Below are 144179 nucleotides of genomic sequence, written 5' to 3'. Positions count from 1 at the left end.
TTGTTGCTGCTGTCTTATCAGTACACACTACACAGATGCAATAGGAGTGGTGACTCTAATGTGCCGTGAATCGGATCACTGTATCGATTCAGTAACATGAACGGAATCAAATGAATCGATTCAGTAAAATTAATCTAATATCGCATCGCTAATAGGGTTGGTGTCAGGGAAAAGCATCAGACTTTTAAACAGGACTAAGTACACAATGGCGATTAGGCATGTATTTCCTGCCATTCTAGGAAACAGCGTTGTAACTAGAGAAAAACACTCCATGGATTTCACCTCGTAGAATGTCGTGTCGATAAAGAACTGTTGTTGTGATTATATAACTCCTAATTTTACACCAGTGCATATTCACTCATGGTCGTGCAATTTTACTTCCATAATGCGTTGCTCATCGGCGAATACTCTTGTTCTGACTGAACCCAGCTAGCAAGCCGGCTGATGATGATGGCATGTGGCCTCCGAAGGGACCTGGTGCAGATCTTTCGACCTGCGCGTCTGTGAATATGGAGCTGAAGACTGCACACCCAGCTGCCAAGCCTGAGGAATCAACTAACCAAAGTTAAAATCCTCAACGAACCCGGAACCCGTTGGACCAAAGGTCAGCATGCTAACCATTTAAACATGGGGCCGGACAACAATCCACCTGTACGAGTGTGACTCATCCCTCCTAACCTTGGCCGCTGGCCACTGCTCTGTGAGGCGCGGCGTTTCCGCACTTATTTCCATTACATCTTCTTCTTCTTCATCATCATTTCTTTACCCTCCAGGGTCGGTTTTTCCCTCGGACTCAGCGAGGGATCCCAGCTCTACCACCTCAAGGGCAGTGTCCCGGAGCTTCAGAATCTGGGTTGGTCGATACAACTGAGGAGGATGACCAGTACGTCTCCGAGACGGCCTCGCCTGCTATGCTGAACAGGAGCATTGCGGGGGGACGGAAGATTGGAAGGGATAGACAAGGAAGAGGGCAGGAAGCGGTCGTGGCCCTAAGTTAGGTACCATCCCGGCATTTGCCTGGAGGAGAAATGGGAAACCACGAAAAACCACTTCCAGGATGGCGGAGGTGGGAATCGAACTAACCTCTACTCAGTTGACCTCCCGAGGCTGAGTGGACCCCGTTCCAGCCCTCGTACCACTTTTCAAATGTTGTGGCAGAGCCGGGAATCGAACCCGGGCCTCCGGGGATGGCAGCTAATCACACTAACCACTACACCACAGAGGCGGACTTCATTACATTCATCGTTTAATAAACATAATTCAATATTAATCTGGACACGTACAGTTTTCACTTTGGGAATGTACACCAGCTCAGCTACCAGCATGCAAAATCAGAATGGAATCGGAGTGTAACACCTCGTTGTGAGTATAATAATAACAGACAGAATAAATTCGAAGAGACACACTTCTTCTACAAAATCTATTCAATAAATGTAGGCCTTCATCGAAGTGTTTTCTTTGATACTTTCTATACAGAGAATGAAAATTGATTACACCTACAAAATATTCATACTGTATCTAGCATTTACACAGTTATGTAAAGAATTTATTTCATTTTGAGATTAGTTTGAACGTTTTAGCCTTTAGAATACATACTGTTGCAACACGCCTATTTTCTCTCATTAGAATAAATACGAGAAGAATTATGCAAAACTTATTCGACTGCTAATGTACGTATAAGCAACAGAGTTTAGAATGTCCTGCCAAGGTGCCTTCAGCAGTACAATGATCCAACTTTCCCACTTTCGAGTTCCATACTCCAAAACCATGTATCTTCTCACGCTCGTCGATCCTGGTTTCAGAGTAACATCCAGTAAGCGCGAAACGACACTTTAGAGTCATTGTGTGTGAGTTTCTGCTGTACTGTATTCTCACAGCCTCAAGGCAGTTTATGGAGAAACGCAACCAAGAAAGACGTAGATTCACCTCCAACGGTGAAACCTTTCGTCTCTAATTTAAATTTCCTCCCTCTGTCTCGCATTTGTGGACTTGTTTACCATGACAGCTGTAATTGTCTGCAGGCAAGACGCAGCTTAACTCGAGCCGCAGGTGTCTGTGGTTTTTGTCACTCCAAACTGGGACATAAAATTTCTGACATTCTTACAGTTTTTCTCCTACAAACTTGTCTTCTGGTCTTTATTATATGACAACTTTCTAATCCAAAAAAGGCGTGATGATAGCAGAGTATAATAATAACTAGCCGAAACCCGTCGAGACATGACGTTCAATGGGGTAAATATTTATTGAAGGATTTCCTTTAACCCTGACAGTAACACGTCTATAAATATCGCTTTAGTTACACCACACGTTTCGAAGACGTGTCACTCAAAGCCTATTATTTAAAGCTACATTAAAGTTACCAGATGGAATGAACAAGGAATAGAGGTGGTGGAGGGGATAACTCTCCCCTCTTTATGAGGAATAGATGGCATTCATTCGCACAACACGTCAGAAAAACGTATGGTGTTACTGTCAGGATTTAAAAAAAATGACAATTGTTTTATGTCGCACCGACACAGATACTGTAGGACTTACGGCAGTGATGGGATAGGAAATGCCTGGAAGTGGAAAGGAAACAACCGTGATCTTAATTAAGGTACAACCCCAGCATTTGCCTGGTGTGAAAATGGGAAACCATGGAAAACCATCTTCAGGGCTGCCGACAGTGGGAGGGGGTCGAACCCACTATCTCCCGAATGCAAGCTGATAGCTGCGTGAGTCAAACCCCGCAGTCACTTGCTCGGTGCATACCTTGTACAATCACCTCTTGGCACTATTGCAACTTTAGCATTGCAACATTTAACTGGCCATGGCTGAAAACTGGCTGAGGTAAATAGTGACCTCCATGTCCCTTGAGGTTTATTGATCGTGACACAAAATGCGAAGCGAACTGGAAATTGATGCCTCCTGAAAGAAAATAGGAGTGTTTTATCGGATGATGTTAAGTCGATTCGAGGGATTAGAGCTCCCTGTCCAGCTTTATCTCCACTTATTATTTCCATATCTAAACCATTTTCGTACATACTTCTTAGAATTAGGCCCTAGTCTGGTTCCGTTTAGGAGCCGTTGGAAAACGTTCACATTTCTAAGAAGCATAACTATGGCTCCCATTTTTAAAATACGAATATGTGGGGGCGTGATTAGCTCAGTGTGATTAGCTGCCACCCCCGCAGACCCGGGTTCGATTCCCGGCTCTGCCACGAAATTTGAAAAGTGGTATGTGGGCTGGAACGGGGTCCACTCAGCCTCGGGAGGGCAACTGAGTAGAGAGGGGTTCGATTCCCTCCTCAGCCATCCTCAAACTGGTTTTCCGTGGTTTCCCACTTCTTCTCCAGGCAAATGCCGGGATGGTACGTAACGTAAGGCCACGGCTGCTTCCTTCCCTCTTCCTTGTCCATCCCTTCCCATCGTCCCCCCCCCCCCCCACAAGGCCCCTGTTCTGCATAGCAAGTGAAGCCACCTGGTTCTCCTCCCCGACCACCGGGCGAGTTGGCCGTGCGATTAGGGGCTCACAGCTCTGAGGTTGCGTCTGGGAGATAGTGGGTTCGAGCCCCACTGTCGGACGCCCTGAAGGTGGTTGTCCCATTTACACACAAGACAAATACTGGGGCTGTACCTTAATTAACGCCATGGCCGCTTCCTTTCCACTCCTAGGCCTTTCCTATCCCATCGTCGCCATAAGATCTATATGAGTCGGTGCGACGTAAAACAAATTGTAAGAAAAAGGTATCCCCGACCCAAAGTCTCACGCTCCAGGACACTGCCCTTGAGGTGGTAGAGATGGAATCCCTCGCTGAGACGGAGGGTACAACCAACCCTAGAGGGTAAACGTAAAGGTTATTATTATTATTATTATTATTATTATTATTATTATTATTATTATTATTATTGTTCCGAGGTATCTGTGGAACAGCAGAGGTGAAAGAAGGTGCTGGGATGAACAGGTCTCAAGCTACGAAATTAAAGTTAATTTAAAATTTAACATGGTTATATTTTCTTTGCAACTTCAAGAAATAACAAGAATGGCAGGTACAGAGTAGCAAAGCAACTATTCGAGAATGTACAATTACAGGATTTGGGCTCCGAGAGCCAGACACACAATTCTTGAGCAATGAGCCCAACTTTCCTTCTATACAAGGTTCAACAAAGGGGCAGAAAACCCCAATCATGCCTAGGAGCACTTGCTCCCCTTTACACAGTAAAGCCTCCTCGAGGCACGCAAAAACAATTTTTTTATTTTGGAAAGAGCAACCCGCTCTCAAAGTTCTAGCCTATCAAATGCCACACCAAATTCCACCTTCAAGCTGTCCTCCAAGGACATAGACACAGGGGTACAAATACCCAACCTACTGAGGCCTATTAAGTGAAGAAACAGAAATATTACATGGCCTCGACAACACCAACTTGAGGGGAGGCACAACTGCACTCCTAATATATTTTACTAAAACCTACTTGGCACTAGGCCGCTAATGCAAGGGCTAATCCCATACTAAGGAGGTGACTTATCTGAGAAGACAGTTTACATTACGCTAGACAGGAAGAAACGGTTGAGAAAATAAGTTCACCTCGAAGCAAAATGAGTGGGAGCTCGAGAGGGTTAAGCACGCTCTATCCCAATTTGTAGTTAAAACAGAAAGAATAGATACCGAGTGTCTTTACATTTTAAAGGAAGTTACATGGAAAAGGCTTCGGACCTGCCCCGAGAGTTAAACTGCTGAGCTAGCAAGAAAAGAAGTTATTAAAAGGCCATTACCTTGTGGTTGAACTGCTGCCCGAAGAAAGAGGCGCTTCCCGCCCCCTGCTACGTACTTTACACACAGAAAGATGTTACTGAAGTGGCGCGGAGACCCGAAAATCAGCAGTTTATATACTCTCGCGGAAAGTTCGAGGCGTTTCAGGAATGAGAACACCCTCCCACAAGAATTTTATTGGTTAATAACGAAAACCCCTACACTAGATGAAGAAGAAACACATTATTGGTGGAAAATTAATTACAGAAATTCCTGATTGGACAAATTCAAAACAAGGGGAAAGAAAGGGTTAATACTGCCAACTTAAATAAGGACTGAAAGAAATTTAACAAAGAACAAACTTTTGAACCCAAAATTTCTCAAAAACACAGTTATTTCACTTCGCACTAGGGTGCACCATTGTAGTTCTTCAGTAGTGTCCTCTAGAAGAGAGTGTTCACACTTCTTACTACAGGCAAAACAAAAATACATCGAAAATGACACTGTTCAGAACACTTCAAAATTTACAAGTAGTGACATCTTCTGCAAAACTTGAGAATTAGCACTGTAGTTAAAGTTCAGGCTTCCTCCAGTAGGAGAGTTTCAACTGGCGCAAATTTTAAATTAGCGGCGCGGAGGTGTACCGCCCGGTACAATTATTATTATTGTACGTCCCACTAACCACTTCGGTGGCTTTCTACGACGTCGAGGTGCCGGCATTTTGTGCCCCAAGGTGTTCTTTAATGTGCCGGTAAATCTGCTGACATGAGCCTGTCGTATTTGAGCACGTTCAAGAACCACCGAGCAAAGTCGGAATTGAAACGGTAAATTTGAGCTCAGAAGGCCAGCACTCTGCCGTCTGAAATACTCAGCCCGCTACAGCATATAAAAAATTCCAATCAGTTCTTCGTATCGTCGTATCGTAATCTGTTTACCCTCCAGGGTCGCTTTTTCCCTCAGACTCAGAGAGGGATCCCACCTCTACCGCCTCAAGGGCAGTGTCCTAGAGCTTCAGACTCTGGGTCGGGGATACAACTGAGGAGGATGACCAGTACCTCGCCCAGGCGGCCTCACCTGCTATGCTGAACAGGGGCCTTGTGCGGGGATGGGAAGATTGGAAGGGATAGACAAGGAAGTGGAAAGGAAGCGGCCGTGACCTTAAGTTAGGTACCATCCCGGCATTTTCCTGGAAGAGAAGTGGAAAACCACGGAAAACCACTTCCAGGATGGCTGAGGTGGGAATCGAACCCACCTCTACTCAGTTGACCTCCCGAGGCTGAGTGGACCCCGTTCCAGCCCTCATACCACTTTTCAAATTTCGTGGCAGAGCCGGGAATCGAACCCGGACCTCCGGGGGTGGCAGCTAATCACACTAACCACTACACCACAGAGGCGGACCAATCAGTTCTTACTCTTCGGTAGTAAATGAGCTACGAGTATAATTCCTGTAAGAGCGTCGTACATAATACATGTTTACATGCAATGGAATATAATTATTACTTAAACATTTTTACTATTATATGTCTTTTCACGAGAGTTTAATCTTGATGTAAACAAATAGGCGGAGCACGTTGCCTTTGCACGTGGACATGGACGTTGTTGATTGGAGCAGCACTCGCTCGACTGTATGCGAGCTCGAAGAAAAGTAGTACGTGGCATTAATTTTATTTTAGTTTATTACATTTAGTGAGTTTGGAAGAGTACGTAATCAAATGGTTGCCATATATACCGGTATATACATGTTTTTTAATATAAAATAGTGATTAAATAACGTGAAATGAAAGCACAATGCGAGGTGTGATACAGGAAGTCTTCTCGTAGTGAGGGAAAGTCCCATGCTGTACAGCTTGCAGATAAGGTGGTGCATCTTGCAGCAGCAGTCAGTGTCAGTATTCATTTAGTGAGATAAATGGACCTTCGCATGTAGTGAAGCACAAAAGAGGAAAACCGCTCAGAAGTGGCCATAGGCAGTGCATTGTGAATGTATTCAATGAACTGAAAAAATGGCGTTTGGCTTTTAGTGCCGGGAGTGCCCAAGGACAAGTTCGGCTCGCCAGATGCAGGTCTTGTGACTTGACACCCGTAGGCGACTCGCGCGTCGTGATGAGGATGAAATGATGATGAAGACGACACATACACCCAGCCCCAGTGCCAGCGGAATTAACCAATTATGGTTAAAATTCCCGACCCTGCCGGGAATCGAATTCGGGACCCCTGTGGCCAAAGGCCAGCACGCCAACCATTTAGCCATGGAGCCGGACTATTCAATGAACTAAGCGAACAGAATCCAAGTTTAGTCGTTTATTCAAAAGTTCACATCTTCGCACTGTTATCGTATGGGATGCGCAGCTCTGTACGTCCGAACACGAGACGTTGACGAGGTGGAGGTCGGTACTACACGCTCAGCGAATCACAACTCTTTCTTTGGCGTAGGCGTGGACATACCATGTTTACATCAGGATTAAACTCTCGTGAAAAGACATATAATAATATTGTAAATGCAATTGCAAGGGTATAATATATGGCAATAGTCAGTCTACATTATTCTATCCACCTGCACCTATTGCAAATGGAATTTCAGCAGATCAAAATATGTTAATCCTAGCGTTACAAGAAATGTGGCAATCTTGAAACGACTGCAGCATTTGAATGTCAAACGTAGGAAAACACATGTATCTGTGGAATTAGTACTCAAACCTAAATTGTAATTCCCTCCAAGATCGCTGTTACAACATTGTCTACATTAAAGCATTTGAATTTTCCGCCAGTGAATTCAATCGGAGGACTACCGGAGGTCTCCGGAATAAGAACGAAAACAACTGCTCCGCTCCGCTCCTACCGTTCCCAGCTCTACGCGGGAGGTAAACTACCTGGGGGTGTAAATCCGCTGGTACTTTGGCTTGCGTGAAATCACCTCCGTGCAAGCGCTATGTAGCTACCCGGAGCTAGACACCGATATACGGGGTTGGCTAGACTGATTTTCAGCGACTTCTCGCTTTCGAGTGAGGTGCTATATATCGTTAGATGTATGAAGCTCATTTCGATTGTCTTATTTTCCTGTGCTTGTATGTGCTGATTATCACAAAAAACGATTTATGTCAAGCTTTCGCTATTTTAATCTATGAACTTCAAAGTCAATATTTAATTCGGATTAAAATCTCGAGATTACATTTTCTTACGCCAGTTATAACCTGTCATGTAAGGCAGCCTTTTGGAAAGTGTTCTCGTAGTAAATTGGTCAAGTCGCTCGCTCCGTAATAGAAAGGTACGCAGGTTCTCTTCGTCTTACTAATTCTTCTTCTTCTTCTTTATCTGGTTACCCTCCAGGGTCGGTTTTTCCCTCGGACTCAGCGAGGGATCCCGCCTCAACTGCCTCAAGGGCAGTGTCCTGGAGCTTCAGGCTCTGGGTCGCTGGATACAACTGGTGAGGATGACTAGTACCTAGCCCAGGCGGCCTCACCTGCTATGCTGAACAGGGGCCTTGCGGGGGTATGGGAAGATTGGAAGGGTTAGACAATGAAGAGGGAAGGAAGCGGCCGTGGCCTTAAGTTAGGTACCAGCCCGGCATTTGCCTGGAGGAGAAGTGGGAAACCACGGACAACCACTTCCAGGATGGCTGAGGTGGGAATCGAGCCCACCTCTACTCATTTGTCCTCCCGAGCCTGAGTGGACCCCGTTCCAGTGCTCGTACCACTTTTCAAATTTCGTGGCAGAGCCTGGAATCGAACCCGGGCCTCTGCGGTGGGCAGCTAATCACACTAACCACTACACCACAGAGGCGGACTTGCAGGCTTCTGCGAACTGATTAAGTATCTCCACGATCCTCTATTTACAACTAGCTCTGTGACCTCTTTTAGTTCCACATGCTTCCATTTATTGATAATGCATTTCATTCTAATATTTAACTTTATGAAAATAAGTTGGAAGATACTGTAAACGTTAAGAACTAATCGGGGTAAATATGCATTCGCAGGAAGAGGAATTCGGGAATGGAACAGTTCCCAATTTCTTTGAAATAATTTACAAGTCTAGGTAAACAACTGATAGGGAATCTACTACCTGGGTAACAGTCATATATGCTATGTTTGACTACTATAATGATGATTGGAATTAATCGTAACATCACTTTCTATAAGTGGCATGCATATAAAGTATTTTCCTAGTAAACATAATAATGTGTCCGCCTCTGTGGTGTAGTGGTTAGCGAGATTAGCTGCCACCCCCGGAGGCCCGGGTTCGATTCCCGGCTCTGCCACGAAATTTGAAAAGTGGTATGAGGGCTGGAACGGGGTCCACTCAGCCTCGGGAGGTCAACTGGGTAGAGGTGGGTTCGATTCCCACCTCAGCCATCCTGGAAGTGGTTTTCCGTGGTTTCCCACTTCTCCTCCAGGCGAATGCCGGGATGGTACCTAACATAAGGCCACGGCCGCTTCCTTCCCTCTTCCTTGCCTATCCCTTCCAATCTTCCCATCCCTCCACAAGGCCCCTATTCAGCATAGCAGGTGAGGCCGCCTGGGCGAGGTACTGGTCATTCTCCCCAGTTGTATCCCCGACCAAGAGTCTGAAGCTCCAGGACACTGCCCTTGAGGCGTTAGAGGTGGGATCCCTCGCTGTGTCCGAGGAAAAAGCCGACCCTGGAGGGTAAACAGATGATGATGATGATGAACATAATAATGTGATTAAACATTTCAATGAAATATATTATTAACAAAAGAACGTTTGAAAAAAGGCATACAACAATAATAATGAAAACAAAACATTTTTAGGCATAATGAAGATTCGAACCAGCATACCTCACATTACAGAGCGAGCGGGTTAGCCATGAGGCTATGAGAACGCATGGGATGAGTAAGATACATATACTAACTTGTACCTAGTGTCTGAAAACTGAAAAATTAAAATGAGAAAATTAAAGCTCATTTGAGATGATGGTACATCTTTTTCTAACCCTCACCAGAGCATGCACCGCTGTTTAATGCCCTAGGAATGTAAGTAAGATCTTGGCGACTGGTACCAACTGATGTGACGTAATTAGTTCCTTGTATCACCTTCACTTAGTTCCTAGTACCAACTTTGGTCGGGTTGTTTAATTTATTCGCGGTTAGTTGCTACGGTCATAAATAAATTCTTCGTTGCTGTGGTAATCATCAAGGTATTGTTAAACATGGATGTTGTTCCGTATGGAGGTTGCTATGTCAGAAGTACTGATTTTCTAGGGAACGAATTATTCTTTAGATGCTATCCAATAAGGTATGCTAAATTTTGATATAAGTCTTCCTTCCTTCCTTCCTTCCTTCCTTCCTTCCTTCCTTCCTTCCTTCCTTCCTTCCTTCCTCCTCCTATGTACGTTAAACTCTGTTTATGTGTGTGTATGAAGTAATTTTTCAGCACTCGTCTTCCCTGGACCATTAGTGTTACTTTTCAGAGGCCCGGCTAGTCAGAAAGTCAGTGTTACTGTTCAGGGGCCCGGCTAGTAAGAGAATCATTTGATCGATTATGTTAAGTCCGACTAGTGACCAAACCATTGGTCTGGATATGTTAGGTCCGAATAGTGACAAAGGGATTGGTCTGGATAAGTTAAGTCCGGCTAAGTGACCAGGCCATTGGTTTCGATACGTTAAGTCCGGCTAGTGACCAAATCATTGGTCTGAATTAGTTAGGTCCGGCTAGTGAAAAAAACCATTGATCTGTGATCAAGCAAAGGGGGTCTGGGAGCGTAAGCCCCCAGGTTAGAAGCCGCGAAGCGGCTTTAGGCCTCTATTTCTTATTCATATAAAATTATAAGTGGCGCAATCTATGCTTTACAGTGTTGAGATTCGTAATTACTGCATGGCTACCTCTCAACTATTTAAACATGTGGTTATTTGTCTTTGGTATTCATATTTAATCATGGCTGGTGGTGGCACGAATGGACTCTGACATTGGATGAAGATTTGCCCTATGAAACGTCACTCCCATAATTCAAGACAGAAAGATGTTTTTATTAATTTTATATGCTTATTCTTTCCATTCTTCCTCCGGACTACAAGGATCATTACTTTGTCGGTAACATTGCCTCATCGTTTTAGGTCTTTTTATACCGCCTAAGTTGTCATTAATTCTCGCTATCTTGAATTATGAGAGCGACGTTTCATTGTCATAATCTCCAACAAATGGCAGAGGCCATTTGCGCCACCATCAGCCATGTTTATTATGTTACTTATCCTGGCGAGGGTCATAAAAAGTTTAACCGAGATGATTTCCAAATAGGTTTTGATTTTATATCCTTGTAGAGCTTCTTTGCGAAAGCTTTACGTATAAAATGGGTCCCCGACGCTGTCGATGCGAGAGGCTGGTGTGACCGTTGCTACTCAAGGTATGCATTAATGCTCAAAATCCTGCAATACAATATCGATCGCTGTTACAGTATCACGTTTTTATCAATATACTAAGCTAATTCAAGCTGTATGTCATCAGAAATACAGCTAATAATGTTCAGATCTCAAAACTTGCCCGGCAGGTAGTCTTATCAGGCCCTCGAATTGGCCGATAATTACGCGCCGAGTAACTACAATTTATGCTGCCGATAGCGCTACCTGGGAATGGTCGAATGGAAATATATTTTTATGCGGAGGGCAAGTTACGCGCTACTTTACCTGTAGGTGGTAGAACCGGCCCTCGGTTACATAGTTTTGTTTTTCTGACCACTGGAGAGGTGCTGTGGCTTAAGACTCATGAAACACGTGGTTGATGATAACATCCTTTATCATCTTTTCTATCGAAAAGAGTAAAATGGCTCTTTAGTTTATCCCATAAACCCACCTTGAAGTGAAATGTACCAAGAGCTCCACGGGTCTTGGACAGAAAAATCCTATTAGGTTTAGAAATTGATTTTCAGTAAGGCGGGTAGATTTGCATTTTGGTTTTGTATATTTTGTGGATGTGCAAAATCACGGTTTCATTTTCTATAAATCCCCAGTCAATTCAGGGAATGAGAAAAATACTGGCAGCCTACCCAAGTAAGGTGAATTCTAAATACCAAGTTTGGTAGAAATATATGCAGTAGTTTTCAAGTTATAATAACTCAGACAAACAGACAAACCGATAAACGGGCAAACAGGCACAAACGGCTTAAAAAAATGCAAATTGTCATTATTACACCTGAAACAGATAATTATACGAAAATTTTGCCAAAATAGTCAATGTACACACACACACACGGTCGTATATTTATGTAAATAATAAAAACATTCTTCTAATGTTGTTGTGAAGTTGTTTCACAGGATATCCTTTACGTGACAAAAACAACTGACCCAGGGCTATTATGTAGTGGGTGATCTGTGAACGCTCCTCAAACGCCATTAACTTCGTCTTGAATCGAACGGCGATCCTGTGCTGAGAAGTCGTCTCTGGCCATTTTCCACCTCTTAGCCTGATATAATCTAACATTATGAAATTCCGTGTTATAAGAAGTGTTTGTTTCCAGCTCACCTAAATCTACCAGCTAAGGACGGATCAATGACGTTCAGACTGAAGTGAATGAAATGAAAACACGCTATATTTCTTTCCGAACTTAGAGGAAGGAAGCTTCTTCTGTGCTCACCCTATATTTGTTCTTTAACATTTACTGAGGCATTACATTTCCCCAGCTATTACTGGGCAGTAGGAACAGCGATCCGCAAACACTATGTGTCGTGTCGTTAAATAAACAGTTAAAGACAAACAGGGCGAGAGATGATGTGCGTGATGTTTGAGTTGGATTGAGCTCAACTCCACTCACAGTTATTGCAGCCCTACAAACAAAGCTCAGGCGGAAATATTACTGGCTCGAGAAATCAGTGTAAATGTAAGCCACGACACAGTTTAGCTTCAGTAAACTAGTTTACACAAAGTAGTTCACTTACGCACTACTGCTGATCGTGTGTAATGGAGCCTTGTTTCTCAAAACGACCTAGGTAGTACACACTCCGGTTGGTCCTTATCCAAGGTTAATTCCCTGAGTGTTTGTACTGTCCCCAACACCCCTGAAACTCACACACAACACTGTCTTCAACACAATAACACACAGTTTCCTGCACATGGCAGATGCCTCCCATCCTGGTCGGAGGGTCTGCCTTACAAGGGCTGCATCACGCTAGAAATAGCGTAGTCACACGAAATTATTATGATCGCCCTGAAGTAAATCCGGAGAAAGGAAAATGAACCATTGAACGATATTACATTCGGTGTAAAAAGAAGAGATGTTCAGGGACAGTCTGTCTTATAGCAATGTGTTATAATTGGTGTCAATAAGGAGAAGTGGGCTAGCTTAATGTGATCAGCTTGTAGAGGGAGGAGTGCACAACCTTTGGTCAGTCATATTGCTATAGTTCATTCCGTGTTAAGAAAACAGTATTGCTCTTATGACAACAGGGTTGCCATGTCGGACGGCTCTACTCAGCACCGTCATGGGTAAACGGCGGTACATAAATGTGTGAAATTCAGTATTTAAGTTGAAGATAAAAGCGGAAAATCTAAGCTGCAAATTATGTTTATGAACGAAAGGGGACGCGATTTTTACAGGGGCTATTTTTGGTTTGTACGGAATTAGTAAACTACGGCACATAAAAACCTCAGCATTGAAGTGTAAGTCAAATTGGGGGAGAAAATAGAAAAATAATATTTTTCATGGGCTCGAGGGGTGAGGGATGCATTTAATGTATTTAATAAATTTCCCCAAGCAATGCGGCGTACTACTCTGCTGTCGTATCGCTCACAAAAATTAGTCGTACAAATTAAATGCGGTCGTGAAAAAAGTGGTAAAATTAAAATGCGCTTAAGAAAGAACAGATAAATAACGAAACCAAACACTAATAAAACACACAATGTTTTTATCAGTACGGTACAAGGTATGCCATGACATATCGCTGCACACCACAACACCAAAATCTTCAGTAACAACTTCTGTACAGTACGAAAATAATAGAACACACACAAATACTACGCAATATACAACCAACTCTCACTCAACACAAGTAAGCACTGATTTAAAGCCTAAAAACACACACGGAACAAATAAACACTGTAGATGACTTCACTACAGAAGTGAGCTTCCGGCGGTTCACAGAGTGAGAGACTACACGAGGCTTGTACCAGAGCAACACAGAAGAAGGGAAATTAAGGAAGGCAACGAAGCGATGGTTGTTCCTTCTATTGTGCTTCCTCCCTACGGATATATTTATGGAAAAGAAAACGTTATGTGCTTATTTAAATAACTCACGGGCAAAAATTCCTCATCCTTTATATCTGTCTTTCATAATATATTACAAAGTACACTATAATATCCCTTAATCGCGAGGAATTATGGGTGTTGCAGAGGGGGTGTGTTCACTTTTTTGGGTCCATAAGAGCAATACTGTTTTCTTAACGTGGAATGAGCTACAGGAAGAGGAAGGCGGAGCCGTGAGACACCCTTACTGCATGGGCCAGATTCTGCACGCAAGTATACACATACATGTTGTGGAGCTCATTTACGGCTGCCATCCGCCCGACATTTACGGTACTTGTCTTGCATTTCATCACCTGTGTGCAGGAACTGCAGCGTTATTAACAAATACGCTACTCGTGCCATATACTTTGAACACTCAACTGTCTACTCGACACTTATTAAATTGTGTGAACTATCCGCACAAGTGACATTTTGTGGATTAAGCATCTTACTGTTGGACCCTCCTTTATTGCTAATGTGCCGATGTCGTCATTGATAATTTTGCCATTGTCTATTTGGAACTGATATTCTACACCATTGGTTGTATTGGATGACTAAAACCTTGTATCTGGTAAACTTGGGTTAATTTATGCATGACCGCTCTGAACTGTTTGAATATTGGTCAACAACTCTGTCTAAACGTGGCAATTGTGACTTTTCGTCACATATTTTACTGTTTGGGGTGTTCTCCTGCGAGGTATCATTACTTGGTGGACAGATACATGGACTTTTACGCCATCTGTTCGTGTGCCTAGCAACTTATCTGGGTGGTTTGGCGGTCTCCGCCAGAGCGTGTTGCTGTGTCGAGACTGTGTCGCGCCATGTGGCGGAGTGTGGAATGCATCTTTTTCCGGTGGAACTTGCTCGTGTCTGGAAGCAACTCGCCATGGCTTACGGCTACGTTACAATTCAAATTATGATTATTATGAGTGAACCGATTGGTATCGGTTAAGTACGGCGGGTATACCTCGCCTAGCGAGGAAGACCAAATGTGTGGTATTAGTACTGTATTTTAAGTACCTTTGTGTGTAGTATAATGTAAGTTTTTTTTTTAAATATTCTCAGTTGTAAGTGCATTAGTAATTAGGTATAACACGGGTAGGTTACCTGAGCATGATTGATAAACGTGTCGGTACGCCGTTGGTTTCATTATTGTGTATATTACTTCTTGGTGTGATTTTCTGTATTCAATAAGTGTTTTATTGTATGTGAAATTAGGCCACGGTTGAGTGATTTTACTTGAAGTGTACGTTGTGTAATAGCGTAGTGTTGGATTTGCTCAAGGTAACTGGCAAAATGCGTTCTTGCTTTTTCCAAATTTTGTGTTTTTCTTTGGTTTACTCTTATTTCTGATGCACCTGCGTGTGTTTTCCCTGAGTTTTATTCGTGTGCTGTTTCACTTGTAAAATTCATATCCATATTACGGTGCTTATTGTAATGCACATTATTGTTTTTTCTCTGATGTTGTGATTCTCGTATTATTGTTTCGTGCTTTGTTTCGTGTGTCTCGGCCTCCTGTTACTCGTGTTCCGACCTAATTACTACGCTTGCACTGAACCCCTCCCCTTATTTTAAAAACTATCTTATTATTATTATTAGTTACATTTTTGTAGATTTTTTATTTCGTTGATAGGTAGGGTTAGGAAATAGTATTGTACATTTCTGCATTACTGCAGGTGGTTTTATTTATTATTACCTCATGATATACGGATACCTACATTTATTTCAAGATGTAATTCATCAACAATGTAATGTTTTGGGGTTTTAATTGAGGGCTTTGGGCACCCCTACTGTGGAGCGATCGTAGCTTTGGCCTTATCTACTCTTCATATTGTTGTTGCTTATCTTATCTTATCGTCGTGTGGCAGTTACGCAACTGAACTTTGGCATTATTGACTCGTTGGGTTTTGTGTACGCTGGTGTGTGCTTCTGTGAATATTATGTGGGATTGTTTTGCAGTATTGAGGCGGTATCGTGTGTTGGGTTCCTTGTGATGTGTGTCCTGCCTCATTACATTATGTATTTCGGGTCGTGTTTTGTTAATTACCACATCTACTATGTGGTGTGATTTGGTTCATAAATTAATAATTTGATTTTATTTTAATTTCCTCGCAATATGTGTTTTCATTTTGGTCTGCGGTTGCGTTGAGTCCTTTTATCTTCATGCACTGTTTTATTTACGTTATGTGGGGTTTACGGAGAATGATCCTTCCACTAGGATGTGTCAGAAGCCCTCTGTTAAGTAATTCGTTGTTAATTTTATTAAAATTTTAAGTTTGTTTACGAACCCCTTTTTAGTAACTTGTTGATTTTAGCTGTCTGGTGCACCAGGATTTTATTTTAAAAATGAATAAACTATTTTATTTTAAAAGCTATTAATTTTATTTATATCTAGATTATTTATTTTACCGATTTTCAGGGATCCCATTTAAATTTTTATTTCCTCAAGTTCATTTTTGAATTGGTGGTCTAAGATTTCTTTTATTTGATAATATGTAAACATGAATTTCTTTTCAAGTATATATTTATTTTAAAATTTTATGTTGGTGTCATTTGAGCTATGTCCGTCGCAATTCCTTGTGATCCCCTCCTCTAATCTCATTTAATGGGTAAGGCTCTGCACTCTTCCTTGTTTTCTTGCTTCCTTATTTACATTTTGATGTGTTGTTTATTGTTTTGCTCCTTTGTTTTTATTTTGACTTGTGCGCACTTCCCTATGACGTTCTCTTCAGAACGTTATTCAGCCATCATTATTTTGGGGGTGTTGCAGAATTTAACATTTTAACTGCCCACATTAAGTGGCAATATTTAAGTTTGTTGGCGTTTTGAAGTTAATAAGTTGAAAACATTAAAACTATTACCTTTTTCACCCTCTGTGGGTAGGGATGATAGAACACATCCACGCTATCCCCTGCCTGCCATACGAGGCGACAGAAAGGGGGTCGTAGGGGCTCTCAACTTGGGAGCGTGGGTTGACGACCACGATACCCCTAAATGAGTCAGGCATTATTTCAAATTACCGGTGTAAGGCTTCTCTGCCTCATATTCCTTATCCGACCTCCATTGGTCAACTTTTGTTATTTTCCGACCTCGACAGTATTAGATTTGTGAGGCCTAGGGAATCTGCCATTTTTTGCGCTCCGTGGCCCTTCCTTCGCTAATACATTAATTCCTGACCTCTTCCTTTTCCCTTCTGGGAGGATGGTTGCCCAGTTATACTTCCTTCTTAAACAGTAATCACCACCACCAACAAAATCTCCTTGTTCTACTACTCCCACCATTTTCCCCACCGTGTATCGCATATGTAAACATGGCTCAGTTTTACGACCGGATGACTTTCCTGATACCGACCCTATGTAAAGGAATGTATTCACTATTCTGTGTTTCTATGGTGGTTGATAGTTTGGTGTGTTTTGTAAATGAAGGGGACTGTGCGACGGCAAAGAAAACCCCTCAGTCTCCCAGCTAGAGGAAATCATAAAATCTTCGACCCCGCTGAGAATGAAACTTGAGTTCCTCTGAACCGAAGGCTGCGACTCTGACTAGGCAGCGAGGTGCAGCACGAAAATACCAAAGATAACAAAATGTAGTAAACAACCCATGACATATGACGCCTCGTCCAGCTTGACAACGACTGAGAATATGAATAATCAGTGTTCTGTGCATACAATAGATTGTTGACAAAATCATTTAAAAGTTTCCTGTGGTAAAATAAATTTTAAACGCATGACCCGTAAAGAATTTTACAAATACCTGTTGCAAGGACATAATGCATCTCTTCTCTCAAAGGCAAGTGCTGTGCACAAGTAACATCCGGTAACCAGCACAGTTTCAACATCGTCCCCACCAGCGCAGGGCCATCGCGATGATGGGGCGAGAGGATGGGCGCAACAAATTACGAGGCGCCACGACGTACCCATTTTATGCATTATTATACTGTTATTGTTGATCTTATCAGGGTACAATTAATTGAAAAATAAACACAGTTGTTTTGTGTTGATTTATTTTTATGCATATTGTGCAATTAGTTCAAATAGTTTCTGTACCGGAGGTACACCCGCCCCGTACATTTAAATAAAGCGCCTTGGAAAATGCCATCTGATATATGAAGTTTGCAACAACTAATACAAAAAGTTTGGTCATTTCTCAACAGATGTCGCTACTATAAACTTATGTTATCCCTCTGGTGTGAAGATGAAGCAATACAATTTTAGAGTAATTTTGTATGTTGAGGTTTCCTAAACTGAATCGTTTACTCTTTGTTTTCGGCGTGTTAAAGTTTACAACACTTCTATCTCTTCCCGCCACCTTAAGATATTACCTAATAGAAAAATTTGTATATTTTTCATCCAGTCAAAATTTTCTGGTATTTATTTAATTATCCTATCAGATTTGGGGGCGTGTCGGGCCTTAGCACACAGTTTACTGGAACATTCCCCTCGGCTATAAAAGCTGGCACTTTTGGTATCAAGTTACCTTATTGATCGCTCCAGTATACAGTGTGTGTTTATAAAGGAGGTGGGGAGCCTCGTCCATCTTCGAGAGGTCCAGCAGCTCAAGGTAATGGCAGTTCTGGCTTAACAATGTGATAATCTTTGAAAGCTAGCTCGAGGGGAAGGTTTCAAATGTTTAGTAATGTAACTTTATTTTCTAAAATGTAAATTTCAAAGTTAAGTGTAAATTTCAACAAGCCGAAAGAACTTAACCGGAATCAGAGAATAGAGAGTGAGGCACCCTCTCGTGTTCCCTCTCAAATTGATCTTGAGTGATTTCTGTAACTTAACCTTTTTACCTAGTTACCTCAGCAGCATAGGCTTAGCCTCTGTAACGTTGGGTCATAAGCCCAAATAGGGTTTCTTGCATGAAATGTAAATTTGTAGGAGTGCAAGGGTTCGCCCCCTTTCCATTTTGGTTTTTGGGCCTGTAGGTTAACCTTTTGTTTTCACCGAAGGCCTTGTAGAATGGGTACTCACTATCCCTGTTAAACTATGTCATTCTTTTTATGGTAAAGATATCAGACTGTTGAGCGTTTTAGACAGTGAAAATCTAGTGGAACTAGAAACGGAACAGGTCCGTCCCAAGGTTGTTTTAAGTGCGGGTCGTTTCCCCATCTAGCAAAAAATTGTAGTTCACTTAACAGCACACCTCCCTGTTCGACTTCTAATGCTGCCTCCACTAACTCAGGCGATAGGAAGTGACGAGGATCATCGGCTGAGTCACAATGTTCAGCTTCCCGAGGTTCAGCCCCCGTTAAATAAAACAACGAATCAAACAAGGAAGAAATCTCCTCTAATGTAATATTTGAAGGCCCTAGCGAATGCCTTAGAATTGCTTCTGAGACCCCAGAGTACGTGCCATTTCTTAAAAGTGAAGTGAATAACAAACCCGTCACAGCGCTATTAGATTCAGGAAGCGTTAGCTCCAATATTTCTGAGGAGTGGTACTTTAAATCGATAGCCTGTTGTAAATTTCTGGTCTATTAGTTGTATGCTATTAAATGCGTTTCGTCAAATTCTTCACAATTAGAAATTTTAGGCTTTATTTTTGTTAAAGTTCGTATTTCAAATTTTAGACGGAAAATTATGTTGTTTGTGGTTAAGCAGTTGGTTTGTCCTATAATACTTGGGGCCCATTTCATGTCTCATTCTGGTCTTGTGCTCGACATTCAGAGCAAGTCGTGAACATTCAAATTTGATAGTAACGTTAATATTCCTCTTTTGAAATGTAATTCTGTGTCATTTTCATCTATTTCGCCTACCCAGAGTGAGATGTCGTTCGATCTTAGGCATCCACCTGAGGACCAGGCTGAAAGTATTAGAAGGTTGTGTCGATTTTTTTCTGATGTATTTTCAGAAATCCGTGGTGTCACTGACCTGATTGAGTATAAGATTGAGGTAAAAGATTCAATTCCTGTAAGATTTCCTACATATAGGCTATCTCCACCTAAAATGAAAGCTCTTAAAAACATCATAGATCAAATATTAAAGGCCGGTATTATTCGACCTTCAAAGTCGGCATATTCATCGCCCATTTTCCTTGTATCGAAACCCCCAGGTGAATTCAGGCCTGTCATTGATTACAGGGCTTTAAACCGTAAAATGGTATTACAATCAGTGCCCCTTCCTGATCTTCATTCATGTTTTTCATGGTTCCGCAATGCTAAGTTCTTTATAATCTTAGATCTGAACCAAGCATATAATCAGATACCTGTGGCAGAATCCAAACAGCTAACGGCTTTAGCCACTTATTGGAATTTGTATGAGTACAACCGCGTGCCTCTCTGGCTCCCCACGGGCGCGGCCGTCCTTACTAGACTGGTGGATAGGGTCTTCTCAGACACCAAATTGAATATCGTTATCATTATCTCGACGATGTCGTTGTGTTTTCGGAGACCTTTGAAGAACACTTATATCATCTGAAGGAAGTTCTAAATCGCCTTCGTATGACCGGGTTGACCGTTAAATTATCTAAGGTAGCTTTTGCTAAGCCTTCTCTTCTTAGGGCATATGTTTTCACCTGATGGTGTTTTTATCGACCATTCCAGAACGCAGGCCATTCGTGACTTCAAGCCGACTAAGGACGTCAAAGGAATCGCTAGATTCATAGGCCTGGTGAATTTATTCAGGAAATTTATTCCTAACTTCTCCAATAGGGCGGCGCCCCTAAACCTACTTCCTAGGAAAGGTGTCAAGTTCGAATGGGGGCCATCGCAGCAAGCTGCTTTTGAAGATCTTAAGTTAGCTCATTGTAACGCCCCAGTATAAGCCATGCGCGATTTCTCTAAGAAATTCATACTCCAAACCGATGCCTCTTCGTCTGCTGTTGCGCCTGTCCTTCTTCAAGAAACGGAACTCGGAAGACGGCCTATTGCCTGTGCGTCTAGGACTTTATCGGCTCAAGAATCCAAGTACTCCATCTATGAATTAGAAGGTTTGGCAGTCCTGTTTGCCTTCGAGAAGTTCCGCCTTTATCTGGAGCATCTCAAATTTGATTTAGAAACAGACAATCAAGCTTTAAGTTGGGTATTAGCTAGCCCTCGTCACACAGGACATATCGCCCTTTGGGATATCAGAATTTCAGATTTTTGAGTTCGGCGTGCGACACATTAGAGGATCAAGAAATGTGATCGCAGATGGACTAAGACGCATGTTTTCGAGTGATGTTGAGACCAGTGAACAGGAGGAAAGTTCTCCTTCCATGCCCAGCCCATAACTTCTTGTGTTAGCACTATTTTGACCGATGTACCTATGTTGTTTCGTGATATCGAGAAATATCAGCGGGAATATCCAGTGCTGGCTCCTATAATGGAAACCCTTTCTTCTGGAGAACATGTTAACCCTTATGTGCTGAGGAATGGGGTTCTGTGCTGCCCTTCGAAGCCCGATCAGAAGATGAAAGTCGTGGTTCCGGCTGTCCTTGTGCCCATGATCTTCAAATACTATCATGAGACCCCATTACGGGGACATTTAGGAATCTTCCAAACCAGAGAGAAAATCAGATAGATGTTCATCTCGAACAGTATGGACGGCGAAATAAGAGAAATGGTTCAAACTTGTAAATCTTGCGTGCTTAGTAAGTCCACCTTGTCTACTAAGCTAGGGCTATTGTCATCACATCAAGCATCTCGCCCCATGGAGCGTTTGTATATAAACTACGTCGGACCCTTCCCTCAATGTAAGGGGAACGGGAATAAATATATCCTTGTATGTGTTGATGACTTCACTAAATTTTCATGGTTATTTCCGACTAAGCTGGCTACCGCTCAGTCTACCATTTCTTGCCTTAATACTATCTTGGCTTCTTATGGTCCTTGTCAATATGTATTTTCCGATAATGCAAAGTATTTCACATCTAAATCCGAAAATTCTGTTTTGATTTGTCCATATCCCATGTAACTACTTTGCATACTATCCGCAACCATCTCTGGCTGAGCCGGTCAAATTTTCGATCTACTTTGATAGCCTTTCATCATGAAGATCATTCTAGATGGGAACTTCCTTGCATTGGTTAGCTTTTGCACTCAATTCAGCTGTTCAAGAGTCACTTAAGTTTACGCCTGCCTCTCTCACGTTTAAGTTTGTACCTAGCACGCCGTTGTCAAATATTTGGTCCTTCAATGAGATATTGCCAGAGACGGTAGATCCAGATAATATCGTACCGATTTCTCACAGACACACGTCCTGAATTCTGATCCTGAATAGAGCCCTCAGCCTGCAATCTTCTTCCCCTTAGAATATTAGACCACTTGTCTTCTACAATTGCCCACTTTCCTTCCCATCCCTCTTTTATACCTACTGTATCCTGTGCAATGTATAATGTATAAGGGCATATACCGCTACCGGCAAATATGTTTAGGCTGTTATGTCTTTGGAACTTTAATCCAGACTTCAAATCTTCCCTCACCACATGCAAGCCACATTACAGTCTTTCATTCATGTTACATCCTGTGAATTACTAAATAAACTGAATAAGCAGTAACCGCATCAATGAAATAAGCTACGTATGGGTTGTGCAACGCGTGAGAACAGGAATCTATGCTTTCCTAGTCATGATCGCTTTCTTTGTGAAATGCAGCCTTATAAAAATTACTTCCCGTGACATTTCTTTGGAAATGAAGTGACATACTCCTTAGGATGGTCTGAAAATTCCTTGTACTTGAAAGTTTTCCCATAACAACCTAGCGGGATTCCATGGTTAGACATGTGGGGAAAGTGTGTAGAGGGAAAGGAACCAGGGTAGATTGTTATCCAGGAATTAGGTTGATGCAGATGTTGAGGAAAGTAGAAGAGTAGGAAGAGAGAAAGGAGAAGGTGGTAGTGTTTCACGTTGGTACCAACAACGTAAGATAAGCATGTATAAGTACCAACATAGATGGGGATGTGCGGGATCTGTTAAATGCGGCACGGGTGACGTTTAAGGAAGCGGAGATTGCTATCAGTGGAATACTGTGTAGGAGGGATTCTGGCTGGAGGGTGAATGGGGATTTAAATGAGACTATGGTGTGAGTATGTGGGGAAACATTGAGTGAAATTTCTAGATCCTAATGGGTGGGTAGGAGATAGGGATCTGCGCTCAGATGGCCTTCACTTAAACCGCAGTGGTACATATAAGTTAGGAAATTTGTTTGGAAGGGTAATAGGGAGGTACATTCAGGGAAACGGGGTGGTCTATGGAGCGGTGATAAGGGTACAGAGAACTGGAAGTCAAGCAGGGATGACATGAAAATATTAGTGTTGAACTGTAGAAGTATTGTAAGGAAAGGAACAGAATTGACTAATTTAATAGGTATATATTTACCAGATATTAATAGGAGTTGAATCATGGCTGAGAAATGATATAATGGATGCAGAAATTTTCTCACGGGACTGGAGTGTGTATCGTAGAGATAGGATAGGAATGGTGGGAGGGGGAGTATTAATTCTGGTGAAAGAAGAATTTGTAAGATAAGAAAAAGTTAAAGATGAAAAACATGAAATTCTAGGTGAAAGGTTCATTTCTAAAGATAATAGGCAACTTGATGTCTTTGGAGTGTACAGACCGGGAAAGAGTAGCGTTGACACGGATTCAAAATTATTTGATAAGATAATCAGCTATGTGGGAAACGACATGGAAAGGAATGTGATTATAGAGGGAGGTCTGAATTTACCGAATGTCAATTGGGAAGGAAATGCAAACGCCAGGAAGCATGACCAACAAATGGCAAATAAGCTAATATGGGAAGGACAGCTGATTCAGAAAGTGATGGAAACAACTAGAGGGGAAAATATCCTGGACGTGGTGCTGATAAAATTAAATTAGCTCTATAGAGAAACTGAAGTAATAGATGGTATTAGTGATCACGAAGCTGTTTTTGTCGTAGTTAAAAATAAATGTGATAGAAAGGAAGGTCTTAAAAGTAAAATTATTAGGCAGTACCACATGGCTGATAAAGCAGGCATGAGCGAATGTTTTGAAAGTAACTATGGCCGGTGGAAAACCGTAAATAAAAATGTAAACAGACTCTAGGATGGGTTTAAAGCAATTGTTGAGGAATGTGAAAACAGGTTTGTACCTTTAAAGGTAGTAAGAAATGGTAAAGACCCACCTTATTATAATAGAGCTGAGGCTAAGAAGGAGGTGCAGATTGGAAAGAAATAGTTAGAAATGGCTGTGGAAGTATGGAGGTTCGAACCCACTATCTCCCGAATGCAAGCTTACAGCGTGACCCTAATCACATGACCAACTCTCTGAATAATTTGGAAACTGATTATGCCACACTCATACCTGTAGGATTTAACCCCGACTTAAGCCGTACATAAAACGTTACATAATTTGGCTTATCTTTTTATATAATTATATACCTGCTGCACTGTCCGACTCGTTGGCTGAATGGTCAGCGTACTGACCTTCGGTTCAGAGGGTCCCGGGTTCGATTCCCGGCCGGGTCGGGGATTTTAATCGCTTCTGATTAATTCTTCTGGCTCGGGGACTGGGTGTTTGTGTCCGTCCCAACACTCTCCTCTTCATATTCACACAACACACTACACTACCAACCACCACAGAAACACGCAATAGTGATTACATCCCTCCATAAAGGGTTGGCGTCAGGAAGGGCATCCGGCCGTAAAACAGGGCCAAATCCACATGTGCGACACAGATCGCACCCGCGACCCCACAGGTGTGGGAAAAGCGGTAGGAAAATAAGAAGAAGAAGAATATACCTGCTGCACTATCGGACAAAATTATCTTTACATTGGTTTGTTTCCAGACCGACTTTGCTGTATGGGAGTGATATATGTGTGGACTCACGATGTCTTCAAGTAAGAAGTAACAGACATGAAAGTAGCGAGATTGATTGTTGGTACAAAAAGAAGAATGGCAGGAAGATTCTCGAAGTGAGTAGATAAGGGCAAAGTTAGGAATAAACTGTATAGATGTTTCAACTGGCTGTGGAGGTGGTGTCATGTGAGGTGAATTGAGGGGTATACGTTATCCAGGAGAATAATGGACTGTACCGTGGAAGGCAAGAGAAGTACAGGGAGGCTATGATGACGATGGTTAGACTAATTTTTTGATGATTTAACTATACGAGGTATTTAACTAAACGACAGGTACATTGACTTGAAAAGATATTGGCGATTTTCAACAAATCACGTGATAGCTTAGAATGAGATAGTGTATTTTTCTTTCTCGCTCAGATAAAAAACCAAACCCCATGGCACTACAACCCATGAAGGGCCTTGGCCTACCAAGCTACCCTTGCTCAGCCCGAAGGCCTGGTCAACACGACGAATCCTCTCGGCTTTCTAGACCGGGGCCGATATCTCACCGTCAGATGGCTCCTCAATTCTAATCACGTAGGCTGAGTGGACCTCGAACCAGCCCTCAGGTCCAGGTAACAATCCCTGACCTGGCCGGGAATCGAACCCGGGGCCTCCGGGTAAGGGGCAGGCACGGTACCCCTACACCACGGGGCCGACACCGCTCAGATATCTTTAAATAAAAACACATTCAGATTTTTGTGGAATTAACCAAACTGTTGGCCATTAATACTGTTCTAGCCTGTTTTATTCGCTATGAAACAAAATAATGGGTAAATGATTAGTCCTGTCACCAAACAAAGCCCAGCATTTGCACTTGTAATTCAGTTTCCTACAGGAAAAAGCCTTTTCTTTTTTTTTTTTTGCATTTTCTTTTTAACTGTATTGGTTTCCAGAAAATTCTGGTTCCAGAGCACTTGCCGGCGGAGCACTGTTCGGCTGGACACTTCGCCAGTTTTTAGTAGATCTTACTAACTGAGACTTGACACCAGAGCGTGGGAAGGTTGCTTCTTAAGTGCACACATCAATGAAAGGTACAAATAGAAGTCATTGACATCACCAACTATCGGCCCATCATGGACGGATATGTTCTGTTAGTATTTTGATAATATCATTACTTTTACCCACTGAATAAGCAGTCGCTTTCACTACTATCACCCGAGAGATAATATAGCCCATTTATTTGAAACTACGGTCTGTAACACTGTTTCACAGATAACCCCTCACACGTTTCACAGTCATTGCGGACGTGGCTAGCCATCCTTGGAGAAGCGCCTGAAGCATCAGCCGAACAACACGTTAAAATTACACAAAATTGGAGGCATCGTAACACAGCTATTCATGTGCGGTTTCTTACAACTATGTGGGGCAATATTTAAAAGAAACTTCGGTGGAATCTAGTCAGCAGTTTGGTCTTGATGACAGGCGGCTCAAAGCTTGCAGTCTAATATCTTGGATGTTGAAAAGAAATGTATAAAGTATGCTAGCCATGGCTAAAGTGATGCCAATTGGGAAGAAATCTGAAAGGACAGAATACCAAATATGGAATACGAAATTGGAACAGGTGGATCAGTTCACAAGTGAAGCTTCCTGTCCCGACGTTCATCACGAAACCTTCTGAGATGGACAAGCAAAAGAGTAACGTGACTGGTATGAACTGTGGCATTTCGCAATCACCCGCTACCCGTAAAACAAGGCTTATGAAAAGTAGAGCACGCGTCTGCAATATGTGCAGTGAAAAACTGAAATGGCGTATGACTTTTAGTGCCGGGAGTGTCCGAGGACATGTTCGGCTCGCCAGGTGCAGGTATTTTGATTTGACTCCCGTAAGCGACCTGCGCGTAGTGATGAGGATGGAAGACAACATATACACCCAGCCCCCGTACCAGAGAAATCAATCAATGATGGTTAAAATTCCCGACCATGCCGGGAATCGAACCCGGGACCCCTGTGACCAAAGGCCAGCACGCTAACCATTTAGCCATGGAGCTGGACAATATTTGCAGTAATAACGTGCCAAACGCAATTCTTCTTCTTCTTCTACCACTTTTCCCACATTTGTGGGGTCGCGGGTGTGAGATGTGTCACACATATGTGGGTATCCTTCAAAAATAAAGGAAAGCGTATTTTCTGATTGCGAAAGTTCACTTAATGGAGGAAAGGGTGGGAAGAAGTGAAGAAGTATAATAATTTTATGAGGACAATTATAACCCCAAAACTGAACATACTACAGACGTAGAAACTGGTATTTGAAATCTCGTTTAAAAATAAACACTTTTTTTTTTTTGGTTTCCGGATAATCCACTTAAGGAGCTGAAAAGAAATGAAAAATCGTGTGAATATTTAAAATGAGTACTGGTATATCTACAGTATATATTGTACCGTTTCACCATATTACGGTCCAAATACACTGACTGACAGAGCAAATGCAACACCAAGAAGGAGTGGTCAGAACTTTATGCCAATTGCAGGGTAGACTGACGTCACTGAGGTATGTTCATGATGTGAAATGCGCCGCTGTGCTGCGCACGTAGCGAACGATAAATGGGACACGGCGTTGGCGAATGGCCCACTTCGTACCGTGATTTCTCAGCCGACAGTCATTGTAGAACGTGTTGTCGTGTGCCACAGGACACGTGTATAGCTAAGAATGCCAGGCCGCCGTCAACGGAGGCATTTCCAGCAGACAGACGACTTTACGAGGGGTATGGTGATCGGGCTGAGAAGGGCAGGTTGGTCGCTTCGTCAAATCGCAGCCGATACCCATAGGGATGTGTCCACGGTGCAGCGCCTGTGGCGAAGAAGGTTGGCGCAGGGACATGTGGCACGTGCGTGGGGTCCAGGCGCAGCCCGAGTGACGTCAGCACGCGAGGATCGGCGCATCCGCCGCCAAGCGGTGGCAGCCCCGCACGCCACGTCAACCGCCATTCTTCAGCATGTGCAAGACACCCTGGCTGTTCCAATATCGACCAGAACAATTTCCCGTCGATTGGTTGAAGGAGGCCTGCACTCCCGGCGTCCGCTCAGAAGACTACCATTGACTCCACAGCATAGAAGTGCACGCCTGGCATGGTGCCGGGCTAGAGCGACTTGGATGAGGGAATGGCGGAACGTCGTGTTCTCCGATGAGTCACGCTTCTGTTCTGTCAGTGACAGTCACCGCAGACGAGTGTGGCGTCGGCGTGGAGAAAGGTCAAATCCGGCAGTAACTGTGGAGCGCCCTACCGCTAGACAACGCGGCATCATGGTTTGGGGCGCTATTGCGTATGATTCCACGTCACCTCTAGTGCGTATTCAAGGCACGTTAAATGCCCACCGCTACGTGCAGCATGTACTGCGGCCGGTGGCACTCCCGTACCTTCAGGGGCTGCCCAATGCTCTGTTTCAGCAGGATAATGCCCACCCACACACTGCTCGCATCTCCCAACAGGCTCTACGAGGTGTACAGATGCTTCCGTGGCCAACGTACTCTCCGGATCTCTCACCAACCGAACACGTGTGGGATCTCATTGGACGCCGTTTGCAAACTCTGCCCCAGCCTCGTACGGACGACCAACTGTGGCAAATGGTTGACAGAGAATGGAGAACCATCCCTCAGGACACCATCCGCACTCTTATTGACTCTGTACCTCGACGTGTTTCTGCGTGCATCACCGCTTGCGGTGGTCCTACATCCTACTGAGTCGATGCCGTGCGCATTGTGTAACCTGCATATCGGTTTGAAATAAACATCCATTATTCGTCCGTGCCGTCTCTGTTTTTTCCCCAACTTTCATCCCTTTCGAACCACTCCTCCTTGGTGTTGCATTTGCTCTGTCAGTCAGTGTACCTTCATTTCACGTTAAATAAAATATTCAAAAATAGTACCATGCAGAACGCAAACTCCGTGTTTTAGGGGGAGACGACACCGTAGCGCAAGCTGCAGTCCTTGCGGTTACTCGTGGAAACCCCAACGGGTACCCAGATTTATTTTGATCTTAGTCGAGAAGACCCCGTAGATAGCGTTCCCAAGCGAGTCAGTGTAAGAGGAAGAAGGGCGCGGGACAGATACACAGATGTTTGAATTTGTCACGTGAACGCAGGAGTGCAACAAAACGTAACCAAATCTGAGTATTCCAGGCCTAGTAACGTGCTAATCTGAGATGTTATTTCGACACGAGTGCAAGTTTCAGTGAATGCAAAACACTGGAAAATATTGATTGGAATTATGGAGCACTCTTTGCACCGTAGTGGTGACAAGTAGATATGTTAAAGGTTTCCTTACTTAAATTCTAACAGCCGTTGGAAAGGAGCGGCCGGTACACAAAAATAATCTCTTGTGAGAGCGGGGAAGTACATCCCAACGGAAACTGGAGGGCACTATAAAGGATAGACAGCCGTGTGAGCGGGGGACCAATTGCTGAAAGTCCGGTGTATAGTGCGTGTCGCTCTATCAAACCTCGTGACAAAGTGCCTCTAACAAAGTGATTAGAAAGTTAATATTAGGGAGTAGACTAGCTCACACTAGCAATTACTATGAGTAAATAAATATCGCAACTAGATAAAGTTTTTCAATTTAGTGCGGTACGCGTAAGTTGACTGCTATACGGACTAGATGTGACCAGGAATCATGCCCATAATAGGCACTACTCATGGTCGGACTGTATCATAAGTAGCTGATTAAGTTACTAAAGTCTGGCCTACGTCGCGGCATTGTACGCGAATACATACAAGGCAGTGAAGAGGAGTGTCATATTTCAGCATCCAGTTTCCAGGATTTGCCGACGTTCGACAAAGAAGAAAATGGCATCTGTAATGGAGTTCCCAGGATTCGACTGCCAGGCTTCAGGATCCAGCGCACATAGCACTAGAATGTGCTAATTCCACAACGCAGCCGTGGACAGTCCACTGAGTCAGTGACGGAGGATTTCAGATGAGTTAAAATGCACTTAAGCATTACTTGTAGTTGTAAATTCGACTCAGGTTCTTTTCAGTATGTAAATATTTAAAATATAACTTTCAAATGCCTTAGACGAGTTTATTTCAAGTGCCGGTTAAGTAACAGCTTGGGGCTGACAGCAGACACCAGCCATGCGTTTTATTAGCTTTGCTTTAGATAGTATGATGGTAATGATAGTTTAGGGTACGTGATGTTTGTATATAGATTTATTATGCGCCATGAATGGACGTGAGGATTGTATGGGTGTCACAGTCGTCAAAATGAGTTGGAAGTCAACTTACCTCTAAGAGATTCGAACGGGGAAGAGACGACATGTTAGCTGTGGGATGTACATGATTACGCAAGGGGTATGCTTTTCAGCTTACAGCGAGACCAGAGATATATTTACACCGTTGTGATTCAGAGAGAGCTTTTTATACGACATAGCAACGGACTAATCCGTACTTGTGTGTGGGACGAAAACGTAGAGAGGGTAGATGCGTGGCCGGAGAGAGCCGAGGAATATATGTGTGACACCGCAGTGAGATATGTGTGGAAGTAGCCCGAGGTAACTTAGGGATAGGCCAAGAGAGAGCCTAGATTCGAACCTGTGCATTCTAGATGCGAAGCGTGGGAAGCCGTAGAGAGAACAGGCTGTCTCACTGAGAAATGCGATTTATGTATTTGAGTACAGGCTGAGGTGAAGCCTAATTGCGGCATAATATTGGGGCACAGTTTGATGTTCCATAATGAGATATAAATTTAGCTCAGAGATCCGCCTCTCTGACAACGTGATGAAAGACGAGAATGCTTTCGAGAGCCCAGAGGAGAAAGGTTTGTTGTCCCCAGTGCAGGTAAAGACTGTCGATGGTGGCCGACCGAGCCGTAATGAATGAATTAATGGGGTGTAGACACAAATCCGTTATCCAGACCGAGACAGGTTCTTTTCTGTGAAAAAGTATTTCGCCTTTCACTTTCTCTCTTCACAGCTGACCAGGTTTAGCTAAGTTAGCTGGCAAGTACCCGCCGTGCGTGATACATCGCAGTTGATATCCAGAGCCGTAGAGGTTTTGCGTTCGAGGCATAGGACTCCAGACGATGATGCCCAAGGTATATTTTTGTTTTATTTTTCAGGATGTGTTTATTTTGATCTTGTGAGTGTTTGTTCGATGCATTTTTGTCCATTGTTATTGTGTGAATCATTGATTAAGGGAATTATATCACGTGCTGATTTGAGGTTGTGAAATTCTGCGCCCTCTCCATTTTGTTCCGGGCGCATACCTTGAGTGTAAATTTAGTGTTCTTTTGGGGGTATATACAGTCCCAAGCAAAAGTTTATTATATTTGTTTACCGACTAGTTCGGAATTGTTTCACCAGGCCGAGATGTGCGAATCTATAATTATATTTCCTGTCAAGAGACGATTCACATCGAGCTTACGTGCCATAGCAGTTTAATTTATCTAAATCCTACATCAGAATCACAATAATACTACCGCATACCACTATGATAATTGTGATTTGGGTTCGAGGTCCGAATTTTCTATTTTAAACAGTGGAGACGAATTTATTGCAAGATTTTTGTAATTTAATCTTTTTATCTGTGAAGATTATCATCTTTCTCATGCTTAATGTTAATAAACCTTTCCACCATTTTATTTCTCCGAGTTCTGTCTTAATATTTTATATTAAGTTTTAGATAGATTTTTCTACCCATACCTTCATGTCCGGACATTCCACGCAGCTTCTCCGCTTAGCTACGCAAAATGGTCGACAGGCTAAGGTACATTAAAATGGCGGCCCAGACGCGTGACATTGTTGTTGTATGGTCGATATCCATGCTGGTTAATGTATATAACCGCTGCCAATAGAACCGAGTGAAATAGGGAAATTCAGGAATGCTAAATTCACAGATACCTAGCCAGTAGTACAGAGCGACTAAGTAAAATGTAAAATGTAAGAAAAAGTCGTGGTAAATGGGAGCTATATAAATGGACCAATTTCGTATTATAAATCCATTGAGTCACTTATGAAGCCATGCCAAACAATATGGGACTCTAGTCGTAGTTTAAGAGCAACAAATTGGTTCCTTATGAGGTACAGTGAATGATAATATTCTTCAGATAAATATATCAATCAATCAATCACTACTCAATCACTACTGATCTGCATTTAGGGCAGTTGCCCAGGTGGCAGATTCCCTATCTGTTGTTTTCCTAGCCTTTTCTTAAATGATCGCAAAGAAATTGGAAATTTATTGAACATTTGCCTTGGTAAGTTATTTCAATCCCTAACTCCCCTTCCTATAAACAAATATTTGCCCCAATTTCTCCTCTTGAATTCCAACTTTATCTTCATATCATGATCTACTTTTAAAGACACCACCCAAACTTATTCGTCTACTGACGCCATCTCTCCGCTGACAGCTCGGAACATACCACTTAGTCGAGCAGCTCGTCTCCTTTCTCCCAAGTCTTCCCAGCCCAAACTTTGCAACATTTTTGTAACGCTACTCTTTTGTCGGAAATCGCCTAGAACAAATCGAGCTTCTTTTCTTTGGATTCTTTCCAGTTCCTGAATCAAGTAATCCTGGCGAGGGTCACATTCATTGGAACCATACTCTATTTGGGGTCTCACCAGAAACAAATATGCTCTCTCCTTTACATCCTTACTACAACCCCTAAATACCCTCATGACCATGTGCAGAGATCTGTACCCTTTATTTACAATCATATTTCTGTGACTACCCCAACGAAGATCTTTCCTTATATTAATACCTAGGTATTTACAATGATCCCCAAAGGGAACCTTCACCCCATCAACGCAGTAATTAAAACTGAGAGGACTTTTCCTATTTGTGAAACTCACAACCTGACTTTTATCCCCGTTTATCATCATACCATTGTCTACTGTCCATCTCACAACATTATCGCGGTCATTTGCAGTTGCTCACAATCTTGTAACTTATTTATCACTCTATAGAGAATAACATCATCCGCAAAAAGCCTTACCTCCGATTCCACTCCTTTACTCATATCATTTATATATATAAGAAAACATAAAGGTCCGTCAATGACATAGCCAGAAAACGGGATTTCTCAAATATTGATATTAGTTATCAGTATAGAGATGTTCTCAATCTAATTTTGAAACAGGTGACGATACCTCGCTGATATTGACGATTTGAGACGTGTGAGCCACTGTAAGGAACATACCAGCCTCGAGTCGAAGATAGAGATATGCATATGGTCACGACCTAATGTCTAGTACTTTAAATTCGAGCCCAGATGTAGGAGGCCTAGACACTTTCGTAAATTCAATCTTGGGGCTAATTAATATTCACAAGATTCTAAACTTACCGTATTTTATCACCATACGTACTTGTATTCATGAAAGCATTGGGGGATGTTAACATTTTGATAGCTTCTGAACGGTTATTTGATAGGCCAAATTTGAATTTTATTTCATTAACGTAAATGATCATAAGGCTTTGTTTTAAGAGTAAAGTAGTATGTGAAGTGGCATACGAAGTTACTGTAATAATTTACGCCGAAGCTCCTACCGAAAGAGGCGTTTCCTCAAAATAATGATTTGTCATGGCAGTGGCATTGGAGACTTTATTAGCTAAGATGGAGGAGAACAATAAAGAATATTTACCTATGACGGAGTTAGCGGCACAGCAAACCAAAGGACAATTGGCTAAGATTGAAGAAAACGCTAAAGAACAGTTAGCTAAGATGGAGGAGGCAACCAACCAGCGACTAAATCAGATAGTTATGGATAACATACTCACTAAGGAGACATTATTTCGTTTAGACGGAAAGATAGAAGGGGCGCGAAAGTGTTGTATGGAGGGTACTGAGAAATTAGAGAGGCGATTGACAGAAGTACGAGACATGGCACAAGCACAAATTAAGGCATTGGAAGCGTCAGTTGAAACATTCGAAGTGGACGTAATGGAGAAGGCGATCACCACGGAGAAGAAATTACGAACCCTTGCTGCAGGTATTGATATATCAGTCGTAGGAGTGGGAGAAAACCGTAGTTCGATTGACGAACTTAGGAAGGGCACCGAGGCGAAGTTCGCAGAAATGTCAAACGAAGTCGGTGAGAGAATTACGGAGACGCAAGGAAAAGGCAGAAGAGAAACTGAGAGAAGAAATGGAGACGGTGCAGGGCCAGACTGAAGAGAGAGTGAAAGAAATGAAAGACCAGTTAGAAAAGGTAGTAGGCTTGGCGATTGTGGAGAAAGGGCGAGAGATTATAAACATGATTGAAACCGACCGAGAGATCAACAAGACACTCAATCAGGAGCAGGACTCAGCTATTCAACCGTGGGCTGAGTTTACACAAAAGAGGAGTACCAAAGTCCTAGGGTTATATAAAGTAATCGAGCAATTAAGAGACAAGGTAAAACTTTTGGAATTGCGCCAAAGTGAAGACTATGGTGGAATGAAACATACACTACAAGGTAGTATGGGAGAGGCACCGAAACAGGTGGCATCGAACACAGCCAGGCTGAGTGAAGTGGCGAGTTTAACAAGGCCGGAGATTAAGATTTCGACGCCTGACATTCAGGGGACCGTTCCGCTGTATACGTAACCTGGTGGCGTATACTGAGGGCTACCTAGGCTATTGGTGAAGCCCAAACCTCAAATGAGAATGACGGAAGCCTAAATCACATTCTAATGTAAGCTTCTGAACATTGTTTCATTTACAAAACTTCAAAGCAGTGAGAAAAAATCGTCGCACGTATTTCTGATAGCTAGGCATCGGAGACTGATATCGCAGCCCAGACCCTCCTCCCTCTCCCCTCTACTCACCCCACGCGGCTTTCTGCTGTATATCTGCTTACTAACAGCCATACGTTCCTCATCGTATATACCTCCTCATCTCATAAACAACAGAGTGCTGGTATTTCACATACGTTTACTTCTACGTCGTTGTAGGAAGACACTGCAAGGCTGCTGTTATAAGAGTAATATAGTTTTCTTTTTATAGGTAGATCTGCTAGAATGGAATGCAATCTTTCAGGTTCTATTTTTTTGGTTGGAATCGAACCCATGATCATGGGTCGGACGCCACCACTGATCTCCTGAGGAAGCTAATAAACCAGTAAACGATGGGTACGATCCGTGTGAAATTCAGCATTTGTATTTAATAATAATAGTAATAATAATAATAATAATAATAATAATAATAATAATAAATAATGGTGCATGGCATTTGTATAGGCTTGGTGGTGTGCTACTGAGAATAAAATGATTCGCGAAGACGTCATAAACATCCAGTCCCCAAGTCAGGGGAATTAACAGTATGAGGCGGTTGATTCTGAAAATCGATCCAGGGCCATCGGACCAAACGCAAGCATTCTATCCATTTAACCACAAAATCGGACTTCAATTTGCTAAACCTTAGGCTACCATCTCCACTGATCAGGGGTTGAGCATTGGCAGTAGCAGAAGCCAGGGTAGTAACTTGTGAAGCAGCCTTCACAACACAACAGGCTTCTCTGCTGGCTATTGGCTGCAGCTCAAAGCGCTGAAGGCTTGACGTTCACTTAACCAACCATCGAAAAGGATTAACTTTAGTCTCCTGGTAGCCCACGTCTTGATCCCAGCATACACCACTAGTATAACTTCGTGCGAACAGCCGACAATAAGCCAAAGAAATTCACGGGAGATAACGAAATAACTCCCAAGATATTTCTTAGGGATGTAGAAGAGTACATGAACGACTACCGTACACTTCCACAGAGGCGGCTGCGAACAGTTGAAAAATTTCTAGCTGATTTAGTTATAAATTGGATAGAGGCATTTCGGTAACACTTTCACGACCTACGAGGAGTTCAAACAGGCAGTTTTGCAGAAATATTGGAATATTACCGCTCAGCAGAATCTGAGGATGGAAATGTATGCCAGGAAGAATACAGCAACAATGCCCACACGATTCGCTGATTTCTTTACCCAACAACTCATTAAGACAATTAGACTGCCCACCTACCGAACAAGAGTTTATTGCGGCAATATCGAGACAGCTGCCGGTAGAGGTGCAACGCACGTTAATCGCAGCGAATGTAAAACAGCCGTGGAAGCTGAGCTCACACTAAGACGGCTGGACCAAACTTCTGCGCAAAACCAACCGCAAATGCGGCAAAACGAACAGACCCGCACTGTTGATTTGACGAGGGATGAAAGCTTGTTACCACGGAGAAGGGTATAGAAGCGTCAGAACTCGTGTACCCAAACAAATCTGAGAGGAGTACACGAGGACAATAAGGGAAATTGTGGTAATGTTAACCAGAGGCCGTATCGACGGAACGATGATAGGAGAGGTAACGATGCCGGATGCGAGAGGGGAGTGAGAAGAGGATATCAATACCAGAATGGATCAGCAGGCAGATGATATCGTTACAAGTATGGAAATGTTGGAGGACAGAGACAACCATATTCACGTGGCAATGACAGAGACAATAGGAACGAAAGGCCGAGGAACAGGACTTTTAACTCAAGACTGGACTAACGAAGTCGCGAGTCGCAGCGGTATGTATAGGAGATGGATAGAAATAGCCAGGACGAGGAGAGATGGAGAGAGGCTATCCAGAGCCAGCGGGATATCAATAACGAAGGAGCTGCCTGTAGGGGTTATCAGGCACAGATGAATGACGAGAGGGGACGAGAATTGAACCCAGGACTACGCCCGAACTCAAGGACGAAGTGTGTACACAGTGCAGTGGCAACCAAAGAAAAGTTATGGCATTGTTAGACATCTACTATCAAGGAAGGAAGGAGCAAGAAGAACTCCTCTAAATAAATAACAGGCTTATTCAAGAGAAAGAGTGTTCGAAGGAGGAAAGTGACTGTCACATCGAATGATAACATTTTGCATTCGCTGAAACTTGCACGCGTGTGTAAATAACATCTGAGATTTGCACACTACTAGGCTTGGAGTGCTCAGATTTGGATACGTTTTGTTGCACTATTGGGTTCACGTGACAAATTCAAACATCTCTGTCTCTGTCCTGCGGCCTTCTTTCTCTTACACTGACTCGCTTGGTAACGCTATCTTCGGGGTCTTCACAAGTAAGTTCAAAATAAGTCTGTTTCCCGTTGGGGTTTCCATGAGTACCCGCAAGGACTGCAGCTTGCGCAACAGGGTTGTCTCCCCGCTAAAGCACGGAGTTCGGGCTCTGCATAGTGCTATATTCGAATATTTTATTAACGTGAAATGAAGATATATGGACCGTAATATGTTGATACGGTACGTTCCTCCCATACTCCGACGAAAGAAGAAATGTGAAATTTTGAAAGGTTTCTTATGCGCAATGTATGGACGCGATGATTATATGGGTGTTACAGTCGTCAAACTGAGTTGGAGGTCAACATACCTCTAGTGATTCGAACGTGAAAGAGACGACATAGTTAATAGCTTTAGGATGTACATAATCACGCAGCGACACTAGAGAGATATTTACGCAGTTGTGATTCAGAGAGGGTCTTTTATCCCATACCGCAACAGGGTACATGAGTGGCCAGAGAGAGCCGAGGCATATATGTGTGACACCGCAGTGAGATATGTGTGGAAGTAGCCCTAAGAGGCTTAGACACTAGGATAGGCCAGGAGAGAGCCTAGATGCGAGGCGTGAGTAGCCGTATAGAGAACAGGCTGTCTCAGTGAGAGATGCGATTTATCTGTTTGAGTACAGGCTGATGTGAGAGTTCAGCAAAATATTGGGACACAGTTTGATGTGCCATAATGAGATATAAATTTAGGTCAGAGACCTGTCTCTCCGACAACGTGATGAAAGACGAGAATGCTTTCGAGAGCCCAGAGGAGAAAGGTCTGTTGTCCCCAATGCAGGTAAAGACTGTCGATGGTGGCCGACCCTGCCGTAATGAATGAATGAATGAATGAAAGGGGTGTACACACAAATCCGTTATCCAGACCGGGGCAGGTTCCTTTCTGTGTAAAAATATTTCGCCTTTTATTTTCTCTCTCCACAGCTGTCACTATATACGGCCACTTTCCTCCTTCGAACACTCTTTCTCTTGAATAAGCCTCTTATTTATTTGGAGGATTTCTTCTTGCTCCTTCCTGCCTTGATACTAGATGTCTAACAATGCCATAAATGTTCTTTTGTTCCCACTGCACTCTGTACACACTTCTTCCTTGAGTTCGGGCGTAGTCTCGGGTTCAATTCTCGTCCCTTCTCGTCGTTCCTCTGTGCCTGATATCCCCTGCCGGCTGCTCCTTAGTGCTGATTTGAGGTTGTGAGGTTCTGCTCCCTCTCCAATTTAATCCGAACGCATCCCCTGAGTGTAAATTCAGTGTTCTTTTAGGGGTATGTACAGTCCCAAGCAATTGTTTATTATATTTGTTTACCGACTAGTTTGGAATTGTTTAATCAGGCCGAGATGTGCGAATCTATAATTATATTTCATGTCAAGAGACGATTCAGATCGAGGCTACGTGCCATAACAATTTAATTTGTCTAAATCCTACGTCAAAACACAATAATACCACCGTACTCCACTATGATATTTTTGATTTGGGTTCGAGACCCGTGTTTTCTATTTAAACTCTTGAGACTAATTTCATTGTAAGATTTTGTAATTTATTTTCTTTAACTTGGAAGATTTTAGTTTTTCTCATGGTTATTGTTAATAAACCTTTCCACCATTTTATTCTTCGATTTCTCATTTAAGAATAATGTATTCTTGACCCTGTCCTAAGATTTTAAGTTAATTTTTCGATAGACTTTTTGACCCATACCTTTATGTCCGAACGTTCCACGCAGCGTCTCCGCTTAGTTAGGAAAAATGGCGGACAGGGGAAGGTACAATATTAAAATCATAAAATGTTACGGACAAGAAAATTAGTATTTGGAAATTTCTTTAAAAATATAGGAAGTACTTTTTTTCGGAAAATGTACTTATCGGGGTGAAAAGAAGTGAAGGAAGAGTTGAATTATTTTTATGAGGATACATGTAACTCAAAAACTGAAGGTGTTACAAACGTGAAAATTGGTATTTGGAATCTCCTTTAAAAATAATTTGGCATCTGCTAATATTTTCTTTCTTCGAAGATTTTTTTTTTTGTTAGTTGCTTTACGTCGCACCGACACAGATGGGTCTTATGGCGACGATGGGGCAGGGAAGGGCTGGAAGTTGGAAGGAAGCGGCCGTGGCCTTAATTAAGGTACAGCCCCAGCATTTTTTTGCCTGGTGTGAAAATGGGAAACCACGGAAAACCATTTTCAAGGCTGCCGACAGTGGGGTTCGAACTTACTATCTCCCGAATACTGGATACTGGCCGCACTTAAGCGACTGCCTTCGAAGATTTAGCCTACAAAAGTTGCATGTTCAATTTGATGATAGTGTAGGAATGAAGATTTGTAAATATCAGTGTTATGTATGAGGGGATTTAAGATAAAAGTACTTCATTAGTACGAACTGTGCGCATTTGAAACGTGAGAAAGTAGGGAGCTTAACGACGAACCAGGTGAGTGTCGAATACTTGCTTGCCGACCACCGTCAGCCGCTGATCTGCTGATAGGCCTAGTATTTCGTAGGCGATGATTAAGACACTGAACTCATATGCGGCTCGCGGAGCTTGACCGCCTCGGCTTTCTAACGATATACTTAGTACTTACTGCAGGTACGCCTAGTCTTGGACATCTTAGACTTAAACGATTCCTTTGACCATTCTTCTTGTTTTCACTTGTGCTAGGCTACCTTCTTTTACGTTAAGATATTGAGACATTTCACTGAATTCTCAACTCTTTCATCATTTTTCGCGCATCTAGTCAGGTTTTATCATAAATACTATCACAGATATCGATCTATCTCACGTAGACGAAACGATCGACTACTGGCGGTACATGCTATTACGTCACGGTCCTGAGTTGTACTAATTTTACCGCACGCTCCGAGCTCCGATTTCACCATAAGTGGCGGACGTACGTGCCCATCTCTATGAAGTCATATGACTGAAATCTATTTTAGTACACTGTCACGTCCTTTTTCTTTTCAAGTAACTTATTACATTTTTTCCTACCTTTCAAAGTATTGAAGAAAGTCTGGCATACACTTATTTGGAATACACGGAGTATTACCGAGGAGTCCAAAACTGGAAGGAAACCATAGACTAGGCATGTCAATGTTACGAGCTGACTGACTGTTAGCAAAAATGAAATGAAATGGCGTATGGCTTTTAGTACCGGGAGTGTCCGAGGACATGTAGGTCTTTTGATTTGACTCCCGTTGGCGACCTGCGCGTCGTGCTGAGGATGGAAATGATTATGAAGACGACACATACATCCAGCCCCCATTTCAGAGAAATTAACCATTTAAGGTTAAAATTCCTGACCCTGCCGAGAATCGAACCCGGGACCCCTGAGACCAAAGGCCAGCACGCTTATCATTTAGCCATGGAGCCGGACTGACTGTTAGCGATGTGCGCGAATGACGCCTGCAATCGCGAGAATCGGTTCCTACGACTCCGAAGTCGCACTCGATGTCGCATGCGAGGATCCGGTTCCCTAGGGCTCTTTAAAGACTAGGTATGCTCGCCCGCCATTATGGTTCATTGCTGCACTGCGTTGGTAAGGCAATTGACTGCCCCAGCCTTGTATATCCCTCTTTTTTACTATTCTCTACACTATAAAGTAATGATAAACTATCATACTGTAAACATACTGATTCTCAGTATCACTCAAACGGTTACTCAACATAAATATTAGTATATTTCGTGCATTATTGTGTCATTTTTACTCGAGATGGTGATTGTATGAGCAAGTTCGTTGATAATTTGCCTTTTAATAAACAAACAAACTAGGCAGGTGCTCTCACTGGAGAAATATTAAAAAATAGCTTACTAATAAATCGGTTTCTTCTTCTTATTATTATATTACTGATAAGTAGAACAGGTTGTTCGTCAGCTATGCGCCACGGTACCGTCAAATGAAATGAGGGACACCGTGGTATTGATATAGGCTACTGTCATTCTTAAATCGTGGAATTTGACGTGGTGAGTCGGAGGCGATGACTGATGGGACGGAGGCGGGAAACGAGACGAAAAGTGAGAAACTGTGTTTTAGAAGGATTAACTGAGAGGTGCCAAGAGTCGACCCAAGTTTCGAGGAGGTTAAGATAGGATTGAAGTTTAGAGGAAAAGGAAGTAAATGAGCGGCCAAGGGCAAGAATGGCAAGGACATCAGCATATTGGTACAACCGTAGAGGCGGGTCGGGGTGAGGAATATCATGAGTAAAGAGGATATATAGAAGGGGAGAAAGAGGGGAGCCTTGGGCAACGCCAGAGCGGATGGGAAAGGGATACGAACAAGTACCGTTAATGGTGATAGTAGCAGAACGATGGGCGAGATAATTAAGAGAGGAAACGTATGATCGTGGTAGGAAGAGGGAGATGACTGAGTTTGTAGACAAGGCCCTCATGCCAGACGGAATCGAAGGCCTTGTTTACATCAAGGTAAACAAGGGCGGCAGGGCGACGAGACCGTAGAAATAAGGTGAGGGAGGACGTGATATGAAAGAGGTTATCGTGCGTGGAAAAATGAGCACGAAAACCAGCCTGAGAAGAAGGGAGAAGGTTAAGTGATTGGAGATAACGGGAAATCCGTTGACAGAGAATGCCTTCGAAAATTTTAGAAAGTACCGGAAGGAGAGAGATGGGGCGATATGATGTAATGTCAGAAGGTGGTTTGGATGCTTTAAGAAAGAGAAGAATAAGAGCATGGCCCCAATGAGCTGGGAACAGACCAGTATAAAGTAGAGTATTATAAATAGTACAAAGGGCATCAATGAGGGTTAGAGGGGCTTCTCGAATATGACGATACGTGATGCGGTCAGTACCAGGAGCGGTATTAAGCTTATAACGAAGAAATGTAAGAATCTCATGGGGAGTAATGGGGGCATTTAACGGATGGGAAAAATCAACATCACGAAAATGAGAGAAAGATGGTTGTAGATAGGGGAGGGTGGGATTACAAAGTTGGTGAATAAGAGGTTCATCAGGATGTTGATAACGTGTGGAAGAAGCAGGGGAGAACAAAGTAGAATAGTAATCAGCAAACATACCAGCTTTCTGTTTATCAGTGGTAGGGGGAGTGGGGTGAGCAAGAAGAGGATAGGTGGGATGTGATTGGCCAGTTTTAGTCAGTTTGCGATAAGTAGTCCAGAATTTACGAGAATTTTCCATTTCGGAGAGATTGTTACAGACAGTCGTCCAGAGTTTTCGTTTAATGGCTTTGATACATGAGCGAGCATGTCGGAGTGTGCGTCTGTGAGCAAGTAGAGTAGCCGGGTCACGTGTACGAATGTATGAATGATAATAGCCATGAGCAAGCTGTAAGAGAGAAAGAGCCTAAGGGGGAATAGGTGGTTTAGAAGGATGGTAGGAGTGGCGAGGAATGTGGAGCTGATCAGCGGTTTGAAGTGCATGTTCAACTTGGGAAATTAATTGAAGGACATTGGGCAGGGAAGTAGAAGGGGGAGAGTCACGTAAGAGGTCAGTAATCGTAGTACGGTATTTAGTCCAGTTAGTCTGATTAAAACGGCGAGTAGGGGAAGGGGGGGGGCAGGAGTGGTCAGGACGAGAAATAAAGGAAACATGAGGGATAGTGAGGAGAGCAGGGAGATGATCTGAGTCAATATGAAGAAGTTTATCAATGGTGATGTTGCTTGAGAGGGATGGTGACAAAATCAGGACGTCATGGGTGGAATGGGAAATAGGGCGGGTATGAAAAGGGAAAGTAATCTGCACGGCCCGGATGCGAGATAGTAAATTAAGGAAAGCAATGGAGGCGGAAACCTTAAAAGAAGTGATATTAATATTGGCAATAAAAATTAAATTAGGAAACGTAGAATCAATATAACTAAGAAAATCGACCGGGGGCGGCGTACGAGGAGGGAGTTACATAGTCACAAATGTAAGCGGAAGGTGATTAGGGGGAAAAGTTTCAACAATGAGGTATTCTGTAAAATTATTGGAGAAATTATAATAATGGAGTTTACAAGTAATATGGCGTTTTACACCAACAGCCACGCCACCACGAGCTTCATAAGGACGATCGGCGCGATAAAGATTATAAGAATGAAAATGCGGCCGTTGGTAAGAAGTAAGAAAAGTTTCGTTTAAGATGAATACATCCGGGTCGTACAGATTGAGGGATAGGTCCAATAGGGCACGACTGGTGTTAAGAAATTGAAGGTTAGTATAGTAAATCTTTAACGTTTTAGTCCATTAAAGGAACGGCCTTGAGGGGAAAAAAGCAAAATGCATCTTATTCCCCGCATAGACAACGTCCATATGAGTATTGAGCACCAATCGAGCCGCTAATTGAACCTGACTGAGGATGGGGGGGGGGGGGGCGATGGAGCGGGAGAATGTTCTGGAGTACCATCGTCAGAAAACGATGAATATTCTCAGAACAGAGGGGAGGGAGGAAGTGTTAGGGGAATTGGGCAGGTCCTGAGAGATTACAGGAAGAACTGACTCAGGTTGGTACGGTTCAGGAACTGGACGGGACTTGCACTTATATGAAAAAGAAGGGTGAGCTTGAAAATAATTAGCACACTTAGGAGTAGCCTTAGGAGCCTCCGTGGCTCAGAAGGCAGCGCGTCGGTCTCTCACCGCTGGATACCGTGGTTCAAATCCCGGTCCTTCCATGTGAGATTTGTGCTGGACAAAGCGGAGGTGGGACAGGTTTTTCTTCGGGTACTCCGGTTTTCCCTGTCATCTTTCATTCCAGCAACACTCTCCATTCTCATTTCATAGCATCTATCAGTCATTAATAATCACCTTGGGAGTGGCGATCCCATTGTAATAACAGCCTATATATGGTTCATTCATCACATCCCTGACCCGGTCAAAGACTGGACAACCAGGTTGTAGGTTTCCATTTTCCAGGAGTAGCCTTACTGGGACAATCTTGAGTTGGATGCTCGAGACTACAAATAGCACATACCTCAGGATGAGTACACGGCGCTCCTGGTAGATGATCGTAGCGTTGGCACCGCACACACCGGATCTTCTGGGGCGGCGACATACGGGATGGCTGCACACGATGACGACGGCCGTAGAGGACGACGCCGTCACGCAAGAGGGTGTCCAAAGTAGTGAAGTTCCTCGCCAGAATGCGGATGAGGGAAGTAGGTCCTTGCTGGTTCTGGATACGAATCACCTTGTTGACCAGGTGGCCCCCATTCTGCAACTCGACCGCCATCTCGTCCTCAGTCCAATCACGGTCCACTCCGTAGGCCACCACGGAATGCATAGGAGATGGTCGAGTAGGAGCTTCACGCCGGGCAGGAGCTGGCTGGGTAATATTGAGGGCCTTAGCATGTGGGCCGAAATAGAGCGTACCAACGGTTTGCATAAAGGAAGAGTAGTAAGGTTTACAGGTCTTCAGGTTAAATGACCCATCACGGGTGTGCTGAATCTCCAGTCGATAGTCCTCAAAATTGTGGGTAAACTGCTTTAGAATTCGGTGAATAGCCCTGGTATTCGCCTTCTCAGGATCAATATGCGCCAACTTGATGACATAAAACGGAGCATGTGCGGCGGCATTTGAAGCGTCACACTTCGATTGCGGATGTTGGGTGCCAGGGCCGGGTTCCTGGCTGCCTGGGCGTAGCTCTCGACGTTCGTAGGCGTGAAGTCGGCGTTCGGACAAGGCGAACTTGGCGGCATATGAAAAGGCGCAGCGACGTTAATCCCATCTTCAAGGTCCGACAGGATGAGTGGTCGTATGCCCGAAACTGCTTGACTCAGGAGAGACGAAGTACCAGTACGGTATAAGTAGAGCTAGTAGCTGTAGAGGCGCTGGATCCACATAATTTCTTCCGGTCTCCGTCTAGAGGTGATAGGTTTCTTGGTTGCTTGATGGTTTCACTTTCCATATTAGGCGATTCCGGAGGAGAATTAGACTGCTGCTGCTGACTCATCGCGGCGTCCACTTCTCGATGATGCTGGAAGGTTCTAGAAATCGTAGAAAATTGCTGACTGTTCATCCACTAATACCGAATCGACACAATATCTATAGGCGCCCGCAGTAGAGACATTACTGCAATTAGGTGCAGAACAACCCACCATTATGTAATTAATATCGTGACAAATAAAGCACTCTTCTGTCCTTGCACGCGGTGATTAAAGCAATACGTTCAATGTGACGAAGCGAGCGCTCGTAGGAGAAACTAGAGTTTGATCACGTGGCTCATTGCGCATGTATGAACCAAAATGGCGGCTAATCATACCCATCTTATAGAGCCTAAAGGCCTGTTTTCACATGTAGGACTGTGCTGCGACTGTGTTGTGGTCATGTGGTCCTTGTTCATTGCATCTGTGCTCACAGGTTGGAGACATGGATCCGAACGAAGAAGACGTAGTTATCGCCTGTGCAGCGTACATTGTTTTACAACAAAAGAAGAAGAAAAATAAGAAACGATACTGGGTTCATAAATTGTTTACAACGAGAGAAGAAGAAGGAGAGTTTCACACAATTTTCGGTCGGCTACGAAATGACCAGGAAAAATTCGTAAAATATTTTCGAATGTGTTACTCCAAGTTTGACAATTTGCTTCAACAACTGAAACCACATCTCACGAAAAAGAATTCAAAATTGTGGAAATCCATTAGTGCAGAAGAGAGACTAGCATTAACATCACGGTAAATAATATTCATATGTACTGAAGTATTTTGACCGTACATCAGTGTACGTTTGGTGTAAATTTGGCACTTGCATGTCCACTAGCATTATACGCATATTTATGCAGTTAATTAACATTGAAATGTACACTGAGTAGATATTAAGATTAATTTTTACAAATTTTCCAGGTATCTCGCATCTGGAAATTCTCAGATCTCCATGAGTTTCAGTTACATAATTTCCCCGACAGCTGTTCACTCTATAATAGTCTCCACATGTGAGGCTATTTGGGACATTTTGTCTCCACAAGAAATGCCCCAACCTACTGAGGAAATGTGGAAGAAAATATCTGAAGAATTCTATGATCTGTGGCGTTTTCCGAACTGTATAGGAGCTTTAGACGGAAACACGTTGTTATTCAAGCGCCCCCAAGCAGCTGGTCTCTCTTTTATAACTATAAACATACTTTCTCTATAGTTCTTTTGGCATTAGTGGATGCCAAATACAGATTCATTGCTGTTGATGTAGGAGGTTATGGCAAGTCCAGTGACGGAGGACTATTCTCAAGATCAGTTTTAGGTAGATCTTTGGAAAACAAAACGTTAAATATACCAGGTCCTAAACCGTTGCCAAATTGTAATGAACCTGTTGTGCCTTATGTAATACTTGGTGATGAAGCTTTTCCACTGAAAACGTATCTGATGCGTCCGTACCCCGGATCCACAGCTCGCAGTGATGAAAGGCAGGCGAATTATAATTTCCGGCAGTCGAGAACACGACGAGTAGTGGAGAATGCCTTTGGCATTGCTGTCCAGAGACATAGGGTACTCTATGGAAGACTCCATATGCACCCAGAAAATGCTGAAAAAGTAGTGTTGGCAGTCTGTGTATTACACAACTATTTACTCAGTGACCTGCCAGTAGTAAACGATTACGAAGACAACAGAATACGTTCTGAGCAATCATTGTTTACTGCGCTACCACATGTTGGGGTTCATGGAAGTTTTGAGGCTACAAGAGTCAGGGAAACGTTTCGAGAATATTTCATGAATGACAAATTAGGTCCCTTGACAAGGGATATTGTGATGGAAGGAAGGTGTGATTAATCTGATAACACAAAGACGTACGTGTACAGTTTGCTTCATTGTATTTTATTCACCGTATTTTCAGCACAATACATGATACATATGCTCTGTTATTAAATGACACTAGTAAAAAAATAAAATGTTAATGTTATATTCTGTCCTTCATGCTAGGCTACTGGTAATGAGTTTCTTGACTCGGTACTATGGCTGGAGTACTTGTGCCAGGATCATACAAGCTGAGATGAGGGAGATTGCCATATGCGGAAACGTGATGGGTCCTGTTTCCAGTATTCATATTAGCTAAATTATATCCCACTATATTGCTGTTTCTCTGCATTGCTTCCTTTCGAAGAATTTATAATTCCTTGTTGTTAACAATGTTGAAAATTTCCCGCTTAATTTCTGCCTGTTCGAGTTCATTAAATGTCAGCATTGTTTCGGATATGTCGTCGAAGAACATCAGTTTCCTTTTGGCTGGGTCCAACATTTGCTGAGTTGTGGTTCTGGATGAAATAAACTGATTTAACGTTGTCGCTAAATCAGATGTACGTGTAGATGACTCCTGTGATGCTGCTCTTTTACGCTTTATTGACACCGTTGATACCGCTGGGGACGGAGTAGATCGTGGTGTTGAATTATCAGCATTTTTATCAGCAGACTCGTATGTGCCCTCACTTTCCTCCCGTTCTTCGTCCAAATTTGTGTGAGTTCTGAAAAATAATAATAATAATAATAATAATAATAATAATAATAATAATAATAATAATAATAATTGTTTGTAATTTTTACGGATAACCTAAGAAACATTTGAACTTACTCTCGCTCCTGTAGAAAAGGTTTGAGAAATTCCATTTGCATTTCAAACCTCCATCTTTTAATTTTCTTGGCAGCCTGGCCACTCACAGTTCTTCTCCTGTTCAAGGCTCTTCTATAGTAAGATCTCAGCAAAGTCCATTTATTTTTGCATTCTTCAGCTGAAAATAGCGGGGAAGTACAAATTAATCACTTCAGTTTGGCCTAAACGATATCTTCCTGCACAATAACAGGCTTCTAGAAGAAACTTACCAGTGATGTTGAGTTGCACTGCAATATCCTTCCATATTTTGTCTTTTAAATGGTTGTTGTCATAGTCTCTATGCTGCAAATTATAAAGGCATTCATGTTGTTGAACTAAAATTATCACTTGTTCTTCCATCTTTAAGGAAGACAACTGCGCCACACCTATTACTGCAAACTATCACACAATGTATCTCAACCAACGAGCACAGTACTCAGACAGCGTACTACGCACTCTATGTTATTCTGTCCTCGTTTATCTCTGGATCACGTTCGACCGAGTGCTTCCGATTACCACCGAAATAAGACGGAAGTCCGGCTTGACGACACTAGGGCGACCGTTTCTAATTTTCACATGTGGTACTGTGCTGAGACCAGGCGACGACTGTGTGGGCCGTAATCGCTCTGCTTGGCGATCCATGACAGCACGGTACCAACACGGTAGGGACACAGTCCTACATGTGAAAATACTCAACTGCTGTTCAATGCAAATGGAATGCTTTATACTGTTTGGCGATTGCGAACGACACAGCACGGTCGAAGCACAGTCGCAGCACAGTCCTACATGTGAAAACAGGCCTTTACGGTTCCCGATGACGTCACCAAGGTGTGCTGGGCGCACTCACTAGAGTGAGTCTTCCGTATACAGTATAAGTGGGGCAAATTCGAACGTGCATTATTTACTATTTCTTTTGTATACAGTGAAATGTCTTATTGGTTTTCATAAATGAATTATGCCACATAACAATGAAATAACAATTTATCCTGGTAGCCTGGAAATCACGTTACACATTTCGACACTGGGTGTAGCAATCGACATTGTTATCTATGATTATACCGTATTTTTCTCATGTGGTTTTCAAACATCGTTAGTATAAACGTATAAAGTCTGTGGAATTAAGTCACATCTATATATATAAAATAAGAGTTTTGTCTGTACATTGCTCAGAATTTGAAAATAATGGTATTTCTGTATCGGTCATGTCCATAGTTACAAGAAAATGCACTTTTTGCTTTTCCGTAATTTCTGTCTGTCTGTCTGTCTGTCTGTCTGTCTGTCTGTCTGTCTGTCTGTCTGTCTGTCTGTCTGTCTGTCTGTCTGTCTGTCTGTCTGTCTGTCTGTCTGTACACGCATCACGAGAAAACGGTTGAAGAGAATTTAATGAAAATCGGTATGTGAAGTCGGGGGATGAGCCTCTACAATCTAAGCTATAAATCATTTTACTCACGCTGAGTGAAATGGTAGTTTCGGGGAAGGCCTAAAATTGAATTCTCAACTATTTATGTTATTAGTGGTCTAATGAAAATCGGTATGTGAAGTCGGGGAATGAGCCTTTACAATCTAGGCTATAAATCATTTTACTCACGCTGAGTGAAATGGTAGTTTAGGGGAAGGCCTAAAATTGAATTCTCAACAATTATGTTATTAGTGGTCGTATTTTAAAGAAAATGGGTATTCAAAGTTAGGGAATAAGCTGCTACAATCTAGGCTATCAATAATTGTATTCACGCTGAGAAAAATTGTAGTTTAGGGGAAGGCCTAAAATTTAATTCTCAAATATCGTTATTAGTAGTCCTATCCTGATGAAAATCGGTATGTAAAGTCAAGAAATAAGTCGCTATAGTCTAGGCTGTAAATTATTTTATTCACGCTGAGTAAAATGGTAGTTTAAGGGAAGGCCTAAAATGTAATTCTCAAATATTTCTTATTAGAGGTGTAATCGATGAATGCTACATAACTAAGGTTATATAATATTAAATTTCCTATTATTCATGTATTATACATTGTTACCGTACTGGCTATGAACACAAAGATATTCATGAATATGGATTTTTGTTACTAAGTCCATATCAGCACCGAGTAACGAGAAAATGGGTAAACAGTATTTAATGAAAATCGGTATGTAAAGTCGGAGAATGAGAAACTACAGTTTAGGGTGTAAAATATTTTACAAATCACAGAGTTGAAAGAAAACTAAATGTGAAGGCCTACAATATAGAAAGCTCATAACATTGATCAACAATACCATTACATTGACAATTGTTTGCCGTGATGTGCTTTGTGTCTTCTGTTTCCCCTCATCTCCGGTAGATAGGATTACTGCTGCGTACACAGTATTTTTATTTGATTTACGTCGCGCCGACATAGATAGGTTTTATGGCGACGATGGAATAGGAAAGGGCTAGGAGTGTCTTAGGCCTTAATTAAGGTACAGGCCCAGCATTTGACTGGTGTGAAAGTGGGAAACCACAGAATACCATCTTCAGCACTGCCGACAATGGGGTTCGAATCCACTATCTCTCGGATGCAAGCTCACAGCTGCGCACCGCTAACCACACGGTCAACTCGCCCAGTCGTACAGAGTGTAACAGCCTGCCTGAATATTGATGGGAAGTAGCTGGGGAGTTAGATAACTTTCTTCTTTAGCATGCCATTCCCCTGGTTTATAAATTTTCTGATACTACTGGTACGTAACACACTGGATCATCATAGCAATCGGGCTATTCAATCCCTACTCTGAGGCACTGATTGGAATGAACAGTGTGCATATTTAACGGAATAATGGCAGATGAGTGTTCATGGCAATCTGAGGTCTGGTCATCCCAGCTCTGGCACTTTGGACTATTAGATTGGCACCGCAATCTAACCGCAGCACTGTTCGTTAAAAGTGATAAAACGTGCGGCTTTCCATTTGATCGAGTATGTTATATGATAGCATTGCTTTTAATCGCTACATTCATACTTACGTTTTTGTAATGACCTATGTTGATTTCAGTTAGGAAAACCACAAAGTCAGTCTTTCTGAGAATCCCGTAGCGAAGTACGGGTACATCAGCTAGTTTTTAATAAGTACACAACTTGTTTCGTAGCATACCTGTCTTTCGTTACATTTAATTTGCAATGAGCATTTCGTGCTACTGTCCAACTCATTGGCTGAATGGTCAGCAATGAGGCCTCGGTTCAGAGGGCCTCGGGTTCGATCTCTGGCCGTCTGGGGGATTTTAATCACCACTCATTTGTTCCTCTGGCCCGGAGTGTGGGTGTTTTTGTCCCAACACTTTCATCTTCATATTCAGACAACACACTACACTACCAGCTACCACAGAAACACGCAATAGTGATTACATCTCTCCATATAGGGTTGGTATCAGGAAGGACATCCAGTTGTAAAACAGAGCCAAATCAGCATGTGAGATAAAGTTCGCACCCGCGACCCCACAGGTGTGAGAAAATCGGTAGAAAAGAAGAATAAGAAGAACGTTTCATACTACTGCTAAATATTATTACGAGAAACTGTCAGAATTACTATTTTTTTTTTCATCACGGCTTAACATTAATTAAGGTTGTCTCTTCAGTACAATTGTATTTTGATGAAATAGTAGTGTTATATTATGTCATAATCCCCGTACATGTTTTGATTTGTTTACAATCCATACACTTTGATTAGTTTCAAACAGAGAATCATATTTTCTGATCAAATTACAGTCACATTAGAGTATATAAATCCAGGACATTACAATGAGAGCAGGCATGGTTTGTAAAGTGACCTGGTTATAAACTAAAACGAACTCACATTACAGAACACATTGGTGCTGCACGTTGTTACGTATCTGCACCATAGATGGTGGTACTAGTTCCTCGGAATCGATTCCGGAATCGGGTACCCTATTTCCCAGGCATATGGAATCGACTCTTCACGATTCCAGTCGCAACCCATCACTACTGACTGTTCTGTGTGCATGAGAAACAGGTGTTACGAGCGTTACGAGGGCCCGAAATTTTTAAAAATGTATATGCGCATATGCAATTGCATATTTTGAACGTAAGTGCATATACAGATATATTGTTATTTTATACTGTGATCGATTATCGAAGATTTCTGAACGAAATGAAAAATCTATATGTTGTACATCCACTGGCAACACGAAAAGCCTTTCCCAATCAAGGAAAGTGCTTTCAGTGTGGCAGTACAAGCAGGTAGACGGATAATCACCCTTTTCACAACAGCTATTTCCACCGGAACCTGTTCTCATAAGATGGGGAACTTGGTTATCCGCAGTATCATTCTACCAGGAGAACTTTAATCAAGTAAAAGATGTACTTAAAAGTATTGATGATACTCATACTGCGCGTGTTTGTGAAGCAAAGTGCGCATATGAATCTGAAACTGTATATAAAGATATGAGTTTCATCTATGTGCATTATTCATCACTTTAGATGGCGATTAAGGACCTAGAAACTCGCGGTGCACCCCTACACGAGTACCTTCATTTAATTCAAAACACCATTAGTTCTTTAACCAGGATAAAAAGTTAAAAGGAAACTCAGCGCGGCGTTGGACACAAACCCAGGACTGAAGAAGTTAAGCAACTACATAAGCGGAATCAGACAGTCTTTGCCAGAATAATTTTCCGAGGAGTCAGTCCCAGTGTACAAGTGTTGCCCATTTACGTCCATCGACGTAGAACGATCATTTTCAACGTATAAATTCATTCTGTCCGACAACAGAAAGTCACTGATCCCTGAAAACACTGGGAAACAGCTGATAACCTACTGGCATACATCATTTTTCAAGTATTTAAACTGTTTATCAATTTAGCACTAAGTTAAAATTAAATAATGCGTTTGTAAGTGTATTTTGTTTTATTTAGTGCATATTTTCGTGCATATTATCAACATTTTAGTGCATATGTGCATGCATATGTTTGGAGTTTTTAGTGCATATGAATCCGGGCCTTTTTATCAGATAGCGCAAGCCTGGAGAGGTGTACATTCTTTCTTAATCTGCTTACCCTCCAGGGTTGGTTTTTCCCTCGGACTAAGCGAGGGATCGCACCTCCACCGCCTCCTATTTTTTTTCGTATGAACATACATAATTAAGTGTGTTCAACACAGTGTTTGCATAAAATGCACGAAACACCATGTTTTGTAATCACCGGGTATTATGAAAATAAATAATTACTTCCAAGTTTGCCATAAAGTATAAAGTACAAAATGAAAGGTTTTTTTTAGGGGCTTTACATGCTCAACTTTCCTATGAGCAATTATGAAGCAGAATAGCGTCGAATACTATGCCACTACTATATCGCTTCTCTAACAAAACACCAATTATTTTAATAAAAATGTATAGAAAGGAAAGTAGGTTTCGAATAAAGTAGCATTTCCTCATGCAACCGTATTGAGAGAGAAGTACATAAATAAAAATACACACTAACAAATTACTGTGTCAATCCTTGTGCCACAACCTATGTAGTTGTGTGTTTCAGCCATTACTTATAGACCAACTGGCGAGTTGGCCGTGCGCAGCTGTGAGCTCGCATCCGAGAGATAGTGGGTTCGAACCCCACTGTCAGCAGTCCTGAAGATGGTTTTCCGTCGTTTCCCATTTTCACACTAGGCAAATGCTGACGCTGTATCTTAATTAAGTCCACAGCCGCTTCCTTCCCATTCGTAGGCCTTTCCTGACCCATCATCGCCATAAGACCTATCTGTGTCGTTGCGACGTAAAGCAGATAGCAAATCACTTGTAGACCAAACCAGGTAACCGGAGCCTGTCCTTGGTAGGCGTGCACAGTCCTGAATCAGCAACGTGGGGAAGTACAAGCCGACTGAGGGCAAAAGACTTGAGTCCAGGTATTTCTAGCATAGGCACTGCGCTTACGGCGGGCAAAGTTTGACGCCCGTACCATAGACTTATTCTATGCCAAGAAATTGAAGTTATGGAAAATAAACAACAGGCATATTACGAGGTGGGACCTAATAAGTGACATAAATGGACCTATACAAAATATTTTGAAGTAGTGGAGAGAATTTAAAATATTTTACAGTATTAAAGAGGAAAGTATATTCTATGAGGAAAAACGTCAATTGAAAAGAAAAGTCTTATTTTGACCCATACAAGTCCACATACACCTTTAAACTGGTCCTTAGTATAAGCTGTCTATTTTTTCCATTTTTTCTAGTGGTTTAACGTCGCACTAACACATCGAAGATTTTCGACGATGGAAGGTGGGAAAGGTCTAAGATTGAGAAGGTAGCGTGGCCTTAATTAAGGTACAGCCTCAGCATTTGTATGGTGTGAAAATAGAAACCACGGGAAAACCATCTTCAGCGTTGCCGATGCTGGGATTCGAACCCACCATCTCCCGAATGCAAGCTCACAGACACGCGACTCTAAACGCACGGCCAACTCGCTCGGTCTAAAAGAATAAGCCTCAGCATTCAGCAACATCGTCTCAAATCCTTGTCATTATGGTCCTAGCGACATGCGTGTGTGGTATCAAATAAATAGACCGACTAAACGCGCCATTCATCACCTTCCAGCACACTTTCACCCCAATCGAACGCTCTTACCTAATAAAGAATGGCTTCATTTTACTTGATTTATGGATTCATTATAGAATTTAAGCGGGAGTACACTAGCACATGATTTACTTGAGCCTGTAATTGAACCTATATTTCGCTCCGTTCCTTGTCGAGAGCTATGTAGGTATCTATACAGAAGCTTTACGAGCCATCATACTCCACTCGCACATATGTTACGCTCCACCGTCGCTGAGATAGACGCCCTGGAGAAATAAAATCTGCTCAAATTAAGGCTTCGCCAGGAGAAGCTATATATTTCCACTTTTATATTTCGCTTAGCTTGCGTCCGAGACACAATTGTTAACGATTTTATCAGTGAATGGGGAGACCAGTTTTGTTTGGACTCCAGCAATGGATACCTATTTTCACCTCCAAAATTTTGACTGATATTTAGTCAAGCGACATCTTGGTATAGGATTAACTTCGCTTCTTCCCTTCGTTGTCAGAGGTAGAAACAAATTATTTCCAAAGAAAGGAACTTTATACTGAACTTGCAGTTACCCGCGGCTTCACTCGTGTGGATTTCGTAATTTGTTAAAGATAATCGTTCCTCGGTACTGTACTAAGTCATTATCTGAAAATCCCTAAAGTATAAACACTCCCCGAAAAATTTAGTTTCATTTACCCCAGAAACGCTTCGTAAACCACGTATTGCATTTTGGAGTTAAGTTGACCATGCGACAGAGAACTGTACATGTGAGAAACTGTCTTCACTCAAGTCGTGTTTCTTTATTTTTAAAGGTGATTTCAATTACCTATTTCCACGCCTGTAATATATTCAGTTTTTGAGATATAAGTACACCCATAAAAAGGAATTCAGGTTTTTCACTTTCACCCTCCCCCTAAGCGAATTTCCCGAAAAAGAATGCTTATTTATAAAGGAGATTCCAAATACCAATTTTCACGTATGTAACATCTTTAGTTTTTTTAGATATGAGTATCCTCATACAAACATTTCAACTAATTTTTCAAATATTTGAACCCCCCCCCCCCCTTAAGTGGATTTTCCGAAAACGAAAGAGTACACGTTCCTTTATTTTTAAAGGAGATTCCAATGTATTTTTTTTACGTCTGCAACATCCTTAGTTTTGTGAATATAAGTATCCTCATACAAAGAATTCAACCCATCTTTGAATACTTTCACTCCCCCCCCCCTTATGTGCTTTTTCAGAAAAGAATAAAATGCTTATTTCTTTATTCTTAAAGAAGATTCCAAATACCAATTATCACGACTGTAACGTCTTCAGTTTTTTAGATATATTGTATGCATACTCATAAAACAATTCAACTTCTTTTTCAACTCCCGCCAAATTGATTACCCCACCACCACCGCCAAAATGCGCGTTTCTTTATTTTTAAAGGAGATTCCAAACATCTGTAACATCTTTAGTTTTCTAGATCAGAACATTTTAAACAAGCCTCGGACCTATGGAAGTAACGGAGTCTCACTTTCATTTGACAGGCGGGGGACTCCTTGGAAACAACATGGCGAACGAAATGGAATTCGATGGGGAGCTATCAATATTAATGGGGCTTATGGGAGAAAGAAAGTTGAACTGGCTGAGTCTACAAAAAGGATGCAAAATATGTGCTAGGAGCAAGTGATAGGAAGAGATAGAAGATTACAAAGTGTACTTGACGGGTGTTAAAAAGGGAAAAGCGGAGTAGGGCTGTTCATCACGCAACATAGTTTCTGTTAGGCACGTATCTGAATGAATGACGTGGGTAGATTAGGCAGCTGGAGGAATTAGGACGAGAATTGTATCAGTGTATTCACCATGTGAGGATGCAGATGAGGATGAAGTTGGCAAGTTTTATGAAGCATTGAGTGACATCGTAGTCAGGGTGAACAGCAAGGATAGAATAGTGCTAATGGGTGATTTCAATGTGAGAGTTGGAAACAGAACTGAAGTATACGAAAGGGTGATTGATAAATGTGGGGAAGATATGGAAGCTAACACGAATGGGAAGCGTTTGCTGGAACTCTATGCTAGTATGGGTTTAGCAGTTACGAATACATTCTTCAAGCATAAGGCTATTCACCGCTACACATGGGAGGCTAAGGGTACCAGATCCATAAGAGACTATGTCTTAACAGATTTCGAATTCAGGAAATCTGTTAGGAATGTACGGGTTTTTCGGGGATTTTTCGATTATATATCTGACCTGTAGTGAACTAAGTATCTTTAGGCCTAGGATAAAGAAAGTGAAATCTGTCTGCAAACGAATAAGGGCAGGAAAATCTCCAGGACAAGGAAATTAGACAGAAGTACATGAATATGATTAGTGAAATGTTCCGAACAGGAGACAGTAAGCAGATTCAGGGCATAGAAAGAGAATGGGTGGAATACAGGGATGCTGTAGTGGGAACAGCAAGGGAATGCCTACGAACAACTCTGTGTAAGGATGGGAAAACGTGAACATCTTGGTGGAAGGATGAAGTGAGAGCAGCTTGTAAACGTAAAAAGGCTTATCAGAAATGGCTCCAAACAAGGCTGATGTGGACAAAGAATTGTACGTAGATGAAAGAAACAGAGCGAAACAAATAGTTGTTGAATTCAAACCGAAGTCGTGGGAAGATTTTGGTAATAGACCAACCTTGAAAGGCTAGATCAAGCAGCAGGGAAACCTTTCTGGACAGTAATAAAGAATCTTAGGAAGGGAGAAAAAAGGGAAATGAACAGTATTTTGAGTAATTCAGGTGAATTCATAATAGATCCCAGGGAATCACTGGATATGTGGAGGGAATATTTTGAAAATCTTCTCAACGTAAAAGGAAATTTTTGTGATGATGTCGCGAACAACCAAGCTCATGGGGAGGTGGAAAATTATGTTGGTGAAATTACGCTTGAAGAAGTGGAAAGATGGTAAATAAACCCCATTGGCATAAAGCAGCAGGAATAGATGAAATTAGACCTGAAATGGTGAAGTATAGTAGGAAGGCAGGGATCAAATGCCTTCATAGAGTAATGAGATTAGCATGGAGTGTTGTTAAGGTACCTTCAAATTGGACAAAAGCTGTAATTGTACCTATCAATAAGCAAGGGAACAGGAAGGATTGCAGCAACTATGGAGGTATCTCATTTATTAATATACCAGGCAAAGTATTCACTGGCACCTTGGAAGAGAGGGTACGATCAGTGGTTGAGAGGAAGTTGGATGAAAACCAGTGTGATTTCAGACCACATGTGCCAGGTAAGTGAAAAATGCTACGAGAGGAAGAGACAGTTGTGTTTTTGTTTCTTAGATCTAGAGAAAGCATATGACAGGGTACCGAGGGAAAATATATTCACCATATGGGGGATTACGGGATTAAGGGTAGATTATTAAAATCAATCAAAGGCGTGAAAATCAAAGGTATAATAATGTTGACAATTGGGCTGCAGTGAGAATCAGTGGCGTGCACTGAACCCCACCTACCCAATCGCTGCTGCGGCAAATAATTTTGTATTTATATTCTTTTATTACTACTTATTACTATTTTGATCAACTTTAAAAACTGCAAACAGCTATGTCTAACCAAGTATAGCTGTCTGGACAATCCGCTGGCTCTACAGCAGCACAGCACTCTCCGGTGAGCTGGATTTCTTTCCCGGCTCGAAAGAGAGTTACCCCAGCGAAATTCAAGTCGCTGCGTTGACGCATGCGCTTGAAGCCTCCTTAACCTATGGTAGCGGGGTGTGGGCTGTGAGCCTCCCTCCAAATTCACAGCGTCTTACGGTGACAGGCCAGCTAACTTGGGTAAGGTATGTTAGTTGTAATAGTTAACACTCCAAGTCTTAAGCGCCACGCATCGGACGCTACAAAAAAAAAATACCAATATGATAACAGTATAGCCATTTGCGGATCGTTTTGGTGATAAACATAGAGCTATTCTATTAAATCGATTGTAATAAAATTCAATATACTTGGGAAAAATTTAGGTTGTCCAGCATGAACACAAAGCCAAGCACGACGTACAAGAATTCTGTATTTTGTTTCTGTGCACCCGTGGGGTTGCGCGTAATGGTGGTAGGGACTGCACAATTTTGTAGTATTGTTCTTATATTATAGGTAAAGTTTTCGCAAGCTTCGTGAATATCGTCGTAAGGGACACCGTCCCACGTCAGTCGTCGCTCAAATAGTTTAGATTAGGATTTTAAGTTGAAAAAAGAAAGGAAGTCCCAGTACATTTATGTGAAAACCGTAACCATACCATTACGATGCGTCACCGGGTGAAACTGTAAGTACATAGTTTAAATTCTGCTGTAGCTTATGTTATGACGCCAATGTTATTATACCAGTCTGGAAATGGAAATGTGGAGGGGCTGTGATGATGTTTTTTTTTCTTTTTTTAATGCAGCTGGGGTAAAGAACGTGTTCACCGAACCCCAGTGGTGAGAACTGATGGTAGAACTTCTCTGTTCAGGGTACTTACAGGTGTTAGACAAGGCTAAAATCTTTCTCCTTTGCTGTTCGTAGTTTACATGGATCATCTGCTGAAAGGTATAACGTGGCAGGGAGGCATTCAGTTAGGTGGAAATGTAGTAAGCAGTCTGGCTTAAGCTGACGACTTGGTCTTAATGGCAGATAGTGCTGAAAGCCTGCAGTCTAATACCTTGGAACTTGAAAATAGGTGCAATGAATAGGGTATGAAAATCAATCTTTCGAAGACTAAATTGATGTCAGTAGGTAAGAAATTCGACAGAATTGGATGTCAGATTGGTGATACAAAACTGGAACAGGTAGATACTTTCAAGTATTTAGGATTTGTGTTCTCCAAGGATGGTAATATAGTAAGTGAGATTGAATCAATGTGCAATAAAGCTAATGCAGTGAACTCGCAGTTGCGATCAACAGTATTCTGTAAGAAGGAAGTCGCCTCCCGGACAAAACTATCTTTACATCGGTCTGTTTTCAGACCAACTTTGCTTTGCGGGAGCGAAAGCTGTATGGACTTAGGATATCTTAGTCATAAGTCAGAAGTAACATGCATGAAAGTAGCAAAAATGATTGCTGGTACAAACCGGTGGGAATAATGGTAGGAGGGTACTCGGAATGTGGAGATAAAGTTATGAATGAACTCAATGGATGAAGATGTACGCATAAATCGGCTGCGGTGGTGGGGTCGTGTGATGCGAATGGAGGAGGATAGGTTACCTATGAGAATAATGGACTCTATTATGGAGGGTAAGATAAGTAGAGGGAGACCAAGACGACAATGGTTAGACTCAGTTTCTAACGATTTAAAGATAAGAAGTATAGAACTAAATGAGGCATCAGCACTAGTTGCAAATAGATGATTGCGGCGACGCTTAGTAACTCCACAGAGGCTTGCAGACTTAACGCTGAAAGGCATAATGGTCTATAATGATGATTTACGTACGTACGTATGTATGTATTGAACCCATGACCTTTGTGCCCTAAGAATTTTAAGTATAAAAAGTTACTACATTTCTGAAAATGTCTCGATATCACAGGAGTGACACGTGGCAAGGGGGTAGCTACTTTCCGTCCCACGCTCTGGGATACGTGACGTCATCCGCACGTGTCGTACATGGAAGGATACCGAAGAAAGTTTGAGACTGCTAAGCCATTTTGGTGTGTTATTTCAGAAGAGCGCGTGTGTATGGCGTCCCCACGCGAAGTCGACAGAAAGTAGTGCCCATCAAATGAGGTCATTTAACAAGCTAAACTAATAAATAAAAATTTTAAATGTTCAGGATCACTACTGCTAGTGAGTTAACAAATACATGGTTGCATCCAAAACTCTTTTTAAATACGGTTCATTTAAGTCAGAATGATTACGCAAATTTCTTGGCGCCAAAGGAAAAATGTCTGGAGTGAGGGGTAATAACTATAAATATAGGAGGGGCGCCATGATGAAACCCCTGCATTGTGTTATTGAGAGTTAGACTGTTCTGTAAATCCAGCGATAAAGTAGACTAAGTCCGACGAACAGATTTTGGCCGATGTGGCTGGAGTCTTGAATCCAAAATGGACTTGTTTGAGCAAAGGTAGTCTTGTAAAAAGGAGGTCAAGATATTGCAGAAGAAGTATAAAGCAGTAAAATATTTTTGTGTTGTAAAAGTAATTCGTGTGCGGGCAGTAGCTACCATCAGTCGAGTGTGATCAACGGAGACACGTGTGAAGGGTATTTCTTTTTTTTTTTTGTGTTTCATTTCCAGGAAAATAAAAAATATCATGATGTACAGCCAGAAATGTAAAATGGCTAGATAAAGTGACGGAAGGTCACAGGTGAGCCTAAGGATGGAAGCCTGTGTCGATTTAAGGTAGGTGCCTTACCATCTTACCATCTATCTTGTTTTGTGATGTCAAGTTCATGTGCATTTGAAATGGGTTTTTATGACGCAGTTGGTCACCCCTGTGTTTTTGGCGAATGTCAATTTTGACGAAAGGTCATTTGTTTTATTTTCTGCTTGGATAAATTTAAAATATTGTGAGCACCGTGTGGCGTGTAAAAGTTATTAATGAGGGCTTCGAAGTGATATCACGTCCAGAGTAGATCGTCAATTTCCGTGAATATATTGCCTATACTTTTGTGATATTAATTGAGATAATTTTATCTGGTGTAAAATTTTTCTGTTTGAATTTTGACGTAAATAATGTAAGAAATCCATGGTTACCTATTTTCAATCGAGTGGAAGCGCGCTGTCGAGTTGAGAATATAGAGTGGTGAATTTAATCACGGAGTGAAACGTTATTCTATGTCCATTTAAACTGTGTCTAACTGACAATAAAAAATTTAGTGGAATCTTTACAGTCATTTTGTGAAATCCAGTTTTGAGAAAATACGACATCATTATGCGAATTGTTCATTATTAATGTATTTGTACGTATTAGCCGTCGTGGATTCCAAGTATTTTTATTCCAGTCTTGTTTCATTCTGAGAGGCCAGTCAGGTCGGGCGAATAGATGTCTCATATCACTGCAAAGCGAGGGTTAGGACTAAATGCCGTCAGCTGATAGGAGTTCGCCTCTCGAATAACGGAACGTGCAGAGTGTGTTACGCATTGCATTGAGATCACATTTCCTGGCAGTGGATATCAATAATTACGAAATATAGTTGAAATTTTCATCCGGGAATAACGTGTATGTTATTAGATATTGTAAATTTGTTTAATTGAGATTGTAATGTACATTTGAGACCACAAACGTAGAATATAATGAGTAAGGTTAGCCAATTTCAGGGTTGTCCAAAATATAGTGCGATGGTAATGATGACTGTTTTGTTTGTGAGGGGCGCACAAAGCTTCACGGAAATTTTACGGCATGATATGACATCGTAAGCGGTTTACATAGTACGGCGAGTTACTTATGGTTTTGCACTTAATTATCAGTGTTATCCAAGTAGTAATAATGGTTAGTATTAAATTAAATTAAAGTGTGATACCACGAAACAAGATAAATACTGGAAATAAGTGATGTAAATTTTTCCAGTTACCAACGATAGACATCCGACATGATTAAATTGAATTACCTCAAGACTTATATAGGGACATGTGAAAGAAACCATTCGTCCTTGGAGATAGAATTTGTTGTTCATTAAGATTTCATTAAATCATTTAAATTTATTTAATTATTAAATTAAGTGGAAACGTATTTAGAAATAACTTTAAATCAAGCGAATGACTTGAAGATGCATTCTGGAAATCTTAGTTTGTTTTCTGGGGAATATGTACATGTTAACGTAACGATTAAGGGGACATATCCGAAGGTAATGGATTTTACTGCCACAAGGTATTGTGAACATTGTTGTTGTTGCATTATTTAATTTTGATTGATTGAGCAGTAAATGTGCTGGGGTTAGTAAAGTGGAAACTTTGGCCATCAACCGATGTAACTTAATTATGCTTAGCTTTCAGCTTAGAAACTTGGATGGTCATGGGGTCATCAACCTCAGTGGCTTAGAGTAGGGCCATATGCCACCGTAGCATCATTTTCTTTGCGGTCATCATCCACAATGACTTTAAAGTAACTTAGAAGTTTAGATGTCGGTCCATGACATAGTCGCAGGTCACATCGATTCAATTAAGGGTCCACGCCGTATAACCACTGTGTGGCACACACCGATTGGACTGCCTTAATTATACCCAGAGTCCAGAGTTCGTGTTACGAGAACTAGACCATAAAGAATCACTATAATGATACATGTAGTCTCACTTGGGAGCCGAATCTAAGGATTTCCAGACTTTCTTTTCTTTAATTAATAATTGAGACAATGGTTTCTAGTAAGGATGCCCATCAGGCAGTTATGTCAAAGGCTCACACCAGTGTTCTGACCTTCTGTGTAAATGATTGTGGTGTCCAGTGGTCACGATTGGATTCTAATCATACCAATGATAAAAATGATTAACACTTCAGAGATTACTTGAATAAATAAGAATATTTTTAAACAGACCTTTCATTTGAGTAGATAGATTAGAATTACTAACCCTTACCTTTACCTCAGCAAGTGACGAAGAACCCGATACCATCCAAGAGACAGATCTCATGAAATTTTGCTGATAGGTAAGGAAGGTAGGTATCCTTCAGTATGGACCAAAGGGTTCAGTATGTATGTATGTATGTATGTATGTATGTATGTATGTATGTATGTATGTATGTATGTATGTATGTATGTATGTATGTATGTATGTATGTATGTATGTATGTATGTATGTATGTATATATGTATGTATGCATGTATGTATGTATGTATGTATGTATGTATGTATGTATGTATGTATGTATGTATGCATGTATGTATGCATGTATGTATGTATGTATGTATGTATGTATGTATGTATGTATCTACGTATATGTATCCTCATCCAAACATTCAACTAATATTTCAATTCTTTCAACCATCCCCCCTCAAATGGATTTTCCGGAAACGAAAAACACGTGTTTCTTTATGTTTAAAGGAGATTCCAAATACCAATTTTCACGTCTACAACATCTTTAGTTATTTATATATAAGTATCCTCATACAAATACTTCAACTAATTTTTCAATTCCTTAAATCTCTCCCCTTAATTGGATTTTCCGAAAATGAAAGAATGCATGTTTGTTTATTTTTAAAGGGCAATCCAAATATAAATTTTTACGTCTGAAACATCTTTAGCTTTTGAGATAAGTATCCTCATACAAGAAATTCAACTAATTTTCCAATTCTTTCACTCCCCTTAAGTGGTTTTTCCGAAAACAAAAAAATGTTTATCTCTTTTTTTAAGGAGATACAAAATTCCAATTATCACGACTGTAACCTCTTCGGTGTTTTTGAGATATATGCATCCTCATGAAAAAGAAATCAACTCCTTCACCCCCTCCCCTCAATGTTGATTTTCCCCAAAATGCGTGTTCATTGTTTTTAAAGTGAATTACAAATAACAATTTTCACGTCTGTATCATCTTCAGTTTTGGGGTTATCGTTATTCAAATAAAATAATTTCAACCCCCTTTTCAGTCCTTTCTACACCCCCTTTTCTAAAAAAAATACTTGTTTCTTTATTTTTAGAAGAGATTGAAAATACCAACTTTTCGCGTCTGTAACACGTTAAGTTTTGAGAAATACTATAGATATGCTGATTTTAAAAATTCACCCCTTTTTTCGGTTCCCCTTAAGTGGATTTTCCGAAAACAAATTAACTATGTTTCTTTACTTTTACAGAAGATTTCAAATACCAGTTTTCACGTCTGTAACATGTTAGGTTTCTGAGATATACTGTAGTTATAATCTTTTTAAAATTCATTCCTATTAATTGGATTTTCCAAAACAAAAAAATGACGCGTTTCTTTATTTTAAAATAGATTCCAAATACCAATTTTCATATCTGTTACATCTTTAGTTTTGAGATATAAGTATTTTCATAAAATGGTTTCAACCCATTTTTCGCCTTTTTTTCGCCCCTTTAATGGGATTTTCCGAAAACAAGAAATACGCGTTTCTGTGTTTTAAAGAAGATTCCAAATACCAATTTTTACATTTGTAAACGTTTAAGGTTTTGGGATATAGATATACTCATTTAAACTATTCACCCACTTTTTCACACCCTTAGTGACGGAATATCCAAAACTCCTCCCTTAGTGAGTATGCGTACTCTAATATAAATGCATCGCCAAAATTTCATTACTTTATGTCCAGTAGTTTTGGCTCGGCGATGATGTATCAGTCAGTCAGCCAGGACATGTTATTATATATATATATATATATATAGGCCTATACTGAGAGATTTAGCTGCGCGGTTTTGACCATATAGCACCTAGTTGTTAGCTTGCGTTCGGGAAATTGTGGGTTCAAATCCCACTATCAGCAGTCCTGAAGATGGTTTTCCATGTTTTCCCATTTTCACACCAGTCAAGTGCTGAGCTTAATTAAGGCCACAGTCGCTTTCTTCCTAGTTATATCACTTTCCTTCCCCTTAATCGCCGAAAACCTATCTGGGTTATTACGACATTAAACCACCGACAGGTAGGGCTAGTTCTATAGAAAATGGTTTCCATCTCGTGAAATTGTACAGACGCTGGAAAAAAAGCAGTGAGTGCTTGGCGTTGTTTAAGTTTCTCGTAGGTACACTTTCTTCAGAAACAATTGAATATATAGATCTAATACTGCTCTACTACTACTACTACTACTACTACTACCACCACCACCATCATTGCCCTGAAGGTGTACAACAGACCTTTTGGAACGTTACACTTTATCTCAGGCCAGGGAGATTTGGAGTGGAAAAGGTGATATATGGAGAAAGTGAGGGGGTTGACAGCTGTGGCCTAGGTGTTGTGCTAGATACTGTTCTGGCATTCGCCTTAGTGCAGGAGATTTGAAAACCACGGAAAACGATTCTCATAACAGCCGACGCGACCGTGGGTACCAACCCCTCTCCGTCTCCCATCTCCCGAGCGACAAAAATAAGCCTCTGGTAATGAGCAGGGATCTCGTCTAAGGCTAGTAGCTTCGAACTCCACTGTTGACTATTCCTTCCATTTATTATGCCGATGTAGTCTCAAATTATCTGAGTCCCAATATATCTTAACAGGAAATTTACAGAAATCAGTCTCAAATAACCGTGCACACTGTTTAGCTGCTACGGTGAGGGTGAATTTTTACTTTCATTAATTTTATATTCGGAAGATTTATTCGACTACCAGGTGCATGCATAAGTTTTTGCTGGTTTTTGTAGTAAATAAAACAATTTTCAAGGGAAATTAATTTCTTCTTCTTTCTTGTTCTTTTGCCACCGCTTTGTCCCACACCTGTGAGGTCGCGGGTGCGAACTGCGTCGCACATGTTGATTTGGCCCTGTTTTAAGGCCGGATGTCCTTCCTGACGCCAACCCTATATGGAGGGATGTAATAACTGTTGCATGTTTCTGTGGTGGTTGGTAGTGTGGTATGTTGTCTGAATATGATGGAGAGAGTGTTGGGACAGACAAATACACCCAGAATTAATCAGAAGCGATTAAAATCCCCGACCCGGCCGGGAATCGAACCCGGGACCCTCTGAACCGAAGGCCAGAACGCTGACCATTCAGCCAATGAGCTAAAATACGTTAGCCTCGTGTCAGTAGATTTGCTGGCACGTTAAAGAACTCCTGCCGGACAAAATTCCGGCACCTCGGCATCCCAGAAAACCTGCTTGTCATTTGCGGCAAACCATTCGTGGAACAATTTCCCGACTTCCTCGAAATTTCTGAAGTGCTGCTCTGTAAGCGCGTGCCCCATTGATGCGAAGAGAACTATGAATTTGCCACGGAAAACGACCCGCAACAAACAATGCCGCTGAAGGATGGAATTCAGTGTTCAGTAGTCTGAGACATGCCGTTTCAAGGAGTTGATATCTACGTAGTTTGGAAGAAAATCCTGGTAGCCACGATGGATATGAATCTCTAAGCTTCGAAAAGAAGAAAGAACTGTCGTATTTTAGCTGAAAGAATCAAGAGGTCTACGGCCAAATATGACGAAACTGAAGACATCGATGATTTTAGATAAATCTCTTGTCATCAAAATGGACTGAAAACTGTAAGCCAGGGTGGGTAGTTCAGTGGGTAGAGCGCTGGCCTTCTGAACTGAAGTCGGCGGATTCGATCCCGTCTCAGTCCGGTGGTATTTGAAGGTGCTAAAATACGTTAGCCTCGTGTCAGTAAATTTGCTGGCACATTAAAGAACTCCTGCCGGACAAAATTCTGGCACCTCGGCATCCCCGAAAACCGTAAAAGTAGTTAGTGGGACAAAACCCATTATTGTTATTATTGTTATTATTATTATTATTATTATCATCTTTCTTTCTTTCGTTCTTTCTTTCTTAATCTGTTTACCTTCTAGGGTCAGTTTTTCCCTCGGACTCAGCGAGGGATCCCACCTCTACCTCATCAAGGGCAGTGTGCTGGAGCGCGAGACTTTGGGTCGAGGAATACAACTGGGAAGAAGGACCAGTACCTCGCCCAGGCGACCTCACCTGCTATGCTGAACAGGGGTCTTGTGAAAGGATGGGAAGATTGGAAGGGACAGGCAAGGAAGAGGGAAGGAAGCGACCGTGGCCTTAAGTTAGGTACCATCCCGGCATTTGCCTGGAGGAGGAGTGGGAAACCACAGAAAACCACTTCGAGGATGGCTGAGGTGGGAATCGAACCCACCTTCACTCAGTTGACCTCCTGAGGCTGAGTCGACCCCGTTCCAGCCCTCGTACCCTTTTTAAATTTCGTGGCAGAGCTGGGAATCGAACCCCAGCCTCCCGGGGTGGCAGCTAATCACATTAACCACTACACTACAGAGGCGGACGTTATTATTATTATTAGTATTAGTATTAGTATTAGTATTAGTATTAGTATTGTTCCGGGGTATCTGTGAAACGCAGAGAGATGAAAGAAGGTGCGGGCCTGAATGGGTCTAACTACAATTATCAAAAATTGAATTAAAATTTTAACAAAGGTTATATTTCTTTCAATATAAAAAACAAACTTAACAAATTTCCACTAGGTGAAATCACAATGAAAATCAGGTACAATGCCAATCTTGAAATGAGATTTGGAAAAATCCAAGATTCAGAACTTTAATAATTTTGGGCTTCAAGCCCCTAGTTTTACCATTTCTGAGCTACCAGCTCAAGTTTACAATTCAAAATGAGGAATGCTTTAGTCAAGGACAGAAATCCCCTAATTCAAGAGCATTTGCTCCCTAAATTACAATATCTATCTAGCCTTCCAGAGGCACCCTTCACTATTACACAACTTTGAAAAGAGCTAACAGGCTCTCAGTTTCTCCCAGCCTACTCAAGGCAACATCAAAATCTTACAATCACTGGCCTGTCAAGGCACGACTTACAAACTGAAATAGTTTTATACGGAAGTATCTAGTACCCAACCTACAGGTCCTTTGCGGAAAAAGAACAGGTTAAGTAAATGGCCCGAACACAATCAGAATGGAGGCATACACTGCGCTCCCAGACAATGAAAAATTAAAAACCTACAGGACTCTCGGCCGATGAAACTGGGGCTAGTCCCAAACTATTGAGGTGGCTCGCCTGGAAATAACTTTAATATATTACAGGAACGAAAGGTTGCGAAAACGTAGTCACCTCAAACAAAGATGAAGGGGAGGTTGAGAGGGTAACTCACCCGCTATCCCCGATTTACAGTTAAAGATTTTATGAAATTTTACATGAAAAGGAAGAAGTTTACTTTAAAACGGTTACATGGTTAAAAAATCGGACCTTCCTCTCGGGTAAGTATGCGGAAACAGCAAGAAAAATAGAATTTATGTGGCCATTACCTGGTAGAGGTTCTGCCGGCCGAAGAAAGAAGCGCCCCGCCTCCTGCCTTAACACACACACTCAGAAAGATGACGATCAATAGGCAAGGAAGCTCGAAGGGCCGCAACTTATATACCTTCAGGGATGGTTCGAGAAAATTCAGGACCAATCCGGACACACCCTCTCAATTTTTATTGGTTAATTCAAAATGAACAAGAAATGCGGGATTGGTTGAAAATTAATTACAAAAATTCATGATTGGCCAGATTCAAAACTGGTTGAATGACAAAGAAGTATTGCCAACCCAAAAATAAATGAACATAGATTCAGTTATGAAAATCTAGAAGTACGAAATTTAAGTTATAAGTTCTTTCACCTTGCACCAGAGTGCATGGTCAGAGTTTTGGTAGTGTCTTCTGTGGAAAAATGGCCAAACCTCTTGATGTATAGCGAAACAAAACAAGGAGAAATTCAATCAGTTTAGGAAACTTCACAATAACACAGTTACTTAATATTTCAGTAGTGACATCTTCCGATTAAAGTTCCAACTTCATGTAGTATCACTTTCACCTTTTGTTCGATAGAGGAGTTCATTAAGGCGCTTATTTTGAACAAGCGGAGTTGAAATGTACCTCCAGGTAAAATTATTATTATTATTATTATTATTATTATTATTATTATTATTATTATTATTATTATTATTATTATTATTATTATTATTATTATTATTATTATTATTATTATTATTATTATTATTATTATTGAAACCTGTAGCAACATTCTGAAGAATGAATTATACGTATGTTCATAGTAAGATTTTGTAAATAATGAAGGTTGTACGTACAGTACATGACAAAGCAATGGCTGCGTTTTTAAAAATGTGGTTAGGCCTAACTTTGCGCGGCTTCGTGGCGTCCGTGGGTCTACTGACACCATGTTGTGCATGTTTGTGCAAGGCTATAGAGAAGGCCCACCTCAAGATAAATTTTTTTTAGAAGTGGATGTGCAGTCCGGCTTATTTTAAGAGTGAGCCTTTTCGTATCACTTTGTGTTCATTAAAATAATATAATACGGTAGAATTCCATTAGTCCGGCATCCAACAGTCCGGAACGCCCGATGGTCCGGCACCATTCCAGGATTTTTTAAATGTTATTATCTCTTAATAATGATCTCTCGTGAACAATTTGATGCATTATTTGTCGAAACCAATCGAAGTGTACTTTTTATTATTTCAAAATTAATAGTGCAAATGTATCTGATACAATCCATTTGTTATGCATTGACTTACTTAAATATCTCTACAGTATCTCTGGAAATATTCAGCCTAGAAGGCTGTGTGCTATGCTGAGTACTGGAAAGCCAACCATATGATAAAAAACTGATTTCAAAAAATATGGGCCACGTTCAAAAACGGATGGGAGCAAGCCTTCAAAAATTGAAGCGGACAGAGGGAAAAGAGAAGTTGTAGATGGAAAGACTCTTATTATGGAATGGCAGTAAGAAACAACACATTTGAAAAGAGGGGTATGTTACTAAACTAATGATTCTGCTGATCAACATTTTACTGCAAAACGCCGTGTTACAGCTGTTTTCGCTGTACGCCTTAACCTATATCGTAGTAAGAGGTACCGCCCGATAGTCCGGCATTTTCGCTAATCCGGCACCGGGCCGGTCCCGAATGTGCCGGACTATCGGACTTCTACTATAGAGTGTTTTAAAACAGTACCAACCATTGGAAATTCGGATAGTTTGAGACTCTTCGTCCAGGTAGCAAACTGGCTCGTTAAACCGGTCTCTGGAATTCGGATATTTTGAAACGACACGATTACGCCAGGATGGTGCATTTCTCAGGAAACTGACGTCCACGTCCAAGTTATAGCAAATATCGTTATAACAGACAGCAAATGTTATCACTCAGTAAGTAGCATACATGGAACAGACTGGTTTACTAAACCAGGAAAATAATTGATCTTACTAAAAGAATCTCTCTAAGACTGAAACTACGTTAAAATGTGGAATTTCGCCTATATTAGCTGGAAAATTCCGTGTCCTTAATGCAATTCCGCTCAAGTTTGTGGCGCAGAGTATGCGGGAGAGTGAACAGCGGAGTAATTCTCAAGTTAGACACTTCGGTGCCAGCGCATTTGATGGATGAGTGAGTGAGAGGGAATCCCCAGGCGGGGTTGAAAGATGTCATTTACTTCATCCTCTGGCTCTCATATTTATATTTCCTTCGCAAACCAGATTGTTTTAAAATTACCATTTACATTACACTTCATTGATTGAAACCACACTTGACAAAAATAATAATTATTATTATTTTGTTATTCAAATATTATAATAACTATCGGTACCAGTACACTTTCTTGAAAGCTCAAATTGCGATGAACTTTTAGAATGAAGTTTAACGATAAATATACATTACCAATGGAAAGGACCGTGTTATTTATTATCATTATTATTATTATTATTATTATTATTATTATTATTATTATTATTATTATTATTACTTTTAAGGTTTCGGAGACGCCGAGGTGTCAAAATTTTTTCTCTACCGCCGGACTGGGCCATGATCGAACCTGTCTAGTTGGGCTCAGAAGGCAAGCTACTCAGCCCGGAATATAAAATTATTAAGTCTTGTCCATTGAAATGAAAATCCACAGCCTGTTTCCAGTCATTCGATCGGGTCAGGAATGGAATGAATGAAGCCCCCATCTAGCGGCGAGGATAGGAATTGTGCCGGCTGTCTCAGACGGTTAAGCGCTGGCCTTCTGACCTCAACTTGGCAGGTTCGATTCTGGCTCAGTCCGGTGGTATTTGAAGGTGCTCAAATACGTCAGCCTCATGTCGGTAGATTTACTGGCACGTAAAATAACTCATGCGTGACTAAATTCAGGCACCTCGGCGTCTCCGAAAACCGTAAAAGAGTAGTTAGTGGGATGTAAAACAATTATTATTATTATTATTATTATTATTATTGTTATTATTATTATTATTATTATTATTATTATTATTATTATTATTATTATTATTATTAAGTAAGTAAAATAAAAGATTCTGATGAACTGGCCGATATGGGCTTGAAGGTCACGAGGAAACGGTAAACTACTGAAAGGTGAAAGTAGCTAAGTCCCCGCGAATGGCGAATACGAGATAAAAATTAACACGTGCATCAATCAGGTCAGTTGCGCCCGACGGAAGGTTAACATCAGCAGTGGTTACACCGTGCAGAGGCTTCTGCGCCACTAGTGGACACTGGATATGCAAATTAATACAGTACATTCATTAGGAAATCATTTTAACTTCGCAATACTTTCATTCTCTTTCAAATGGTAAGGAATGTCCTCTCCTAAATATTTAACTGACACTTCGCAGGTAATCAGCCGGTCAAGTGGTACGAAATGTCCTAGAACCACTAATTACAAATCTATTTACAAGTCTCTCTCTCTCTCTCTCTCTCTCTTCCTTACTGCACAGCAGGCGGTCTAGCCCGTTGCTCTACCTCGGGACGCTTAATCCTTACTTTCATTTCCCCAAGTCCAGTCATCTCATACAGTAGCTGTGTGTAGACAGCTGGATCTGAACACAGGGCTACGGGCCACTCGACACACGACGACTGTTGGTTCGACTCCACGGACAGTCCAGTAATTCACGCAGTCGCATATAGTGGACAACAAAAAAGCTCAACAGTATTCAACAGCAGGACGATACTCACAACAGCGAACATTAACACAGGAACATTTATCCTCACACTCACGATAGCGTCTTCTCTCGCTGACTCAGCCGAGCCTCAGTCCACAGAAATACACGAACACACAGTACAGTCTTCCGTTCCGTCGGTTCCAGCCTACCCACTCACTGGTCTCTCTGACACCACCACAACAACAACTCCTCATTCAGACCTCGATGGTACACTAGTGACAGCCAACACTTCTGTCGCTCTCTGCCCAGCCTCCGAAACCCAACACATTGAGTCTCACACTGACTCCACCACGGAGCCCAACTCTGACTCCGAGTGCAGCACCAACACTGACTAAAACTCCACCACGGAGCCCAACTCTGACCCCGCGTCCAGCACCTCTGCGGCTAGCCTCCCTATTTTATAGTTCGGGTGATTTGAGCCAGAATTTTCGCGAGGTGGCTATAGGCAGAACATTCCCATTGAATCTCCAAGACATTCACAGGTAAGCCGGCCGACGAGAACAATACATGGAAAGGCCGGTTCCACCCCACAAGCCGGCTGGGAGATCCCAGGTCGTCTGAGTCACTAGCCCCTTCCTGGAAGTACCGAAAGGGTCTACAACGGGGCTGACATGTAACAGCATTAAGAGAAGTGTATTGGGACAAACACAAACACACTGTCAGAGGAATTAACCAGATACGGTCAAAATCTCCGACCCTGCCGAGAATTGAACCCGAGAACCTCTGAACTGAAGGTGCCGACGCTGACCATTCAGCCAAGAAGCCGGACAGATATATATACATTATTTTTTTCAATAGATTTAATTAAAATACGTATTACTGTATGTGAAAGAAACACATGTTATTTTCATCTGCCTGGAATTGCAGTGAACACAGTGATAGAGAACACCAAACCATGCGCTACATTAAAAAAAAAAGCAAAGCAAAGTCATCTCCGTAAAGGCCATGAAGGCTCTTCAAGTGGTGGAAGGTAAAGGCTTCCACTATTCGTAACCTCGGCACTTTATGGGGTAGAGTGGTTAACTCTACGCCCGGCCGCCTTTACTCCCAGGAATTAACCTGGTACTCATTTTCGGTGTAGGCTGAGTGAAATGTGCTACATAGCGTTGATAAAAAAATGGTTACTATTTCAAATTTTCAAATAATATCATTTTCAAGTTCAAATAACTATTTCTGATCCCAAACATATTTACTAAACTAAGGGAAAGGTAGAAGTAGAGTTGGTGATAAAGAATACTTAAGGAGTATCACATCTTAGATTATGCTGCTTAGGACGTTAACAGGCAGACGTAATTCAGTCGGTATCTTATAAAAGAACTTAATTATGCCACCTCTGGCCTCAAAGAGTAACCCGTGAATTTTCCATTCCTTTAATGGGATGTCATAGCATTAGCTAAGCTATGGCAGACAGGGCTCATCTCTCCTTCTCTCCTGGTCAACCGTCTTTGCCTGGTCTAATCTCGTCTCAAAGAGGACCATCGGGATCAACATATAGGCTGTTTTGTTCCTAAAAATAATGTACCTTATACCTTTGGAGTGTAGCCTTAAGTTTTCATATTGGCGTAGGAAATATGCTAGTGGCTTTACGTCGCACCGACACAGATAGTCTTATGGCGACGATGGGATAGGAAAGGGCTAGGAGTTGGAAGAAAGCGGCCGTGGCCTTAATTTTTTTTTGCTAGCTGTTTTACGTCGCACCGACACAGATAGGTCTTAAGGCGACGATGGGATAGGGAAGGGCTAGGAGTGGGAAGGAAGCGGCCGTGGCCTTAATTAAGGTACAGCCCCAGCATTTGCCTGGTGTGAAAATGGGAAATTACGGAAAACCATTTTCAGGGCTGCCGACAGTGGGATTCGAACCTACAATCTCCCGAATACTGGATACTGGACGCACTTAAGCGACTGCAGCTATCGAGCTCGGTATGGCCTTAATTAAGGTATAGCCCCAGCACATGACTGGTGTGATAATTGGAAACCACGGGAAAACCATCTTCAGGGCTGCCGACAGTGGGATTCGAACCCACTATCTCCCGGATGCAAGCTCACGGCTGCGCGCTCCTAACCGCACGGCCATCTCGCGCGGATAGGAAAGATGTTCTGAGTAGCCCCTTCGGGGAGTTTTAGAAATTTTCTATTTTTCTACGGCTCTTTATGGCATCAAGTTATGTAATACCAAGTTTCTAGATTGCTTGGAAGTGCCTAATTAATTCATGTCTATTTTTTATATTTCTACCGTTATGGATAGCTATATTTCGATTTCCATTTTAATATAGATGATGACAATAATGTATAATTTGGTCATACACTTCCTGATTAGACACCTCATACATGAGCTACCACGGAGCATTATGTACGCGCGCTGAAGAGGATGTGTAGAGATGGCGGCTGGCACTTGAGAGCCACAGGCTGAGAGTGAGTAGGGCGAAGACCGAGTATATGCAAATGAAGTTTTCCAATCCACAACACATTGGCCCACAACGTACAGTTTTCTTGGTTGAGGAGCGCTTAATGTTGCTAGATTTCTCTGTCGGTGCGATGTAAAACAAATAGCAAAAATTTAAAGAGTGCAACAATTACAAGATGAACTATGCACTGTAAAGTACATTCCTCATTGACTTATTTTTATATATATATATATATATATATATATATATATATATATATATATATATTGTGCCCTTTTAAAGGCAACAACTGCGGTGATCTCTTCTTTCTTCTGTGCGCCGGCTGCTCCTGTAATAAATGACATGTAAATATACTCACCGCTGCATGTAGACCCTTCTTCCTCAGTCGTGCCCGTCCGTTATCCCCGGAGAGGCCACCCGCTGATTAAGGAGTGAGGGAATGAAAAGAAGGGGTAAACTAACTAAAATGACGGTACCCAAGACTGAATTAAAATGTAAATAAAAGACTAATTTATTAAACTAAAATGCAAAGTGCGAAAAATTGAACGTAAACTGAACTAGTGAAAAATGTAAACAAATGAAATAACAGTGACTAATAAAATATTAAAGAGTAAGGATCTGCCTTACAAAGCAAATCATAAACTGCCTAAATAAACTGACTGAAGGTCAAAACACCTCAATTAAAATATACCAGACTATCTTGACACTGTCTTCAAGTTAATAAAATGACTCAGTTTAAAAACTCTGGTCAGAAAGACCACTTTCTTGAAATACACAAATTATATTACGGAGAAACAATATCTCTCAAATAAATTTAAAATAGTTGACTCACAATAAAGTAAATTAAATACTGTTATGCCACCAAACCACTGACTTATAGGAGTTATTAAATGTTTAACACCTGTTGCTCATTTGGTAAAATACCCAAAATTTAAATAATCATGGACTGCACTAAGCGAGTGTATCACTTAAGGAATAATTCGAAGAAACAGAACAGCCGTGAACATCACACTTCATTCTTACATAACTGTTGTCTTATTCAACACCTCATGAATAAAGCAAATTAATTATCTAAACATCACTCTGAGTGTATCCAACCACTCATCTAAATTTTAAACTTCATTCGCATGACTGTGATAGACTGGACTTCTTAAAATAAACCGAAATTTAGGCCAAATGCCTGATGTTAACATTATCAAATGATAGCGATCCTTGTACATTAAAATTTCTATTGACTTTGCCGCTAACTGCATTTTATTATTAATTCATATTTGTGGTATCACCACTAGATGGAGGCAGATACCCTCTTATTTACCACTCATTGCGGCAGTTTTATACAATTGGTTTATTTAAAGATCGCTTCATTTCAAAATAAAAATGTAGTGGATTTTAAAAGAAAGTTTGGTAATTACTTAGATGCCTGGTATGAGCATACCACTATCATTTCGACTGTGACATAATCGATGATCCAATAAACCTAACATCTGAAATGGTATTTACATCATTACATTAATTAACGGAGAAACACTGCTCCGACAAAAAAAAATATACAGAGATCAAAAAAAAAACTAGCCTAGCTACACTTATCTATTTACATCACATCAAATATAAATAATTCACATACGCTTGCGTCCTACAAATAAACGGTAAAAGTACAAACAGAAAAGAAACAAATAAGCAAACTGGATCCCACCATCGCGGCCTACTGGAAATAAAAAGGATAGAAATGCGCAAAACAAACTCGGAGTCTCCTAAAAAAAATATATATACCCCGCTGCGAGTAGCAAAAATGAAATATTGCGAATTTGACGGCAATCTCAAATTTCAGACGATAAATGTCTGGACATGATATTATTTAACCTTGATGGACAAATTACTGTTACTTCACGTCATCCGTGACTCTACATAAATATTCAAAACACATTGATTCGTCGCTCTGTTCACATGTACACTGGCTAGCATCATTTGTCAAGCATCTACTTTCCCTGGAATTATTTAAACAAATACAGGCTCCTGCCTGTAGTATCGTAACCCATGTCGTAACACATTTAACACACGTGGTTAAATTCTTCATTTCGCAATTCTATTTAGTCATTAATTCTCGACGTCATTATTATACACTATTCTCACAACACAGCCTCGCTCGTATCCGGCGGGCAAATATCCGTCGTGCACATAACGGCTTCTTACAAAAATTCAAGACATGGTCCCAATATCATATTTCCATCATCAACGTAGATCATCAGGGATATTAATCATCTAGCTCGATCTCTCGATCATTCACTGTTAACACATCACAAAAATCACAGAGCTGACTCATCAATGGCGCTCACCGTTTCTATCAAAACAAAGAATGACGAGATTGCCTCTCAAAACACAAATGTAGAAACCTGCGCAACCGCAACTACACAGAAAATAAATATCCGCGTCTACCAAAAATCGTCGCAAAATACGCGGGATAAGTACAATCAAAACCGGACATCAGAAGGATGATTCCGCAACATAAAACAAGCTGAAATGCGCAAAAATAGCAAAATAAACATTGAAAACATCGCGACGGCGTCCATAAGATCAAAAACTCCAACAAAATCGACTCAAAACCAACGATCTAAAATCATGATGAAAAATAATAATAAACTGACATTACACTCGTAGATCAAATATCAAAGCTAACTGTCAAAGTGACATACTACAAAATCAGCCATAAATACACGCAAACAAACATCTCCTAAAACAAAGTGCACAAAATAAGCCTATCTGAAAGTGCAACATAAACATTATTATTATTATTATGACTATTATTATTATTATTATATTATTATTACTATTATTATTATTATTAATATTATTATTATTATTATTATTATTATTATTATTATTATTATTATTATTATTATTATTATTATTATTAGTATTATTATTATTATTATTATTATTATTATAGGCAGTATTATAAAACTGTGAATTATTTACAACCCTACCTAGTACTCTAAACTACATTGATCATCGATTTTTGCCACGGTCCTACATATTTATTTACATTATTAAATGACGCTCATACCTTGATGGTGGAGGCAGGTCGGTTCACCCACCGGCCCCGGTCATCGTGGAAATTAGAATTCCATCTTCAAGCTGATGTGGTATTCCAGATTATTACACACGCAAATTTGACACATTCTTGCCACGCCGTGACACACGTTTATATTAGCATAAAACACTCGTATTTCTCTCACTCCAGTGAAAGTTAGAAAATGCCACTGCAGACTCCTGCCTGGTGTAGAAGGATGGTCGCCTCGCTCTCTACCTGCAAAATCACCTGGTGGCCTGCTCGCCGATCCCTCAGCTCTGTTTACACTACAGCTTACAGTACATTCACCCTACTGGGACATAACTGTCTCCTCAAGGTTGACTATTGCGGCCTCCATTGAAGAAAGTCAATCACCTTCCTGTCTGTCTTTACTGGTCTCTCCCCGTAAACATCTCGCTTGCCAAACAGTTTGTAGAATGGTAGAAACAAGCTAAAATACAGTTTATGTTGTGGAGAAAATTTTATACTGATCTCACATGTAACACTCCCCGCTGGTTAGAAATGTTTTTATGTAAATATGCTGAAAAACATGGACTTGTTTCCCTCGACTAGTAATGTGAGTTCATTTGAGTTGAAAGTGTAATTCTTGCCTACTCTCCCTGAATTTACAGTAAAAGTCTGTGAAAATGTTCATTTTCTGAAATGCTATTCTCCCAAGTAAATAATACAAGGCTTTCTAAAAATGCCTACAAGTGTCTAATCGCTTTCTTACCAGCCAAAATAAAGCTGACTAAATGCATTTGCTGATACACTCTGTCACTCTATCAAACGTAAATTCACTGAGAATACTGAAGTAACACTTAAAAGTACTCAAGACAATAACTGAGAACTGAGAACTCTGAAGACACTGCGAATGACTCAAAATACTGAGAATTCAGAACGAATGCAAAACACTGAGAGCTCGAAAACACTGAGAGCTCGACCCTGTGGTCGCTGGGTTTTGTAGAAATTCCTCCCACCACCTGGAAAGTAGTTCCGTGGAAGGGATGTGGCGTAATAATCTAGTCCTCGGGAGCGCTTTCTCGTACATCCGTAGGTTATGGTTTTCAAAATTTATATGCAAACTTCCTAAATTTTGTCCGACTCACATGTGATATTGCGCCGCGGGAAATGATCATAGGATAATCCACACGACTGCGCGCGTCACTGGTGTTATTTTCTTCCGGTGGATGGCCTCATCCTGCCATGACAGCTCCTTCCTCTAGATCCTATTACTCCTCCGTGTGAAGTTGAATTTTAATAATTAGGCACTAATTAACCACAGATTGGTACTGATAATTCACCAAATATTATAAAGAAGTCAGGACACTGTTTTTCACTACCACATCGGGCTTCAGATCGCGAGATACTGATTGTAGATTTCCCGGTCTGATGGCTCATTCAAATTTAGAATATTCTGATTGGCTGAGACTTTCGCGCCCTTCCAAACGTGGGTGCATCCGCTTCCTCCCAAGGATTGGCAGTTATAGTCGTTGGCCCCTTATTGTCCTAGCAAAGTAGGTCAGGCTTCAATGCGTGCTTTTCTGGTGAGAACGGACAGCAAGTCGCCACTCCCAGGCGGTGTCATAAAATTTATTGGAAGGGATCCTAAGGATGGTTTACAATTGGGTCGTGCCAAGAGAAGAGTTTCATGGATTCTCTCGCCGTCTGACTGGCGCCAGAAAGTTCCTTTGTGACTGCTAGTTTCACAGCCTCACTGTGGTATCTCATATGTGAAATATTCAATTTAATTGTGAATTAAATTAGGCCAAATTCGCTTATGGGTGCAATGCCCCCTTACGCCGTTAGAAATCTTACGCGATAGTGGAAGATTTCTCAATTCAACCAATGATATTCTAGACATACTTGCAGCCATAAGCGAATGTATACTCCTGACTATGAAGTATACCTCTGCTTATGTCAGAGTTTTTCTCTGATTTCTCTCTCTAAAAGTTTGTTCTCTTTCTCGAGGTCATCTGCAATCTGCTTCATGACTGCTAGTATCTCGGCTGAGTTCTGTTCGCATTCCGGACAATTCTCTTCTGCCTGTTGACCTGTCTCAATCTCGAAATGACTGTCGTCTCCTGGGTTCGTTGATAGGGTTTCCTGGTCATCTTCTTCTTCTGCTTCGGTACACGGGTCATCATCATCATCTTCTTCTTCCGTACACGGGTTATCATCATCATCTTCTTCTTCCGTGCCGGAACTTGCGTCTTCTCCTGCGTTTGAGCTCCTTGGTTTTTCCACAAGATTCACTTGAGCTGCGCCTGGTGCTATTCGGTATGTTTTAAGATTGGCTGCATTCATAATCATTTCATTTTCTCCATCTAAACTCCTAATTTTATATGCATTGTTTTGCATATCCTGGACAATGCTGTAAGGACCGATGTACAATGGTGCGAATTTTGCGTAATACTTCCTTTCAGGATCGGAGATGGCTGGTCTACGGATCAATACCATGTCACCTACCCTTAATGGCTTGTGATATTTTTTTCTTCGTACTCTTCTCAGCCTGCGGTCAGCTTGCTCTCTTAAGTGCTCCCGTACCTGTTGTGTACATAGTTCCGGAGATAATAGGGGTTCAGGCGGACAATTAACGACTGGTCCCCACGGCCTGGCCGGTTGTAAGCCATTATGCACTGTGGCCGGGATTTTCGCTGTTGCTTCATGGACAGTATTATTTATGCAGTCAGTGATCACTGGGAGAATATCGACCCATCGCCAATGTTGTTCTGGGATATAAATTCTGCAGAATTTTGCGATGACTTTCATTACTCTTTCTGCCGGGTTCGACTCTGGGTGACGTGTTGAACTCAGAACATGCTGTATTCCTAATTGCCTTAAACCTGTTTTGAACTCTGCGGAGGTGAACTGGGTTCCGTGATCTGTTAATAATTTCTCCGGTTTTCCCATGGCCGGGATTATTTCCCTATTAATGCATCTTAAAACTGACCTAGTATTGGCCTTTTGCATTGGAGAAAGGTTTGTAAATTTGGAAAATACATCCATGGTGACTAATATGAACTGATTGCCTCTCCGTGATTTCGGGATTTTTCCAATGTGGCTGAGCTATTCGATGGAGTCCTTAATTCCAATTCGGAATGTATTCTTTCTTCCTAGCACCTGTTTCCTTGTGTGCGGGTGCTTCTGGGTTCAGTGGTCTGCGGTCCTCGCTTCCTCTCCTTCTTGTTTGCTGGAACTCGAGGCTTTCGGCTCCTGTGATATCCGGGTTCATGTCTTGGGATTCGATTGCCCGTTTCCACGGATCGCGCTGCTGTTTGTTACTCAGTTCATTGATGTATCGGCGCCCCTCTTGATACCTCGGGTCCGAGTTCCTATCTCGCTGGTAATTCCTTCTCTCGTTCCATCTCCTTTCAGGGTCGCGATAGTAAGGCCTGTCACTTCCTCGATCTTCCCATCGCGTTCTGTCACGTGAGAGGTACCTCCTTTGGTATGGCTGCCTGTCCTGGTATCGCGGTCGCCTGTCTGGATAATTAGGTTTTCTAAACCACGGACGTTGGATTTCTTCCTCCTGGCGTCTCGTGTTCGTATCTCGCCGCGATACAGCGCCTGAATTCGGGCCGTTTACCTGCGCATTGCCTCGTGCATTTTCACTGGTGGCATTAGCTAGGTAAGCCCTATGTTCCTGCGTTTGCCTGGTCACTCTCTGCGGTACATTATTAGTGGATGTAGCGTCTAGCTCCCTTAAAATAGCCTCAACTTGAGCTGGATGATCTACCCTCGCTGTAATGAGCATTCTCTGCAAGTCCGACGGAAATTGTTTGATTATTGTCTGCACGATCTCTTCGTCTGACACCGGAGAATCTAACTGTCTAAGTTTGACGAGCTGTGTCAAGAAGAAGTCTAAGTATCGTGTGGGCTGTGTCGACATGTACTTGCGAGTGTACAAGTCCATCCTGAGTGCTTGTTGTGTGGATAAGGACCAGTACCTTTCGAGGAAAGCCTTCTCGAAATCTGCGAACGTCTTAAAAGTATCTACGAAACCGTAGTACCAGGTCTTCGCCTGTCCTTCCAGATATTTTTCTACTATGCGTAGTTTCTTGTCTTCTGGGGCTTTAATATCTTGGAAATATTGTTTCAATTCCCTAAGATATACTTTTGGGGTTATTTGTGACGTTCCACTAAATTTCTTCGGCTGATCGTCACTCGTACGCACGATGTTTATGATCTGCGTGGATGCTTCAGTTCTTTGCGTACTTTCGAGCATTGTCTTTTCCATGTTAAATATTTGTGTTATGGGCTCGGTCTGCGTCGGCTCATGCTGCGGCTGTATCCTAACTTCTCTGGCTACCTGGGACTCAGCTTGTTTGTCTACTAGCATCTTGACCAAGGTCGAGAGGTTTTCACCCTGGGTCTTAATTGCCTGGATTTTTCCCTCTATGACCTCGTTAACTTCCTGTCTTACTGACTGCTCACTGAGTGTAATCGCACCCTCAGTTTCCGCTATCTTTTCGGACAGTTCGGTTAACCTCTTTGTAATATCCTGGGTCTCCGACTTTAAGGTCATGATTTCGTGGCTCGTTTTCTCCTGGGTCTCTCCAATCTGTTCGCATACTTTATTCATTTCTTTCCTATTCTCGTCCTCAATTTTATCTATACGCTCTTCCAAGAGTATGATACCTCGAGCTAAATCCGTGCCTTGATCTTGCACCATTACCCTGGTTTCCCTCATACTTTCCTCAACATTCGCGCTATGGCTGTCTAACCGCTCTTGTATTTGTGCTTGTGCATCGGCTAACTTCTTTATTTCTTCCATCGTCTCCTGCCTATTTGCATTGCACGCCTGCATGAGTTTATCCTGGTTTTCCCGTAACTCTTTCTTCAGCTCGACCTGGCTCTTTATAAATTTCTCCTCGAGCTTTACTTCGCACTGCCTGAATTCTTCCAAGACCTGTCCGTGTACTGCCTCTACTTTATTCGCAAGTTCGGCTTGGCTACTTTCAATCTTATTTGCAAGTTCAGCTTGACTAGATTTCAATTCACTTTGTGTGGCTTTCAACTCATTGGCTAACTCTACCTGGCTGGATTTTAATTCGCCTTGTGTGTTTTTTAACTCGTTAGCTAATTCGGCCTGGCTACTTTCTACCTTGTTTACAATTTCAATAGCTAATTCTGCCTGGCTGCTTTCTATTTTATTCGATAGTTCGGCCTGACTCGATTTCAACTCACTAGTTGTTACACTTAAATCGTTAATGGTTTTAATCAACATGTCCCACTGCTCCTGGCTAATCGACATTTTATATGCTGAGAGAATACGACTGAGACCATCAGGTTCCCCAACCTACTTCCAACACATGCACGACACAGTAATTACCAATACAAAACAATTTTATCCTAAATTTGGATAAAATTATACAAAACATATCATTTATAATTAATACCACTACTTGTCAAACAGTACTATCACAGCATTCATATTTATCAATATTCAGTAAATCTATGTTCATGGCTGTTAGTCTGGGTACAAAATAAATTAAATGTAAAATGCACAGTCCCGGGGATAAGCAAATCTGGCCCCTAAAGTTGGGCGACACGCTTTTCACTCCTCACTCCGGCCCCTGTGCCCTTTTAAAGGCAACAACTGCGGTGATCTCTTCTTTCTTCTGTGCGCCGGCTGCTCCTGTAATAAATGACATGTAAATATACTCACCGCTGCATGTAGACCCTTCTTCCTCAGTCGTGCCCGTCCGTTATCCCCGGAGAGGCCACCCGCTGATTAAGGAGTGAGGGAATGAAAAGAAGGGGTAAACTAACTAAAATGACGGTACCCAAGACTGAATTAAAATGTAAATAAAAGACTAATTTATTAAACTAAAATGCAAAGTGCGAAAAATTGAACGTAAACTGAACTAGTGAAAAATGTAAACAAATGAAATAACAGTGACTAATAAAATATTAAAGAGTAAGGATCTGCCTTACAAAGCAAATCATAAACTGCCTAAATAAACTGACTGAAGGTCAAAACACCTCAATTAAAATATACCAGACTATCTTGACACTGTCTTCAAGTTAATAAAATGACTCAGTTTAAAAACTCTGGTCAGAAAGACCACTTTCTTGAAATACACAAATTATATTACGGAGAAACAATATCTCTCAAATAAATTTAAAATAGTTGACTCACAATAAAGTAAATTAAATACTGTTATGCCACCAAACCACTGACTTATAGGAGTTATTAAATGTTTAACACCTGTTGCTCATTTGGTAAAATACCCAAAATTTAAATAATCATGGACTGCACTAAGCGAGTGTATCACTTAAGGAATAATTCGAAGAAACAGAACAGCCGTGAACATCACACTTCATTCTTACATAACTGTTGTCTTATTCAACACCTCATGAATAAAGCAAATTAATTATCTAAACATCACTCTGAGTGTATCCAACCACTCATCTAAATTTTAAACTTCATTCGCATGACTGTGATAGACTGGACTTCTTAAAATAAACCGAAATTTAGGCCAAATGCCTGATGTTAACATTATCAAATGATAGCGATCCTTGTACATTAAAATTTCTATTGACTTTGCCGCTAACTGCATTTTATTATTAATTCATATTTGTGGTATCACCACTAGATGGAGGCAGATACCCTCTTATTTACCACTCATTGCGGCAGTTTTATACAATTGGTTTATTTAAAGATCGCTTCATTTCAAAATAAAAATGTAGTGGATTTTAAAAGAAAGTTTGGTAATTACTTAGATGCCTGGTATGAGCATACCACTATCATTTCGACTGTGACATAATCGATGATCCAATAAACCTAACATCTGAAATGGTATTTACATCATTACATTAATTAACGGAGAAACACTGCTCCGACAAAAAAAAATATACAGAGATCAAAAAAAAACTAGCCTAGCTACACTTATCTATTTACATCACATCAAATATAAATAATTCACATACGCTTGCGTCCTACAAATAAACGGTAAAAGTACAAACAGAAAAGAAACAAATAAGCAAACTGGATCCCACCATCGCGGCCTACTGGAAATAAAAAGGATAGAAATGCGCAAAACAAACTCGGAGTCTCCTAAAAAAAATATATATACCCCGCTGCGAGTAGCAAAAATGAAATATTGCGAATTTGACGGCAATCTCAAATTTCAGACGATAAATGTCTGGACATGATATTATTTAACCTTGATGGACAAATTACTGTTACTTCACGTCATCCGTGACTCTACATAAATATTCAAAACACATTGATTCGTCGCTCTGTTCACATGTACACTGGCTAGCATCATTTGTCAAGCATCTACTTTCCCTGGAATTATTTAAACAAATACAGGCTCCTGCCTGTAGTATCGTAACCCATGTCGTAACACATTTAACACACGTGGTTAAATTCTTCATTTCGCAATTCTATTTAGTCATTAATTCTCGACGTCATTATTATACACTATTCTCACAACACAGCCTCGCTCGTATCCGGCGGGCAAATATCCGTCGTGCACATAACGGCTTCTTACAAAAATTCAAGACATGGTCCCAATATCATATTTCCATCATCAACGTAGATCATCAGGGATATTAATCATCTAGCTCGATCTCTCGATCATTCACTGTTAACACATCACAAAAATCACAGAGCTGACTCATCAATGGCGCTCACCGTTTCTATCAAAACAAAGAATGACGAGATTGCCTCTCAAAACACAAATGTAGAAACCTGCGCAACCGCAACTACACAGAAAATAAATATCCGCGTCTACCAAAAATCGTCGCAAAATACGCGGGATAAGTACAATCAAAACCGGACATCAGAAGGATGATTCCGCAACATAAAACAAGCTGAAATGCGCAAAAATAGCAAAATAAACATTGAAAACATCGCGACGGCGTCCATAAGATCAAAAACTCCAACAAAATCGACTCAAAACCAACGATCTAAAATCATGATGAAAAATAATAATAAACTGACATTACACTCGTAGATCAAATATCAAAGCTAACTGTCAAAGTGACATACTACAAAATCAGCCATAAATACACGCAAACAAACATCTCCTAAAACAAAGTGCACAAAATAAGCCTATCTGAAAGTGCAACATAAACATTATTATTATTATTATGACTATTATTATTATTATTATATTATTATTACTATTATTATTATTATTAATATTATTATTATTATTATTATTATTATTATTATTATTATTATTATTATTATTATTATTATTATTATTATTAGTATTATTATTATTATTATTATTATTATTATAGGCAGTATTATAAAACTGTGAATTATTTACAACCCTACCTAGTACTCTAAACTACATTGATCATCGATTTTTGCCACGGTCCTACATATTTATTTACATTATTAAATGACGCTCATACCTTGATGGTGGAGGCAGGTCGGTTCACCCACCGGCCCCGGTCATCGTGGAAATTAGAATTCCATCTTCAAGCTGATGTGGTATTCCAGATTATTACACACGCAAATTTGACACATTCTTGCCACGCCGTGACACACGTTTATATTAGCATAAAACACTCGTATTTCTCTCACTCCAGTGAAAGTTAGAAAATGCCACTGCAGACTCCTGCCTGGTGTAGAAGGATGGTCGCCTCGCTCTCTACCTGCAAAATCACCTGGTGGCCTGCTCGCCGATCCCTCAGCTCTGTTTACACTACAGCTTACAGTACATTCACCCTACTGGGACATAACTGTCTCCTCAAGGTTGACTATTGCGGCCTCCATTGAAGAAAGTCAATCACCTTCCTGTCTGTCTTTACTGGTCTCTCCCCGTAAACATCTCGCTTGCCAAACAGTTTGTAGAATGGTAGAAACAAGCTAAAATACAGTTTATGTTGTGGAGAAAATTTTATACTGATCTCACATGTAACACTCCCCGCTGGTTAGAAATGTTTTTATGTAAATATGCTGAAAAACATGGACTTGTTTCCCTCGACTAGTAATGTGAGTTCATTTGAGTTGAAAGTGTAATTCTTGCCTACTCTCCCTGAATTTACAGTAAAAGTCTGTGAAAATGTTCATTTTCTGAAATGCTATTCTCCCAAGTAAATAATACAAGGCTTTCTAAAAATGCCTACAAGTGTCTAATCGCTTTCTTACCAGCCAAAATAAAGCTGACTAAATGCATTTGCTGATACACTCTGTCACTCTATCAAACGTAAATTCACTGAGAATACTGAAGTAACACTTAAAAGTACTCAAGACAATAACTGAGAACTGAGAACTCTGAAGACACTGCGAATGACTCAAAATACTGAGAATTCAGAACGAATGCAAAACACTGAGAGCTCGAAAACACTGAGAGCTCGACCCTGTGGTCGCTGGGTTTTGTAGAAATTCCTCCCACCACCTGGAAAGTAGTTCCGTGGAAGGGATGTGGCGTAATAATCTAGTCCTCGGGAGCGCTTTCTCGTACATCCGTAGGTTATGGTTTTCAAAATTTATATGCAAACTTCCTAAATTTTGTCCGACTCACATGTGATATTGCGCCGCGGGAAATGATCATAGGATAATCCACACGACTGCGCGCGTCACTGGTGTTATTTTCTTCCGGTGGATGGCCTCATCCTGCCATGACAGCTCCTTCCTCTAGATCCTATTACTCCTCCGTGTGAAGTTGAATTTTAATAATTAGGCACTAATTAACCACAGATTGGTACTGATAATTCACCAAATATTATAAAGAAGTCAGGACACTGTTTTTCACTACCACATCGGGCTTCAGATCGCGAGATACTGATTGTAGATTTCCCGGTCTGATGGCTCATTCAAATTTAGAATATTCTGATTGGCTGAGACTTTCGCGCCCTTCCAAACGTGGGTGCATCCGCTTCCTCCCAAGGATTGGCAGTTATAGTCGTTGGCCCCTTATTGTCCTAGCAAAGTAGGTCAGGCTTCAATGCGTGCTTTTCTGGTGAGAACGGACAGCAAGTCGCCACTCCCAGGCGGTGTCATAAAATTTATTGGAAGGGATCCTAAGGATGGTTTACAATTGGGTCGTGCCAAGAGAAGAGTTTCATGGATTCTCTCGCCGTCTGACTGGCGCCAGAAAGTTCCTTTGTGACTGCTAGTTTCACAGCCTCACTGTGGTATCTCATATGTGAAATATTCAATTTAATTGTGAATTAAATTAGGCCAAATTCGCTTATGGGTGCAATATATATATATATATATTATTTTTATTTTATTTTTTTGCTAGTTGCTTTACGTCGCACCGACACAGATAGGTCTTATGGCGACGATCCTCATTGACTTTGATCTCAGCTTTAACTCAAGTAAAGTCTCTGGTAAGACCCTAACTAGAGTACGATTCCAGTGTATGGGACCCTCACCAGGATTACTTGATTCAAGAACTGGAAAAAATCCAAAGAAAAGCAACTCGATTTGTTCTGGGTGATTTTCGACAAAAACGTAGCGTTACAAAATTGTTGCAAAGTTTGGACTGGGAAGAACTGGGAGAAAGGATACGAGCTGCTCGACTGAGTGGTATGTTCCGAGCTGTCAGCGGAGAAATGGCGTGGAATGACATTAGTAGACGAATAAGCTTTAAAAGTAGGAAATATCACAATATGAAGATAAAGTTGGAATACAAGAGGACAAATTGGGGCAAATATTCATTTATAGGGAGGGGAGTTAGGGATTGGAATAACTTACCAAGGGAGATGTTCAATAAATTTCCAATGTTATAGAAATAATTTAAGAAAAGGCTAGGAAAACAACAGTTAGGGAATCTGCACCTGGGGGGCTGCCCTAAATGCAGATCTGTATTGATTGATTTAATGGTCCACCGGTCAGGCCGAACTTCCCGAAAACAACTCTTGTGCAACGTTGTGTACACCAGTTTGATCCTTCAAGGATACGATTTCCTCCATCGGTCTCCAAACCAATATAGCTTGCATATTATAAAATAATGTTTTTATTCCATTTATTCTCGGACTAAAGAAGTATCGCCCTCGTACTGCTCTTACGGACAGAGCAGTACAATGCACGAGGATAAGTCAAGATGTCAAATTTCCTAATGCATGGTAAGTGATTTTTTTTTTTTTTTTGTTAGTTGCTTTACGTCGCACCGACACGGATAGGTCTTATGGCGACGATGGGACAGGGAAGGGCTAGGATTGGGAAGGAAGCGGCCGTGGCCTTCATTAAGGTACAGCCCCAGCATTTGCATGGTGTGAAAATGGGAAACCACGGAAAACCATTTTCAGGGCTGCCGACAGTGGGGTTCGAACCTACTATCTCCCGAATACTGGATACTGGCCGCACTTAAGCGACTTGGTAAGTGAACAGGTAAAGATAGGTCAAAATAAGAAACACTGCTTTATTCTGGCATCTCTCCTTTAGGACGAGCTTATCCTACACGGAATACAAAGCCTGCTCACTCGCAGTGTTCTCTTCAGAAACAGTGTCCGCCTGGCAGTGCGCGTCTTGACCGTTGCAGCGCTAGTATACCACCTCACATCAGCACTCAGTAGTATTGCTACGGGAGTTAAAACCAGCACAAATTGATCTCTATACTATACTTCCTGTATATCATATATTTTACTGAGCAGAATGAAGTAGAAAATAATTAATGTTCACCTTTTACCCCTAGGAGTTCAATTCAGCTGTGGATTTTCATTTCAGATAACACAAATAACTGTCATAATTTATCTGGCATTTAAAAGGATATAAGGTCTGCACTAGATATTTTTACTACCGCACCGTAGATTTTCAGTGAAAAGGAACGACTTTAACTATTTTCCTTGATATTTTCTTCTCATAAATTGTTTTTCTTATGGAGAAGTATTTTCAGCGATACTCATCTGTCATGCCATTAGCGTAGTTAGTGACAGAGAGGTGCAGAAACTTCTGCAGTATTATTCTGCTTTGTTTCTCAGGATGATCTCTTTTCCCACACTGTAGATTAGGATTTTTAGCAACACGTGGCAACAGTATTTCGGTTAATGTTTGTGCTGTTTTTGGACTGCCCAGCGTTACCGATAACAGTTCGTCCCTTACTTGCCCCAGTTTCATCAGCAGTGAAACAAAACTTGGCTTTGGATACCTGAGACCACCTCTGTCTTTGATTTTTATTAATGGCGTTAGTGGAGATGGACTCTGGATACTACTAATTTTATCAACACACTCTTGACATGGCATGTGGTCTTCGACAACTCTTACCAAACATAACATTCTTGGTACCACCTACACAACAGAATAAGGAAATTATTATCATCAGAATAGGAGCAATAATAATAAGTAACCTAATTTTTGCCGTCTCATGGTCTGCGTATTTACTGTACCATGCCTGGTCTGTTTATTGCTTTAATCCATAATTCCCTATTTGGCTCTTGGCAAGGGAATTCATGGAAACTAGTTCCAGGAACTTTATTTCTAGAGCCTTGTTTACAAAACGGAACGCAGCAATACACCAGCGTAATATGATTGACGTATTTTAACCATATCCTTTTCCCATTTGGCCAGTGTGTGAATTAAGCAGAAGGTGTCAGTTTCCAATTCATCCTCAATTTACAAGAGTTTACCCGTTTCACATCGGATGGTAAAATTATATTCTGCGACGTTTGCAGCAAGAGGTGAGTGAAACTTGTTTTATATTTCCCCATAACGAATTATTATCAATTTAACAAAATCAACACGGTGTTTTGAATAATGCATATTAAGATACATAAAACTGCAGCTGATTAAAAATATTGTAGAGCCTATTTGAGAGTCTGTTTTAGGCAGTTAAAATAACATTTTAGCACCTAAAAATCCGAGGTCTGGTAATCACTATATCAATAAACACAAACACCAGTACCCGAGCCAGAAGAATTAATTAGACGTGATTATAATCACCCATCCGGCCGGCAATCGAATCTGGGACCTTCTGAACCGAAGGCCTCAACGCTGACCATTCAGCCAAGGATTCGGACAAAACAAAATCATTATTGAGTTCCATTATTTCTATCGGTATTAACATTCAACTTTCGTCATCAGTAAGCATACCGTGTGTAGAAATACCGCCAACCGACGTGTTCATGTGAGGCTGAATTGCAGCGCCTCTAGCGGCAAATATAGCATCCACAGGGCGAATAGCTATGAGTGGCTATTGGGCAGACTTTGTATTCCTTGTAGGCTAAGGGCCGAGTCACACATCTCCGGGATGTGACGATACTTTCCACTTCCGTATATGTCCCTTCCGACATGATTTTTTTCACCTCTGTTCTCACACTTCAATTCCGTGCAGTTAACTCGATTGTCACGTGTTCAATGATGATAACTATAATCATAGATTGAAGAAGAAAGGAAGAAACAGAGGATTCATTCTATTTTTGGAAACGTAGGAAACGTACGGGATTATAAGAAGGACTTAATGGATGACGAAAGTAAATGAGGTGAATATATTCAGTGTGGTGTTTTGTCTTTTATTTTTCAGCGTATGGCTCTCAGTGGCGGGAGTGTCCGAGGACATGTTCGGCTCGCCAGTGCTGTAGCTGCTTTTCCTGGTACACCCCATGGATGTGAGTTAAACATGTACCACTGTGTCAGGGTGTTGTCTGTAGGTGTGGGTGTAATTGTGCGGGCTATGAATGGGAAGGAAGCGGCCGTGGCCTTGAGAAGGTACCATCCTGGCATTTGCCTGGAGCTAAAATGGGAAAAACGGAAAACCATTTCGAGGTAGTCCGACGGAGGATTCAAACACACTTGTCTCTCGAATAGAGTTAGCAACCGTAACTGGCCGCATCGCAATGTACTGACTGTGCTGTTGAAGAAGCTGAAACGTTTAGTTCCGAAAAATATGGCGCGTAAGGACACTTTATGGAGACCTGCAATTAAATTAAGAACTAGTGTTAGGTTCAAATCTTCTTCTTAATCTGTTTACCCTCCAGGGTCAGGTTTTCCCTCGGACTCAGCGAGAGATCCTACCTCTACCGCCTCAAACGCAGTGTCCTGGTGCTTCAGACTCTGGGTATACAACAGGGGAGGATGACCAGTACCTCGCCCAGGCGACCTCACCTGCTATGCTGAACAGGGGCCTTGCGGGGGTATGGGAAGATCGGAAGCGATAGACAAGGAAGAGGGAAGGAAGCGGCCGTGGCCTTAAGTTAGGTACCATCCCGGCATTTACCTGGAGGAGAAGTGGAAAACCACGGAATACCACTTCCAGGATGGCTGAGGTGGGAATCGAACCCACCTCTACTCAGTTGACGTCCCGTGGCCGAGTGGACCCCGTTCCAGCCATCGTACCACTTTTCAAATTTCGTGGCATAGCCGGGAATCGAACCCAAGCCTCCGGGGGTGGCGGCTAATCACACTAACTACTACACCACAGAGGCGGACGTTAGGTTTAAATACCGAAGGAAATACTGGCACTATGACTACGGTAGAGAGATTTAAATTATATGAAAATAAAGTAGGTAGGCCCTACTTCAAGTTCATGATCAGTGTTTATTGCAACGTGGATGAACAAAAGTGCAACATTTTAAAAGAAGAAAGGCAAGGCAAGGGTTATTCTGCCCGTAGGCAGGTCCGAACCTCCGCAGAGGTGTTCCTGAGCCGGAGTTTACGCGCTGCAGGGTGGCCAGTTTCTTTCCGCTCTTCCATTCCCTTACCCCCCACCAACAGCGCGTGGCAACCCATCCAACTCGTGACCATGCCCAATGTTGCTTAACTTCGGAGATCTCACGGGATCCGGTGTTTCAACACGGCTACGACACGTTTCTTCGAATTATCCGCCATGTTTGTAAACATCAACTCGCTAAACACGTCATACATGACGTCATATAGAAGCACCAACAGCAGCCGCGGAGCGCGTGCTCGCCCGTGCCGGCGGATCCTGGACTTATACCCTTGGAATTTGAAGTAGCTGACCTGAGTTCCCACCGAAATTATGTGACTGATAGAACACAATAAATGAGAGTCTGATTCTCCAAATTGCACAGGGTAGTTCATGCACAATATTTTGCCCGCCTGGTGGCCATGGTCGTTAAGGCGTTGAAATCTAAACACCGTTGTTAGCCGGTTCGAGTCCCGTTGGTCGAAAAGATTTCACCATCGGAATCTTGGGGGGCGGCAGGGTAGGGGAGGTGGTGGTATACAATTTCTAATCACTAGATTGCGTGCCAAAAGCGTGGATTAAATTCCAAACCTCTCCGCAGTGCTCGTATGGAGTGAGCGCACATGCCGCTGTTGATGATGATTCGTTCGTCGGATGGAGACGTTCAGCCTTGGCGCTATTTGACAGGAGTAGGCTATGTGCCGGCACCGGGTTTCGCCTTCTCCTTTCCTACTCGCATCTCAGTGAACGGTTGATGCGAGTCCAGTTGCGTGAGTTTGAGAGAAACGAGTCAACTCGGACCGTGCCCAACTTTCTACAAGCGGGTAACAGATTCAAGATGGGGGGAATCTTGAAGACGGTGCATGGAAAGAAGTGGAGCTATACGCAGAGAATAAAATTTATACAATTATACGAATCTGGAGAAGTGTTGTGGAATACTAGGCTTACCACTTATAAAAATTATATACACTGACTGACAGAGCAAATGCAACACCAAGAAGGAGTGGTCAGAACTTTATGCCAATTGCAGGGTAGACTGACGTCACTGAGGTATGCTCATGATGTGAAATGCGCCGCTGTGCTGCACACGTAGCGAACGATAAATGGGACACGGCGTTGGCGAATGGCCCACTTCGTACCGTGATTTCTCAGCCGACAGTCATTGTAGAACGTGTTGTCGTGTGCCACAGGACACGTGTATAGCTAAGAATGCCAGGCCGCCGTCAACGGAGGCATTTCCAGCAGACAGGCGACTTTACGAGGGGTATGGTGATCGGGCTGAGAAGGGCAGGTTGGTCGCTTCGTCAAATCGCAGCCGATACCCATAGGGATGTGTCCACGGTGCAGCGCCTGTGGCGAAGATGGTTGGCGCAGGGACATGTGGCACGTGCGAGGGGTCCAGGCGCAGCCCGAGTGACGTCAGCACGCGAGGATCGGCGCATCCGCCGCCAAGCGGTGGCAGCCCCGCACGCCACGTCAACCGCCATTCTTCAGCATGTGCAAGACACCCTGGCTGTTCCAATATCGACCAGAACAATTTCCCGTCGATTGGTTGAAGGAGGCCTGCACTCCCGGCGTCCGCTCAGAAGACTACCATTGACTCCACAGCATAGACGTGCACGCCTGGCACGGTGCCGGGCTAGAGCGACTTGGATGAGGGAATGGCGGAACGTCGTGTTCTCCGATGAGTCACGCTTCTGTTCTGTCAGTGATAGTCACCGCAGACGAGTGTGGCGTCGGCGTGGAGAAAGGTCAAATCCGGCAGTAACTGTGGAGCACCCTACCGTTAGACAACGCGGCATCATGGTTTGGGGCGCTATTGCGTATGATTCCACGTCACCTCTAGTGCGTATTCAAGGCACGTTAAATGCCCACCGCTACGTGCAGCATGTGCTGCGGCCGGTGGCACTCCCGTACCTTCAGGGGCTGCCCAATGCTCTGTTTCAGCAGGATAATGCCCGCCCACACACTGCTCGCATCTCCCAACAGGCTCTACGAGGTGTACAGATGCTTCCGTGGCCAGCGTACACTCCGGATCTCTCACCAATCGAACACGTGTGGGATCTCATTGGACGCCGTTTGCAAACTCTGCCCCAGCCTCGTACGGACGACCAACTGTGGCAAATGGTTGACAGAGAATGGAGAACCATCCCTCAGGACACCAACCGCACTCTTATTGACTCTGTACCTCGACGTGTTTCTGCGTGCATCGCCGCTCGCGGTGGTCCTACATCCTACTGAGTCGATGCCGTGCGCATTGTGTAACCTGCATATCGGTTTGAAATAAACATCAATTATTCGTCCGTGCCGTCTCTGTTTTTTCCCCAACTTTCATCCCTTTCGAACCACTCCTTCTTGGTGTTGCATTTGCTCTGTCAGTCAGTGTACTTTTTTTTTTTTGCTAGTGGTTTTACGTCGCGCCGACACAGATAGGTCTTATGGCGACGATAGGATAGGAAAGGCCTTGGAGTTGGAAGGAAGCGGCCGTGACCTTAGTTAAGGTACAGCCCCAGCATTTGCCTGGTGTGAAAATGGGAAACCACGGAAAACCATCTTCAGGGCTGCCGACAGTAGGATTCGAACCCACTATCTCCCGGATGCAAGCTCACAGCCGCGCGCCTCTAACCGCTCGGCTAACTCGCCCGGTATAAAAATATATTAAAAAATAAAAAATGCCAGGGATTCAGCGTTGATACGGATTACTGTAAAAAAATGAATATCCCTGGGGTAGGCGTCGAAGAAATCAACAAAAACATTAAAAACATTCGTAGCACGTACGAACAAAATGTATTAAAAATTAAGAAAACCAAGAAGTTAGGTACACCACCCGAAGAAATTAATTCACCGATGGTTTAACATCGCTGATAGATTCCTGAATAGAGTAATGAATACGAGAAGCAATTTCACCAACTTGGTAAGAGTGTGGTATTTATTTATTTACTAGCAAGATACCCGTGCTTCGCTACGGTATTATACTGAAATATGTAATTGAATGCTTAACGTTTTATATATAATCCGCCAAAATTCGCGATCTGAGTCGTTTTCTGAGAGATTACGGCAAAGTTCCTCAAATTTTTCAATCCTTCTTTCCAGAAATCGATTTCGTACTTCCCGGGCTATGTCCAGGTATTCCACGCGGTCAGTTGGGTCCCTAAATCTTTGCCATCCTTTCCTATAAGCATTTTTAGTGTGGATCAAATCCTGAAGGAGATACGGCGTGGTGTCGTCTTGGGTGCCTTGGCGGTACTGAAGCCGCGGCCGGACTGTATTCGTAGTCAATACCAGGCCAGGACCTGTTTCCAGCGCGGTCCGCACAATTTGACGACGGTCAAGAACATTATTATTATTATTATTATTATTATTATTATTATTATTATTATTATTAGATGTTCTGAACCCCACAGCAAGATGCATGAATGACATGCTTCCGTGCATTATTGACCTTATTATAGAGGTGAACAATTTGACGGTCAATCTCATTCCTATCGTTTATTTCAAACGTGTTTAAATTTTTATTTATATGCCAGGAGAGTCTACTGTAATCTAAGAACGTTCTCCGAAGGAAAAATGGCTGTTGAAATCGAACACAGGAAAGATTAAAAATGATCGGTTTATGATCAGAATAAGTACATCGAAAATCTACAGCCTGTTTCCAGTCATTCGATAGGGTCAGGAATGGAATGAATAAAGCCCCATCTAGCGGCGACAATGGGAATTGTGCCGGCTGCCGGAGCACTCCTCTGGGGGCAATGATCGATGAATAACAAATGAAATGAAATATTGGACAGTATTGTTGGAATTAATGATGACAGGGAAAACCGGAGTATCCGGAGAGAAGCCTGTCCCGCCTCCGTTTTGTCCAGCACGAATGTCACATGGAGTGAAAGGGATTTGAACCACGGAACCCAGCTGTGAGAGGCCGGCGCCCTGCCACCTGAGCAACGGAGGCTCCTTATAAGTACATTATGAACAGTAAAAACAATTGGTCTCACCTCCTTTTACACCCCACCGCCGTTAAGTTTATTTACCCCACCCCCCCTCCAAAAAAGCAAGATGGTTCCCCCCCCCAAAAAATGCGTTTTTCTTTGTTTTTAAAGGAAGTCCAAATACCAATTTTCTTGTCTGTAACAACTTTATTTTTATTAGATGTATGTATTCTTATACAATTAAATCAATTAATTTATCAATTCTTTCAGCACCCCCCAAACTCCGCTTCATTGAATTTTCCGAAAATACGTGTTTCCTTACTTTTAAAGCAGATTTCAAATATCAAATTTCACGTCTGTAACATCTTCATTTTTGAGATATCAGTAGCCTAATTAAAAGAAATCAACACCATTTTCAGTCACTTTTATCCCTCCCACTCCACCCAAGTATTATTTCCGAAAACTAAAAATACACGTTTCTTTATTTTTAATAGAGATAAAAAATACAATTTTTCACTTCTATAACATGTTAAGTTTTTTGATATGTACTGTAGACATTCTCATTTTAAAATTTCACCCCTTTTTATTTCCCCTTAAGGGGAGTTTCCTAAAAGAAATCACCTATGTTTCTTTACTTTTAGAGGAAATTCCAAATACCCACCTTTTACGTCTGTAACATTTTACGTTTCTCACATATTCTGTAGATATAGTCTTTCGAAAAATTCACCCCAAATATGTCACTCCTGTTTAACCGCCATTAATTGGATTTTGTAAAAACAAAAAATATGTGTTTCTTTATTTTTAAAGGAGATCCCATATACAAATTTTCAGTTCTGTAATATTTTCAGTTTCTGAGATACGTGTGTCTTCATTAAAGGCATTCAACCCTTTTACACCCCTCCCATTGGGATTTACAGAAAACAAAAAAATACGTGTTCCTGTATTTTTAAGGGAGATTCTAAAAACCAATTTTTACATCTGCAAACTTTTAAAGTTTTAAGATGTAGACACACTCATTTTAAAAATTCACCCCCCCTTTTCACCCCCCATTATTTGGATTTTCCAAAAACGAAAAAATACCTGCTTCTTTATCTTTAAAGTAGATCCCAAATACCCATTTTTCAGGTCTGTAATATCTTCAGGTTCAGAAATATAAGTAGCCTCATTAAAGACATTCAACCCCTTTTTCACCCTTTTCCACCCTTCCCATTGTAATTTTCCAAAAACAAAAAATACGTGTTTATTTTTAAAAGAGCTCAAATGTACCAGGTCTGTAATATCTTCAGTTTCTGAATTATAAGTATCGTCCTGAAAGGCATTCAACCCATTTTTCATCCCTTTTTACCCCTCCAATTGGGATTTTCCGAAAACAAAAAGATACGTGTTTCTTTATTTTTAATGAAGATTCTAAATACCAATTTTTACATCTGTAAACTTTAAAAGTTTTGAGATATAGATGCACTCCTTTTAAAAATTCACCCCCCTTTTCACCCTCCCATTAATTGGATTTTCCAAAAACAAAAAATACGTGTTTCTTTATTTTTAAAAGAGATCAAATGTACCACTTTTCAGGTCTGTAATATCTTCAGTTTCTGAGATATATGTACCGGTATCCTGATTAAGGGCATTCAACCCCTTTTTCACCGTTTCCCACCCCTACTATTGGGATTTTCTGAAAACAAAAAAATACGTGTTTCCTTATTTTTAAAGAAGATTCCAAATACCAATTTATACATCTGTAAACTTTTAAAGTTTTGAGATATAGATACACACATTTTTAAATTTCAACCCCCCTTTTCACCCTCTTGGCGACGGAATATCCAAAAATCCTCTCTTAGCGAGCACCTACATCTTAATATGAATCTATGCCCAAAATTTCATTTCTTTATGTCCAGTAGTTTAGGCTCGGCGATGATGAATCAGTCAGTCAGTCAGTCAGTCAGTCAGGACAAGTTATTTTATATATGTAGACTAGCAAGATACCCGTGCTTCGCTACGGTATTATACTGAAATTTATAATTGAATGCTTATTGTTTTAGATATATAATCCGCCGAAATTCGCGATCTGACTCGTTTTCTATTATTTTACAGCACGTTTCCTCCCATTTTTCAATATTCCTTTCCAGCAATCGATTTCGTACTTCCCGGGCTAGGCTCAGGTATTCCTCCCGGTCAGTTGGCTCCGTAAATCTTTGCCATCTTTTCCTTTAATCATTTTTAATATGGATAAAATCCTTCAGGAGATCCGGCGTGGTGTCATATTGGGTGATTTGGCGGCACTGAACCCACGGCCGGACTGCATTCTTAGTCATTACCCGTCCAGGAGCCGTTGCCAGCGCGGTCCGCACATTTGACGACGGTCCGGAACATTATTATTATTATTATTATTATTATTATTATTATTATTATTATTATTATTATTATTATTATTATTATTATTATACATACATTTATTGAACATAACAGGCGACTTCACCCCTATACATGTTCACCTGCAAAGTAAAATAAATGATGATGATAATAATAATAATAATAATAATAATAATAAGGATAAGAATAATAAGAATAATATCTAGCAGTCATTAGCTGTAGCAGTCACTCAATGTTCAAACATATTCATCCAGTGTCCTTATTGTGCTCTGTACTTGCGTCACATTATTGTTCCTGACCTACACCTAATCAATAAATCAAAAAACAACACTCAGCATTTCAGCACTTGCATTCCAGCTAACTTTAAAACAAACAGACCATGCAATCCTGTATCATTTCCCAACTCCACATAACTAAGTACTCTATCCCTATATTCCCTAATCCATTAGAATTTTATCATACTATCCCCTTCCCTTATATACATAACTATTCCACCCCCCTATTCCCCTGCCTACCCTCTAACTCACTCTCCTTCATTTTACTCTCGCATGCCTTTTTTGTCGCACATAAATACCTGTTCAATTCACCCCCTTTTTCCCATTGTTTAATAATCCATCTCAGGATTGCGTTCTCACCCCCTCTCCCCAATATTTCCCGATGCTCGGCACTCAATAATCCATGTCTTAACCCCCTCGTTACCTCACAGTCTCTTAGCAAGTGAAAATCATCATTCACATCTCCGCAAAGTACACGTCTTATCTTATCCCTCCCCTGTATCCACCCTGTATTCCTTTGCAAACCTAAAAGCCACCACATCATCCCATACCGTTTTGACCTATCGACGTATCTAATATTCAACCCTGCTATCTCCTCTATTTTCGTCAAAACCGTCAGCGAATTTCTTAGTCTGCTTTCCCCCAATAATTTCTGCCTATGGATATCTCTAATTCTCCTTTCCAGTATATTCATCCCTCTCACTTCTGTCTTCGACCAAACCTCCCCCCACAGGTGTCCTAATCCTATCCTCTCCAAATATCCCTTTATTTTTTCTAACCATCCACCCTTATACATGCTCTTAAATTGCTGTGCATACGCTGCCTGTAATACTCTCCCACCTTCCTGTCTTTTTAAATTCATCCAGTATCTAACTATTCTTTTCACACCCTCTGATTCCAAATCCTCCCCACACATTAATTCCGCCCCTACATTTGCTGTACACCTCGGTAAGCCCATTACTAACTTAGCAAAACTACTAACAATCCTTCTTAGTTCCTCTCTTTTCTCATCCAGCCCCCAAAGTTCTGAGCCGTATAATACCCTCCCAACGATTACCGACCTGAACACAAGTCTCAGTGTTTTATAACTGATCCCCGGGTACTTGACTAGCAAATTTCTGACTGAGGCTAAGGCTGCCAATCCTCTATATTTCACCCTTTTGATCTGGTCACTCCAAGTTCCTTTATCATTAAAAACTCCTAGATATTCCAACTTCCTTACCTGTTCCAATCTTTCTCCCTGAATTACCCAATCACCTTCTATCTTTCTTCTTTTGTCCACCTGTACTACTAATATTTTAGACTTATTTCCATTAATTCTCAATCCCCATTTCCTCGCAAATAGCGTCACTGACTTTAAGGCCCTATTCATCGCCCCTGAGGTTAGCGTCATCAATAACACATCATCCGCAAATATCAGTCCTGGTACTTCAAAACCATTAATTACTGGTACAGCCCAATTTTCTGCCCCAAACCCCTCTAAAATATCGTTGATAAATAAAATAAACAGTATTGCCGATAACTTGCATCCTTGTTTTAAACCCACCTTGGACTCTAATGGTCCACTCAGTCTACCTTCTCCCAATTTTACACAAAACCTGACAACCCTATATATTCCTTCCACTGCCCTCAACATCTTCTCCGAAATCCCTAGCCTGCCTAATTTCTCTAATAGGGCCTCTCTATTCACCTTGTCAAAAGCTTTCTCAAAATCTATTGCTGCTACATAAACCGTACTTCTAGCCATATTCTTATACTTTTCTAAAATAGTCTTTACTATCATTATATTATCCACTGTTCTTTTCTTTTTCCTAAATCCACCTTGGTAATCCGTCAAAATTTCATTTTCTTCCGCCCACTCGCTTATTCTGTTCGCTAACACACCAGTATATATTTTACTCAAAGAATCCAACAGAGATATACCTCTATAACTGTTCACATTGTTCCTACTACCCTTCCCCTTGTATATAGGGCATATAATTCCTGTTTCCCATTCCTTAGGGTAATTACCTCCCTCAAATATCCTATTGAATAGTTTAACCATGCCCTCTATCATTATCTCATTTTTACTGATTTCCTTCCAAAACTTGTTATTTATACCATTACACCCCCCGGCCGACTTCGCTCTGGCTCTGCTTATCACTCTCAGGATTTCCGCTCTTGTTATCTCTTTATCCAGGTCATAAATTGCCACCTCTCCTATTCCTCCAAATTACTTCTTCTCCCGAACCTCTCCATCTTTCATCCCCCTTTTTCCCTAGTAATTCATCAAAGTGCCTGACCCATTGCACTTCCTCAATACTCGTTCTCTCTATATTCCTTCCACCCTTAATAATGTTATTAATCTTATCCCAAACTCTCTCAAAATTATTTGTCTTGCAGTCATTATTTATGGCTTCCATTTGTTCCTCTAACCACGTCTTTTTTGTCTCACAAATTTTCTTTTTATACTCCTTCCTCAATCTACAGAAAAACTCCCTTTCTTGGCTCCCACCTTTCCTTCTATATTCTCCTAACGCGTCCATCACCTTCCTCCGCATTCCTTCACACTCCCTATTAAACCATTCTTCTCCCTCTTTCTTATTTCTCTTTCTAGCTTTCGCCTTCTGCGCTATCATCTTTATTGGATGTAGCAACAATTCCAAGGCTTTATCAGTATTATTCTCTTCTAATGCCCCTTCCCACCCATATTTCAGAAGATGTAACTCCTCTTTTACTACCCTATTCCAATCCCGGCCCACCTTCTCTGTCCATTTATACTTATAATAACCACTCCCTCGTTTATCATTTGTCTCATCTTCCTTCATTGTACACTTCTCTTCCTCCCTTTTCAGCATAACCCTCACCGGGAAATGGTGTGATTCAATCCAGTCTCTTATTTCCATTCTTACAACTTCCTCAATCATCCCTTCCGAACTTAAAACCATATCTATCACACTACCACCCTTCTCAGTAACATATGTCAATTTCCCCGTCCTGTCACCCTCTATCCACCCATTCAGAATATACAAATTTCCCACAGCACACATCTCTAGGAGCTTCTTTCCATAACTATTTGTAATTTTGTCCTCACTCCTTCTACTTTCCAACAAACACATTCCATCCTCCCTACTATAAACTGGGCTCTGTTCCCCTATTCTCGCGTTCCAGTCCCCAAATAACAACATATCCTCCTCACCTGGATACATTCCCCTTATCCTACCAATATCCACCAATAACTCTTCAAAAAAATATTTATTTGCATATGCTGAATTACTAGGGTGGCAGTAAACAAAAGCTAGATTTATTTTCTTCCTCCTTCCCTCACCCCCTCCCAAATTCAATCTCAGCCATATGGTTTCCATCATATCGGTCTCTATATCCTCTACTCTTTCACTAATTTCTTCCCTAATTAGAACTATCATCCCTCCTGGTGCTCGTCCCTTATTCCTCTCTTTTCTTCTATATTTATATTTTATCCCAAACCCCTTCCATGAAATCTCCCTCCCTGTTTCCAACCACGTCTCCAAGAGTGCCACAACATCAAAACTTTCAATTACTTCCCGAACTTTCTTGTTTCCTAATTTGTTCCTTAGTCCCTCAATATTCACACATCCTATTTTCCAATATAGTTATAACTTTCCCACCCTCCCTTCTAGGTCTCCCCCTCTATTCTTACTTCTAGTAGTTATCGACCTCTCGTCCTCTGTATCCTCCATCCCTTTACGTACTTTTCCCCGTATGTCTTTTAAGCTCTTACTTCTGACTTTACTCATAATTTTTTTACCTTCCTGTCGATCTGTCTCCTCTTGACCTTTCTTGTTCACTACACCACTGCACCCTGCTCTCACCGCTTCTTGCTGCTCACCCCCACTCACCCCCCTCACTATTTTGGACTTCTGAATCCACCTTCCCTTGTCCTTTCTTGCTCACTGCAACACTACACTCTACTCTCCCAGTTTCTTGCTGCTCACTCTCACCGTCCACTTCACTATCTTGATCTTCTGTCTCCCGGCTGCACTGCCCATTCTCTTCTGAGATGCTCTCCTCTCCTGCCACGTCCCTCCTCCTCTTCTTTTCATCTTTCTTCTTCCCATCTTGCCTTGTCCTCTCACCACCCTCAACCCTCTCGTTTTCGTCCATCTCCTTTAGCTTCGTCACTGAATGTACTCTAACCCATCGCCCGTTTGTCACCTCCAACCTCAGACCTCTTATTCGGGCCTTTAGCCCCTGGTTCCTCGCTCTCCATAGGTGCCTATTCAAGATCTTCATATTTTCACTTCCTTCTCTTCCCATGTCTCTTTTCACCCTTATTTTCTGTCCCTGTAAATTCTTACTGTTACCTACCACAATTTCTGCCATTAGGGTAGATAAAAGTTTAACCCTAATTGGCCTCCGACCTTTAGTCTTACCAATTCTCTCTACATCGTCTATGTCTATCTGACTAAAGTTTATCTTCATTGAATCACGTATAACTTCCACCACCTTAAATATCAGTTCAATCTTGCTCTCCCTCGCCCCTTCCTCAACTCCATATATAAATATGGCTTTCTCCAATCTCTCCTGCCTGTACCCCTCCGCTTCTTTCTTCATCTTCATCACCTCCTCTTTCAGATGTTTCACTTCCCCTCTCAATAACTCGATTTCTTTCTCATTATTGTCCACTCTCCTGCTCGATTCCTCTGCCTTCGTTTCAAGCCATTTCTTCATGTTCCCTATCTCCTTTCTCTGCTCCTCCATCATGTCCTTTATTTCCTGCACCTTGTCCCATTGACACTTTTCCTGCATAACTTCACTTACAACCACCCTGAGTGCGGCCAAATCCTCCGTACTATATTTTCCACTGGTATTTGGGCCTGGGTTTACTTCCACCCCCCCAATAACCAGTAGCACCGCTATCACTGTCACTACCAGCACCGCTTCACTCATTTTTAATCCGTCCGTACTTACCACCAATCCATTCCTGGTCTCCTTCTTCTGCCTTGCCTGCCATTTCCCAATAGCGGCCCGGTACTGTTCAATGCCGACCATGTTTACAGCACGCACTTCACTACGCAACCTCTCTCCTCGACCGCTCGAGCTAGACTGATTATTATTATTATTATTATTATTATTATTATTATTATTATTATTATTATTATTATTATTATTATTATTATTATTATTATGTGTTGCTGGAATGGCTGATGACAGAGAAAACCAGAGTATCCGGAGAACAACCTGTCCCGCCTCCGTTTTGTCCAGCACGAATGTCACATGGAGTGACCGGGATTTGAACCACGGAACCCAGCTTTGAGAGGCCGGCGCGGTGCCGCCTGAGCAACGGAGGATCCTTGTAAGTACATTAATAACAGTAAAATCAATTGGTCTCACCTCCTTCTACACCCCACCGCCGTTAAGTTTATTTACCGCCAACCCCCCCCCCCCCACAAAAAGAAATGAAAAGAAGGCTTGTTTCTTTATGTTTAAGGGAGATTCCAAACACCAATGTTCACGTCTATTACCTTCAGTTTTGAGATATAAGTATCCCCATAAAAGTAATTTAATTTTTTCACTTCATTTCACACTACTCCCCCCCCCCCTAAGTGAACTTTCTCGAAAAAAATACTTGTTTCTTTAATAGTAAAGGATCTTCTAAATACCAATTATCACGACTCTAACTTCTTCAGTTTTTGATTTATGTGTCCTCATGAAAGGAATTCAACTCCTTTACACTCCCGCCCTCCAAGATGGTTTCCCGCCCAAAACGCGTTTTTCTTTGTTTTTAAAGGAGATCCAAATACGAATTTTCACATCTGTAATAACTTTAGTTTTTATTAGATGTATGTATTCTCATACAATTAAGCCAATTAATTTTTCAATTCGTTCACCCCCCCCCCCCCCGCTTCATTGGATTTTAAGAGAATACGTGTATTTTTACTTTTAAAGCAGATTGAAAATATCAAATTTCACGTCTGTAAAATCTTAATTTTTGATATATCAGTAGCCTAATTAAAAGAATTCAACACCATTTTCAGTCACTTTAATCCCCCCCCCCTCCACCCAGGTGATATTTCCGAAAACTAAAAATACACGTTTCTTTATGTTTAATAGAGATAAAAAAATACCATTTTTCACTTCTGTAACATGTTAAGTTTTTTAGATATACTGTAAAAATTCTCATTTCAAAATTTCACCCCTTTTGAGTTCCCCTTAAGTGGAGTTTCCAAAAACAAATCACCTATGTTTCTTTACATTTACAGGAGATTCCAAACACCCACTTTTTACGTCTGAAACATTTTACGTTTCCAAGATATTCTGTAGATATAGTCTTTCAAAAATTCAGCCCAATTTGTCACTCCTGTTTAACCGCCATTAATTGGATTTTCCGAAAACAAAATATACGTGTTTCTTTATTTTTAAAGGAGATTCTAAATACCAATTTTCACATCTATAACCTTTAAAAGTTTTGAGATATAGATACACTCATTTTAAAATATTACCCCCTTTTCACCCCCTCCCTTAATTGGATTTTCCAGAAACAAAAAAATACGTGTTTCTTTATTTTTAAAGGAGATCCCAAACACCGATTTTCAGGTCTGTAATATCTTCAGTTTCTGAGATATAAGTAACCTCATTAAAGGCATTCAACCCATTTTCCACCCCTTTTCATTCCTCCTATTGCGATTTTCCGAAAACAAAAAAATTCGTGTTTCTTTATTTTTAATGAAGATTCTAAATACCAGTTTTTACATCTGCAAACTTTAAAAGTTTGGAGATAGAGATTCACTCAAATTTAAAAATTCGCCCCCTTTTCACCCTCCCATTAATTGGATTTTACAAAAACAAAAAAAATCGTGTTTCTTTATTTTGAAAAGAGATCAAAAGTACCAATTTTCAGGTCTGTAATATCTTCAGTTTCTGAGATATAAGTACCGGTATCCTGATTGAAGGCATTCAACCCATTTTTCCCCATTTTCACCCTTTTTCACCCCTCCTATTGGGGTTTTCAGAAAACAAAAAAATACGTGTATCCTTATTTTAAAAGAAAATTCTAAATACCAATTTTTACATCTGTAAACTTTTAAAGTTTTGAGATATAGATACACTCTTTTTAAAATTTCACCCCCCTTTTCACCCCCTTAGCGACGGAATATCGAAAAATCCTCTCTTAGCGAGCACCTACATCTTAATATGAATATATCCCCAAAATTTCATTTCTTTATGTCCAGTAGTTTTGGCTCGGCGATGATGAATCAGTCAGTCAGTCAGTCAGGACAAGTTATTTTATATATATAGACTAGCAAGATACCCGTGCTTCGCTACGGTATTATACTCAAATGTATAATTGAATGCTTATTGTATTAGATATATAATCCGCCGAAATTCGCGATCTGACTCGTTTGCTGCGAGAATCCACCAAAATTCCCGATCTGACTGGTTTTCTATGATTTTACGGCACGTTTCCTCCCACTTTTAAATCTTCCTTTCCAGCAATCGATTTCGTACTTCCCGGGCTAGGCTCAGGTATTCCTGCCGGTGAGTTGGGTCCGTAAATCTTTGCCATCTTTTCCTATAATATTTTTAATATGGATAAAATCCTTCAGGAGATCCGGCGTGGTGTCATATTGGGTGCCTTGGCGGCACTGAACCCGCGGCCGGACTGCATTCTTAGTCATTACCCGTCCAGGAGCCGTTTCCAGCGCGGTCCGCACATTTGACGACGGTCCGGAATATTATTATTATTATTATTATTACTATTATGTGTTGCTGGAATGGCTGATGACAGGGAAAACCGGAGTATCCGGAGAAAAACCTGTCCCACCCCCGTTTTGTCCAGCACGAATGCCACATGGAGTGACCGGGATTTGAACCCCGGAACCCAGCTGTGAGAGGCCGGCGCGCTGCCGCCTGAGCAACGGAGGATCCTTATAAGTACATTAATAACAGTAAAATCAATTGGTCTCACCTCCTTCTACACCCCACCGCCGTTAAGTTTATTTACCGCCAACCCCCCCCCCCCCCCGATCCCCCAAAAATTAAAAGAATGCTTGTTTATTTATGTTTAAGGGAGATTCCAATCACCAATGTTCACGTCTATTACCTTCAGTTTTGAGATATAAGTATCCCCATAAAAATAATTTCCTTTTTTCACTTCATTTCTCAATAATCCCCCCTCCCCTAAGTGAATTTTCCCGCAAAAGATACTTGTTTCTTTAATAGTAAAGGATCTTCTAAATACCAATTATCACGACTCTAACTCCTTCAGTCTTTGATTTATGTGTCCTCATGAAAGGAATTCAACTCCTTTACACTCCCGCCCTCCAAGATGGTTTCCCCACCAAAACGCGTTTTTCTTTGTTTTTAAAGGAGATCCAAATATGAATTTTCACGTCTGTAACAACTTTAGTTTTTATTAGATGCACGTATTCTCATACAATTAATTTTTCAATTCTTTCACCCCCCCCCCCTCACTCCTTCAATGGATTTTCCGAGAATACGTGTTTCTTTACTTTTAAAACAGATTGCAAATATCAAATTTCACGTCTGTAACATCTTCATTTTTGAGATATCAGTAGCCTAATTAAAAGAATTCATCACCATTTTCAGTCACTTTTACCACCCCCCCCTTCCACCCAAGTGGTATTGCCGAAAACTAAAAATATACTTTTCTTTAATAGAGATAAAAAATACCATTTTTCACTTCTGTAACATGTTAAATTCTTTAGATATAGTGTAAAAATTCTCATTTTAAAATTTCACTCCTTTTGAGTTCCCCTTAAGTGGAGTTTCCGAAAACAAATCACCTATATTTCTTTACATTTACAGGAGATTTACACCCACTTTTTACGTCTGTAACATTTTACGTTTCCAAGATATTCTGTAGATATAGTCTTTCAAAAATTCACACCAATTTGTCACTCCTGTTTAACCGCCATTAATTGGCTTTTCCAAAAACTAAAAAATACGTGTTTCTTTATTTGTAAAAGAGATCCCATATGCGAATTATCAGTTCTGTAATATCTTTCGTTTCTGAGATATGTGTATCCTCATTAAAGGCATTCAACCTATTTTTCACCCTTTTACACCCCTCCTATTGGGATTTTCCGAAAACAAAAGAATACATATTTCTTTATTTTTAAAGGAGATTCTAAATACCAATTTTTACATCTGTAAATTTTAAAGTTTTAAGATGTAGACACATTCATTTTAAAAAATTCACCCCCCCCCTGTTCACCCCCCAATATTTGGATTTTCCAAAAACGAAAAGTACGTGTTTCTTTACTTTTAAAGTAGATCCAAAATACCAATTTTCAGGTCTGTAATATCTTCAGGTTCTGAAATATAAGTAGCCCCATGAAAGGCATTCAACCCATTATTCACCCTTTTACACCCTTCCTATTGGGATTTTCCGAAAACAAAAGAATACATGTTTCTTTATTTTTAAAGGAGATTCTAAATACCAATTTTTACATCTATAAACTTAAAAAGTTTTGAGAAATAGATACACTCATTTAAAAAAATCACCCAATTTTCACCCCCCCCCCCCCCATTTATTGTATTTTCCACAAACAAAAAATACGTGTTACTTTATTTTTAAAGGAGATCCCAAACACCAGTTTTCAGGTCTGTAATATCTTCAGGTCCTGAAATATAAGTAGACTCATGAAATGCATTCGACCCCTTTTTCAACCTTTCCCACCCTTCCTATTAGGATTTTCCGAAAACAAAATATACGTGTTTCTTTATTTTTAATGAAGATTCTAAATACCAATTTTTACATCTGTGAACTTTAAAAGTTTGGAGATATAGATTCACACATTTTAAAAATTCACCCCCTTTTCACCCTCCCATTAATTGGATTTTCGAAAAACAAAAAAAATACGTGTTTCTTTATTTTTAAAAAAGATCAAAAGTACCAATTTTCAGGTCTGTAATATCTTCAGTTTCTGAGATATAAGTACCGGTATCCTGATTAAAGGCATTCAACCCAATTTCCCCCATTTTCACCCTTTTTCATCCGTCCTATTGGGATTTTCTGAAAACAAAAAAATACGTGTTTCCTTATTTTTAAAGAAGATTCTAAATACCAAATTTTACACCTGTAAACTTTTAAAGTTTTGAGATATAGATACACTCATTTTAAAGTTTCACCCCCCTTTTCACCCCCTTAGCGACGGAATATCCAAAAATCCTCTCTTAGCGAGCACCTACATCTTAATATGAATATATCCCCAAAATTTCATTTCTTTATGTCCAGTAGTTTTGGCTCGGCGATGATGAATCAGTCAGTCAGTCAGTCAGTCAGTCAGGACAAGCTACTTTATATATATAGATTTATTTATTTATTACTCTGTTGTTATCCATCATTTATTAAAGGGTCAAAGAATATAATACCTACATTGTAAACCACTCAATATAACCGGGCTGAGTGAATGTTTAACAATGTATTATATTCTTTGACACTTCATAAATGAAATGGCGTTTGGCTTTTAGTGCCGGGATGTGTCCGAGGACTTCGGCTCCCCAGGTGCAGGTCTCTTTATTTGACTCCCGTAGGCGACCTGCACGTCGTGGTGAGGATGAAATAATGTTTAAGACGACAACATACAGCCAGTCCCCGTGCCAGGGGAATTAACCAATTATGGTTAAAATTCCCGACCCTGGCGGGAATCGAACTCGGTACCCTTGTGACCACAGGCCAGTATGCTAACCGTCTAGCCATGGAGCCGGACACTTCATAAATGATACATGCGAACACACTATAACGTATACCTTCAGCGCATCATAGATTGCGTCCAACACAGCCCGCAAAAACGTGGATATTGTAGTCTTCGGAACTCGATATAAAGATTCCAAAGATCTGAGGCAGTCACAAGTCGCCAAGTACCGTAGTGTAACCTGGAGTGTTAGATGGGCAGGTGAAGCCGCTCTCATATTTGTGTCGCGTTTCTGTATCTGTATTTTAATAATCTGTAGAAGCTAATCGAACTGGATAGCAGTGAGTCGTATGTGATTTTTAAATGTGCTTCCATCCTCCTGTAGGACTTCACGTAAAGAAGTTGTCAATGCACCGAATGCACTATGTTGTAGAATCCACTCTCGCGCCCACATTTCTTTTTATTCCTCCACCACTATTCACTAACTCGACAATTAACATATCAGCAACAGCTGATATCCCTTCCCTTACGAGGTCCGCCACCTTAATTCAGACGCGAGTACAACGTCGTGTGAACACCCAGTACATGCGAGTAGCTGGCCAGGAGATGTGCACGCTTCATGCTAGCCCTCTCGCTCCGAGTCCACTCACACCGTGTGAACCCAGCTTAAGACAATCATGACACAAACTATCGCCAGTTAACACGATTAAGCAATATTTCCATGTTAACAAAGCTTGGCATCATCATATGCTGGCCGTGATGAAAATGGTTCTCCTCGATTTCCCATTCTCACTACCAGGCAAATACCGGGACGATACCTTAGTAAAAGACCAAGGCCGATTTCCTTCCCAATCCTTGCCCCACCCATCCTTAAGGGAAAGACGCCAAATTGGAGCGAATTCCTTAAAACCAATAGGAAAAATAAAATTGATTATTATTGTATCCCCGCTGAAATGGAACGTCGTTGAAAAAACTTGCCTTACGGTACTTTATAACCACTACGCTGCCGATACTCACACACGTTGTGCTCCAACCAGTAACCGATTCGGCCAGAGAGAAAACGCACGTAGCACATGCTAGAGTTTAAGTACTTAGGCATGGCCGTTCCACCTCGACAAGGACGAGCTGACTGTCGTAGTGAAAGGACGTACGTGCCTCTCGCTGCGCTTTCTCTCTCCTTGCCAGGCGCTCAGTGCTTTTCAAGTGCTAACCAGGCAGCTGTACTTATTAGTACGACTTCGAAAGAGCTTTGTCTGAGCTGAGCACTTCTCAGTGCTCGCATATTCTCTTTCAGGAGGACCAGGATGAAGAAGTCGGACGTGTGGCGATCGCCCCACTACTTCTGGGCAGCGGAGGACAACGTGATGACTACAGCGGACGAGTCGCCTGCACCGGAGCCGGAGCTGCAGCAGGGGGAGCCGGTGATCGAGGTGGAGACGGAGCCGTGCAGGGACGGGTGCGACCCCCCTGATGGCTTCTTCTTCTCCGAAGGCTACACCGACCCGGAGTACGAGGCGCTGCTCGTGTACTACAGGCCGGGGCGCCCTGTATCTTCTGAACGGGGCCTAGTCCTGGGCAGAATGCGGCGCCCTCGCCATGGAGGCAGCATCATCTCGACAAACATGTCCGTCGAGAGCTTCCTGCCAGGAGGTCTCATCATCAGGCATCAAGACCAGGAGCGGATGCGCGACGCAGAGAAGGAGCTTTCTACTCTGTTTCAGGTCATCCGTCTGCCAGGGAGGGACGGAGTGCAGGGATGAACGCCGGCGCAGTCAGGGCCACGACGGAGACCAGGGAGGCCGTCACCCCGACGCCGCGAAGGCAGAGGCATAGGGCGGTTAACTCCGACCTAGTCCAGGCCACCCAGCCGGAGACCAGCGACGCCACCACGGAGGTGGAGCATGCTGCCCCTGGCGCCGCGACTGTGCGGCCCAGGCTGAGCGGCTCGGTACTGCGAAGTGGACGCAGACCGCTCCTCCATGGACCATCTCCACGAAGTGGACGCAGACGCGGGCCTACCAGAAAGGGCCCGTTACCCGGGTGCAATCCAGGAAAGCGCCCGGGACGGCGGACGGCACCACAGCAGTAGAGGAGGACGCCCCCTGGCATTCTGAGGCTGCTGTCCAGGCCCAGCCTGCCAGCTAGTCTGTCCAGCTGCAGACCTCGATGTGCGCCCAACAGGACAGGGAACGCAGTCAGGTCGTAGCACCGACCGACGCCGCCGCCGCCAGCCAGGAGAAGGAAGAAGACGGCGACGGAGCGAAGCCACCAGCTACCCCGGGGTCACCAGGCCGGGGGGAAGGCCACCAGGACGAGGTCTCTTCCCCTGCCGAGAAGAAACCCCCGGGAAGAAGAAGACGACGCCGGACCAGGAAGCAGAAGGCGACGCCAGCCCATCAGAAGAAGGCCGCCCAGCCGCAACCCAAGACTGCTCCCAGGACAGCAGTCAACCGAGGAGCCAATCAGGAGAGGACCTCAACGGGTAGCGGTAGTCAGGTGAGAGTAAAACGTCCCCCTCAGCAGCTGTTGCAGTGTTTCCGCTGTCTGAGGTGGGGCCACCGTCAGGTCACCTGTGGGTTTGAGGTGAAGTGCAACGGCTGTGGTGGTGATCACCACTACACGGCCTGCGTAGCACTTAGGGAGGCGCCGGTGTGCGCCAACTGCTCGGGGGGCCACCCGGCCTCCCATCGCAGTTGCCCTGTCTACCGGGCCATGGCGCGGGCAGAGAGGAAGGAGGCCCGGCGCCATGACCCACCCTCTTCCAGGAGGCCCCCGCCTCGGCGGGCTTGTCCTCATTCTCCGGGATCGGAGACTGGGTACGATGTACCCCAAGGAGGTGGAGCCGTGCGACAGGCCCTAGTGGTACTCGACGCATGGCTCCGCAGCCGGCAAGGACCGCGCTAGTCACAGCAGTGCCCAGACGGACTGATCCCCAGGCGATGGAATGGCGAGGAATGGGTTTTTGTTTTGTGCATGTTACCTGTTCCTAACTAACACAACCTCTGGTCTTTTTCTAGCCCACATCCTTGCATGTGCTATCAAAAGATGTCAGGTTTTACATGTAGGCTCTTTCTTCTTTCTGCCTATGTGGTTTTTCCCTGACCCTTCAATACCATACTTCAACACCATATACCTAACACAATCTCGCCTGGTAACGTGTCTGACATGGAAACAGGCAGATACTCCTTGTATCACTTCCCACTCTACCCAGCTATCTCTTTTCTTCTTAGAAATTAATAGCATGTCGGAGGCCATGTAGATTGATTCGATGGTCACGGCGGGGGAGCGGGCTACGGGGGCCACACGTAAAAAAGAGTTCCACCTCGAAAGTTAATATCTATGTCAAAGTCTTCATTGATGTTTTGCAGTGTTCATTTTACTTCTTCACATTACAGAACACGTGGCATAACCTATTAATTCGATCGTATTACGGGTACCTGGTTTATTTCAAGGTGCAATAAATCACATGTTTGCATATTGGTCCTTAGTATTTGGTTCGATTCACACGTCATGCATGCTTTCTTTTCTTTTTTTTGGCGTTAGACAGTGCCGAATTTTAACGGACACATAATGTTTATGCACACTTACCAGGTCACATCACAGCACGTATTCATTCTCTCACGGTGTACTCCAATGACGAGTACGTTGATATGTTCCTCATTTATGGGGAAACAAAGCAGAACGCAGTCCAGTTGCAACGTTTCTTATCACGAACGCTTTCCGGCAGAAGACTACTGACTACCAATATGTTCCGAAAACTTGAACGAAGATTCCGGTCAACTGGGACGATTGGAACGCTACCTCCCGTTAAGAGATGCTCCTATAACGTCTGGTCCGAATGAAGAGACTGTTTTGGACGCTGCCCTTAATAACCCTCATATCAATACTCGGACAATTTCATAACAGACGAACGTCAGCCAGTCATCAGTCATGCTTATACTTCTTCTTTTTTATCTGCTTACTCTCCACGATCGGTTTTTCCCTCGGACTCAGAGAGGGAACCCACCTCTATCGCCTCAAGGGCGGTGTCCTGGAGCTTCAGACTCTGGGTCGGGGGGTACAACTGGGGAGGCTGACGGCCTCACCTGCTATGCTGAACAGGGGTCTTGCGGGGGGATGGGAAGATTGGAAGGGATAGACGAGGAAGAGGGAATGATGCGGCCGTGGCCTTAAATTAGGTACCATCCTGGCATCTGCCTGGAGGAGAAGTGGGAAACCACGGAAAACCACTTCCAGGATGGCTGAGGTGGGAATCGAACCCACCTCTACTCAGTTGACCTCCCGAGGCTGAGTGGACCCCGTTCGAGCTCTCGTACCACTTTTCAAATTTCGTGGCAGAGCCGGGAATCGACCCGGGCCTAGGGAGATGGCAGCTAATCACACTAAACAATACAACAAATAGGTGGAACTTCATGCTTCATATCCAAATAAATGGCCCGCCAGATCACCCGATCTAACGCCACTTGACTTCTTCGTGTGGAGTTAATTAAAGCAGCTAGTGTATGCACAGCAGCCTGAAGATCCTGGTCATCTTTGGCAACTGATCACCGAGGCATGGCAAGCTGTTACACCTGACATGTTACAAAGTGCAAGAATGTCTTTACAAGGTCGTGCTGAAATCTGCATATACCAAGATGGTCAACATTCCGAACACTTGTTACATTGAATATGCAGGGTACCCAACTTTCTGCCTACAGACCATCACGTCGTAGTTCAACCTGGCTACGTAACATCGGATAAAACGAAATTGCTTTTACATCGCACCTACACAGATAGGTTTTACGGCGATGATGGGTCAGGAAAAGGCTAGGGGTGGGAAGGAAGCAGCCTTAGCCTTAATTAAGGTACACGCCCAGAATTTGCCTGTTGCGAAAATGGGAAACAATGGAAAACCAACTTCAGGGCTGGCAACAGTGGGGTTCGAACCCACTATCTTCCGAATACTGGATATTGCTGCACTTCATCGACTGCAGCTATCGAGCTCGGTCGGATAAAAACGGTCCTTTTCAGGGCCAAATAAAACTTCACTCTTTGGAATAGGATGGCATATGGCCATATTACAGTCACTGTAAAGGGCAATAGTCGAATAAAAAGGTGTAACAGCCTGTGAATCGAACCTACAATCAGTCAGTTTGGCTGATTCAACAGCAGTGATGCGTGATTTAGTCACCTCAGCTACCGCGACCCGTGGCGTCAACTCACGTCCTAAGCGGTCCCTTTGATGTTATACAGGTAGGCAACAGAAAAACTGTGGAAAATATCCTTCCGCGTGTGAGCACTTCTTCTCTTTCGCCTTCTCCATCTTTGTTCTTCTCCTGAACCTGGCAGGTAATGTAAGCGGCTTTCATATAAATGTATAACATCAAAGGGGACCCCTTAGGACTTGAGTTGACTCAGGGCACGTTACAGTTCTTCTGGACACTTCCTGCCCAAGCGTAATATAGTGTTATTCGCAGCTGTGATCGTTTTGCACAGTCATTAATCATTATAATTTAAATAATAGAACTAATACTACCGTTAATGATTTCCACCATATTCGCGAGCATTAATTAAACGGTATAGTTGTACTAAGTCCATAAAGGAGCAGGTACTAATGTTTTTCAGGTAACACTGATATGCGCGTTCGTTAGTTAGTTAGTTAGCTACCTCCGTAAAAAATAAGGGGCTGGTGGTCGGTAGATGCAGAGTGGGTTTCGGCCCTTGGGTTTCATCCTTTAAGATGCCACGGCTTGTCCGTGGTCCAACAGCTCTGTACTCTGACCGCGCCAAGCGAGCTCTTAAAGGTACCAAATTATTAATAACCGAATCTCTGACGTCCACAAGGAAAGAAGTACTGCGTAAAGCTCTGGATTTCTGGGGTATGCGGCGAGTTTCGACGCAGGACGGTCGCATTATCGTTCATTTAGAAGACGGGAAAAAGCTCCACATTAGCTCACCTAATGAACTGAACTTACATATGAGGCGGTTAGGTGGATTATTGGAGTGATATGACCGTTGTGATGTGCCCACTAAATGTTATTATTATTATTATTATTATTATTATTATTATTATTATTATTATTATTATTATTATTAGGTTTACGTGTGTGATTTTGTGTGTGTGTGTGTAGTGCCTTAACCAGTCAGCAGTCCATTTCTTCAGGAAATCCAGGTAAGATTTTTTTGTCTCAGTTAATGTATGCCCGTTAGTCAGGTAGCTACGGTATTTCTTCATGACAATGACCTCTCAAAGAATAGCACACCCCTCACTCCTTTACAGAACATAGATGCCGGTAACCTTTTGAAACAAGAACTTTCACTATATCCTCATACTCTCCAGTGTTGTCACTTGAACAGCCTAAGTTTGCCCGCACACATTGACGAAATTCAGGCTATATTTAACAAAAATAGCGTCCATTTGATAGGTATTAGTGAAAGCTGGTTATCGCCATCAATTCTAAGCAACATGGTTCGCCTTGACGGCTATAACCTCTACCGCCATGATCGTACAAATAAGGGGGGTGGAGGTGTTGTTCTCTACTGTAGAGATGACCTGAAGAGCCGTGACATTTGTACCTCATCGACCGGTAAATTGCCGAGGACGGAGTTTATGTTTGTTGAAGTAGTTGCAAGTTGACAGAAAATACTTATTGGAGTGGTTTACCGACCACCTAAAGTATCTTACTTGACCGAGTTTTAAACTCACCTACTTAACTTGCTACCAGCCTATGAACATATCATTATATAAGGTGACTTCAATACAAATCTACTTACGAAGAAATACGATACTAAGAAACTAGAAGACTTGTTTTCCTCATGTGACTTGACTATCCTTCCCTCTGACCCTACAAACCATGTACGTACTGCCAACAACATTTCCCACACCTTAATAGATCTCAAAGTAACAAACAACCCTCAGAAAGTGGTAAGCCACGGACAAATTTTGATAGCGGGCGTGTCCACCCACGATCTTATATTTCTTGCGTACTCACTTCGCGTTCCAAAATATAAACCTAGGTATATAACGTGCAGGAATATGAAAGATATTACATATATGAATTAAGACACGATGCCTACAATCTTCCGTGGAATAGCATTTTAACTCTGACAGACATTGATGCAGAAATAGATATATTTAATTCGTTAATACACAATCTATACAACAAACATGCACCTAAAAGAAAGATCAGAATATCCCGCAAACCAAATCCATGGCTAACCCCTACAGTTCAAAATATGATGTCTCGACGTGATGCTCTTTACCGACATTACAAACGTACTCAGGACCCAAATGACTATGAACAGTATACAATAATTAGTAATAAAACTAAACAAATCATCCGTAATCTTAAATTTAAATATGTTCGCGAATTAGTAAGTAACCTAAATACGACCAGTGCTGGAGGCATCTCCGAGACATGGGCATAGGAAAAACACATGAACAGCTTCAGGTACCTGACATTTCACTCGACGATTTAAATGAGTATTTCACGGAAGAGAAAGCTAAGTCTAATCCGCTCAACAGACCACACGTAAATAACGTCCCAGCACCTGTCCCACAGAATCGCCCCTGCTTTGCCTTTCGTATCGTCAGCACTAATGAAGTTAAGAAAATCTTGTATTCTATTAAATCCAAAGCAAGCGGTGTCGATGAAATTCATATTACTTTCATACATGATATTATTGGCGCTATTCTACCCATTCTCACCCATATTTTTAATTACTGTCTCAAAAACGGCACATTACCGACAATCTGGAAGTACTCCAATGTAATTCCACTTCCTAAAATCCCAGGACCGAGCTCGATAGCTGAAGTCGTTTAAGTGCGGCCGGTATCCAGTATTCGGAAGATAGTAGGTTCGAACCCCACTGTCGGCAGCCCTGAAGATGGTTTTCCGTGGTTTCCCATTTTCACACCAGGCAAATGCTGGGGCTGTACCTTAATTAAGGCCACGGCCGCTTCCTTCCTACTCCTAGCCCTTCCTTGTCCCATCGTCGCCATAAGACCTATCTGTGTCGGTGCGACGTAAAGCAACTAGCAAAAAAAAAAAAAAAAAAAAAAAACAGGTTCGAAACTCCTATCCGATTACCGTCCCATTTCGATTCTCCCTGCTCTCTCCAAAGCGTAAGAACGGTTGATACATGCGCAAATACTGGAATACCTTCAGGCTCACTCTCTTCTTGACCCGCTTCAATCTGGCTTCAAGAAGGGTCATAGCACAGCAACTGCCTTACCCAAAGTGACTGAGGACATCAGACAAGCAATGGACGAAAGACAAGTGACAGTACTCACACTCCTTGACTTCAGCAGTTCTTTTTACACGCTAGACATCCAGACAATGCTGATGAAACTCAAATCGTATTTCGGTAATATTGCTTTTAAATTTTTCACCACATATCTTACAGATCGTATGCAACGTGTTACAGTACAAGATACTGCTTCTCAGTAGCGATTCCGGAAGGCAGGAACCCCCCAAGGTTCTGTTCTTGGTCCCCTTTTGCTTGTCCTCTATATAAATGACATCTCCTCTAAAATAATAATAGATATCACCTCTTTGCCGACGACCTCCAAATTTACTGCCAGGTTAATATAAATGATACATCGAATGCAATAAGAAATATTAACTCCGGCCAGTGAAAACTCTCTCTCCTCCTCAACCCCCAAAAAACTCAAACAATCATTATCGGTTCTCAGAAATTATTAAACATCATGTATAAAAATTATGCTATTCCTCCGGTGACATTAAATGCCACTGTAATCCCGTTCAGTAAGGAAGTGAAGAACCTAGGTACGACCCTGACTGACACTCTTGACTGGTCTGCACACGTAAGAAATACATGTAGAAAGATGTACGCGACGCTACACCCTCTGAAACGACATAAGGACATTTTGCCACAAGACGTAAAGATGAAACTACTCCTAACTTTGGTACTACCAATACTTGACTACTGCGACATTGTCCTCATTGATGCGACCCGTGAACAAACTATGAAACTTCAACGAGCAATGAACTCTGGTCTTCGATTTGTTTTTAAGTTGAGTTACGATGCTCACAGAACCCCTAGCTACAAATTTCTTTCCTGGCTGAAACCCGAGAGGCGACGGAAATTCCACGTAATTACGTTGATATATCGAACTCGGAAGGAAAATCTACCCAAATACGTCTCTTCAAACTTCAATTTAAGACTGCATGTAGATATTACCTGTTGAATACCGCTGATTGTTTAATGTGATTGGTTCGTGTGTATGATGACGTATGATAAGTTGTGTGACTGTGGTTATTATTATTATTATTATTATTATTATTATTATTATTATTATTATTATTATTATTATTATTATTATAGTGTAATGTACATAATATTTAGCTTCTTACTCATGTACATTCACTTTTATGGCCATACTTATATTTACATATACTTTATTACTTATTGTGTTCTCTTTATGCATTGCTTATTTTTTCAGTTTGTTTCTTACTTTTTCATTATGACTGTGTCTCTTTCTCATTACCTTTACGCTCCGAATTTTATTCTATTTTATGTGTTGAACTCTGCTTTCTTTCTTCATCATATGTTGTCCAAATCTGTAATTTTTAACTTATCTTTGATTTTATTATATAACTAGCAAGATACCCGTGCTTCGCTACGGTATTATACTGAAATTTATAATTGAATGCTTATTGTTTTAGATATATAATCCTCCGAAATTCGCGATCTGACTCGTTTTCTGCGAGAATCCACCAAAATTCCCGATCTGACTCGTTTTCTATTATTTTACGGCACGTTTCCTCCCATTTTTCAATCTTCCTATTCAGCAATCGATTTCGTACTTCCCGGGTTAGGCTCAGGTATTCCTCCCGGTCAGTTGGGTCCGTAAATCTGTGCCATCTTTTCCTATAATCATTTTTAATATGGATAAAATCCTTCAGGAGATCCGGCGTGGTGTCATATTGGGTGCCTTGGCGGCACTGAACCCGCGGCCGGGCTGCATTCTTAGTCATTACCCGTCCAGGAGCCGTTTCCAGCGCGGTCCGCACATTATTATTATTATTATTATTATTATTATTATGTGTTGCTGGAATGGCTGATGACAGGGAAAACCGGAGTATCCGGAGAAAAACCTGTCCCGCCACCGTTTTGTCCAGCACGAATGACACATGGAGTGAACGGGATTTGAACCACGGAACCCAGTTGTGAGAGGCCGGCACGCTTGCGCCTGAGCAACGGAGGATCCTTATAAGTACATTAATAACAGTAAAATCAATTGGTCTCACCTCCTTCTACACCCCACCGCCGTTAAGTTTATGTACCGCCAACTCCCCCCCCCCCCCGCCAAGAAAAATTAAAAGAAGGCTTGTTTCTTTATGTTTAAGGGAGATTCCAAACACCAATGTTCACGTCTATTACCTTCAGCTTTGAGATATAAGTATCCCCATAAAAATAATTTAGTTTTTGCACTTCATTTCACACTACTCACCCCCTCCCCAAGTGAATTTCAATTAATTTTTCAATTCTTTCACCTCCCCCCTTCATAGGATTTTCCGACAATACGTGTTTCTTTACGTTTAAAGCAGATTCCAAATATCAAATTTCACGTCTGTAACATCTTCATATTTGAGATAACAGTAGCCTAACTAAAATAATTCAACACCATTTTCAGTCACTTTTAGCCCAAGTGGTATTTCCGAAAACTAAAAATACACGTTTCTTTATGTTTAATAGAGATAAAAAATACCATTTTTCACTTCTGTAACATGTTAAGTTTTTTGAGAGATACTGTAAAAATTCTCATTTTAAAATTTCACCCCATTTGAGTTCCCCTTAAGTGGAGTTTCCCAAAACAAATCACCTATGTTTCTTTACATTTACAGGAGATTCCAAACACCCACATTTTACGTCTGTAACGTTTTACGTTTCCAAGATATTCTGTAGATATAGTCTTTCAAAAAATTCACCCCATTTTGTCACTCCTGTTTAACCGCCATTAATTGGATTTTCCAAAAACTAAAAAATACGTGTTTCTTTATTTTTAAAGGAGATCCCATATACAAATTTTCAGTTCTGTAATATCTTTCGATTCTGAGATATATGTATCCTTATTAAAGGCATTTAACCCATTTTTCACCCTTTTAAACCCCTCCTATTGGGATTTAAGGAAACAAAAAAATACGTGTTCCTTTATTTTTAGAGGAGTTTCTAAGTACCAATTTTACATCTGTAAATTTTAAAGTTTTAAGATGTAGACACACTCGTTTTAAAAGAATTCACCCCCCTTTTCACCCCCCAATATTTGGATTTTCCAAAAACGAAAAATACGTGTTTCTTTACTTTTAAAGTAGATTCCAAATACAAATTTTCAGGTCTGTAATATCTTCAGGTTCTGAAATATAAGTAGCCTCATTAAAGGCATTCAACCCATCACTCACCCTTTTACATCCTTCCTATTGGGATTTTCCGAAAACAAAAGAATACGTGTTTCTTAATTTTTAAAGGAGATTCTAAATACCAATTTTTACGTCTATAAACTATAAAGTTTTGAGATTTAGATACACTCATTTTAAAAATTCACCCCCTTTTCACCCTCCGATTAATTGGATTTTCCAAAAACCAAAAATACTTGTTTCTTTATTTTTAAAGGACATTCTAAATACCAATGTTTACATCTATAAACTTTAAAAGTTTTGAGGTATAGATACACTCATATTAAAAAATCATCCCCCTTTTACCCCCACCATAAATTGGGTTTTCTAAAAACAAAAAAAAATACGCGTTTCTTTATTTTTAAAGGAGATCCCAAACACCAATTTTCAGGTCTGTAATATCTTCAGTTTCTAAGATATAAGTATTCTCTTTAAAGGCATTCTACCCCTTTTTCACCCCTTTTCTCCCCTCTTATTGGGATTTTTCGAAAACAAAAAATACGTGTTCCTTTATTAGTCTATTAATGAAGATTCTAAATACCAACTTTTACATCTCTAAACTTTAAAACTTTTGAGATATAGATGCACTCATTTTAAAAATTCACCCCCCTTTTCACCCTCGTATTAATTGGATTTTACAAAAACAAAAAAATTTGCGTTTCTTTATTTTTGAAAGAGATCAAAAGTACCAATTTTGAGGTCTGTAATATCTTCAGTTTCTGAGATATAAGTGCCGGTATCCTGATTAAAGGCCTTCAACCCCTTTTTCACCCTTTTTCACCCCTCCTATTGGGATTTTCTGAAAACAAAAAAATACGTGTTTCCTTATTTTTAAAGAAGATTCTAAATACCAATTTTCACATCTGTAAACTTTTAAAATTTTGAGATATAGGCACACTCATTTTAAAATTTCACCCCCCTTTTCACCCTCTTAGCGACGGAATATCCAAAAATCCTCTCTTAGCGAGCACCTACATCTTAATATGAATATATCTCCAAAATTTCATTTCTTTATGTCCAGTAGTTTTGGCTCGGCGATGATGAATCAGTCAGTCAGTCAGTCAGTCAGTCAGGACAAGCTACTTTATATATATAGATAGTACATTTCTTTTATATATGTATTTTCTGTAAATTAATTATGTGGTTAAGTGTAAGAGAGGACCACGAGCCCTAACTTCGTCACTGCTAAAGTAAATAAATAAATAAATAAATAAATAAATAAATAAATAAATAAATAAATAAATAAATAAATAAATAAATAAATAAATAAATATGTCCGCCTCTGTGGTGTAGTGGTTAGTGTGATTAGCTGCCACCCACGGAGGCCCGGGTTCGATTCTCGGTTCTGCCACGAAATTTGAAAAGTGGTACGAGGGCTGGAACGGGGTCCACTCAGCCTCGGGAGGTCAACTGAGTAGAGGGAGTTTTGATTCCCTTGTCAGCCATCCTCGAAGTGGTTTTCCGTGGTTTCACACTTCTCCTCCAGGCAAATGCCGGGATGGTACCTAACTTAAGGCCACGGCCGCTTCCTTCCCTCTTCCTTGTCTATCCCTTCCAATCTTCCCATCCCCAGACAAGGCCCCTGTTCAGCATAGCAGGTGAGGCCGCCTGGGCGAGGTACTGGTCATCCTCCCCAATTGTATCCCCCGACCCAAAGTCTGAAGTTCCAGGACACTCCCCTTGAGGCAGTAGCGGTGGGATCCCTCGCTGAGTCCGAGGGAAACACCAACCTTGGAGGGTAAAGAGAGTAAGAAGAAGAATAAATAAATATTATTTCATTTCATCTGTCATTCATTAATCATTACCCCAGAGGACTGCGACAGGCTTCGGCAGCCGGTACAATTTCTATCCTCGCTGCTAGATGGGGCTTCACTCATTCCATTCCTGACCCGGTCGAACGACTGGAAACAGGCTGTGGATTTTCACTTTCTTTCTTTCTTAATCTGTTTACCCTCCAGGGTTGGTCCGACCTCTACCGTCTCAAGGACAGTGTACTGGAGCGTGAGACATTGGGTTGGGGAATACAACTGGGGAGAATGACCAGTACCTCGCCCAGGCGGCCTCACCTGCTATGCTGAACAGGGGCCTTGGTGGGGGATAGAAAGATCGGAAAGGATAGGCAAGGAAGAGGGAAGGAAGCGGTCGTGTCCTTAAGTTAGGGAAGTGGGAAACCACGGAAAACCACTTCCGGGATGGCTGAGGTGGGAATCGAACCCACCTCTACTCAGTTGACCTCCCGAGGCTGAGTGGATCCCGTTCCAGGCCTCGTACCACCTTTTCAAATTTCGTGGCAGAGCCGGGAATCGAACCCGGGCCTCCAGGGGTTGCAGCTAATCACACTAACCACTACACCACAGAAGCGGACACTTATTTTTCTTCTATCACAATACCGGTTACCGCAGCCGGGCTTTAGTCAAGGCTGTGAAACACCATGCCGACACTCTTATCACTGTTCCATAAAGGTAGCAGTTATAATGAATGCAGGAGGGGAACAGTTTCACGATGTAAGATCTTCGGAGCGATGAAGGACGCCGTGACTGACGAATGACGAATGTGGTCCAATCGTGAACTAGATCAAATGTATAAAGATCCAAACATTACCATACATGCAAAGTAAACGCCAAATATTGGCAGGAGATGTCACAAGAATGGGTACACGTGAATGAGCTGTGAAACTGATGGATGTTGTTCCCTGAGGGAAGAGACCACCGGGCAGAAAAACGTCATGACTCGAGACATCAACACTGGAAAAGACTGGTTGAAGAGAGCACGGGACAGGACACTGTGGAGATGTTCCGTAGTTGAGCTGAGTGCGGGCTACTGGACCGGATCGAGATATTATGTTGATGATGATGATGATGATGATGATGATGATGAACCCACATTTCTGTGACGTGCAGGTTTCTAGCTGACTCTAGTAACGCTACGATTTACATAAACCAGGTTCATCTCTTTCATTTGTCCTGTTCGGACCTCCTGTAGTCAACTCCTGTTTCTTCCGACAAGGATGGGAAAGGGGTGGTGTTGGGAATGTATTGGCCGTCACCTTAATCATGGTACAGACACAGCATTTTGTCTGATGATAAAATGGGGAAAACCGGGCGAGTTGGCCGTGCGGTTAGGGGCGCGCGGCTGTGAGCTTGCATCCGGGAGATAGTGGGTTCGAATCCCACTGTCGGCAGCCCTGAAGATGGTTTTCCGTGGTTTCCCATTTTCACACCAGGCAAATACTGGGGCTGTGCCTTAATTAAGGCCACGGCCGCTTCCTTCCCACTCCTACGCCTTTCCTATCCCATCGTCGCCATAAGACCTATCTGTGTCGCTGCGACGTAAAGGGAAAATATGGAAAATTATTTTCAGGGCTCCTAACAATGGGATTCGAACCCCCCACCTCTTGAAAGAAAACTCACAGATACGCGACCTGAAATGCGCAGCCAACTCGCTCGGTTAGCTACTATTTCCTTGATAATATTATGAACACATGTTGTTGTTTTTCGAAGTCTCATAACAGCTTTATAATCTGCTATTTTACTCCTTAAAACAATTAACACCTCATGTCGTACATGACCAAACCAGCCATTAGGTTGTAACACAAGCTAGCTATATGAAGTGACAGAGTGAGGTCGTTATATGTTCGTGTCAAATAGCCTCAAGTTTTTTTTTCTTGTTTTGCTACTTGAGATACTGATAGTAGTAGTCACTGCTGAAGAAATTCCGAGTGCATGCGCAATCACGTACTTTGCATTCATGATGCCGATCTAAAACAGTGGAGCACGCCTGCAAGTGCATAAATGAATGACAAATTAGTCTAGAAGTAATTTATATCGAAATTAAACGCCGTGTAGCGGTGTTTCGACCATATTTCACATTTCGTAAAAGAGGGTAATGGCAATGGAAAGGAAGGGGGCGTGTTCAAGTATGCTCTAGAAGCTATGAGCCATTACACCGCTCATGAGTAATAGATGAGCTCACCATTACGAACCACGCTACCACATTCTACTAGTAGGTAAAAGCCGGTTTTTATGTACTTATCTACCTATTTATTTATTTATTTATTTATTTATTTATTTATTTATTTATTTATTTATTTATTTATTGATTTATTTATTGAACTTCACTTAAGCAGACACTAAAATAAAAGTGAAATACGTGCATTTATTGTGTCCACGTTTCTCCAAACATACCATGTGTTATTTCATTTGCTAATACAGCAACCTTGACGATGACATCTGATCAATGAGATCGCGAACTTGCGTCGCGTAACATTTCTGTATTTTAATTTAGGTGTCAGAGTTATTATTTTTACATTTTGATGGCAATATTGAATTTTGCGTAACTCACTTGTATATAAACATAAGACCGTAGCATCAGTCAGTCAGTCAGTCAGTCACTTGTGTTGAGTCCTAAACAAAAAGTACACAGTTGTGCAAGTTGGTGAGATGAGTAGTAAATAGTGGTTACTGTATAATTTAAATTTTACTGTGGGCGAAACGTGAACTTCATCCTCCAAGCATCAAATGGATATAAGGATATTATTTATTCTTACTTCTTTTCAGAAAGGTAAGTTACATTAAGTGGCGATAGTGTATTCTAGTCGACACTCACGGATTTTTAGCATTAAAAGACTGTTTTTGTAATATCAACGCAAGACAGGTGATCTGCCACAGGTTAGTTTGTTTACAATTTTCACATATAGACGCGGATGAAAGTGATCAGTTTGGAACAATGAAAATCTGATTAAAAAACAAATGGCAACAAGAAATGAAAATGATCATATTTTAATAAATAATAATGTTATTTGCTTTACGTCCCACTAACTACTTTTACGGTTTTCGGAGACGCCGAGGATCCGGAGTTGAGTCCCGTAGCAGGTCCTTTACGTGCTAGGAAATCTATCGGCACGAGGCTGATGCATTTGAGCACCTTCAAATACCACCGGACTGGGCCAGGATCGAACCTCCCACGTTGGGGTCAGAAGGCCAGCTCCTCAACTGTCTGAGCCACTCAGCCTGGCTTATTGTATTTTAACCCATTGACGAAAATTGATAAGTCCGCCTCTGTGGTGTAGTGGTAAGTGTGATTAGCTGCCACCCCCGGAGGCACGGGTTCGATTCCCGTCTCTGCCACAAAATTTGAAAAGTGGTACGAGGGCTGGAACGGGATCCACTCAACCTCGGGAGGTCAACTGATTAGAGGGGGTTCTATTCCCCCCTCAGCCATCCTCGAAGTGGTTTTCCGTGGTTTCCCACTTCTCCTCCAGGCAAATACCGGGATGGTCCTTAACTTAAGGCCACGGCCGCTTTCTTCCCTCTTCCTTGTCTATCCCTTTCAATGTTACCATCCCCCAAAAAGGCCTCTGTTCAGCACAGCAGGTGAGACCGCCTGAGCAAGGTACTGGTCCTCCTTCCCAATTGTATCCCCCGACCCAAACTCTCACGCTCCAGGACACTGCCCTTGAGGCGGTAGAGGTGGGATCCCTCGCTGAGTCCGAGGGAATAGCCCTGGAGGGTAAATGGATTAGGAAAGAAAGAGAGACAAGAAGAGAAAATTTTTGTGGAAATGCAATGAAAAGTTAAAAAAAAAAAAAAACATGAAACAATCTTATCTACATGTAAAAATGAAATTACGTCTGTCAGCTTTCCGAAATGACCACATATCTAAACCGCCGGACGAAATTTCATTAAATTTTGCACAACCTTTTTCAGAGAGATCTATCGCTACTGGTTTAACGTTACCTCAACACATCGAAAGTTTTCGGCGACGCAAGGATAGGAAAGGGAGGATTATTGATACATGGACTTAAACAGATCCAAAGGAAAACAGCACGATTTGTTCTGGATGACTTTATTGATAAACAATATCCTGTAGTGAATTATCTTTCCTAATTCACCACAGACTTCTAACAGAGCAACTTCAAAAGCGCGAAAGGATCCAAAACTACTCAAACATCCAAGAAAAATGAAAAAGTAAGAGTTCCGTTATTTCTTGTTTAACACTTTAAAATGCAATAGGAATTTCAAATTAGAAACGTAGTACGTTAGGTACATTTGTAAAATAATGATACCAAGCACATATTTTCAGGGTTTACAGTAACTTAAAATGTGCAAGAAACGTTGCAGATGTTGACTTATCTTTGTATATATGCATATAGCAAATGAGCGGCTGCTGGATTACCGGAAGAAACTGTCTTTTTACTGGTTTATTTTCAGCCAGACTTTGCTGTGCGGGAGTGAAAGCTGGGTAGAGTGAGCATTTCTTATTCATAAGTTGAAAGTAACAGACATGAAATTAGCGAGAACGATTGCTAGTACAAACAGGTGGGAAGAATGACAGGGTTGTGCACGAAGTGAGGAGATAAGGGCTAAGTTAGGAGCAAAACTTGATGGATGAAGCTGCGCTTATCAGCCGGCTTTGACGATGGGGTTATGTGAGGTGAATAGAGGAGGATGGATTACCTAGAAGAATAATGGACGAGAAGTTAAAGGTTAAGAGAAGTATAGGATGACAAGGTGACGAAAGTGAGACTTACGTTTGTGGAAGTAAACGAAAGGAAAGCAGCACGATTACTTTAAGCTGAATTTGTATCCTTAGTATTTCTACCTGCATATTTATTTCAATTACAAAGAAATCGGTTTATTAGATTAAAACTAACAAAATGTGCAAAGTCAGAACATTAATACTGTGACAAGAGATTTAGTGGCCACTAAAGTTGTAATAATAGTAGTTGATAAAATTATTCAGGATTATGAGTATTATTCAAATTTTACAGTCTAATCAGCACACGGTTTTTGTTTCAGAACCACTTTTCGTACTCTTAAATCCATCATCAGTGATTACAAATTATTTAAATATGTTAATGCACATAGGTGTGTTGTCGAAATAAATTGAAGCCAAGTTGAAATAAACATTAGAAGGACTGGCTGGTCCTCCTGTAATCAGGTAGGCTGAGTAGACCTCGAACCAGCTCTCAGATTCAGGCAAAAATTCGTGACCTGGCCGGGAATCGAACCCCGGGTGCACGAGTAAAAGGAAGGCATGCTATCCCTATACTAGGGAATCGGCTGATAATAAGAACACCGTGTAATAACCAAGCAGTTATGTTTATAGTGACTAATACAATCAATTTTCCAAAATCTTTAGTTTTGTTCCCTCCCCACCCCCTTAGTCCAGATTCTTCGTACGCACTTGCCTATCTCTCTCCTTCTCTCTATATACCACGTCAATTTCTTCTTCAGACTAACATCGTTCTTCTTCTCCTTCTTCTTCTTCTTCCGCGCAAGGTGCTTGAGACACTTTGATTAACAACCCTCTATACTTAGTACATGTATGTGAAATTTTGTTTAATAAAAAGTGTCCTCATGGTGGCTGCATTCGACAGCAGAGAACTTCCCACTACCGCCTTCAACAATGTCTTGCTGTAGACCACTTTAGATACGTGTAGTAAACATGTAGTAAAATATATCGTCGTTGCGCCTAGAAAAACCGCTATGTGAAAATATTTCAGCCTATAACTCTGGCCAGAAAGATTCTGTCATCTAAGGTTCAGGACTGTATGAACTATATCAACGAACGTTCATGTTCAGTGATAGAAGTGTTCCATGTTAGTATTTCTCTCTCCAACATTGTCACTGATTTCCATGATGATCATTTGTCTGTGGGATTACTTCGCTTACTAAATGGGGAAAAGTACGAACGACGAGATAATCACTTCTTCTTAACTCTTAATCATAACAAAAAGAAGAAGAGGATCAACTCTCCTAAAATTAGAGGTATCGACCAAAGAAAAGAAGAAATGAAAAGGAGGCGATGACGTGTTACTACGGCCCACGAACCTAAATTCCTGCGATCGGAAATGAACCACAGTTGTCAAAGGGAGGTCGGTGGGAAATATGAAAGTGAGGGTCCTACCACACGTAAGTGAAAACTGTGTCAGACACAGTTAGGGTCTCGCTGATTAACACTGCACACTCCCAAATTGTGGCCTGTGACAACGAAGCAATCCCAACAACTATACCGCAGTTTAAATAAGAAAACCACGGGGCCGTTAGCTAAGTTGTGCCAGGCTCGACAATTTTCACTTTCCTGAACGGCCTTCCTTGGTCAATAATTGTTCTCTTCCGACTTCGACGGTAGTAGTTTTGGGAGACCTACTGTGAAATACTTTGACCTAGTCCGACCTTCAACCGTGATATTTCTTCCGACGCAAATTTATACACAAAATAACATGTCCTAACTGACTGACTGACTGACAGACTCATCATCGCCGAGCCAAAACTACTGGACATAAAGAAATGAAATTTAGAAAGTACATTTATATTAGAGTGTAGACGCTCACTAAGGTAGGATTTATGAATATTCCGTCGCTTAAGGGGTGAAAAGGGGATGAACTGTTTAAATGAGTATATCTCAAAAACTTAAAAGTTTACAGACGTAAAAATTGGAATTTGGAATCTCTTTTAAAAACAAAGAAACATGTATTATTTTCGAAAATCGCATTAAGGGTGTGAGAAAGTTCAAAAGGGGGTTGAATATCTTTTACGAGACTACTTATATTGTGCCCTACAGACACCAATACACGTCAAGCAAATGCTGCGAACGTATCGGAAGTAGTGTAGTATCGTAGAAATACCTACCTTGGTGGGTCGCAAATATTGGCACATAGCTTACTATAATATCCTGTCCTCTTCGGCACAAAGCTGGTCAGTCGGCGGGATCCGTGGAAGTTGTTCGCGTGACTTAATTAAGAGGTACAGGAGATATGCCTAGAATTGTTGTCTGTATTTGTGTGAGTCTCAAAAAATGGCTTTAAAACAACATGACAATTTATTGCAACATAAAGATGGATGCGAAGTCCAAAAGAAAACATAAATCGTGAATAGTTAATTATATAAATACATGTGCAAATAATTCTGCCACGAAGTGGCATAATTAATCTTCATTCGGCGTTCACCGGTGAGAGTTCTCATTTGAGCTGGAGTAGTGTCTTGGTGTGGACAGACTGGGTTTGATTCATAATGGCATGTGGCTTAAAAACAATTAACATGAGATTAGGGAGGAATCACTTCGCATTACTTAAATTATCAGTTCCCCAGTGTAGGGAAATATTTACATGCTACAGGACTGAAATTACGCTATTTACATAATACCTAAAAACTACACACGCAGACGTCACAGCTCGCCAGCTGGGATACAAATATGAGACCCCTTCTCATAAATATCCGTGCGATACCTTTAGGCGTAACATAAATGCAGACGAAAGAAAACTATACAATGACAATACACTGAACAATACATGCATCTTCGACCACCTGTATCAGAAGTACAATAATGAGGACGGAGAATCTTGCAGCTTACAAATAACAGAGATCGCCTTGTTTCAAGACACCCTGCCTTAGGCTATTGACCTCCTTCCTCGGTGAGGGCAGAGACTCGAAACCAAAACAAATGACATCACCAGCAGTTATATTCATTCCCTTCAGCTCTCCAGACATGGCTATATGTCACAGCGGTGGCCATTACTATTGCTATTAGACCCTCATAAATCACAAGCCCGACCGTCTAATCGTTCGCACTCTGGCCCGTTACAAAATTAATTACGTTCATTCATTACGTGCACGCGAAAAAAGCTTACCAGCTTGGCCGTTTCCATATCATTACGTATCGCGAAATATAAATTCTCATTCTCATTTATGCGTATATTCGGACACAATAAGTTATTCTGCTGATCTATCTCTACAGGTCATTCACTATCGTGCATTACACATTTATCCTTTGCGTAACCACGCAAACTAAGGGCTATCCAGCCTACCCACCTATGGGCTGATAAAACATTACTTTATCTGGTCTAGGCATCATCTCTCTGAAATCTTTGGTCCACCGTTCAAACCACGCCCATGTCTAAGATATTTGAGGGAATTCTTGTGATGACCTTTATGACCACAACGCTGACAACGTCAAAATGTGAAAACTACATCTGTAATTCATGCCCATGCAAATATCTAACTATCTCCCCTAACTCACAAGGTCTGCCTATTAATGTTACTAGAAAGTACAGGTCTCTTTCCTTTTAAAGAACTCACACTGCAAGCCCTATCTCCGAAATAAACCACGTATCTATTTACACAAACAACAATAATCAAATCTTCCGCTGATAACAAAATACAATCTAACACTCCCAAATAGAAAACTACATTGTCTACGCATGCAAGTCCTTAGTGTGAAAAATGTATCATTCTTGTCTGAAGGGCGTAAATTAATTATTTACAAACATCTGCGAAGCTATCCTATCCCTAACTCATGCTTAAAATAGATTCCGTCCCACCTTAATAGCTGATGATCTTAGCGGTCTTCCATACTGGACCATAGGCTACTAGCACTCCATGGTACAGCCGTTGCCACAGATCCACATTCCTCGGTTCATCTCCAGTAACTTCCCCATGGTCTTGCGTCTTCTTGACCGTTGACTCAGGGCTGCTGGCTCCTTCGAGACCGTGTTGATCCTGGCTTCTCTTTGATCCTAGATCTTCTTCTCCCGGCACCAACTGTTGTCTTCTTACAGCCTATCGTACGTCTTGGATCAGCTTACTGATAGCGTACGTGTGGTCTAACATTAACTCCAAGGAAACATTGCATTAATGTCCCTTACTATCGCATAGCACTGTTGCTCCTGGTATTTTCCTGATGAAAAGTTTTTTAAGCAAGTCAACGTGCTAAACCGCACATTCACCTTTGTCCTAGCAAATTGTATAGCCAAGTTCTATGCTAGTCCATCATTTCTTCTGTTATGCTTACTACTGTTAGTGCTACACACAATCACTGCTTCATCTAGCTTAGTGCCCTGTCCATCTGCAGATTAAATTCTGTCCACATAAAATCCCAATTAACGAGACTTATAATTTCTGTAGTTTAGTATGAGTTCACACAGTTCTTACAGCAAGTTTGCAATTATTGGATTTTCTCCTATATCGCGGGCGATCCTAGCTAGGGCGAGAATATATTTAATTCGAACCATAATTAACTGATTGCTGTTCGATTTTACAATACTGTCTAGAAGTAACTGACCGGTATTTTAACCGTGCAGACAAAGAAAAGTTCTCCAAATATCTAATACGGTTCAAATATGCTTTGTTACACAAGATTATGCTTCAGCGCGATCGACAGATATCACGTACTTTCACGAACAGAATTAAGCATAGAGTGGGTTCCTGGTCGCGTCTACTCAGCATTTATTAGTTCGATAACCTAAGTCAAGCCAAGGTTTTCTCCGTCTAACAACCTGAGATCCACTTGACTCCCTTGTGTGGAGTTGGCGTGGTTCTCACGGTTCTTACTATGAACACCTGTTAATTACAGCAGATTATAATTAGCATAGCCATGCATATCAGATCACTCGGAAAATTATTTCTGACCTTTCTATCATTTTATCGTCTCCAGATTCCGTCTGTAAGCAGAGATATGTCTCAAGATTATTTTCTCGTCAGCCCTGGAATCTCCTGCGTTTCTTGTCCGTAGATTGGCAAAAGAAAATCCCCTAGCATCAAGTGGTTGGCTTCTCTTGTCTCTGCCCTTGTCACACACTGAACCACACCCGAAACATGAGGTGATTCTCCCGAAAGCGCGCAATTGCTTCAGTTCGTGTCCTTTTCCTGTGGTCTCATATATTTTTTCTCAATGCATTAGATATTGCTTCAATTGGCACATGAACAGAATGGTTCAATATCACAAAAATTGAAAATATTACAGTCATGAAAATTGGTATTTGAAATCTCCTTTTAAAATAAATAAACATGCAAATTTTTTTTTGGAAAATTCATTGACGTGGGGGAAACAGGAGTGAAAAATGAGTGAATTTTTAGAAAGGCTATATCTACGGTATATCTCAGAAACTTAACAGGTTACAAAAGTAAAAATTGGTATTTGGAATCTCCTGTAAGCGTAAAGAAACATAGATGATTTGTTTTCGGAAAATCCACTTAAGGGAAACTAAAAAGGGGAGTACATTTTAAAATGAGCATATATACAGCATATGTCAAAAAATAACATGCTACAGAATTGAAAATTGGTATTTTTATTATCTTTAAAAAAAGGAAACATGTATCTTTTGGTTTTCGGAAAAAATAATTGGGGGTTGTGTTCTTTTCATTTGGATACTGATATTTCAAAAACTGATAGTTTTGCAGACGTTAAAACTGGTATTTCGAATCTCCTTTAAAAATAAAGAAACGCGTATGTTTTGTTTCCGGAAAATCAACTTAAGGGGGGATAATTGAAAATTTAGTTGAATTATCTGTATGAGGATACTTATATCGCAAAAACTAAAGATGTAGAAAATTTGTATTTGGAATCTTCTTTCAAAGTAAACAAACACATTGCATCCTTGCTTAACGATAGTCAACATCTGCTTCTGGCTCTTGCAAATGTATTCTTCTAATGTCAGGGAGTTCCGGGCTCTTCAGTCACTTGTTGACATAATCGGCGTGTAACATAAGGAAATCTAATTACTACTTGAAACAAAATTTTAGAACTGGGCTAAAATGGATTTACTATAAACAGAAAATATTTACATCCCATAGATATGAAGAATCGAATAATAACAAAACAGCTGACATATATTCGATACAAGTTAAAATAATATTATGACATCAGGAATTATTTTATTGATATTTAGTTAAGTTAAACGTTAATTACCATTCCAGAATAGAATTCAATAACGAACCCAATGGAAAGAGAAAAACTTGAAAATTACTATCAGATTTCAAACAACGCCGTTAGTCGATTCACTTGATCCGTGCAGATTCAGATTCCGTAACCGGATTCCGAATTTTTCTTTAACTAAGGTTATTCAACGATCACAAAATACCACATAGGTCATCATTGGCCACCGAATGGACCCTTAATCGAGCCGAAACAACCTCAGGTTATATTTGAACCGATAAATTATTCACAAAAACATTTAATTCACATGTTACTCGTACTTGGCAAGGCATGGTATTCCAAAATTCACTATTATAAAATACTTAATGTCTCTATAAAAATACATGATTGCACCATGTTGTGTCACAACCAGACAGCCAGAAATAAAGTTACCTTATTAATGAATTATTCAAAATTATATAGAATATTGTTCCAAAGAACTCCAATATTTACAAAATATTCTTAAAAGCTTCAGTTTACATTTAAGTTAACACACAATTAACTTTAAGGTTATGTTAGTTTACAATAAACTAATTTAAATTGAATAAACCAATAAGCACGGATTTCTGAAAAATTATGTTATCGCTTCACTGAATAGTAATTAAATTAATCTGACCGTCTATGCACGGTACCAACAAGCTGAACTGAAAAGAGTAACGTCAATCGAAGGTGTTGTAATCATCACCATGCTATCAATAGCAACTAACGTCAACTTATTAAAACAAATGGTCTTCTTCAGAATGTAGAAAACATATTCGTTACAATAATCATGACCACTACTGTGGCAAGGAGCACGGATAAAAGTCTCACTCGTGTAGAGAACGAATTATTATTTATTCCAGTAAACACAATCAAAATCTTGACCACTGAAGAATTGTGCTACTCAAAAACTATGACCATTGATATCATAAACCGAAACAACATTTTATCACAAACACTTAAATTTAGTGATCAACACCAATACAATTAAGCTGACACACTATCATCGCAGACTGAACTGATCGTAATGAAAATTAAAATTCACAGCCTATTTTCAGTCATTTGACCGGGTCAGGAATGGAATGAATGAAGCCTCCATCTAACGGCGAGGATAGGAAATGTGCCGGCTGCCGAAGCCTGTCGCACTCCTCTGGGGCAATGATAAGTGACTGGGACATGAAATGTTAATGGAGAGTGTTGCTGGCATGAAAGATGACAGGGAAAACCGGAGTATCCGGAGAAAAACCTTTCCTGCCACAGCTTTGTCCAGCACAAGTCTCACATGGAGTGACCGGGGTTTGAACCACGGTATCCAGTGGTGAGAGGCCGGCGCGCTTCCGCCTGAGCCACGGAGGTTTCTTGATCGTAATGATTACCCACAAATATTAATTCACAATAGGATAATCTAATCACAAATCCTCGTAGACTAAACTAACCATCTAACTCGGATAATGAACATTAAAAATAAACTGGACACTGATCATTGCTGACTGAACTGACCATCTAATTGATTTCATGAATGCTGGAAATAACTACCATCAACATATGCTGCTCTCTCTTAGTGGATGTATTATTCTGCTGTTACAAAAATAAATAATGTAATGACATGACATAATCATTCTGCATCGTTACGTTCTTTTAACCCTAAAAGTATTTACATTACTCACAACTATCCGTGTGGTCCACTAACCAACTTAAGAAAAATAAGTATGAGTCTAGCCGCAATCATGACGTCTTTAACAGATCACTACTGTACAACTCCAACAACCTGATGGTGCAATCAGGCAACCAGAACTGAGGCCATCTAATAATTAAACCAAAATCCCAATTGTGGGTGCGTGACAGAAGAGTGTCGCCATTTACCCTTGCCATTCGATAAATTCGCCAGAACGCACATTAACAATCTACTGTCACAACAACTAACTGTGTCAAGATTACACCGTAACAACTCTTCCCCCTCTCAAAAACCATTAGTCCAGTATACAAAAATCATCTCTATCAATTACGCGGTTTACATAGTATTATTACTTCATTCGACCTCCCTAATCTTCCAGACAGTCGTCTGATAACGGGACCGCAGTTTTCTAAAAATATCTCGCCCTTCCGGCTAGCGGTTTGTCAGTCCTATCCCTTACCTCCTGTCAATTTTCTACGTGCGTTGAATCCACATGGAACAAGCCAGATTGTAATATACTCATTTCAGTTGAATTTATCTCTCATAATATCTAGCCTTCTGAGATCACATGGTTCCTAAAACCAAACGATTCTTGAACCCTGGACATTGCGCATGCCTTCCACAACATTCGAACTCATTATTTCCTCGGGGTATTTCCTCCTCGCGGCATCAACATATCCTGAGTTCGATTCTCTCTCGGGGCATTTCCATCCCGGAATCCAACTGAACTCATCTATTTTAACATTATCCCCTGCTGGTTCGTCCTTTCTCATCATGGCTATTGGATGTCTATATGATCTCAGATTAGTTTCTTATACAATATCATATGGCCTATCTTGATCTCATTTTTTTAAGTGTTTTGTTTTATTTTAAATTCCAGGCTTATTTAATGGATTCGTCATCGTACTGAAATTGCATAACTCTTGCAACGAACTTCTAGCAAACATCAAACTTTAAATGATATGAAAATCACGCCTATCTTGACTTAATTTAGAAATTATGATATATCTACCCGATACCCACAAAACGAACATTTTCCAACACTCAACTATATTTTGCATTATGCTTTGACACGGAATCTTGACACACAAATTCTTTAACGACAGACTGGCATAAAACTTATCTTTACTCGATACCTTCTTTAATCCGATTTAACACAATCGTCTGAAATTTTGGTATTTCAACATAAACGGTGCGTAGACTTCTCATAACATCTGTGTGCCACACAGCACTTGATATTTAAACTAAAGCAATGAAAATATCAAACTAACGGTCTGAAACTTGGGCCCTTATTTACACAGAACATAACAATGCAGAATACACTTTAATGAATACAAATCATGTCACCCACCTGGATTTCTTCTGAACAGTGGCATGTTCTCAGACATTGCCATTCGCCGTACGCCCAATCAAGGCTTAACACACCATTCTGATACACACTATACAAGCTTCACACATTTCTTCTCTGAGATTCTTAATTAACAACATGATTTAAATTTATTTTCTTACATTCTACACACTTAACAAATGTATGTGAATCTTAAAGTTTATCTCACACGTTTCTTTTTGAATGCTCTTACCTTTATATAATATTTACATGAAACACTGTTCATTTACCACACGTAAATTATTATCAATTCACTTCTTATTCATATTTCAATGTTTACACCACCTGACACATTTAACAGGCAAAGGACTGTATTAATATCACCGTGCCGAGATATGCCGTTAATTTATCGTTTCATCTCCAAACGCGGGAAAATTTTATATTCACACGAACATGAGTATTTATTTCATTTCACACTCCCCCAGTTTGGTATTTTACTCTTACCAATAACAAATCTTGAATGTTCTATTTATCAACCGCACATAAATAATTTGCCCAGAGCGACACACACCTGGACTCGCGTACCACCGAAGAAGGAAAGAATCTTGCTCTCTCGTCACTCTTGGTATATCTGGGCTTTTAGCACGCGAAAAGTTGTAAGAAGATTGCATCACATTACAGAATTTCATTATCCCACGGGTATCGTCTCTGGTATCTCTAATATTATGAAAAATTTGAGGAATACGAATCTCATTATTTTATAATTTTAATTTGCCTCTAAATGGTCTGAAACACTGAACTGTTGGTTGAATAAATACTTTTCCCCCTCCAAGACGACATACACGTGTAGCTTCAAATCTTCCCACGGTCTAGCACAATCTTTCCATATTTGGTCAGAAGATATTTCATTACATGCCAATTTCTTTCAATTTACTGGGCGTTTCACTGTACCATTCCAATTTTCATTTACATCTGGATAATTATCGTATTTTAGAAATGAGCCACGAAATTCTCCCCTAGGATCTTATAAATCTGGATTCCTTTCCTGCCCAAAGAGGTTGCAGTTTAACATCTTGTCTCGTGGGTTCGGAACATGAAGAAGACACAGGGCGCTCATCAAGTATTGATGCAAAATGGATGCTTCTCTCACAACAACGTATCTCGCGGCTAAGTTGACTAGTAAATTTAGGTATCCCTTTTGACGATTTTGAATGATGGGTTCAACATATTCTTTTGTTTTCGGAAAATCCACTCAAGTGTTGGGGGGATGAGTGAATTGAACAATTAGTGGAATTCTTTGTATGAGGATACTTATATCTCAAGAACTAATTTTACAGACGTGAAAATTGGTATTTGGAATCTCCTATAAAAATAAAGATGCATGGCTTCTCTTTTATCGAAACATCCACTTAAAGGGGGGGAAAGAACAGAAAAATTAGATGATTTATGTGTATGAGGATACCTATATCTATAAGAGATAAAGGTGTTACAGGCGTGAAAATTGGTATTTGAAATCTTCTTCAAAAATATAGAAACATTTTTTTGGAAAATCGACTAATGGGGGGGGGGAGGGAATAAGTTTAAAAAAGGTGTTGAATTCTGTTTAAGAGGATACTTATATCTCAAAAATTGAAGATGTCACAGACGTGAAAGTTGGTATTTTGAATCTCCTTTCAATATAAAGAAACACGTATTTTTGTTTTCGGAAAAACCACATAGGTGGGAGTGGGGGTGGGGGAAGGACTGATAAAGGGGTTTAATTATTTTTATTGGGATATTTACATCTCAAAACTGAAGATGTTACAGGCGTGGAAATAGGTGATTTTTCATACTTTAGGGATTTTCAGACAATATCTTAGTACAGTACCGAGGAACGATTACTTTTATGAAAGTACGAATCCACGTGAGCAAAGCCGAGCGTAACTGCTAGTTAGGTAATAAAGCAGTGGGAAGTCCCTAAAATTCGGTCCTTTTATTGCATTGATTGATTGATTGATTGATTGATTGATTGATTGATTGATTGATTGATTGATTGATTGATTGATTGATTGATTGATTGATTGATTGATTGATTGATTGATTGATTGATTGATTGATTGATTGATTGATTGATTGATTGATTGATTGATTGATTGATTGATTGATTGATTGATTGATTGATTGATTGATTGACGTTCATGTTATATGTTCCTTGAAATGCTATAGATTTCTAGGGTGTCAAAATATGACGCAGAATTGTATTTTAAGTCCCTCACATACCAAGGACCTCAGCCAGGATCGAGCCAATTGTCTTAGAAACAGAGGAAGAAGGACTATTGGCTGTATCACTGAGGTTGGATGATTTATTTATTTAATTATTTACTTACTTTCCTGGGCAATTTTGTTGGTTGAATAACAAAACAGTACTGTAGAGTTCAACTGGTTACAACATCTTCGTTGTAGCCGCAGACTGTACCTACGAAGGAAAAAATCATAGTGGTTCAAATCTGGATATGACGTAATGACCGACGTATTTTTTATAAGCTCACCGGGCAAAGAAAAATAGTCACCCCTTGATAAATCATTAAAAGCATCATTTAATACCGTGTAACTTTGCGTCTGGACTTTATAACCACCTGGATTCGTTGCGTCCACAAGATTTTACAGGTATGTCGCATCCAGGTTAAGCCTCTCGCTGAGGATTTGATCGCTCAGTTCCACCAATTCAATGGGGTTCAAGTCAGGTGATTTTGCAGGCCAATCTAGATGTAATAGAGTGGGGGAGTGTTCATAAAACCAGTCGCATATGCTTCCAGCCCGAGGAACTTTGCTGTTATACTGAAAAATCGGGGTATCAATAGCATACTCATCAAGCTGATGAAAGGCAACACCTGTTCATCCAGAATGTTTAAATAAACATGCTGGTTCAAGTTAATGGTCATCTCAATGAGCGGGCCCAATCTATGATACGAAAAACTCCCGCAAAGCATCATAGACCCACGTCCGGCTTGACCCTGACCTTGTAATGCTTCATTTGGCTTTCGGTGCATTCACTCGACAACGTGCGTCATTGTAATAGAGGCAAAAACATGATTCTTCATACCACATTACGTTCCGCCAGTCAGCTACTGTCCATGTTCGATGATTTCTAACCCATTGAAGACACGCAGCTTTATGCCCATGGGTGAGCAATGGCCTCTTGCGAGGTGACCAACTCCAAAAGTTTATTGCATGCAGATCCCGTCGCAATGTTCACTCGCTAACAGGTTGGGATGTACTTTCTTTCACTGACTGCAGCAATATTCCTGTCGGGTTTGGAAAATATTTTGATTCACAATCCATGAAACGCGTCGCCGGTCCATTTCAGAAGGGATCTTTTTCCGACCACAATTCTGACGTCGTGTTTCGTGGCCACGTGTATTACATCACTGCTTGTAGACACGTTGAATAGTCCGCTGCGAAACACCAACAAATCCAGCAACTTCACGCGCCGTATGATCATGGACAAGGCCACACACGAACGCCCCTTTCTGCCACTCTGTCACATCTTTACATCTACCCATTTTGAAGTGCAGTATCCGCTTGAAACATCAATGTCTCAACTGATCGCTACTGTCTTATGCTCACGTAGAGAGAGTGCGCGTGTGGTTGAGCACGGGAATCGTTCGCTGCGCCATCTGTACAGGCTTAAATACGCATCTGTGCGTGTCCACTAGGGTGACTATTTTTATTTGTCCGGTGAGCTTATGTAAGAATTATAACCTCTCTTCTGGCAATGTTCTCTAAATTTGAGCGGCGAAGCGGCTAGCAGGTTTCAAGAAGTTACAACTCTTTTCTCCGGTCTAATAAACCCACTAATATCCTATCTACATTCAGATTATTCATTGAGCCAATCAGCGTTAATGGCGATGCATGGATGATAATGAATATTACGTGTGGGATCTGCTTTACTCTCTACATTTTCGTCTTATCCTTGAATCATAAAAACGTCAGTGAATAGTGTCAATAAGTGTAGAAATGTAATGAATTAGTTATTTAGTTACCTAATGTCAGTTAGTTAGTTAGTTAGTTAGTTAGTTTGTTTGTTTGTTTGTTTGTTTGTTTGTTTGTTTGTTTGTTGTTAGTTATATTTCACCGGGCTGAGTGGCTCAGACGATTGAGGTGCTGGCCTTCTGACCCCAGCGTGGCAGGTTCGATCCTGGCTCAGTCCGGTCGAATTTGAAGGTGCTCAAATACGTCAGTTTCGTGTCGGTAGATATACTGGCACGTAAAAGAACTCCTACGGGACTAAATTCCGGCACCTAGGCGTCTCCGAAAACCGTACAAAGTAGTTAGTAGGACGTAAAGCCAAAAACATTATTATTATTAGTTATATTTCGTTACTTTCTAGGTACCGGTAGTTAATTAGTTAACAAGTTGGTTAGTTTGTTTGTATCTTAATTAATTTGTTGATTTCACAAAGATCGACGTTTAGTTTCTCTCCAGGCTCATCATTCTTTTATTTTTTGCTAGCGATTTAACGTCGCACTATTATGGAAAATATTCAGCAACGCAAGGGTAGGTACTTTTTAGACCAGTTGGGAAGGAAGCGACCGTGGCCCTAATTAGGGTACAGCCTCAGTATTTGCCTGGTGTGAAACTGAGCAATAACAGAAAACCGTTTTCAGGACTGAAGATGGTGGGGTTCGAGCCCTCCACCTCCCAAAAGTTAAACTCACGGCTATGCGACCCGAACCGAGCAGCCAACTGTAATTAAGTTAATTAAGGTAATCAATGTTATTTTTGTTGATGCAATTCATGCAATGAGTTGATAAATCAAATAGTTTATTACTTTGTTTAATTAATACGTTATATGCAGTAATTAGCCAGCGGTTAGTATTGTACGCCTAATAGCTGATGGTACGAACTAAGTTACCTGCTTTTTATTTGATCATTTTCCTGCTCTACATTTAACTCCAAATATACAAATAAGTTATTAAGCTACAGGTAAGCAAAAATCAAAATATATTTTTTGTCCTGTTTCATGCCCTAGTTTTCTTAGTTGTGCATAGTTCGGAATGTATGCAGCTTGTATATAAAAAGGACGCTTTTGCAGTGATATTTGGTTCTTACTTTTATGAACGGATAACTGCTGCCTTGGTGATCTCGCACATTTGTGGGGAAACGAAACATTCAACATTAGCTACACATCTGTGGCTTTGTGTTTTGCTCTTCATGCATCACTGAATCACCGTCGCGGTACTTGACCCCATATTCAAATGTTACATGCCAGTTAACATGCTTCTGCTGTTTAACGTTGATGTATAGCACATGTAAATAAAGATTCATATTTATAACACCTCATTATAAAAATAACTCATCTTCAAACCGCTGCACTGAATAAGAGAACCTCGCCATCGATCAAATCCTTTTTTTTTTTCTTTCCACATTTTAAAGTGAAACACAGTACATGGTACATGTCTGCTATTTAACGTGAAATTGCGGTATTAAAATATAGTACTCTCAGATGCAGGTTCACATTAATCTAATTTAATTACATGGTGGGGATACTGAGTGCCATAACAATTTGCCGTTCTGGTAATGAAATGTTAAAATAACAACTTACGCGGGAAGCTCGGCATGTCATAAAAATACGTGCATTGTAACCGACGTCAGATTCCTCACCACATATCGGTTGCATGAAAATAATTACATCAATAGTTACAAGAAGGTTTCTTTTTCGAACTTTTTATATGACTTCAGATATAAGGAAAAGATGGCACCACCATACTGGCCGTGAGGTCTTTCGGCCACTGATTGCATTCCTCAGATCTTAGGACGCAGTTGATGAATGTCCCTATGTGTTTCCGAACACATAATAAATCACATTTGTGGGTGTAACAAAGGTTGTGTAATAGCTCTTCTTTACACATTGATAATCCTTCTATGTTTACAGAAATAATTGTAATGATTGGCTCTGATACAAGCCCTTCCCGATTGTTGGAAAACATCTTACTCATCTTATATGAATTGTATTGTTTCTGGAATGTTGACGTTCAGTTAGGTAACGGAAATTCAATTCCGACTACCTATGCAGGGGCACCACGAGCAGGAATCAGCTTCACTCCCAAGTGGGTGTCGCCTTAAATTAAACCTCCAGACTCATTACAGGATGTTTGAGATCTACACCACTTGATAAAATTTATTGTCTAGCAGGTATCCCAGATATTCGCTGCGAGTGTGCATCCAGATTGGAGAAATCTGAAGCACTGAACCTGACGACCCATATTTTATATGGGTACCATCCAGCAACCCAACGGCTCAAATCAAGGAAAAGCTTTCTCCATACAACTGAAATCCTCACGGAATCACCATCGAACTTCAGAGTAAATTCATGGCGTTCCAAAGCCAGCCACCTTGCAGGATGGATGAAGCCTTCCGAAAGACTTCCTCCAGCCCACGAGGAAAGCTGGTCAATATGGAAGACGCTCAACAGGTTGCGTTCAGGAGTTGGAAGAACAAAGACCAACATGAGAAAGTGAGGTATTGTTTGTGACTCCACTCTATGTGAATGTGGTGAAGAACAGACAATGAGCCATCTTCTTGTTTGTAACTTGTGTCCAACTACTGCTCTCTCCAGAATGTGATCGACGCTACCAAGGAAGCATGTAAATTAGCCACTTATTGGTCACGCCACATTTAATTAATTTTGTATTTATGTAGAGCTTAAATTACATCGTTACCTGCCATCATCAGAAATGATTAATGATTACAGTACCAGATTTGTTATTGTCCTGTATAATTGTAAGTATAATGTATGTTTCTGACACGATTAAATAAATAAAGTTATAAAGCATAAGGCACCGGATCTACATAATCATTAACTCCTGGTGAAATAATAATAAGAAGAAGAATAACAACATATAGGTGTGTGTGCCCTTATATTTCACCTTGCAGCCAAAACTATTCAACGCAGACCACTGATTATTTCGTGGTAGTAGCCTCCAGCCTCCGTCGTGCAGTATGGTAGTTGAGTGTCGGTAGCTGTGGTGGTATGGGATGTTTGGAGGTTGAAAATGGCCGACTATATAAAAAGTAGACGCATGTGCGCGTATATTTCATATTGCAGCCACATAGACCCATCGCAGACCACTGGTGTTTGTGTGTGGTAGTAGCCTCGAGTCTCCCAGTGTGCACTGTAATGGTTCTGTGCAGATATATATGGTGATGTGGGAAATGTGGGTGTTGAAAATGGCCGAATATATATTATTTAAAAATAGACGTAAGTGTTCACCTTGCAGCCACAACTACTCATCGTAGACCACTGGTGTTTGTGTGCTGTATTGTAGTAGCCTAGAGTCTCCCATCGTGAACTATAGTGGTTGCGGTGGTGTGGGAGATGTGAGAGTTGAAATAGGCCGAGTACCGGTACATATACAAATAGGCGTGTGTGGTCGTATATTTCACCTTGCAGCCACAACTACTCATCGTAGACCACTGGTGTTTGTGTGCTGTATTGTAGTAGCCTAGAGTCTCCCATCGTGAACTATAGTGGTTGCGGTGGTGTGGGAGATGTGAGAGTTGAAATAGGCCGAGTACCGGTACATATACAAATAGGCGTGTGTGGTCGTATATTTCACCTTGCAGCCACAACTACTCATCGTAGACCACTGGTGTTTGTGTGCTGTATTGTAGTAGCCTAGAGTCTCCCATCGTGCACTATAGTGGTCGCGGTGGTGTGGGAGATGTGAGAGTTGAAATGGGCCGAGTACCGGTACATATACAAATAGGCGTGTGTGGTCGTATATTTCACCTTGCAGCCACAAATACTCATCGTAGACCACTGGTGTTTGTGTGCTGTATTGTAGTAGCCTAGAGTCTCCCATCGTGCACTATAGTGGTTGCGGTGGTGTGGGAGATGTGAGAGTTGAAATAGGCCGAGTACCGGTACATATACAAATAGGCGTGTGTGGTCGTATATTTCACCTTGCAGCCACAACTACCCATTACAGATCACCGGTGTTTGTGTGTGATAGTAGCCTCGAGTCTCCCGTCGTGCACTATAGGGGTTTTCCTGTCTGTAACTGTAGTCGCGTGGGAGATGTAGGGCTTGAAATTGGCTGATTTCGTCACTGAATGCATTAAAATTAATGATCGGAGTGAGAATGTACTCTAGAAGACTGTGATGTGTAGTCCTTGGTTTTATATGCCATCTTTGATTCATCTGACAGTGCGTCTCCGTAGCGTAACGGTTAGTGTTTTTAGCTGCCGTCCTGGAGGCCCTGGTTCGATTTCCGGTACTGCCAGAAATGTAAGAATGGCAGAAGGGCTGGTATGTAGTAAAAATGTATATGCAGCTCACCTCCATTGGGGGTGTGCCTGAAAAGAGCTGCACCACCTCCAGATGAGGACACGACTTTACTTTGATTCGTCTGACAGGAGTATGGTGACTACATTTGTGAGTATTTTCTTTAATTCTCAAATATAATGCAGATACTTACTAAAACAGCTCCTTAACAATAGACTATTAATGAGGCAGCAATCCTGATCGGCAAAGCAAAAGGAAACTCGGTTTTCATACCAAGAATTCCATTGATCTCAAATGATTTGTCATTTTGTTTCAAACGATTGCAATTTCCAATGAGATTAGCTTA

The 144179-nt window shown here is 41.3% G+C and overlaps 1 pseudogene; it reads left to right on the top strand.

The window, feature by feature from the left end:
- The first annotated feature begins 45050 nt into the window (after window positions 1-45050).
- LOC137498434 (putative nuclease HARBI1) lies at window positions 45051-109965 on the top strand (annotated as a pseudogene).
- Window positions 109966-144179: the final 34214 nt, after the last annotated feature.

Source organism: Anabrus simplex, chromosome 1, assembly GCF_040414725.1.
Source record: "Anabrus simplex isolate iqAnaSimp1 chromosome 1, ASM4041472v1, whole genome shotgun sequence".
NCBI classification, from domain to species: domain Eukaryota; kingdom Metazoa; phylum Arthropoda; class Insecta; order Orthoptera; family Tettigoniidae; genus Anabrus; species Anabrus simplex.
Note: the sequence above shows the minus strand (reverse complement) of the source record. Positions and strands in the feature narration are given on the sequence as shown.